Source organism: Staurois parvus, unplaced genomic scaffold (genome assembly GCF_062004578.1).
Source record: "Staurois parvus isolate SC_StPar_1 unplaced genomic scaffold, SC_StPar_1.0 ptg000090l, whole genome shotgun sequence".
In the NCBI taxonomy this organism is placed as follows: Eukaryota; Metazoa; Chordata; class Amphibia; order Anura; family Ranidae; genus Staurois; species Staurois parvus.
Window position 1 is genome coordinate 26,678,947 of NW_028317886.1, and position 144,179 is coordinate 26,823,125.

The following is a 144,179-nucleotide window of genomic DNA, read 5'->3' on the forward strand; positions in this document are numbered from 1 at the left end:
TGTGTGGTGGTGTGCTTAAAAAACAAAACCGTTCAAGTACGTTTTTGTCAGCATCAAGGGGAATTGCCAGCCAATTCAAAATGAACACATTGTATTAATGTAACATATAGTGTAAAATATCCAACTGAACAGATTACAAAGATTATTGCATTCATTCCTAACACATACTTGTTGGCACAACAAGCATGCACTTTAACAGAATTGTGGCAGCCGTATCGCCTCCTGAATGCCTTACAGCCTCTGCTCTACTACCCTCTGATAAGCAGTCTACCATGCGCTGCATTTGAGAGGGGCAAGAGTGTGCTGTACAAGTGAATGAGGCCACTTGTATCCATTAAAACTCTTCTTCAGTTTACTAGGGTACTTGTATGGCACTGTAGATGCAATGAGATCTGCAATATCAAAGCCAGTAAGGTTTACATCATTGCTGAGTGACCATCTCTGGGAATGCCATAACAAAAAAAAAAATAAAAAAAAAAAGGTGGGCAAAAACACACACAAGCAAATATTTATGAACAAATTAGATATGTATTAAATGAATATTACAAAATTGTGTCGTAGGTATTATTCCAAAGAAAATACAAAAACGGTCTTTTAATTTACATCTTATGTTTCAACAAAGGGAGAAAAAACACATTAACAATACCATTTAACGAAGCCTAATTTTATTACTTCAAATGGTAATGGTAAAAAATGTCCAGCACAGCTGTTTTATTTAAAAAAGGAGAACTACCTACAATAAAGTACTATGTTCCTAGCTCAAACAGATGAACCTGATGTCTTTGAATGACATAATAGCTGATCAGTGTACAGTACATCTTATGAAGACCCGTAAAGAAAGAACTACTTCTGGAATTTATTGATTACAAAACACACACTTCAAAGCTTAAGCTTTTTCTTTCTTCCCCTGCCATCAGGAGCGCCCTCCAATTTCCGCTTCTGTGCCTGTAAAATAAAATTAGATATGCAAGTGTCAGGTTTCTGGGATAGATTTAAAAAAAACTTCAATAAATCCTAAAAGCATGGTGATACAAGAAATGCATACCATTTCTTAAATATTCTATATTAGGATCATCATTTCCAGAACTATGAAATATTTGCAGTTAATGCTCTTCATTTTCTCCTAGAGACAATTCAAACTTTCCTCTACTCTACACCTAATCCCAACGTAAACTGAAGCCCCAGTTCAGGAAAAAAAAAAAAAAGTTGTCATCAACACCTTATATTTCTGCAGTGGGTGTTTACAATAAATGTACAGCTTAGGGTGATTGCATCTACAACCATACGTGTCTCAATAAAATCTCAGTCATAATTTTACAACATTCTTCACAAGGCATGGAAATGCCTATTATCTTGTGCTCCAAATGCCACATGCTACCTATTCCAGGGGGAACAAGTCAAGAAATGCTTCACTACACTAGTGTCGCCCACCCCCTCTATTTCTCAGCTAAACATGTGCAGTTTTGTCACAATCACAGATGTCGTCTTTTCTAAAAGCATTTTGAAATGCTGCTTAGATGCCAGTGACATGCCAAGTTTTTGTCTTTTTAGGCAGCATTGATTATGGGCAAGTAACATCAAACTTAGATATGAAAGTTTCCAAAAGAATGGTCACTGTCAAAGAATAGCCATGTTTTTAAAAGACTTGTACTACCTAAAATACATGCCTATTCATAAAGGCATAACAAGAATAATACAAGACAAATATGAGAATACATGGATTTTATTTACAAGGATATTAGTTTAAAGTCTTACCGAAGAAGGCTTTGGTCCACGTTTCTTTTTCTCTGCTTTCTCTTTCTCTTCTAACTCTAAGTTCTCCCGTTCAATCAATGTGATTAAAGTATTACATCTTCTTTGCAGTTCCTAAGGAGAAAAAGGAGCAACCCGGTTAAGATGAAATGCAACTTTTGTGCTAAAATCATACTTACAATCACAACTATTAAGGAAAAAGATTGTTATGAAAATATGGCTGCTATTTCTAAAAAGTGACACATTGCCTACCATTGCAGTTCTTGATTTCAGAAACCAGTCGAATCTAAATTGTGGAGAGTTACGAATACACTGCCTGAGTTCATCGTATACATTTTCTTTATCAAAACCAAGTTTGTGTAGCATGCATATTAAAAATCGGTCTTCCTCTTCTGTGTAGTTCTTTCCTTTATTTGTGCCATATGATATCCTTAGCTGATGAAAAGGTGCTTTGTAGCGACCAATCTAGAAATTTAAAAAGAAAGAAAAAAACCCAAACATTTGTAGTGTTGCGGAATACTTAAATCAGAACAGCATTAGTGCAAGAAAAATAAAACGCAAAAGCAGATATTCCTTCACATTAATTACCTTCGTATCCAGAGCTTTCTTGATACTTATTCTCCTCTGTATGCGGGCTTCTCCTCTTTCTATTTGAGCCATTATTTTTTCAATATCCTGAAGTTCGTTACATCTTTCCCAAAAGACAGCTAAGTAAATGAAAAAAAAAAAAAAGTTTAATGCATGATGCACACATTAGCAAAAAAATTATATACATCTAGATCTATGTATCTATAATAGAAGGTTGCCCCATCGTTTGATGGAAATGAAAATTCTCAACCTAGAGGACTGAATTCAAAGACACCCCTCAAAAATCAAAGTGAAAAAATGACGCAGCAGGCTAGTCCATTTTGCTGAAATTTCATTGCAGCAACTCAAAATGGTACTCAGTAGTTTGTATGGCCCCCCACGTATGCATGCCTGACAACATCGGGGCATGCTCCTAATGAAACGACAGATGGTGTTCAGTGGAATTTCCTCCCAGATTTGGACCAGGGCATCACTGAGCTCCTGGACAGTCTAGGGCACAACCTGCAGCATCACATAGACCGAAAAATGATATCCCAGAGATTTGGATTTAGGTAAGGAGAGCGTGGGGGTCATTCAATGGTATCAGTTCCTTCATCCTCCAGGAACTGCCTGCATACTACTCTCACCACATGAGGCTGGGCATTGTTGTGCACCCAGGACCCACTGCACCAGCGTAGGGTCTGATAATGGGCCCAAGGATTTCATCCTGATACCTAAAGGCAGTCAGGGTGCCATTGTCTAGCCTGTAGAGGTCTGTGCATCCCTCTATGGATATGCCTCCCCAGACCATCACTGACCCATCACCAAAACGATCATGATGAACGATGTTACAGGCAGCATAACGTTCTTCATGGCTTCTCCAGACCCTTTCAGGTCTGTCACATGTGCTCAGGGAGAAACTGCTATCATCTGTGAAAAGCACAGGGCGTGCCAGTGGCAGACTAGCCAATTCTGGTGTTCAATGGCAAATGTCAATCAAGCTCTATGGTACTGGGCACAGGGCCCACTTAAGGACATCGGGCCCTCAGGCCACCCTCATGAAGTCTGTTTCTGATTATTTGGTCAGAGACATTCACACCAGTGGCCTGCGGAAGGTCATTTTGTAGGGTTCATCACCCCGTGTTTCACTCCGCCCTGGCACTTATCCCCATGATTAAGCTCTGGGGGCGGAGTGAAACGTGTTGAGGGCATGGCCTGGCTGGAGCCCAAGCTGAGGCTGTAATACACCACCTCACAGGGTTTTGCAGTGATGTGCTACTTTTAGGACTTCCTTTCCATACTGGATGTTTTTTGCTGGGATGAGCCCTATCCTTGTCGGCACTCCTAGAGGTTTGCCATTCAAGAGGACCTGGTGGAGCCTTGAGTGGCACCTATCAACACAGTAGGGAACAAGCCCAGCTTCTTCAAGTCTGGAGATGGCAACCACCTCTGACAGGTTAACAGCTGTACTAAAGTTCACTTTAAGGTGTGAAATGTACAATAAATTGTGAATTTCATTTTGTGAAGTGTCCCAAAGTTTTCTCATGCATGTTTGTATTGTTCTACTTTATCTCTAAATAATGTAAACAAGCCTAGAAGCAGATAATAGGAAAAAAAAAAATAACATTCAATGCGCATAAAAGCATACTATGCTGTATCCAAGCTACAAAACTTCTGATCAGGGCTTAATAAATCAAAGCACCTGCAGTGCAAATCGACCAACAGGTTGAATACCAATTCTCTGTTCTAAAAAAGGTCTATTAAAGATTACCTCCTCACAAGAGGATGCATTTGTAAAAAAGACAAGGATACATTTGTACAAGATGGGACACTTGCCTGAATACTCCATTACATCATCTGGAGTTTTGCCTTCAACTTCACGAGCAATATTTTCAATGTCATCTCGTCCCCATTTTTCATTAGCTTTGATAAACTGGTTAAAGTCTCTTTTGTTCCAATTGGTAAAGCCCTGTTAGAGAAATGCAGAGCATGCAATTAGCATGAGTAGTGCATAAAATCCAAATGTAAGAAAGTTTGGTCTCGTACTTTGACATAAAACTTTATTCAGCCAAACCTGTGTCAGCAATTTTTCCTTTTCTTCAAGCTCCTCATCATTAAGTGGCTCTGCTTCATCAATCTTTAACTGTTCCTCCTTTTGTGCCTGGGCTGCATTAGGTAAATCAGGATTGCGTGGGACCTAGGGATGTAAAGTACAGGATTTGGCAACACAGTCGATCAAATCAAAGCAGCTATAATAAGTCACAAACGTTTAAATCCATACCTTGTAACCAATTGTTTTTCTATAGTACAGAATTTCCTTTTCCAATAACTCAAACAATCTTGGAGGAAAGAACTGAAAATCCTGAACATTTGGCTGTTTTGGTGGGCGAGGAGCCTAATAAAAAACAAGTTTAAAATAAATATTCTCTCTTGCTTTCTATACTGCCTCTTCTCAAATGAACAGCCATAAAACTCACTTACTTTTGGTATTTTTGGTTCACTAACACGAAGTGCTTCCCTAAAGTATGCATCCACAGCATAATTGGCTTTTCTTTCACGTTTCGGCGGTTCAATCCACTCTGTAAATGCCATCTGTAATGAAATATAGATTAAATAAAATGTAACCAAGTACTATTCATCTGATGAATGCAAATAAACACACTAAAATGGAAATTTACACAAGCATTTATTATACTTATATTTATTAATCCTTTAGCTAGAAAAATAAATCAGAAAGCAATGTTGCATATTTGGTTAAAGTGGTTGTAAATCTTTACATATACCCAGTGAATTGACTGTCCGTTGATACACAGGGATGAAACAAATCATCCTACATAAGTTGTACATAGATATCGGCAGTCCTCTCTCTACATCTGTTCAAAGTTCTGATTCTATAAAGCTTGTCAGAGTTCAGGAAAAAGGGGGCAGAGAGCTGAAATTACACACTGTAGAGCTCAGGAGGCAGAGCTCTGAGAGCTAATTAGAGAACCCCCTCCACAGCTCACATGAAAAGAGCTGGGGCTGTCAGTCTACTGGAAGTCCCTCCCGTCACCATTCTTCTCTTGGTGTCAGGAAAACTTGTTGAAAATGATGCTTGCTGATAGAGGAACAAAGTAGCAGACAGAAATGACACAGTGATTGTAAACTCTGTTTATTAATTTTACCTACAGGTAAGCTTATAATAAAGTTGCTGTTCAGTCTCAGTACTCTGGGTGCTATGCTGTCATCTTCTCATGTTACATCATCAGGAGGCCAGTTTTCTCCTCCGGGTTGAGAAAAGCCCGATGACGCAAGGTAGGGCATGCTTGGTGTGGCAGCCATTTTCTAGGAAATGTGCGGTGTAGAGTTTAAGACACATGTGCAGTGAGGCTGAAGTTCTCAAAAGGGGAAGGGGGAGTTGTTGGGAGATTTACAGCAAGTAGTAAGAGGATGAAATCCTGCTTTAAGCATTTATTCATTTTAGCACTATATCTATCCACCCTAGCCTACAAGCAATTACATAATTTGACATATATGATTACAAAATGATTTGATAAGATAAATGTTACCTTTTGCTTCTCTCTGTAATCTTCACCTTCAAAGTTGTATACACTGGACTCTGTATCCATAGTGAAGTTTCTCAATGAACTCTCACCCATATTTGAGAGCTTTTCTTTTAGTTCTGCAGTCTTGATGGAAAACAGAATTAAGGAGACTTAATAATCTGTGCTCTACATCATACATTGACTGAGAAAACACTAAGGCGCATAGTGGGTACATGCTAGTCCTTAAATGTAAACATACTGTAGCTTAAATTGTTTATCATAATACTAAAATGCTGATCAATCTAATATCCCAGAACCATGCAAATTATTAAATCCAAAATCCTAATGAGTTAACAGCATTCCCCAATAGTGAATCGACAGTAAATAATGAAGACAGCACTCACCACAAAATTATATATAATACACACAGTGTGTGTGTGTATGAGATATATATAACATTTTTAGAAATAACACACACATACAGGTTAGACAAAAAAAATGGAAACCCTACAGGATTTGCAGGTGTGAAAGTGCAGATAAGTTTCGTGACACACTTTTTCTTCTACTGTGTGATGAGACCCTTAGCTAACAGGTAGATTTCTGCTTCTAGGCCTAATATAGATGGTGAAACATGGTCAAGTTAGTTATGAAAGATAGAAGATGGTTAAATAGAGTATGTTCTCAATATACATGTGATGGTGCTGACCAATCAAAAGCCCTCTAGCCCAACCTATTACTGCTGCAAGGAGAAGAAAAAAAAAGTGACTAGGATTTTAAATCCCCGCTGCTTTTCTCACCTACTGCTGAGAATATGGAGCAACTGCCTTCCATGGTATACATCCCCACATAACCACTCTCCGCTCAGCCTGGGATCCATGCAGGGAAAGTTTCCCGCATCGCTCCTGTGTGAACTAGGGATATGACAAGCCTGGGTTCACACAGGAGAAGTGGGTAAACCGAATGCGATTTGGACAGGAATCGCATGTTAATCTTTGCAGTGTAATTTGTGTCCATACATTTTGTGTTGACGCAGATCGCACCACATCGGTATGCATACTCGCCAATTGAAAACTGGTATCAGGGCATCTCTGGTCTACACCTACATCATCACGCTAACGTTGCCAATCTGTCAAGTAGTAATTAATGGCACCACATGCCTTTTATTATAGCTGCCATATCCCGATGCTTTTAGAGGTTTAACTCATAAAACTCAAGTTCATCTACGGTATATGGTTTGAATATCTGAGAAATTGTAAACTTGGAGTGTTATGACTTACCTATCATAAATCATATCTTCCAGTGAGTTTTATTCTCATAGGTGGACGGTACCAAGAGCAAAAAGCATAACAAAAACACATTTTTATGCTACAGCTGGTGTGATACTACAGCTGTCCCATGTCATCTAAGACTTAGAGCTGAGTGATCAAATGACTACTGATCACTCAATTCTTAGTCTTTTGTTAGTCACTGCTCTCTACACTGCTCCTTCAGTGGTCACTGGAGAAGCTGGCTCCTGACCAATATGATCCTTCCAAAGCCTGGAACGGCTCTGATGCCAGCTGACAGCAAGCAATAGCCTGATATAAGACAACTCTGGGTCACAGGAGTGCAAAAGTAAAAGCACTACTGTGCTCCACAAGAGAAGTATGGGGAAAAAAAACTCTGGCCAGACTTCTCTTAAATGCTGCCTGTGTGTTATTCAAGTTTGGCCATTAAGATTCCTCACCAGATTAGATTCACATCCAGAACATCAAAACTCAAGTCCTTTACCTTCTTTTCACCTCTTTCCAAGATAGCGTTAATATCTTCCTCAGTGATTTCACTATCCTTTGATGCAAACACATGCGTGGCACCATGTCGAATCATCTGAAGCATTTCATCCTTTCCAATTTTATTTAAATTTTGGTCCACTAATCTGCCTGTGATATATTGAAAGGAAATACAATCAGAAGTGATTGGGGTTAGCCCTCTTAGTTTAGAATTGAATAAAGTGGAGGAAAAGGTAAAAATGAATCACTTTAGTAGGTTAAGTGTTGGGGGGGGGGAGCAATTAAGATTAAGGACTAGCTCACACTAGATGCAGTTCTATGCACTTTTTTTCTGCATCAAAAATGCATGCACAGTGTTTTCCATGTATTTCAATGGCCCTGGTTCACACTAATGCAGTCAGTTCTAGTCAGTTTCCAGTGCAGAAAAAAAAAACGTAGAACATGCTGCATTTTTCAGCACGGAACCATACTGGAACATGGCAAACTGCATCAAAACTGCATTGGAACTGCGTGTGGTGTGAACTGTAAGTAAAAACGTATAAGGAGTGCATTTTTGTAGTGTGAACTGGCCCTAACGGGCTCATGTGAGGTTTAAGTGCCTGAATGAAGGGTACATAGGAGTTAGTAAACCTTAAAATCCACACATTCTAGATACTGCCAGCCTCATGCACCAGAACTGGATTCCTGGTGTCAAGAAAAAATGTACTTGAGTGTAGGGTACATATTAGTATACCATAATGTTGCTAGAGTATTCACACAAATTCCATCTTTTACAGCCCAATGGCATTTGAATACAACTGAATTGCAGCATACCACAACACATTACCGTGGTTTAAAATGGGGCATACACCGTGTTAGGTGCATTAGGCAGCCCAATAAAATGAATGGGTTGCCCTAACTAAATGGGCATTACCATTATGTTCATGTTAATTGCACCACAGATGTAAGCAGGCCCTTATCAGTATACTCTTGCTAGTTTCATTATTTTGCACTTGCTTTTTTGCATTGTTTTTTGGGCAATTTTTTCCTACTCTCTACATTTCTCTCATCAAACAAATGTAAAAAGAATGCTGAAGCCACTTACATCTAAGTGGCCAGCCTAATGCATGAATGTTAATCGCTCCTGCACCACCCTATAGCAGAAATACTGCTACAGGGCGGCAATGGTGTACAAAATCATATACACACACATATTTTATATATATATATATATATATACACATATATATATACATACACACACATACCTACACGATTTTACAGTTCCAGGTAAGTAATAATAGCATACAGTGGAAAACTTAGTGATGACATACAGTTTGGTCCATATATATTTGGACATAGGCACAATTTGTTTCTTTCAGGTATTTACCAAAAAATACTGAAGCTATAGTTATATAATGCATATGGGATGAAAGTGCACACGCTCAGGTTTAATTTGAGGGTATGTACATTCAAATTGGAGGAATGGTAGCCACCCCCCCTTTTTAAAGGGACCAAAAGTAATTGGACAGTTGAATCGAAAGGTTTGTCATGGCCAGGTGTGGGCTACTCCTTCGTTAAATCTTCATCAATTAAGCAGGTAAAAGGTCTGGAGTTGATTCTAAGTGTGGTATTTGCATTTGGAATCTATTGCTATGAACCTACATCATGTGTTCAAAGGAATTGCTCATGCAAGTGAAACAGGCCATTGTAAGGATTCAAAAAGTAAACAAATCCATCAGAGAGATAGCAGCAACATTAGGAGTGGAAAAATCAACAGTTTGGTACATTCTGAGGAAAGAACGCACTGGTGATCTCAGCAATATAAAAAGGCATGGAAGTCCATGGAAGACAGCAGTGGTGGATGATCGCAGGATCCTCTATATGGTAAAGGAAAAATCCATTCACAACATCCAGACAAGTAAAGGACACTCTCCAGGAGGTGGGCATATCATTGTCAAAGTCTACAATCAAGAGAAGACTTCATGAGAGCAAATACAGAGGGTTCACCACAAGGTGCAAACCATACATAAGCCTGAAGAATAGAAAAGCCAGATTAGACTTTGCCAAAACACATCTAAAAAAGCCAGACCAGTTCTGCAAAAGCATTCTTTGGACGGATGAAACTAAAATAAATCTGTACCAGAATGACAGGAAGAAAAGAAACGTGGAGAAGGCTTGGAAAAGCTCATGAACCAAAGCACACAAAATCATCTGTAAAACATGGTGGAGACAGCGTGATGGCATGGGCATGCATGGCTTCCAGTGGCACTGGATCATTAGTGTTTATTGATGATGTGACAAAAGACAGAAGCAGCTGGATGAATTCTGCAGTGTTTAGAGAGATACTGTCAGCGCAGATTCAGCCAAATTCAGCAAAGTTGATTGGACGATGCTTCATAGTATAGATGGACAATGATCCAAAACACACTGCAAAAGCAACCCAGGAGCTTTTGATGGAAAAGAAGTAGAATATTCTGCAATAGCCTAGTCAATCACCTGATCTCAACCCAACTGAGCATGCATTTCATATGCTGAAGGCAAAATTAAGGCAGAAAGACCCACAAAGAACAACTGAAGACAGCTGCAGTTAGAGCCTGGCAAAGCATCAGAGAGGAGGAAACCCAGTGTTTGGTAATGTCCATGGGTTCCAGACTTCAGGCAGTCATTGCCAGTAAAAAATTCTCCACAAAATATTAAAATGAACATTTTATTTATGATTATATTCAACTGTCCAATTACTTTTGGTCCCTTGAAAAAGGGGGGGATGGCTGCTCTTAAGAGCTTTCATTCCTAAACCCTTCCTCCAATTTGGATGTACATACCCTCAAATTAAACCTGAGAGTGTGCACTTTCAGCCCATGACCATTATATAACTATAGCTGGAATATGTTTTGGTAAATACCTGAAAAAACTTAAAATTGTGCCTGTGTCCAAATATATATGGACCTAACTGTATGTACAATTTATGTAGGAGGATTGGTTTTATCCCTGTATATCACCGGACAGTCACTTCACTGGGTATATGTAAGGGTTTAGAACCACTAACAAAATATGCAAGATTGCTTTCTGATTTATTTGGCTAAAGGATCAAAAAATATAAGTAAGCATCCAAAATATGTAAGTGTCCAAGTATATATGGACCCAACTGTAAATCCAACAATACATATAACTGACCAATAAATGACATAAATAAGTAGTACTGATGTAAAAAAAATTCTATAGATGAGAAGAAAACAAATATTAAATAGAATAAATAACACCCCTGTGGGCAGAAAAAATGAATAAATCACTACTCAAGACCATAAAATACAGTAGACTAATGGTAAGTGAGATCTAAAAACTCACAAACCATGAGAAAGTGCCAATTAATAAACACTAATGAAACTATTTAAATCAAATTCAATACTGTGTCCTAAAGGAGCCATGGTTTGCATATTAAAGATCCACCTCAATTCCACCTGACTTAAGGTGTGAATCTGGTTACTCCCTCTCCAAACTTCCCAATCCCCCAAAACATTAAATAGGGATCTTTGTTATGATGGGTGACAAAATGTTTAGACACACTGTTTCGGATAGCCTTTTTTTAATATTTTGCATATGCTCCCTTAATCTCTTACAAAGCATATTCATTAGAAGCGTGTATGACCCTTTATGGGTCAGAGTTGGAGGTGAGCACGCATGCTAGCTGGTGGAGGAGCATAAGCAGTGGTCACTGGTGGATGCACAGTGTATTGAAGATTGTATTATGCACTAATTGGGACTTTACATTATACGATTTCACTCAATTATTTTGTCACTACTAGTTACTTTGCTGTTAGTTTAAATAATCCACTGTGTTGCTGAATTTTATTACATCAATACTACCTATTTATGTCATTTATCTTATTTCTAGTCGCATCTTGTGAGATTGTTATTTTGCGTAGCATAGTATCATGTTTTCATTTCATTTTAGTTTTTTACCTTATGTTGTTATCACGTATCGAGTTCAGTGCTCTGTGGTGTGTTTATTTTCTATTTATTTTTAGTCGCATTTTGTGAGGTTATTTTGAGTAGCGCAGTATCATGTTTTAATATCATTTTATTTACACTGGTTGGATCACGGTTGGGTGCTTGCTGCAACTCTTGCGCATTAGGGGGTAGTGGCAGCACAGGAGGATCTATATATTTTAGTTGTGTATAAAACTCAGATCTCTACCCTATCAGCTTCTGTATACTGCTTTGTATGGCTCTGCATAGCAGAGCCATACAAAGCAGTGCACTTACAGTGTAAAGCATACACACGGCACAGTGAAACAGCACACAGTTAACCTTTGATCGCTACACATGAGAACCCCTTCCTGCTCAGTGCCATTAGTACAGTGTCAGTGCTTTTTATTAGCACTGATTACTGTATTGGTGTGATTGGGGATTGTCAGTGACACCAAGTCAGTTCCCCGAGTGTCAGAATGCCCACTGCAGTCCTGTTATAAGTCGCTGATCGCAGCCATTACGAGTAAAAAAAAAAATTCCAGTATGTATACCGCCATTTGTAAACGCTATAACTTTCACGTAAACCAATTAATTTACACGTATTGGGATTTTTTTTTTTTTTTTAGCAAAGACAGGTAGCAGAATACATTTTGGCCTAAATTTATGAAGACGTTTGTTTTAAATTTTTTTACTGGACAGGTTTAATAGCAAAAAGTAAAAAATATAGTTTTATTTTTTTTTCAAAAATTGTCGGTCTTTTTTTGTTTATAGCGCAAAAAATAAAAACACACAGGTGATCAAATACCACCGAAAACGAGCTCTATTTGTGGGGGAAAAAGGACGTAAATTTCATTTGGTTGCAGCATTGCCTGACCGCGCAATTGTCAGTTAGAGTAACGCAGCACTGTATCGCAAAAAAATACCTGGTCAGAAAGAGGGGTAAATCCTCTGGAGTGCAAGTGGTTAAATCATATTAAGGCAGCAAAATAATTTAAATAAGCTGCCAACACACAACAAAACACAATATATATATATATATATATATATATATATATATATATATATATATATACATATACACATACATACATATACATATACACACACACCATCCACTTTAATTAGGTTCACTTGTTCAGTTGCTTGGTATCACAAATTGCTTATCAGCCATTCACATGGCACCAACTCAATGCATTTAGGCATCTAGACATGGTGAAGACGAATTTCAAACCAATCAGAATAGAGAAGAAAGGGGATTGAATTAACTTTGAATGTGGCATGGTTGTGGGTTCTAGACAGGCTGGTCTGAGTATTTTAAAAACTGCTAATCTCCTGGGATTTCCACGCACAACCATCTCTAGGGTTTACAGAGAATGGTCCGAAAAAGAGAAAATATCCAATGAGTAGCAGATGGGTGGATGAAAATGCCATGTTGATGTCTGAGGTCAGAGAAGAATGGGCAGACATGGTTCGAGATGATAGAAAGGCAACAGTAACTCAAATTATCACTCATTGCAACCAAGGTATGTAGAATACCATCTCTGAATGCACAACATATTGAACCTTGAAGCAGATGGTCTACAGCAGCAGAAGACTACATCGGGTGCCACTCCTGTCAGCGAAGAACAAGAAACAGCTACAATTCGCACAGGTTCACCACATTGGACAACTGAAAATTGGAAATACATTCTCTGGTCTGATGAGTCTCTATTTCCCTAGAGATGGTTGTGTGTGAAAATCACAGTAAATCAGCAGTTTTTGAAATACTCAGACCAGCCTGTCTGGCACCAACAACCATACCACGTTCAAAATCACTTAAATCCCCTTTCTTCTCCATTCTGATGCTCGGTTTTAAATTCATCAAGTTACCTTCACGTCTAGATGCCTAAATGCATTGAGTTGCTGCCATGTAATTGGCTGATTAGCAATTTGTGATACCAAGCAACTTAACAGGTGTACCTAATAAAGTGGTGTGTGTGCGCGCATGCGTGTCAGTCACTTATCTCCCCCCCCCCCCCCCCCCCAGAGAATAGGTGCAGGAGCTCAAACATGATTCTCCAGCACCCAAACACCTCCTCCCACCCCCCACTGTAGGCAACTCCACCTCTCACATGCAGGGAGATCATCAAACAGGGGCATCAGTGCATGTGCATACATATATATATATATATATATATATATATATATACACACACACACACATACATACACACACATTTGGGTAAGGACAATTCATTTTGATTATTTGTACAATCTAATGCACAAATCAGTCTTTTCACAAGTTATTAACACTCACAAAACAGACTTACCTTGCTGAATGACGATGGAATCCAAGCGTAGCTTCATTTCTGCTCTCTCCACAATACGTTCTTCAACTGTATTATCTGTGATATATCTGAAGACTCTGACAGTTTTTGTTTGTCCAATTCTGTGTGCCCTATCCTACAGGGACCAAAAAAAACAAAAAACAAAAACAAAACTTTTTTTATTTTAACATGTCAAGAGATAGTAGGAAATTGTCTTACCTGAAAAGGTTTTTATGTTTGAGTACAGTACAGACAAATGGCTTGCATTCATAGATCATGAAAAAAAAACAAAAAAAAAACAAATGCAATCTCCTGAGCTTAAATGGAAAATCCCTACCCCTAAGCTGCTAACACCCACCTTCAACCATAAAGTATAAATAATATATAATGGTGCAGCGCTAAATAAATACTAACATAAGTGACCAAAATCAGACTAAATATAATCAAATAAACAATCTTAAGTGAAAAAGTGTACCAATATTAAATAAGTGAGTGCACACACATAATCAATATATAAGAATAACCCCAATAACAGGGATCACATTAGGTGAATAACATAATAAGTGCATGTGTATACAAAAACACTCTGTGAAATTATATATATCCACTATAAAAAAAGTCCACACACTGTCCCAGTATTAAATATAAATTGGTGCTCCACAGCAATAACTCGCGTGTAAATAATCATAAATCCAGTGCCAACTCATGAATCCAAAACCATCTGAAGTGCCCCCTCACCTCCTAACAGTGACCACAAGGGCCAGCTCGCTTTAGGGCAGTGTTTCTCAACTCCAGTCCTCATGGACCCCCAACAGGTCATGTTTTCAGGATTTCCCTCAGATGAAACAGCTGTGGTAATTACTAAGGCAGTGAAACTGATCAAATCACCTGTACAAAATAATGGAAATCCTGAAAACATGACCTGTTGGGGGTCCATGAGGACTGGAGTTGGCCAGTGTCGCCTTTCTGCTCCGCCCTCACGTCTACTAGTGGAAGTCTGTTCGGGGTTGGACTTCCCGCCAATACTGACCAATGGTAGTCTCGGCACCATGTACTAAGGTCTGCAGTCCAAACAAACAACTGAAGGAGTGCACATGGCAAACTGACAACTTTGCTGCTATATTTGAGGCAGCAGTTTAGCGCTGTCAGCCTGAAACAGGAAGTGCTGTTACTGGCAGGATGTCCAGAGCCACCCAAAGGGGAGACCGTGGATTGTCAGCAACACCTAGCAGGGGGAGTAATATCTGGCCTGACCTGACCTTTAGGAGCTACCAGCGGATCCAGTAAAGAGTTCATCTTTAAATGCGCAGTTAAACTGTGCATCTGGTGAGTGCACAGCCTTATACTTCTTACTATCACCGCGTGGAAGAAGCACTTTTTGAAGGAGAGGGATTGTCACTAAGACTATTTTGCACTGCATGTTACTCTGCTTGTGACATAATGTTTGTGTTTTCATTAGTCACCTAATCACTATATATTTTGGATGTTTTTGCATAATTATAGTTGTGATACAGCGCCGCATCTTTTATATTTTATGTATTTACAAGGTTTTTTGGTATCCTTTTTTTGATGCTTGGCCTCTTTATTTCATTCATAGCACTCACAACTTTCCTTAAACCTCCCACTATAAGGCTGCCAGTTGCAAAGGCATGCAGTCAAGAAACTATGTTTTAAATGACACTTGACCCATAGATAGCATGGATGAAGGAATCTCCCCTGCCAGTTAGTGATAACTTCATCCATGCTATCTACGGGTCAAGTGTCGTTTAAAACATAGTTTCTTGACTGCATGCCTTTGCCACTGGCAGCCTTATAGTGGGAGGTGACTTCAATATGGTGATGGACCCTGCCCTCGACTCTTCGGCTGCATGATCCAGTGTGGGTGAACTAATAATACAAGGACCAGGGGATTGGAGTACTGAGGAGGAGAAAAGTCTGTGGGATATCCAGGAGGGTCCATCTGGTGGAGACGAGATTATTCCTGGGAAAGTGTGTCTTACCCTAAAGCGAGCTGGCCCTTGTGGTCACTGTTAGGAGGTGAGGGGGCACTTCAGATGGTTTTGGATTCACGAGTTGGCACTGGATTTATGATTATTTACACGCGAGTTATTGCTGTGGAGCACCAATTTATATTTAATACTGGGACAGTGTGTGGACTTTTTTTATAGTGGATATATATAATTTCACAGAGTGTTTTTGTATACACATGCACTTATTATGTTATTCACTTAATGTGATCCCTGTTATTGGGGTTATTCTTTTATATCGATTTTATATTGATTATGTGTGTGCAATCACTTATTTAATATTGGTACACTTTTTCACTTAAGATTGTTTATTTGATTATATTTAGTCTGATTTTGGTCACTTATGTTAGTATTTATTAAGCGCTGCACCATTATATATTGATTATTCATAGATCATGGTTTATATGTTGCAATGTTTACATGACTGGACACTATCAAAAAAAAAAAAAAAAAAAAAAAAAAATGCTACGGCCACCCCTACAGCATACCCATATAAACCTATCCACTCCTTCAGGCTTTTTTTTTTTCCAGCAAGCAATAAAGAGTAATTAAGACACGGGGAAGAGTTTACAGGATGGAGAGGTCCCAAAGGCAAAATGTTGCTTCTACAGAGCAACCTGCTGTGGAGAACATCCTGATTATGTAGTGTAGGTATCAGCTCATACACCCGTCAAGTGAAGAACTCCCTTATCTTCACTGAGCACTAAGCTGATGTCCAACAGAGCCAGGGGACATATTTACAGCAGGACTAATAGAAAAGCAGAGCTCTACTTCTCGGAGAAATAAAAATTAAGGAAAAAGAATTTGATCCTGAGAACATGTTTGCGAAAGAAACATTCTCATGACAGGGTCTATAGCAGGGGTCTCCAAACTTTCTAGACAAAGGGCCAGTTTACTGTTCTTCAGACTTTAGGGGGACCGAACTGTGACTTTAGAGTAGAAAAGGTCCCAATGTCAGTGGAGCAAAAACAATGCCCCATCTTTTGTGTCAGTGGGAGGAATTGTGCCACATTGTTGGTATCATTGAGAGGAATTGTGCCACATCAAAAGGTGTCATTGGGCCCCATTGTTGGTGTCATTGGGAGACATTGTGACACATCGTTGGCGGAGGAATTGTGCTCCATAATTGGTCATATAGAGGAATATCGTACCATCATGTGTGTCAGTAGGGGGAATTAGGTCTCATCATTGGTGTCAGTGGGCCCCATTGTTGGGGTAATTGGGAGAAATTGTGCCCCATCATTGGTGTCAGTGGGGGGAATTATGCCCCATTGTTGGGATCCATGGACCAGATAAAAGAAAGCAAAGGGCTGCATCTGGCCCTCGGGCCACAGTTTGGAGACCACTGGTCTATAGAGTGGTATAAAACTCTAAGCCAGGGGTGGGCAACTGTGACCCTCCAGCTGTTGGTGAACTACAAGTCCCATCATGCCTCTGCCTTTGGGAATCATGATTGTAACTGTCAGTTTTGCAATGCCTCATGGGACTTGTAGTTCTACAACAGCTGAAGGGCCACAGTTGCCCACCCCTGCTCTAAGCCAATCCTTCCCTAGAATATTGCCAAATCTCAGCCTTTTGCTTGCTCTATGTGGCCCTTGGGGAACTATTCCTCCCACTGACATCAAAAATAGGGCACTATTTATCCCACTGACATGAATGATGGGGCACCATTCCATCCTATAATATCGAAGATGGGGCATTATTTACTCCAACTTATGCCAGGACATTTTCTAATCTAACTGGCCACTCTCTAGCCCCCCTAAAGTCTGAAGGACAGTAAACTGGCCCTTTAAGACGTTTGGAGATCCCTGCTCTAAGAAATAGAGGGATCATTGCTATTAGATCCCTAGGAACCATCTGCATATCTCACCTTAAAGTGTTACTAAACCACAAAAGTAAAGTCAGTCTGTGTAAGCAGTAAAGCATGCTTATTCTACTTACTGTGGAACCTAAGGAGTTAATCCTTTGAATTGTGTAAAAGGTCTGTTTGATCCTGTCTTCTCTGATCCTTCCCTGCTTTCACTGTCCCTAGGTGGCACTCTGCACATGCTCAGTTTGGTGTGTATTACTAGAGTTATTTTTTTGGGAGGGTGCATGAGATCAGCGCAGGTCCAATCAGCACTGTCCAGACAGTCAGGGGTCATGCAGCCTCATAGCACAGTCACAGAATGAAAACTCCTCCTATGAGCTTTACCCAGTGCTTGACCGGACACTGATAGAAGTCACAAGACTGCCATTTACTGCTGATGATAAAAGGTATTTAGCAGTTTATATTTACTAAAATAATTATTTCTATGTTCTGTGTATTGTGGGAGACCAGATATAATGAATGTAAGGTCCTGGGTTTAGCAACACTAAGTTCAGGCTTCCAGACACAAAGGGGGAAACTAAGAAAGAAGGTCAACAAAGCTGATGTAAGGCTGACAAGTTTCCTCGGTACTCGACATCCTAAAAGAATAAGGGGGGAGTACCCTGACCATTAGGGAAGATTACACGAAAGCAGAGTGTGCAGAGTGTTTCAGTGAGGATCTAAGCTAGTCAGCCTCGCTCACTGGTGAATAGCTGCCAACACTAGAAATGTTTAAAGTGGTATCAAAAATTCAGCTTTACAAAAAAAAAAAAAAAAAAACACAACAAAAACAAAGATGTCATACTTAGCTGCTTTTTGCAATGGTTTTGCACAGAGCAGCCCCAATGCAGCTGTTAGCGGGGCACTGGTGCATGCTTGCTCCCTAGCCCTGCTCTATGCATCCATAAGAGACAGAGCTGTGGCTCGGCCCCACCCTTGTTCTCTCCTTATTGGCTCACTGGCTGTGAATGACAGCAGTGGGAGCCAATAGCTCCTGAAGCTGTCTCAGCCAATGAGGAGAGAGAGAGTCCCAGGACAGCAGAGGCTCTCCTACACATCGCTGGATTGAGAGGTGTCTCAGGTGAGTCTTTGGGGGGCTGTGGGGGGAGCAGCACACAAGTTTTTTTTTTTTAATGCACCATCATGCATAGAATGCATGAAGGTAAAAGACCTTCAACCTTTACAACCGCTTCCCACGCAGCCACTATGTACAAGGTATTCAGACCCCCTGTTCACTTTTTTCAATTTATGTTGCAGCCCGACACTACAGTTTGAATTTGTGTGTTTTTTCTCATTAATCTACACTTAGTACCCCATAATGACAAAGCGAACACCGAAATTTTGAAATATTTTAAAATTTATGAAAACAGAAAATACTGAAATATTGGTGACACAGATGAAAGCTCGCTTGGCGTTTGCAAAAAAGCTTTGGCAAACGCCAAGCGAGCTTTCATGTGTTTTGGAGAGGCTTTCATCCAGCCGCTCTGCCATAAAGCCCAGATTGGTGGAAGGCTGCAGTGATGGTTGTCCTGCTGGAACTTTGTCCCATCTCCACAGGATCTCTGGAGCTCTATCAGAGTGACCATTGGGTTATTGATCAGCTCTCTTACTAAGGCCCTTCTCCCCTGATTTGGCCGGGCAACCAGTTCTTGGAAGAGTCCTGGTGGTGCCAAATTTCTTACCATTGATGGGCACTGATAGGGCTACACTGATCATCAGTGCCCCGATGATCAGTGTAGATGTCCCCTCTGAGGAATGCCACTTACCGGCTCTCCTCACGCACTGTCAGAAGGAGAGGACTACCGATAACTGGCATTTCCTTGTTTACATGCGATCAGCTGTGACTGCACACAGCTGATCATGATAGAGCGGCTCTTTACTGCGTTCGGTGCTCCGATTGGTGCGCATACGCAGTTAGAGTGGGAGGACGTCATGACGTCCTCCCAGAATGAGAGAGCAGCCACCAGCCCGCCATTTCCTTATATGGCGGGCGGGAGGCAGTTAAAGAAAGATTAAAGCATTTTATAACAAAAACTAAACAAAAACTTTGTTCAAAATGTTTTTTTTTTAATTTTTATATATATATATATCTATATATATCTATCAGGGGAAAAAAATTTTTTTAAAACCCAGTAGTGATGAAATACCACCAAAAGAAAGTGGTGTTTAAAAAAAAAATTGGGTAAAGAGGGCAACTATGCAGGCTCCAGGTTCTCTTCGCTTATAGCCCTGGTCAAAAGTTTTGAGCATTGCACAAATATTAATTTTCGCAGTGTGCTGCTTCAGTGTTTTTAGATCTTTTTGTCAGATGTTACTATGGTATACTGAAGTATAATTACAAGCATTTGATAAGTGTCAAAGGCATTTAGCAAAAATTAAATTAGGTTTATGCAAACAGTCAATATTTGCAGTGTTGACCCTTCTTTTTCAAGACCTCTGCAATTCACCCTGGCATGCTGTCAATCAACATTTGGGACAAAACCTGACTGATGGCAGCCCATTCTTGTTTGTTTACTTGCCTCTTGAGTACTGACTCAAATTCCCAATGGGATTAAGATCTGGGTAGTTTCCCGGCCACGGACCCAAATTTTCGATGTTTTGTTCCTCAAGCCACTTAGTTATCACTTTTGCTTTATGGAAAGGTGCTCCATCATGCTGGAAAAGGCATTGTTCATCACCAAACTGTTCTTGGATTGTTGGGAGAAGTTGCTCTCGAAGGATGTTTTTTTACCATTCTTTATTCATGGCTGTGTTCTAAGGTAAAATTGTGAGTGAGCCCACGCCCTTGGCTGAGAAGCAACCCCACATATTAATGGTCTCCGGATGCTTTACTGTTGGCATGACACAGGACTGATGGTAGCACTCACCTCTTCTTCTCCAAAAAAGTTTTTTTCTGGATGCCCCAAACAATCAGTAAGGGGATTCGTCAGAGAAAACGACTTTACCATAGTCCTCAGCAGTCCAATCCCTGTACCTTTTGCAGAATATCAGTCTGTCCCTGATGCTTTTCCTGGAGAGAAGTGGCTTCTTTGCTACCCTTCTTGACACCAGGCCATCCTCCAAAAGTCCTCGCCTCACTGTGCATGCAGATGCACTCACACCTGCCAGCTGCCATTCCTGGGCAAGCTCTGCACTGTTGGTGCACCAATCCCTCAGTTGAATCTACTTTAGGAGACGGTCCTGGTGCTTGCTGGACTTTCTTTCTTGGGCACCCTAAAGCCTTGATGCTCTGATAAATTGTTAATTTAGGTGCAATCTTAGTAGCAGCAACATTCTTGCCTGTGAATCCCTTTTTGTGCAAAGCAATGAGTGCATGTGTTTCCTTACAGGTAAATTAACAGCTTCCCATCTGCCCTACAGCGGCTACTGCTACAGAGCAGCACGGGTGTGCAAAATCACATATATGTGTGATTCTGCATTTCTGGGTAGGGGGCACGCGCGCCCTACCCTCGCAGCCATTCGTGGCCGCGGCTGTCAATCATTGAGTCCCGGCTGGTGATTGTTGAGCTGTAAACAAAACAGTTCACTCCCCTGTCAGCTCCTGCACACTGCTTTGCATGGTTCTGCACAGAACAGCCATGTAAAACAGAGTGCTTACAGTGAAGCACACAGACAGCCCCTAATAAAACAGCACACAGTTAACCCTTTGATCACCGCACATGTTAACCCCTTCCTGCCCAGTGCCATTAGTACAGTGTCAGTGCTTTTTATTAGCACTGATCACTGTACTGGTGTCACTAGGGATGTCAGTGACACCAATTCAGTGACACCAATTCAGTTCCACCCAGTGTGAGAATGCCTGCCGCAGTCCCGTTAGAAGTCGCTGATCGCCACCATTACTAGTAAAAATAAAATACCAGTACATATACCGCCATTTGTAAACGCTATAACTTTCACGTAAGCCAAATAATTTACAGGAATTGGAATTTTTTTTTAGCAAACACATGTAGCAAAATACATCGTGGCCTAAATTTATGACGAAATTTTATTTTTCTAAATTTTTACTGGACAATATTGTTTTCGTTTCTCGAAATGGTCGGGTGTTTTTTTTTTAAATAGCGAAAAAAATAAAAATAAAAACTCGCACAGGCAATCAAATACCACCAAAATAAAGCTCTAGTCGTGGGAGAAAAAAAAAAAAAAAGGACGCAAATTTAATCAGTTAAACGCAGCGCTGTAACGCACAAAATGGCCTGGTCAGGAAGGGGAGAAAATCCTCTGGAAGGCAAGTGGTTGATATTTGTGTAATTCTCAAAACTTTTGGCCAGGGCTGTATGTTTCTTTTACAAATCTATGGCCGCACCAATCATTCTAATTTTAATTATTGCTTAAACCCCTTCCTTCCGGTCACCTCCCTGAAGCCCTTTAACCAGAAGGTGGGAGAGACGTCCCAATCCCATGATCACTGTCTGGCTGTTGCATGAGCAGGAACCCATCACCCTGCCTCCCAGTCAGAGACCAGGAGCCATCTGTGACAGCTTGGCCACTGTGTTGGGTGAGCAGAGTACTTTTATCAACATAAACAGATAAAGATGAAGACTTTAGCAGACATACCATGGCTTGAAGATCAACTTGAGGGTTCCAATCTGAATCATATATAATGACAACATCAGCAGTAGCAAGGTTAATGCCAAGACCACCTGCACGTGTGCTCAACATAAAAATAAATTTTGAGCTGCCGGGAGCATTGTATGTAACAATCGATTCCTGGAACATATAAGAAATAAAACCTTATTTTAGCAAGCAAAGTTATGGCAAGAAAACAAAGTAAAGAAAACTAAAATCCTAACCTGTCTTTCATCGTGTGGTGTTTGCCCATCCAGTCGGCAATATTCATAGTTTCGCCACATGCAATAATCTTCCAAGATGTCCAAAACTCTTGTCATCTGGCTAAATATCAGTACACGTGATCCTATTTATTACATATGAACCACATGTAAATGTAATAATCATAAAAAAGTATATGTTTTCACTTTACGTTAAGAGCAATAATTAATTTTCAAACAATTATTCAAAAGATTTAGTCTAGCAAACAAAATTATTCAAAGGAGAAAAAATATGGAAGTTGGGCGGAATCCTCCAGCATTCCTGAAAATAGCACACATTGATTATTAGGAAACTGAAGGCTTCTACACTAAGCAGTTATCACATGAATATGTCTATGGAAATGGAAAAATGTACTAACAAGTACTCAAAATGGTCAGCATTCTCATGAATGTCCCATTGTGTTGAAAGACCACTGTTACCTGTTTCCCTTTCTTTCTCTAAAATCTGTGTATACTTGTGCATTTGTAAAAATGTAGAGGTGGACACATAGGAAATATCACACACACACAGATATAGACACAGCGTATATGTATGAGTATGTATGAGTGTGTATAATATATCACTATATAAGCTCACCAGACCTTAAGCCCCTTGACTTCTTTTGTTTGCTAAAGGAGAAAGTGTACTCAATGAAAATCACATAGAAATCACCTTAAAGCAAAGTTTCACCCGAAAAAAAAAAAACTAGCTGCTGACTTTTAAAATACAGACACTTACCTGTCCCTTGGTCCAGCGGTGTTCTTACCACCGATTTCGCCGGCCATCTTCTCTCCCTGGCGCTGGCATCTGCAGTGTGGGCACCTAGCTGTGACAGCTTGCAGCTTCACAGCCGGGTGCCCACTGCGCATGCGCGAAAAGCGCTGCTCTTTGTGAATGGCTCCGTAGTCTTCTGGGACCTGTCACGTGATCGCCTAGGTGATTGCAGCAGAAGTGGGAGCGGGTACCTGTCAAATTAAGGTACCCGCTCCCTAAAGGTGCCAATCCCTTAATGGGGAGCGGGGGTCAAAGCATTAAAGCGGAACACTGCAAATTGAAGGCAAAAATCCACTAAACAGAAACAGGAAAAAGCTGAAAGAAACAGCACAACAACATATACAGTGGATATAAAAAGTCTACACCGCCCATTAAAATGTCAGGTTGCTGTGATGTAAAAAAATGACAAAGATAAATCATTTCAGAATGTTTTCCACCTTTAATGTGACCTATAAACTGTACAACTCAATTGAAAAACAAACTGGGGATGTAGCGGTGTTCAGAATTAAGCAATCACATTCAAAATCATGTAAAATAGGAGTCAGTACACACCTGCCATCATTTAAAGTGCCTCTGATTAACCCCAAATAAAGCTCAGCTGTTATAATAGGTGTTTCCTGACATTTTCTTAGTCGCATCCTACAGCAAAAGCCATGGTCTGCAGAGAGCTTCGAAAGCATCAGAGGGATCTCATTGTTAAAAGGTATCAGTCAGGAGAAGGGTACAAAAGAGTTTCCAAGGCATTAGATATACCATGGAACAGTGAAGACAGTCATCATCAACTGGATAAAATATGGCGCAACAATAACATTACCAAGAATTGGACGTCCCTCCAAAATTGATGAAAAAACGAGAAGAAAACTGGTCTGGGAGGCTGCCAAGAGGCCTACAGAAACATTAATGAAGCTGTAGGAATATTTGGCACGTACTGGCTGTGTGGTACATGTGACAGCAATCTCCCATATTATTCATATGTCTGGGGTATGGGGTAGAGTGGCAAGACAGAAGCCTTTTCTTATGAAGAAAAACATCCAAGCCTGGAAAAATTTTGCAAAAAGACATCTGAAGTCTCTCAGAAGGATGTGGGAAAACGTGTTATGGTCTGATGAAACCAAGGTTAAACTTTTTGGCCATCATTTCAAAAAATATGTTTGGCACAAAAACAACACTGCACATCACCAAAAGAACACCATACCCACAGTGAAGCATGGTGGTGGCAGCATCCTGCTTTGGGGCTGTTTTTCTTCAGCTTGAACTGGGGCCTTAGTCAAGGTAGAGGGAATTATGAACAATTCCAAATTCCAGTCAATATTGGCACAAAACCTTCAGACTTCTGCTAGAAAGCTGAACATGAAAACATGAAGAGAAACTTCATCTTTCAGCATGACAATGACCCAAAGCATACATCCAACTCAACAAAAGGAATGGCTTAACCAGAAGATTAAAGTTTTGGAATGGCCCAGCCAGAGCCCAGGCCTAAATCTGTGGGGTGATCTGAAGAGGGCTGTGCACAGGAGATGCCCTCGCGATCTGACACATTTGGAGTATTTTTGCAAGGAAGAGTGGGCAAATATTGCCAAGTCAAGATGTGCCATGCTGATAGACTCATACCCAAAAAGACGGAGTGCTGTAATAAAATCAAAAGGTGCTTCAGTTTATAGGTTACTTTTAAAAGTGGAAAAAGTTCTGAAATGATTTATTTTTGTCTCATTTTTATTTACATCACAGAAACCTGACATTTTAACCGGGTTTTGTAGACTTTTTATATCGACTGTAGATCCTAACTCATAAGCACAAGACAAATTCAAATGTATGATGAAAATGTGGGGTTGGCCACCCTTGGGTGGTGTTCTAAAAGTCTGGTTGTACCTAGCATCCTACTCTTGCAAGTGATGCAATATTATTTGGTCATTCTGATTGTTAGGTTTCCCTAATTTCAATCAACAAAATAGTGTTATAAAGACATACTAGCTCTTCATACTGTAGATTAGTTACCATTGCTCCCTTTACTTCTACATATATATGCATTTTGACAAGTTTTTTTTTTTTTTTTTTTTTTTAAAGAACGTGCAACAGAAATTAGGGAATTACCTTGTTCTTTCAGTTTTGGAAGCAATTTGTCCAGGACTACCATTTTGCCACTATTAGTAACTAAGTGCATATCTGTAGTGTATGGTGGGCCTGGCTCAGCACCATCAAAGAGATAAGGATGATTACAACATTTTCGCAGCTGCATTAGGATGTTTAAAAGTCGCATTTTATCAGTCTTCCCTGAAGAATTCAAAATGTCAATATCCTTCATCAGGATTCTGGTATACCTAAGGAAAAACAAAATCAGTTTTGGCAATTTAACTGTGGCATAACATTCAGTTTAATATAATTAAATACAAATAAGTTTTGGGGTTTTTTTTTTTTTTTTTTTAACGCTGTACTCCACAGCCCTGCCCTCAGCGTTGGACAGGCTCCTCTGTAGTTTCCTACTTTGATTTAACATAGCAAGTTTTTCACAATGTGCACTAGAAGCTGTAGCAAGACAGCCCATTGGGCGGAGCTTGATTGATGTGACGTCATTACGTTTTTGGCTGCCAGCTACTGCGCATGTGCTGAGTAGCCAGGCTCGTTTATGTGATTGCTGTTATGCTGTTGATGCTGGTGTCGGCTGGGACACCTCTTGAGTAAGTGCAATGAGTACCTAATAAAGGAATTGGTTTTTATAATATTGCACCATGAAGTCTTTCTGTTTCTCTCGAGTGCTTGGCATTTCCCCCCATGGATACGTTTGAAGGTGGTCCTTTATCTATTGGAGAAGTGGATTTTCGATTAACTACAAAGTTTTTCATCCTGTTATTTCGATCGATGAGGATCGGTGTGTTGCAGAGTTTCCGTTTCTGAAGATATATTTATGGATGATCTGCCATTATATTATCAAGGTTTTTTGGTGAAATTTTTCATATTTAGACACTTTTTTTGCACAAAAGTTTTTTGCACTTAAAAGTTTTTTTATATATTTTTTTGTGGTATTGGCATATATATTTTTTTCTGGACTTATGATTTGATGATTTCTTTATATATATTTATATATTTATACTAGCGCAAATTATTTATTTATTGGTACACTTTATATATGGTGATTTTTTGCAGCTGGTACACTATTAGTAAGTTATATAATTTTGACCATAGGCGCTATTATTAATTTTTCTTATACCTAGAGAAAACTGTTGGGGTCCAGGATGGGATGAACATCACTATTCTATTTTGGAACCATAAAGAGGTTTGAGAAGAACATGTGGAACTTCTTCCTCTAGAACCAGAGAAAGATGAAAAAGAGCTTGCAAAAGAGCCAAACTTTATTACACACTCAAAGAAACATTTGAAAGCATGACGTATAGGGGGAAAAAAAAGTTAAAAAACGCTTTCTTGTAGCTGCAAAAAAAATTGTAAAGTCCCCCCCCCCTTTTTGAGAAGAGCTCTCGGGAAGCAGCAACTTTAGAACAGTGTGCTTCCACTTTGGAAAGTAATAGTTCAAAGGCTGTCTGAATTAAACTGACCCTGGAGTTCCTCAGACACAGTCGTCAGAAGAGGACACTTCTGCCATATCATCAAGTAGAAGTCATCTGCTTTCTCTTTTTCTTCCACAAGTTCTTCTTCAGTTAATAAGGAAGGGGGGGAGTTGGGAGGGAATGCCTCCGCTTGCAACATGACAGCTGTTGTACCCATGCTAGACAAATCCTTCTTAGTCACTTAGGAACTAGAGGAAGGTACCCCAGAGGTAGTGGAAGTACCCCAATAAGGGAAGAGAGTACCTGATACTAAAAGAGCTGTCAAGGACACACTGACACTTTACCAGGTTGCTCTCTACATGACAGAGGTATTTCGGACATGTTTCCCCCTGTGTACTCTCTTCCGTCTGTGAGACATATGGCCTGCTGACACCAAAACAAAAAAAGGGACTGAGCCAAAACAGTGTTCCCAACCAGCCATGAGGACACTGTGTATACTCGAACAGTGCGCTGGTTACCCCAGAAGGTCTAGCTCTTAGTGCCCCCATCACAATCTGTAGGTGTGCGCACGTGACCCTTTTGAGCAATGCTGCTGCGCTTCGATTGCCAGGACAAGCTGGGAAGGCTACAGGTGTCTTCCTCAAAGAGTGGCAGAGGCCAGTTATACTGCTTCTCTGCAGCTAGTGTAGCACTCCAATGCTGCATGTCATCACACTCCTACCCTATTTGATATTAGAGACCCATGCCACACATCTGGCATTAGAGAGAGTGACCCCACAGAGCTACCACTGTTATGTAGCACTAGAGCATCCTAAAACTGCAGTAAAAATGTAAGAAAATTTAATAATTGCATAGAGAGCAGGCAACAGGAAAGCAGCATCAAAGAAGAGCATATACATAGTACCCTGCAGTCGTTCCCCACCGCAAGCTAAGCTGCACATTCCTAACCAGGACACATCCCCAAACACAGCCACCCAAATAAGGGTGGGGAGGGAGTGGCACCAATAGCTACACTGGGTTACCGGCAGGCCTAATGGGCACCAGTGCAATCTTCATTCATAACACTAGATTTCCCCTGATGGGTTTCATTGCTGTGGACCTGTATAGTACCCTACTGGAAAATGCCTTGGTAAGCTATCAGGTTCTGGACCAGTATATGCACGGTCCATTGCAGACCAACAGCATTATAGGCCACCCTGTACTACCAGTGCAGTGTCTTGGTATCATTCCTATGAGCAATTATAGTTGTAGGAATTAATCTGGATAGACAGCTGCTCAGCAGTGACCATCACCTTCAGACAGTGGCAAAAAAACTAAAGCCTTCCCTACAAGAGTAGCTAGGTTAGGTCACTTTATTTTATTTCAGGTACTTCTATACCGCCGTCAATTTACGCAGCGCTTTACATACATATATTGTACATTCACATCAGTCCCTAACCCTCAAGGGGCGTACAATCTAAAGTCCCTAACTCACATTCATACATACACATACTAGGGACAATTTAGACAGGAACAAATTAACCTACCAACATGTCTTTGGAGTGTGAGGGAAACCAGAGTAACTGGAGGAAACCCACGCAGACACAGGGAGAACATGCAAACTCCAGGCAGGTGGTGCCGGGGTTAAGATTCGAACCAGCGACCCTAGTACTGCCCGGCGGAAGTGCTAACCATTTAGCCACTGTGCTGCCCTATTGTTTTATTTTTTTTGTAAAAGGTGACTCAACACCAAACCTGCTTTCCCACCTGGTTCCCGCTGTACCTTCTACCAGCGATCAGCTGTCAGGGCTCTCGCAGCCCCTCCACCAGTCCAGGGATTTGAAATCCACGCTGCTCTCTTCTCCGTCCTGCAAGGCCAAGATGAACTAGAAGGATTGTGATTGCTCAGAGCTGTCACATGGATGGAACTGACTAATTTGATTCTATCTGGTCCTTCCTGACAGCGCAGGATGGAGAAGAGAGCAATGGAGATTTCAAATCCTTGAACTGATGGAGCGGCTGTGGGAGCCCTGACAGCAGATGATTGCAGGCGGGAGGGACAGCGGGGACCAAGTGGGGAGAGGGGTCCGGTGTTAGGGATGTTGCTAATCCCTTGTGATAGTAATAATGTTGATCCAAACAAAATTTTAAAGAAACAATGTTCAAAAAAAAAAAAAAAAGTTAATTTATAGCGCCCCTGTCCCTTTGTGCAAATGCAAACGCATGCAGAGGTCCAACACGCATATGTAAACAGTAATTGCACCACAAATGTAAGGTATTGCTGCAAACACCATATTGAGAGGAATTATAGCACCAGACCTCCTGTTTAACTCTAATCTGGTAATCTGTCAAGACTTTAGGCTCCATGCAGACTGTGCATAAAAAAATGCTGACTATACAGGCTTTTGGAGCTTTTTTTCTTCAGCCTGTATAAGAAACTCTATATTAGCCTATTTGCCTATGCACATTAGGGCATTTAAAGGCATATTTGCAGCAGAGCATTTTCTGGCAGAAAAAAAAAAAAACAATCAGAATTGCTTTTTTTAAGGTTTTCAGGTAGAAAAACCATTTAACACAAACTCTCACAAATGGGCCTAAAAGCGGCATTTAGGAACACTCAGCGGTTTCAAGCATAAATTGAATATAGTGAAAGATGAGCAGAAGGAATAGTTTTGAAAAAAACACTTATAAAAGCAAACACCTAAAAAATGCTCAAATTCTTGCATAATACAAGTCACAATGAGCATTTTTATGCTGCCCTTTCTGCCAGAGGTTCTGGCATTTTCTCAGCTGTCCTCTATAGATTTTTTTTCCACTGCTGTTAATGCCACTATAAAAGTTAAAAGGAGAATGACTTAACTTAAGTAAACAAGGCTGAAGGATACATTGAGCAATATTATAGAAATACAAGCTTACCATTCTCTTTGCATCTTACTAAGACCAATATAGATTTTAATTTCTTTCTTGGGGGGAAGGCTTTTCTCCACATCAGCCTTAATACGACGGAGGAGGAATGGCCTCAACACCTACAAAACAAGTGATAATTGTTTACAGAATCTCACAGCAAAACATAAGTGAACACAAACTATGGGGAAAACCACTAGTACATTTTTAGAAAGCCACTTTTGTATTTTGTTTGGTGCCACTGCAGTGATGTTTACCCTAAGGCCCTTTTCACAGGGTCGTTCCGTATGTCCGTTTTTCATCTGTGTTTACGGATAAAAAACAGACACCCATGTATTTATATGGACTAGCGGATGTAAACGGATGATTATCTGTTTACATCCGCTAATGTCTGCATCCGTTAACATCCAACTTTTTTAATGAAAGAAAACCCTATTTTTCTTCCATTAAAAAAAATATGTAAACGGATGAAAAACCTGACGTAAACTGATGAAAAACTGATGTGAACTGATCCGTTTTTTCTTGGAAAAAACATGACTGAACTGATGAAAAAAACGGAACACCTGTGTGAAAGGAGCCCAAAGCTGATCTTCACATTTAATGTCCCTTTATATAGTTTGTTTACTCCAAGTTGGCCCAAACAATTTATTGCACAAATTGGTGCGATTGCTAGGCACGCTGTATTAACGGTCAATAGTGCCACACTGCTCCAATCAATCAAAACTATACATCAAAAAATATAACTCCTGTGTATTTGTTAAATAAAATTAACTTTCAAATTAATACCATTGATCTTCAAAACAGTAAATATATAGATCTAATATCACATTACCCAAACAATATGTGCAATATCTGTGCATAAACAGTTTCTAGTACAGTGATCTCTGCTAAGATGTCCCACAGCTCCTTCAGTGCTCCACCACAAACTGTAAATTCACACGTGCTCTACTTCAGTGTATTCAGTCTCTCACACATACCGGACTACAGGAAGAACATAAGAAAGGGTATTTGTATATTGGCAACACAGGAATATCTGTTCACTTTTACACCCTGTATGTAGCCTCAGCTGGGACGGGAGCTTCCCATCTCACTCCCAGCACAAAATAGATTTGGGCTGATTGCTGCTTAACCATTCATGGTAAGCTTTGTATTTTATGAATGAATTCCAATCTTACTCTGGCTAAGTTGGAGATTGTGGTGTCCTCTGCCTGCCTCTCCACCTCAGTTAATCAGAGGAAGCTTTTCGTATTCATTCATAACTGAGGTGGAGAGGCAGGCAGAGGACACCACAATCTCCAACTTAGCCAGAGTAAGATTGGAATTCATTCATAAAATACAAAGCTTACCATGAATGGTTGAGTGGTGCAAAGCCCAATTTTACTTTGTGCCTAAAGTGACGTTCAGCACAATTCTACTTGTCTAGCCCTGTTATTTTAGCACCTCAAGAAATGTGATAGGCAGTCAGAAAGTAAAAGCTACGCAAATTCATAATATATTATATACACACACACACACACACACACACACACAGTTGTGTTCAAAATAATAGCAGTGTGTTGAAAAAAGTAAATAAAGCTCAAAATCCTTCTAATAGCTTTTATTTCCATACACACAAATGCATTGGGAACACTACACATTCTATTCCAAATCAAAACATGAAGAAAAATATATCAAATTTGTGTTGTTCCTCTAAAAAAAATTTGAAGAAAAGTGAATATTAGACTGTTCAAAAAAATAGCAGTGTTTGTATTCTTCTTTACAAACTCAAACATTCACTATAGAAACTGAAAAATGTTTGAAGATTTTGCTTTCCTTTGAATCACTTAATATTTATGTGTATAAGCAGTTTCTGAGAACCGCTGTACATCTGTGTTGCATGGAGTCAACCAACTTCTGGCACCTGTGAACAGGTATTCCAGCCCAGGATGATTGGACTACATTCCACAGTTCTTCTCTATTTCTTGGTTTTGCCTCAGAAACTGCATTTTTGATGTCACCCCACAAGTGTTCTATTGGATTAAGATCCGGGGATTGGGCTGGCCACTCCATAACGTCAATCTTGTTGGTCTGGAACCAAGATGTTGCACATTTACTGGTGTGTTTGGGGTCGTTTTCTTGTTGGAACACCCATTTCAAGGGCATTTCCTCTTCAGCATAAGGCAGCATGACCTCTTCAAGTATTCTGATGTATTCAAACTGATCCATTATCCCTGGTATGCGATAAATAGGCCCAACACCGTAGTATGAGAAACATCCCCATATCATGATGCTTGCACAACCATGCTTCACTGTCTTCACAGTGTACTGTGGCTTGAATTCAGTGTTTGGAGGTCGTCTGACAAACGGTCTCATTTTAGCTGAGCAGCCTATCATTTTCTGCACTTCTTTATATGTTTTCCCCTCTCCAATCAACTTTATAATCAAGGTACGCTGTTCTTCTGAACAATGTCTGGAACGACCCATTTTACTCAGAATTTCAGAGAGAAATGCACTGTAACCAGCATGTACAACATTTGCTGCCTTCCTTAACCGCTTGAGCCCCAGCCACTGCATTAAACCGGTTGCAGGGCGGCACGGCTGGTAAAAACCACATTTTAAAACGTAGTTTTGCAAAACAGGTAGGGGGTGCGCGCGAGGCGCGCGTCCGCCCTACCTGTCCCGCAGGTGTCAGCAGCGGGTCTCAGCCACCGGGTCATGGCCGGTCATTACCGGCCGTTTCCCCGCGATTCACGGTAATCACTGACAGAGCAGGGCTGCATTGTTTACACACAGCCCTGCTATCTGTCAGTTGCCTGTCAGCTCCTGACAAGCTGAAGAGGGAGAGAAGAGTTTCTCTCTCCCGATCAGCCTGCCCCCGTCCAGCACACACCCCCGCCCCCTAGTAAAACACTCCCCTAACCCTTTCAGTGAAAAAAAATGTTAACCCCTTCCTCCCCAGTGCCATTAGTACAGAGTCAGTGGGTTTTTTTTTTCACTGATCACTGTATTGGTGTCACTGAGAATGTCAGTGACCCCAAGTCAGTTCCCCCCAGTGTCAAAATGTCCGCCACAGTCCCGCAGTCCTGCCATAAGTCGCTGATCGCCACCATCATTAGTATAAAAAAAAATTAAAAATCCCAGTATCTTTCCCGCCATTTGTAAACGCTATAACTTTCACGTAAACCAATTAATTTACACGTATTGGGATTTTTTTTAACAAAGACATGTCGCAGAATGCATTTTGGATGAAATTTGTTACAAAATTTGATTTTTTTTATTTTTTTTTACTGGACATGTTTTATAGCAAAAATTCCAAAATATTGTTTTTTTCTCAAAATTGTCAGCCTTTTTTTTATAGCGCAAAAAAATTAAAAAACCGCACAGGCGATCAAATACCACCGAAAGAAAGCTCAATTTGTGGGAAAAAAAAGGATGTAAATTTAATTTGGGTGCAGTGTTGCATGACCGTACAATTGTCAGTTAAAGTAACGCAGCGCCGTAACACAAACCCCTTCCTGACCACCCTACAGCAGAAATACTGCTACAGGGCAGCATGGGTACGCAAAATCAAATGTACATTATATATATATATATATATATATATATATATATATATATATATACACACACATACATACATACATACACACACAGGTGATTCGTGCTCCCGTGGCTCCACAAAATTCAGCCCCTCGCATATCACCTTAACCTAAAATTTGCAGATGTCTATACTCCCCAGCAAAACATCTGCGTTGAGGAGTCCCTCATTAATTTTTCTGGCCGCCTTGCATTCAAACAATTTCTCCCCTGCAAACGCGCCAGATATGGGGTCAAGACGTAGAAGACCTGTGAGAGGACAACAGGCTATACTTACAAGTTTCGGATTTACGAGGGAAAAGATAGTCACGTGGAGCCCCCCCAGATGCCCAGACTACATGGGGAGCAGTGGCAAGATAGTTTGGGACTTGGTGTCATCATTTCTCCATATGGGGTACCACTTATACGTGGACAATTTTTATTCAATCTGGGAAATGGCACTTGTGACAAAGTGTGACCTAATGTGTGCCCACCATTAGAAGTGGGTTGATGCAGGGCGGTATATTCTACTGGTGGGCATACCACACACTTTTTCTGGCAGAGATTTCTTCTCATTTTTTCATTCATTCCACAGGCTGCATACAAAAAAAAAAAAAAAAAAAAAAAGAACATAGCATATATAACCAACAAGGACCAGCGATGTACTGGTACATCACTGGATTTGAATGGTTATACCAGGATGATGCCTACAGCCGCAGGCATCATCCTGGTATCGTTTTTTTCAGCCGGCGATCGGCTTTCATGTAAGTGCAATCCTAGTGGCTGATTAGCTGCAAGATTTTACAAGCAGTGGGAGATGATGTCCCCCCTCCCCCGCTGCCTTCCACAGCCTTCTCGGGCAGTCCGGTGCCATCAGGGGAACCTGAGAATGCAGCCAGTGTTTCTGCCAGCTGACCATAGAGCTGATTGGAGACCAGAATGGTGCCAATCATCTCTATAGTCTAAGAATTCGGAAGCTACGAGCATTTCATCACTTCAGTTTCGCAGGATATAAACAGCGCCATTTGTAAATTGGGAAAGCATCTGATCACACCGATTTTGGTTTGATTAGATAATGTAAGGGTAGAGGAGATATCCAGAGTCTGATAGACCCCAGATTTCTCAAAAAAGAATATGACAATGCCCATTGAAGTTATAGGGGTTATTTGCATTCCCTGTTATAGCATAAAAAGTGATAAAAAAAATAAATTGCCCCTCCCATGCACGCACACCTGTGTTCACAAGCCTTGACCCTGTGCCGTTATGTAAACAGCGGTTGCACCATGCATGTGAGGTATTGCTGTGAACGTCAGATCAAGGGCAGTAATTCTAACACTAGACCTCCTCTGTAAATCTAAAATGGTAGCTTTTAAAGTGCTGCCTATGGATATTAAAAATGTTTGCAGTTTGTCGCCATTGCACAGGGCATGAGCAGTTTTAAAGCATGTCATGTTTGGTATCTATTTACTCGGCACACCATCTTTTATATTTTACCAAACAATTGGCCAATATATTGTTTTTGTGCATTAAAAGTAAAAAAAGTGTATTTTTTTTTTTTAAATTGCTTTTGAAAAATCGCTGCGCGAGTACTATGTGCCATAAAAAATTGTAGTACCCACCATTTTATTCACTAGGGTGTCTGCTTTAAAAAAAATATATAATGTTTGGGGGTTTAAATTAATTTCCTAGCAAAAAATACTGATTTTTTTCATGTGAACAAAAAGGCTTGGTCTTCAGGTGGTTAGAAGAGTGAATGATGTGTGGCATAAACTTCTAATGCTGGGTATAAAACGCCCCCACCCCCAAAAACGACCCCTTTTTGGAAAGTAGTCACCCCAAACTATTTGCTGAGAGGAATGTTGAATCAATAGAAGAATTTATTTTTTTACCTCAAGTTTTTGAAAAATGACAAAGATAAATATATTTGTTTTTTTTGGTTTTTTTTTTTTACACAAAATTGTCACTTAAATGATTTACTGTTCACACATGCCATGGGTATATGTGGAATTACTCCCCAAAATACATTTTGCTACTTTTCCCAAGTATGGGGGTACCACATGTGAGAGACTTTTTGGCAGTCTAGCCAAGTACAGGACCCCAAAATCCAATAAGCACCTTCAGGCTTTTAAAGGGCTTTATTTCCTCATTACACTTCCAGACTACCTATCACAGTTTCGGAGGCCCTGAAATGCCAGGATAGCACCTAACCCCCCAAATTACCCCTTTTTGGAAAGTAGATGCCCCAAGGAATTTGATAAAAAGCACGGTAAGTATTTTGCAGATCTCATTTGTTGCCACAAGTTTTTGGAAAATGAAGAAAAAAAACAAAAACATATTTTTTCTATTTTTTTCTATTTCAAAACCTTGTGAGAAAAAATGAGATCTGCAAAATACTCACCATGCCTCTTTTTAAATTCCTTGGGGTATCTACTTTCCAGAAAGGGGTCATTTGGGGGGGTTTGGGGCTATCCTGGCATGTCAGGGCCTTCGAAACTGTGATAGGTAGTGAGGAAGTGTAATGAGGAAGTTACGCACCTTCAGGCTTTCAAAGTGGTCATTGGATTTCAGGCTCCTATATGTGGCTAGGCTCCCAAAAAAGTCTCACACGTGGTATCCCCACACTCAGTAGAAGTAGCAGAATATATTTTGGGGTGTAATTCCACATATACCCATGGCTTGTGCGAGAAATAAATCATTTAAATGACAACTTTGTGTAAAAAAAAAAAAAAAAAAAGTTTGTCATTTTCCAGAAACTTGTGGAAAAAAAAAAAAAAAAATCTTCCATGGACTCAACATGCCTCTCAGCACATAGCTTAGGGTGTTTAACTTCCAAAAAGGGGTCATTTGAGGGTGTTTGTACTATCCTGGTATTTTAGCACCTCAAGAAATATGATGGGCAGTCAGAAAGTAAAAGCTATGTAAATTCCATTATCTATACCATAGTTTGTAGACGCTTTCACAAAAAGCAATCAATATACACTTATTGGGATATTTTTTAACCAAAAACATGTAGCAGAATACATTTTGGCCTAAATTTATGACGAAATTAGTTTTTTTTAGATTTTTTTATGACCAAAATGAAAAAAGTTTTTTTCAAAAAAGTTTTTTTTTCTTCAAAACCTTTTCTGGTTATATAAATAAAAAGTGCACAGGTGATCAAATACCACTAAAAGAATGCTCTATTTGTGTTAAAAAAAAAAAGGGCATAAATGTCATTTATGTACCGTATTGCATGACCGCGCAATTGTCCGTTAAACTAGAGCAGCGCTGTATAGCAAAAAAATGGTGTAAATTGCAGTATTTATACCATAGTTTGTACACACTATAACTTTCACACAAAGCAATCAATATACAGTTATTGTGATTTTTTTTTTACCAAAAACATGTAGCAGAATACATTTTGGCCTAAATTTATAACTAACTTTGAGTTTACTATATATTTTTTTATAGCGAAAAGTAAAAAATATTGTTTTTCTTCAAAATATTTGGTCTTTTTTGTTTATAGCGTGAAAAATAAAAAGCGCACAAGTGATCAAATACCACCAAAAGAAAGCTCTATTTGTGTGAAAAAAAGGACGTAAATTTCGTTTGGGTGCAGCATTGCATGACCGCGCAATTATCAGTTGAATTAGTGCAGCGCCGAGTAGCAAAAAGAGGCCTGGTCATTAAGGGGGGTAATGCAGGCCATAGATGGGTGGAAAATCAGCCGATTTTTCGGCCGAAAATAAAATCGGCCCATTTTCGGATCGTTAGTGGGCTATTTGTTCGGCCGTTTTTCGGTATTTTGGCCGTTTTTTTTAATCGGGAAAGTTGGAAAAAAAAATCGGCCGATTTTGCCGATGGGCCGATTTTCGCGGCAATAATGGGCTAATCGGCCGATTTTTTACCGATAAAAAATCTGCGCATGAGCAGTGACCTGCAAGAGGAAGACAAAGAAGAAAAAGAAGAAGAGGAAGAAGAAAAAGAAGAAGAGGAAGAAGAAGAGGATGATGATGATGAAGAAGAGGATGATGATGATGATGAAGAAGAGGATGATGATGATGATGAAGAAGAAGAGGATGATGATGATGAAGAAAAAGAAGAGGATGATGATGAAGAAGAAGAAGAAGAGGATGATGTTGATAATGAAGAAGTGGAAGAAGATGAAGAAGAGGATGATGATAATGAAGAAGTAGAAGAAGATGAAGAAGAGGATGATGATGAAGTAGAAGAAGATGAAGAAGAGGATGATGATGAAGAAGTAGAAGAAGATGAAGAAGAGGATAATGATGAAGTAGAAGAAGAGGATGATGATGAAGAAGAAGAAGGATGATGATGATGATGATGAAGAAAAAGAAGAAGATGAAGAAGAGGATGATGATGAAGAAGAAGAAGAAGAAGAGGATGATGAAGTAGAAGAAGAGGATGATGATGAAGAAGTAGAAGAAGATGAAGAAGAGAATGACGATGATGAAGTAGAAGAGGATGATGATGACGAAGAAGAAGAAGAGGATGATGATGATGAAGAAAAAGATGAAGAGGAGGATGATGATGAAGAAGTAGAAGTAGAAGAAGAAGAGGATGATGATGAAGTAGTAGTAGAAGATGAAGAAGAGGATGATGAAGAAGTAGTAGAAGAAGAAGAGGATGATGATGACGAAGTAGAAGACGAAGAGGATGATGATGACGAAGAAGAGGATGATGATGAAGAAAAAGAAGAAGAGGATGATGATGAAGAAGTAGAAGAAGAAGAAGAGGATGATGAAGTAGAAGAAGAATGATGATGGCGAAGAAGAAGAGGATGATGATGATGAAGAAGTAGAAGAAGAGGATGATGATGATGAAGAAGTAGAAGAAGAGGATGATGATGATGAAGAAGTAGAAGAAGAGGATGATGATGATGAAGAAGTAGAAGAAGAGGATGATGATGAAGAAGAAGAGGATGATGATGAAGAAGAAGAGGATGATGAAGAAGAAGAAGAGGATGATGATGAAGAAGAAGAAGAGGATGATGATGATGAAGAAGAAGAAGGATGAAAAATAAAAGGAATTCCAGTCCGGCAAAAAGTGTCTCTGCAGAGAGCTCTGCTATTTCTTTGACAGTTCCAGAGGTTGCAACATTGTATCTATTTGTTTCCGAATAAAAACATCTGTATCCTAAATGGATACAAATAGATACATTGTTGCAACCGCTGTAAATGTCAAAGAACTGTCAAAGAAATAGCAGAGCTCTCTGCAGGGACACTTTTTGCCGGCTGTAGACGGGATGAAAATCGGCCGATTTTTTTTACCATTGGTGGTAACGTCGGCCGCTTGAACGACTGATTTTTCGTTTTTTAAAAGAAAAATCTGCCGTTTTTCTCCCCGTCTATGGCCTGCATAAATCCTCAGGAGCTCAAGTGGTTAAATAAGGGCAATAATTGCCACCTGTTTTTCAAAGAATGAATGACCTCACTAATAGAACTCCACACTGCTATTATTTTGAACATGCCCCTTTCAATTAGTGATTCAATTACACAGAATCAGCAGCATGCATGTCATGACTGTTGGGTCTGTTGGATTTCTATTACTCTACTACACCTGCTAGTAAATTATTTGCCATGTAGAAATATCATTTCTACCAAAAACAGTGATTGATCAGGTTAGTGATGTCTGACTGCTATTATTTTGAGCACAACTGTGTGTGTATATATATATATATATATATATATATATATACACACATATACACACACACACACACACACCATAGTTTGTAGACGCTAGAAATTTCGCAGAAACCAATTTACACGTATTGGGATTTTTTTTTTTTTTACCTAAGACGTAGCAGAATACATTTTTAGCCTAAATTTATGGCTGAGTTTATTGGATACTTTTTATACCCAAAAGTGCAAAATATTGTTTTTGGGTTTTTTTTTATAGCGCAAAAAGTAAAAACCATAGGAGGTGATAAAATACCACCAAAAAAAAAAAAAAAAGCTCTGTTTGTGTGAAAAAAAGGACAAATTTTGTTTGGGTACAGCATTACACAACCGCACAATTACCAGTTGAAATAGTGCAGTGCCAAAAAAATGGCCAGGTCATGAAGGGGGGTAAATATTCTGGAGGGCAAGTAGTTAATCTTTTGGTATTGTGATTGTAACTAATAGGGTGTGGCACCTTCCATACCACCTATGTTTGGAATTCCAATAAAAGATCTATATATTGCAGCAGGAAGCAGAACCAATATTTGTAATACGTAAATATATCTACAGTGTATTGAAACCCCTTCTAAAACATTAACACACAACAATGATAGATTACTTATTTGAATTTTTTTCTCTTGTACACCTAAAAAGAACGCTACATTTCCCCTAAAGTCAATAATTACCAGATGAAGACGTTCCACTAGTTTCTGATCTCCAAGACAGTTATTGGTATCAAACCAGGAGTCAAAATCCTAGAATAAAAGAGACAGTCAGTAATAGGAAGATATATGTGTACCAATATTCTTACATATCTTCTTAAAGGAGAAGTACCGCAAAAGCTTGTTTGGCTGTACTTCTCCTGTGGATCACAGGAGTGCAGTTCGTTGGTAAAGATTCTGACTTTAAAGTCAGGATCCACCTCGATGTCTGGCTTGTACCTGGCTCACACTATCAGCGATCTGCTGAGACCCTGAGCTAGCCGCTCACTCCCCCCCCCAGCCCAGCACTCAGGTGAACACAGGGGAGCGGGTTGGTGAGCAGACAGCGGTGACTGACAGTCACCAGTTCTCTGCTCATGGAAGACTAAGAATGGAGCAATCAGCAGCATTTGCTTGCTCAGTTCTCAGCCTTAAAGCCGGCAGGAGACAGATGCAACATCACACCAATGGCTGCATCCACCTAGGTAAGTATTTCTGAAGAAAAAAAAAAAACTTCTGTTTTAAAGGATTTTAAGCTTGCCAAGGACTTCCAAATCCACCCATCAGTCAGACAAAGCTTACCTCTGAAGAGTTAAAAACATCAGGCAAAAGAAAATTTAGAAGAGCCCAAAGTTCATGCAAATTATTCTGAAGAGGGGTTCCTGTTAGGAGGAGGCGGTTAGTCGTCTTGAACTCCCTCACAATTTCAGACAACTGAAATAAAAATATATATGTCAGATGAAATGCAGATAGCATACCAGTAAATTTACACTCAACAGATCTATCCAGAAAGGCACGAAGCAAATTAAAAAAAAAAAATCTCACAAATATATTGTCACATTGACCTTTCTTTTCTCTTTTTAAACTGACCGCCATTGCTCAATGAATGACCAGTTCCCAAAATTGTTAAGACTTGAGATCCCTAGGTGTTTTTATACCATCAGCCTTGAGGCCTGTAGACATTTGATTAATTGGAGTTATAAACTGGAGTTTAAAACAGAAGATTACAAATGGAGTCTTCTAACCTGTAAGTGACATCTGAAAATTTCATGTTCGTAATAACAACATTGTAACTGGGATAATGAGTGCTAGCAGGGTTGAAGGTTTTAAGCAGTGTACCGCATGTATACAACAATGGAGCGCAACAGTTCCAGGATGGATACCGCTGCGACAGATGTGAGCAGGTTGCCCTTCTGGAAGCTCACATTAGATATCCGGAGGAGGGGTCTTCTGCTCACTGAGCAGATAGTTAATGGCATTGACGTGGGAGGTGTAGGGGTAATCCAGAATTATCAGGTATGAAGATTGGTTACTGTAGTTATAGGGAGTGTTAGGGGCTCACAGAAAAGGAAGGCCAGCCCTGGGTTTGAGCACCCAAACAGATTTGCCAACTTTGGTGAAGATGTGGGGGTGGCAAACTCAGTGGTGGCAGCCCTAGATGCTGCTGCTATCCCTAACAGCTGGGACAGCAGACCATCTAGGAGGGGTGGTGAGGGTAGTGTAGGAAGCCTAGACAGCTGGTGGTAACAGGGGATTCTATAATCAGAAGGACTGACAGAATAATTTGTCGCCAGGATCGCCTCAACCAAATGGTTTGCAGTCTGCCTGGTGCCAGGGTTTGGCATGCGCTAGACTGGGTTGATAAATAACTGGGAGGGGCTGGGCATGATCCAGCTGTCTTGGTCCATGTTGGACCCAATGAGAGAATACATGGAAGGTGGAGGTTTCTTAAGAATCAATTTAAAGAACTAAGCTGCAAGCTGAAAGGGGTACACAGGAAAAAGGGGGGGGGGGGGAGATTAGAGAACTGAATGGATGGCTAAAGACCAAAGTGAAATAGGGAAGGATTTGGCTCTCTGGAGCACTGGGCTGACTTAATTGGGGTACAACCTATATGATAAAGGTGGTTTGCGCCTAAATGGAAGGGGGTCTGCTGTGCTGGGGGAGAGGTTTATGGAAATGCTGGAGGAGTATTTAAACTAGGGTTGAGGGGAAAGGGAGAATTATATTATAATGGGGCAGACAGATCAGACAGGGGTGAGTCCGTTGGTGGGTGGAATGGGAAAAGATGGGGGAGGGCTATAGCAGGTGATAAGAAGGTTCCCGTGTTACAAACAACCATCAGAATTTTAACTACCCGGAAATTGACTGGAGTAATGGCACTGCAGGAACAGCTAAAAGGCAAAAATTCAAAAACTTATTACAAGACAATTTTATGGTACAGTTCATAGAGGCCCCAACTAGGAATTATGCTCTACTGGACCCAGTAATCTCTAACCATGCAGCGCTTATTACTAATTTCCATATAAAAGAACATCTGGGTAGCAGTGACCATAACATGATTTCATTTAACGTTAGCTGTAAACAAGCACATACGGGAAAGAAAAACAAACACTCAACTTTAAGACAGCTAATTTTCCAAGGCTGAAAACTGCTCTCCAAGACTTAGCTTGGGAGGGAATATTGGCATCAACGAACACAGAACAGAAATGGGAGTTCCTCTAAAAGACTATGCAAACACACTGCAAATTATATTCCTATGGGCAACAAGTTTAAAAAGCTAAAACCTATGTGGCTTATGGCCAAAGTTAAAAAAAAAAAAAAAAAGCTACAAATAAGATAAAGAAAAAACTTTTATAAAATATAAAAAGGAACACCACCATTGTTTATTACAAATAATATAAAAGAATGTGTAAAAAGGAAATTAAGGCTGCAAAAATTGAAAATGAAAGACAGATTACAAAAGATAGTGGGACAAACCACAAAAAATTCTTCAAATACATTAACAGTAAAAAGGTCAGGTCCAAGCATGTAGGACCTTTACAAAATAATCTAGAGTGGGTGAACGGGGACAAAGAGAAGGCCAATTTATTAAATACCTTCTTCAAAGGAGCATGGGAGAGCTCATGCCATAATGGGGTTGTTATTGACACAGCCCCAAATGATCCACAATGACTCAAAATTGATATGGTCCAGAAATATTTAGAGAGAATAAAGGTGAATAAAGCACCTGGACAAGATGGTATACACCCATGTGTCCTTGAGGAATTGAGCTCTGTCATTTCAAAGCCATGGTTTCTAATTTTTAGGTACTCTTTATAATACCACTGGATTAGCGTAAGGCCAATGTGGTGCCTATATTTAAAAAGGGATTAAAGTCTTTACCAAATAACTATAGACCTGTTAGTTTAACTTCTATAGTTGGGAAGATACCGGAGATTTTCATAAAAGACCACAGATGAGATCTTGCTGGGAAAAAAAATATTTTAAGCAACAGACAGCATGGATTCATGACAGACAGAAGTTGTCAAACAAATCCGATTTATTTTTATGAGGAGGTAAGCAAGAACTTGGACAGAGGGGTGGCTGTGGATGTGATATACTTGGATTTTGCAAAAGCGTTTGACACAGTTCCCCCACACATGGCTAATGTGTAAGGTAAAGTCTACAAGCTTGGAAAAATCAGTTTGTAAATGGATAGAAAACTGGCTAAAAGATCATATTCAGAGAGTAGTGGTTACTGATTCATACTCTGAATGGTCTAGGGTTGTTAGTGGTGTATCCCAAGGTTCAGTGTTAGGACCCTTACTTTTTATTTATAAATGATATAGGGTCTGGGATTAAAAGCACCATTTCAGTGTTTCCAGATGACACCAAGCAATGCAGTAGAATAAAGTCCTTACATGATGTCTCCAATCTACAAGCTGACCTCAATGCACTGTTTAATTGGGCAACTGAGTGGCTAATGAGGTTTAATGTTGATAAATGTAAATTTTGCACTTGGGGGCTAAGAATATGCATGCAGCATACATACTAGGGGGGGGTACAACTGGAGGAATCAATGGTGGAGAAGGATCTGGGAGTTCTGGTAGATCACAAGCTTAATAATGGCATGCAATGCCAAGATGCAGTTTCCAAAAGAGAGCAAAACCCTTTCTTACATTAAAAGAGGTATAAACTCCAGAGAGAGAAATCATTTTACCCCTGTACAAATCATTAGTAATACCTCATCTGGAATAAGCAGTTCAGATTTGGGCACCAATTCACAAAAAGAATAATCGGGGGAACTGGAGAAAGTGTAGAAGTACAACCAAACTGATAAGAGGCATGGAGGAGCTCAGCTATGAGGAAAGATTAGAGGAACTGAATTTATTCTCTCTTGAAAATAGGAGATTAAGGGGGGATATGATCAACATGAATAAATACATAGGTTTTCCATATAGTGAACTCAATGTAAAGTTATTCACCCTGGAGGTCATCACAGAGGACAAGGGGGCACTCTAAGTCCAAAGGAAGAGATTTAATCTCCAAATACAGAAAGGTTTCATCACAGTAAGAGCTATGAAAATGTGGAATAGACTCCCTCAAGAGTTGGATCTGGCCAGCTCAGTAGATTGCTTTAAAAAAGGCCTGGATTCTTTCTTTGATATACAGAATATAACTGGATACTAATATTTATAAGTAAAGTTTATCCAGGGAATGGCGAATTGCCTCTCAAGGGATCAGGAAGGATATTTTTTCCCCTGCAAGAGGTAATTGGATCATGCTTTGCTGGGGATTTTTGCCTTCCTCTGGATCAACTGTGGGTGTAGGATTATATATTTTTTCCTTCCCTTTTATAGTTGAACTAGATGGACTTGTGTCTTTTTCAGCCAGACTATGTAACCTACGGGTTTCAATCACTCCCTCTGAAGTTAAACAGGGTACCACCTTGGCATATTTCCTGAAAACTCCCTGTAGCTTTACCCTATTCTGCACCTTTCTAACCTCCTTTTTTATTTTCTTCAATCTTGTCCATCTTCCCTTCCCTCCTGCATATAGATTTCCTACCATATTGCTGCCTCCCACGACAACTCCCACAAGTTCTACATTTTAAATTGATGTGTTTACTAAGATGTAAACAGCTGTTACAACTATCAAGGAGACCAAAAATCATTGTCTAAGTGTATTCTACATCCTTCTGTCAGGATATTGTTGGCTTTTTTTGCTGAAAATAGTTTTACCTCATTAATCTAATAAAAGTTATTGAAACAAATGTGCACTGCATAGATGCAGAGAATTTAAACATACAGTGCAGATAAGATATACTCACTTTACACTGCAGTTAAGACTATTTTTACTCAAAAATAAATCCCAGTGCCAACCACAATATTTAAGTGTTAACAATACTGCTGTTCTGCAGACCTGAATATTCAATAAAAAATACCCACCTTTGATTTTTCATTCTTAATCCTGTGGGCTTCATCAATAACCAAGTATCGCCAATTGAACTTCTTGAAAACAGACTTCTCCTTAATGAGCATTTCATAAGATGTCACACAAACATCCCATTCACCTGGCAAAAGAACATCTCTAACAAAGGCTGCCTAAAAAAAAACATTAATGGTTTTAGCAACAAGAGGTAGCATACATTCAATGGACATAAAACAGAGGATGACGTATTTTGATCCAATGACACAAGCTACTCCTTAATTGAGGCAACAATACGTACTCGTTGATCCTTGTCACCTATAAGACAAACTGCACGCAAAGATGGCACCCATCTTTTGAATTCACACATCCAATTGTGCAAGGTAGACTTCGGAACTAACACCATGTGAGGCCCAGGAATGCTTCTGTAATGCTTCATATATCCAAGAAGAGTAATGGTCTGTAAAGTCTTACCTAGACCCTAGTAGAAAATAAATGTCTACATTAAAGTACAAATAGGCAAACTTTTTTTTTTTTTTTTTTTTTAAATTTGGACCTGTCCGTGAATTTGACTAATGGTGATACAGCCATAAAAAACAGTTGCAATGGAATGGAAAGCAAGGGATAAATACAAATTTCAAGTCCAGACATAGAAAGCATTTTTTAAATGGGAAACTATATTGACAAGTTTGAGCAAAGAATTTCTAAAATTGTCCTCTTCCAGTCACCGTTTCACTGCATCTCATAAAAGTGTTCACAGTGCTTGTTTAAGTACAGACACCCTACTTCAAAGAATGTATGACTTCACATTTTTCAAAGAGACAAATTCAGATTTTTTAGGTTTAAAGTCTTAATCTATAATAAAATGCTGCCTCACTGCATATCTAAGGGATGTCTTTATTAGAACACCACAAATTTTGACAGGTAGAACAGCAAGGCCTGCACTCTCCTCATTGGCTGTGACTGACTGCTGTGTTTCAGTCAATGAGAAAGAGACCCAGAACAGCCAGTGAGTATTGGAGTGGCTGTGAAGGAGCAGAATGCACAAAGGTAAAAAAAAACATTCAGCATTTAAAACAACTTTAAAGGGGTTGGTATTTTTAGCTTTTAAATGTTGCAAATCTGAAAAATTGAGTGATAACTGCAGGAGAGATAACATCAGAGTATGGCAAATTTCTTCATAACCCAGGCTTGACCAATTTATACTGCTTTAATTACAATGGAACAAAGCAAACGGCCAGAGCACAGTACAGTATCTGAATTAGAAAACTGTCTGGACAGCACTATGTTTTTGGGCAAATAAAATGGTTCACATATGCATTTTAACTGTTACCTAACCATCTGCCTTCACTAACACAATAAGCAATTTATAGAAACAAAATTAATACACAGACAAAAAATCTTAAGCTTTGTTAAATTAATGCTACAAAGCCCTTGGTTAAAAAAAAACAAAAAACAAGAAAAATTTCATCTTTGCACCTACCATTTCATCAGCCAGGATGCCATTTATTCCATTTTCATATAAAGAAATCAACCAGTTCAAGCCTCTGACTTGATAGTCTCTTAATGTGCCACCTTTTACATCTGCAGAACCAAATAAAATTCAACGTGATTTTTATTAAGTCACACAGTTAGACTAAGTACAAATCTGCCAACCATAATATTAGAGATGTCTTTTATTTTAGATTTTGATTTAGATGTCACTTTGCTGTTGGCAAGGTGATGGTGTTTCTTTCCTATGTAAAGCCACCAACCACTTCACACTGCTTCACTGTTCCTCCTTTGACTGCCAAAGAAAAATGTGATTGGTTTACCTATAAATCCTTTTCTTGGAGAACATCACAGGACACAGGATCCCACCCTTCTGCCTTTGTGGTCTATGGCTTGCTACAAAAAAATAAAGCTTTGACTAAAAGGGGAAGGGGTAATGCCAAAAATGGGATTTCCTGTCTTTTTCGCCAGTGTCCAATCAGCTGAAAGTGACAGCATAACCCTGTTGTAATGAAGGTTCCCTACGTAAAAAAGAAAAAAAAAAATATCCCATCTTATCGTAGATCCTAGGACACAGGAAATCATCATCTTTATTACAAAAGGGAGGTCACAAAGCACAGAATATGAAGGGATGGCAACAAGCAAATCAGAATGTGGTAGAACAGGGATGTTGAATTTGTATTGCCCGACACATGTAGAGTCGGGCAGGTAGCATCTTTCAACTTTAGCCCTGCTGCTGGCAAGCAGCAGGGCTCATCTGTCAGGTGAAATCATTCCAATGGCAGTGCTGCCGCCCGATTGCTTTCATACAGTTCACCACGGTGCCAGCCTCTGCCCCCCCGTGTGTGAACCTCCCCCGCTTGCCAAGTCACCTGGGCTTCGTTTGCCCATCTGCGGACCCGGGACTGGCTCAGTGTGCGCCGGCAGCTAGAGGGGAAGGAGGAGAGCGACCACGTCTGCTCCCCTCCTCCTCTTGTCCTGACCCGGAAGTGATGTTATGTGACTTCCGGGTTCCCGTTCACAGATTTCCCGGCCAATGAGGCTGAGAAAGAATGTAATGCAGTGCAATGTGCACTGCATTACATTCAGGGGAGCACAGGGAAGACATGCAGGGTCTTATAGACTCTGGATGTCTCAATAAAGAGAACCTGTCACCAAAAATCATCACATAGGAGACTTTTTGTCATGTGATGAAAAAAAAAGTGAAGTAAAAAAAAAAATTTTTTTTAATACTAAAAAAAATCCAAGTTGCACCCAAGCACATAATATCCTCTCAAAAAAAAAAAACAAAATTGAGGCCTCCCCGCCACCAAATATATGCACATACAAAAGTAAAAGCATGTGCTGTGGCGTCTACGCATGCAAATGTTCATTGCGATACACATTACATATCACCGCACATGCCAGAACGAGAGCAGTAATTCTAGCACCTACTAAGACCTCTTCCGTAACACTATACGGATGACCTATAAAGGGCTTTAAAAGAGTCCCCTATAGAAAATATAGGGTACTGAATTTCGTCACCATTTCATGGGCGCACGCAAATTTAAGGTTTGACATGCTGGATATCCATTTACACGGTGGAACCTCATCTTTTATATTTTACAAAAAAGTAGGGTAATTTATTGTTTTGTGCCCTAAAATTAAAGAGTATTTTCCACTGGAATTTTCCGTTTCCAAGACCTTTGCGATAATATGCGACAAAAAATTGGAACTTTCACTATTTTTTCTCTAGGGTCTTTGCCTTCAAAAAATATATATTTGGGGGTTTTGTGTAATCTACAAGCCTAAAATTATTTTTTAAATGTGCAAAAAACACAAAAATGGCTCTGGCAGCAAGAGGGATAAAGGATAAGCCAGACACTCCCCTTTCCTGACAAGCACCCAATCAGTGCTCATCACACTGCAAGGTCTCTCTCCTCCCTGTTAGTCCCCAGGTGTGGTGCTGGAGAAAGGCAGGGAACTAAGGAGGAGATATACAGTGCAATAATAAAAAAATTAAACGTTTAAGTTGCCATAGAGCCCCTTTTGATTTTCAAAGTCCCAGACATGCCTAACAGCACCTCAGATTTAAATACGGTTTTGGTTAAAAACATTTTTTTTTTTTTTATCTGGACAAGTAGATTGGAACCCAGATTTAGTCCCTGGATGAGTAGTTTTTTACAAAATGTCCACATCCCTTTAGAACCTTAGGAAGTAACATGAATAACACACCAGCCAAAAGGTAGCAACCTCAGCAGCATTCACTTGGTGAAAAAAAGAAAAAAAAAAGTATAAATCAGCTACTGAAATTCGATGATAGTCACCAACACTTCTGGTAGAAGGAGCTTTCACCAAAAAGCTTAAAAAGATAAGTTGACTTTAAAAAAAAAAAAAAAATTTTTTTTGCAGGTAAAAAAAGTAAAGTGCATTATTTTATTTTGAGCCTGCAGAGCATTGCACCCATGACCAGCAGATCGTGGGTGCAAGGTTAGGTTCCTGCAGACTGTTCATGTGATACAGGCAGGCAGTTACACAATGACAGGAAGACTCAAGGAACTACCTCGAGGGCTCACCAACGCCTTGGCAGTCCATTGAAAATGACAAGCCTTCAGCCACAAAGGCTGACAGCAGTTGTAGTACATTCATTCACAGAACTCTGAATGAATGAGGCGGCGGGTGGGCAGAGTCCCACACAGCCACAATTTTAAAAAATTACTTGGTGTGGGCAGAAGATCCCCAACCTGTTGTCACGGGGGGGGGAGAAGGGCTGAGAGCTGCAGGAGCGGTACCAGGTCACTAAAAAAACGGGTGGAACATGTTCCCGAAGGTGAACTTATCCTTTAAGCTTGAGAAATAAGCTAATGGATCCATCAAGGGATGGTAGATTTGAAAGCTGCATGACCTTTCCTTTGACCTTCAGGAAGCACAAAGACAACCTACTGAACAGCAGCAGTCAATTTCAGATAACACCTGACAGCACCAACCAAATCCATGTGAGGGTCTTATTGAGATGAGAAACTGCTGGATAAACCGCAGGCACACTTTCTTGGTGACATTGCTTTCCATGGGGTAATTGCTGAGAACCTTTTTGGCAAAACAAGAACCTTGTCAGGACCAGTCCAGTCTGTGTACAAAAAAATCCTTTAAAAGATTTAGGCTTGGTTCACTCTGGATGCGATTTAAAATTACACGTTTTGTTTGCTGCATTTTCTGAAGATTTCCAAGCGATTTCTTGCGTTTTCCATTGCATTTTGCTGTGCAATTTATATTGTAGCCCATGTGAAATTGCAACAAACTTCAGAAAAAGTAATAAAAGAACTACTTTTGAAATTGTGCTGCAGCAAATCGCGTATGTTAAGACACTCACATTCATTAGATCAGAATTCATGTACGATTTAAATTCCCAAATCGCACCTGAAATCATGGCAGTGTGACCGGGGGCTAACTCCACTTTTGTAAACCACTTGCCCTCCAGAGGATTTGCCCCCCTTCCTGGCCAGGCCATTTTTTGCGATACAGTGCTGCGTTATTTTAGCTGACAATTGCGCAGTCATGCAACGCTGCACCCAAATGAAATTTACATTCCTTTTCTCCCACAAATAGAGCTTTCTTTCGGTGGTATTTGATCACCTTGGAGGTTTTTATTTTTTGCGCTATAAACAAAAAATGAACAATTATTTTGAGAAAAAAAAAATATATATATTTTTGACTTTTTGCTATTAAACATGTCCAGTAAAAAACGTTTGTCATAAATGTATGCCAAAAGGTCTTTGCTAAAAAGAATTCCAATACGTATAAATTAATTTTGTTTTTTTTTACTAGTAATGGCAGAGATCAGGAACTTATAGCGGGACTGGGGTGGGCATTCTGACACTGGGGGGAACTGACCTGGTGTCACAGACATCCCCAGTGACACCAACACAGTGATCAGTGCTAATAAAAAGCACTGACACTGTTTTAATGGCACTGGGCAGGGAGGGGTTAACATGTGGAGTGATCAAAGGGTTAACTATGAGCTGTTTTCCTATGAGGCTGTGTTTCACTGTAAGCACACTGCTTTGTATGGCTCTGCAACTCGAAAGTAATCCTAATCCAAAAAACAGACATTACTGTGCTGTAAAGGTGCACTAAGCGTTGCACTTTCTAGAGCTGGTAAATGACAACCTCCAGAACTGCAGACACCTCTTTCAAGACAGATAAAAGGTAACAAAGGCAATTTTAATCTCTTTCTAGTTGACTTCAGCCACTTGTTTGCAGTTACTTCATTTGTAGCACACATAAGTCAATGTGCTACTAATTAGACCATAAACAAGTTGATTTTTTCAGGAGTAGATTAAAGTGGAGCCTGCAGTCCTTGCCTGACAAATTCAGATCAGGAGTATCCAACACCATTTTAAAAATGCTTTGAAAGCTAAAAAGGTCCAATTACATATTTAAAGTGACATTAAAGTTTTTTTAAATAACAAACATGTCTATACTTTCCTGCTCTGTGCAATGGTTTTGCACAGAGCAGCCTAGATCCTCCTCTTCTTTTTGGGTCCCCGCTGACACTCTCCCTGCCTGAGTAGTGCCCCCCAGGGAAAACCGCTCATCCTGGGGGCACCGGTGCATCCTTGAGCCTCTGCTCTATGTGTCCATAAGACAGAGCTGTGGCTCAGCCCCACCCCCTCCTTATAGGTTCACTGGCTGTGACTGACAGCAGAGGGAGCTAATGGGCTCCCAATGTGGTCTCAGCCAACGAGGAGGGAGAGTCCCAGAAGCAGAGGCTGGTCAGAACATTGCTGGATCGGAGGGGGCTCAGGTAAGGAATCCTGGGGGGGTTTAGGAGAGCTGCACACATAGAATACATGAAGGTAAAAACCTTGAGCCTTTAGAACCACTTTAAAATTCTACAATTACTGTGCAAAATAACACAAATGAAACATAATTATACCACAAACTAGGCAGAAAATAATAAATAGATCCACACTTACAAGACGGTGACTGCTCAAATCTAGTACAAATATTTGTGGTCTTTGAACTTTCCGTTAACAGCTCTTCATCTTCTTCCTGCTCAGTTCTCCGATGTCGATTACTGTAGTAAATAAAAAACGACCTACGTAAATACTAGAATGAAAAGGATTTCAATAATTTTTTGTCTATGCCCATATATGAAAGTTTTATGCTATAAAAAGGAAAACAAAAACCCACGCACACACGTAAACTGCTGGTAGTTGGATTGATTAAAAAAAAAAAAAATCAGTAACTCCAAACAGTCAGTAATGCAGATCTCTTAAAATGCAAGTTGACCTTTTAATACAAAGATTTGCAAGAGGAAGCGTTTTTTTTTTTTATTGCAAACATGATATACTATTGGGTTAAATTATAAAAATTAATTACACAAAATTCATATTTTTTTCTAGTTGAATCCAATTTTAAAAATTGAATCCTGGTTTCCAGTTGTATAAAAACTAATTTATGACTAGATCCCTATGTTCCCATGTCTCTTCTGCAACAAAACCACTTCATAATTTCTACAATGCAATCTTAGGGGTGTACAATGTGTCACAAATGCACAGTTCAGTGTACAATCCCAGTATCTGCTGTGTGTCAGGAATTAACTCCCATGTGGGCAATCAAAAAGTTCAAAGATATCAAATACAGAAGATGACCAAAGATGTGAAAGCACAGGAACTTGCAAATGTAGTGGCACTGGAGAGCATAGCTCAATTTAGTTCTGCTTTAGGTCTTGCTTACAGGGGGTATATCAATACAAACGCCTGTGTGAGGCAGTATTTACCCGCACAGGGATGCACAGGTGTTTTAGTGCATTTACTAAATAACCTGCAACTGGCATTAGTTTCCTCCTTTGTACAGTTTTAGAGATTGCCTTGATTAAAGAGCAGCACTCAATGGTTCTGCCAGCTGCCATTTCACACTACTGTGTCCTGTAGTGATGTGGAGGTCATACCTTATGTAAAGGAATTGTGACACGCCTATCAATTTTTTAAATTTCTCTTTCAAATAGATATTACTTACTCTCCAGCAGATATTAAATTTTGCTTCTCGTCATTCTTTAACCGAGGGCGCCCAGGCTTCATTTTTAGTGGTGAGGTTGGGGTTTTCTGTGCAGCTGGCTGTATAAAGTGTGCAAACAACTCTGTCTGTTTCAGAAGATACTCAAATCTGTTGGACCGGTCTGTTTTCTGCATAAAAAGAAAAACAATGAACAATTCCCAACAAGAAGTGTGACAATACGTGAAGAAATTTGATTTTGCATGTTCCACTGAGATTGATGCTATTAAAAGAAAACCAGTTTTGCTAGATTAGTAATCGCACCAAGTCAGTACCTATTCACACCAAGCCTGTACTTAGCAGCAAAGAATGGCTCTGCTAACACAGCTGCCAGACTTTCAGGATTTTAAAAAGCTTTCCACATGTGGATTCGGAAGTTCCTGCTGTACGCAATTGCCAATTCTAAAACACAGCTAATATAACCAGAATGCAATAAGAGGAAATTTGACTAAACTGTAAATTCCATATCTTAAATATTCACAATATTGTTTTGTTTCTTTAATTTGGTTTGAGTAAATAAAGTGATTTGCATGTGTTAGCCCTCAGGGACTACTTTTTGAAGTGTTAACTGTAACTAGATTGGTTTTAATATGGTTATATGAGAACAAGCTCTAGAGGTAGAACTAGAGAGGAACCAACAAGAGTTTGCATTGAAAGAGGCCTTGATCTCTGAAGGTATATTCACACCAGGTGCAGGACTGCTTTGAGGCAGTTATTCCAGTACATTCCCACTGCACTCCCACCACACAAGGCAAAACGTCTTTCAATAAAGTTCATCAACCCCATCACGCCGACATAACACAAATATATGGCCTCACAGAACTGTTTTTTTTTCATGTGTGGCCGCTTATTTGCGTACCTGTCTGTGTGCTGGGAGCGCGCCGCACAGCACGCTCCCAGCACAAAAACCGAGTTGTCACTGAGAGCCCCGGGTCCCGTTCTAACGATCAGGACCAGAGACTCCTGAATTTGGGTCACATGATTGCTGTGATAGCTTCTGATTGGGTATCACAGTGATCAGTCACTGTGAAGCCCGCCCCCCTTGTATTTTTTTTCTCTCTGAATGGAGGAGAGAGATACATTGTCTCTCTCTCTCCACTTGCAGAAAAAAAAAAAAAAAACAACTCTTTGTAAAAAAAAAAAGAAATAAAAAAAAAAAGAAATAAATATTAAAAAATAAAAGAAAATAAGGAAAAATACCTAGATCAAGGTTTGATCTAGTTCAGTGCCAGGGTTAGTGTTTGGGTCAAGGTCAGGGTCAAAGATCAATGTCAAAGGTCAGGATTTATTTTTTTTCTTAAATTGGTATCAGTGTCAGTTAGTGCTGTGTTTTACATATAAAAACAAAATGCACATTATTGTTTCTGGGCTGTAGTTCAAGTACAAACAAATAACATACACATATATGGTATCACTGTGATCATCAAGAGCTGGAAAATGTATTTTGGGTTGTTCTTTGGTGGCAGGTTATGGTAGTAACAAGAAACACAGTTAAATCTTAAAAAAAAAAAATTATTATTTATTTTACTATTTTTGGGTCAGTTTTCATTTGATAATAAAATAAATTGAAGAGATATCCATTACCATTTACCACCAAATGAAAGCCCAATTTGTCCTGAAAAAAACACAAGGTATAATTTACCTGGATATACAAAGTAGTTGTGATGATATGTACGGTTTTACTAACACATGTCAAAATTTTAAAACTTTACTTAGGCTTTAAGATTTGTTTTACCTTTAGGCGTGAATGGGTTAAAAAAAAAAAAAAAGCTAACAGTGATGATACACCAGGATGGGCGTATAGGCACTGTCTACACCAAAATACAATGGCTTGTGTGAATGGACCCTCAGAGATTCCCACTGAGGGATGACTCTTTAAATATTAAGAAGAGATTATGAGATCTTGGACAGAATTTTGTTTTCCTGAAAAAAGTGTTTGTCCAGATGAGGCCTAGTTAAAAAGGAAGGTTGGAGAGCAGACTTTACAAAGTTTGTTACCCAACCGAAGGCCTGAAGCAACTGAATAGTCCTTTAGACAAATGCAGATAGCTTAAGGGGAGAGGAGTTTTTCAGAAGGTGGTCTTCTAGATACCGTTACCTAATTTCCTTGAGTTCTTAATAGAGCAAGAAGAGGTGCAAAAGGATAGGCTAAATGGCAGTACTACAAACTGGAAGCAAATGTATCCCACTGCAAAGCACAGCAAGTGCTGATGAAGTGGGTAATGGGAATATGTACATAATAATCTTGGATGGTTTCATCATCCCTCTGGTCTCACAGACAATAACCAACCTTTTGGATTGCTTACAAAACTTTGGAACATTAAGATACCTGTTTACACATTTTTAGCTCCAGGATAGGACAAATACCCCCCTTGTATTTTGGCACCTTGAACTTATCTGAATAGAATCCTTTGAACCTCCACAAAAACTGGAAAGAGATGGTTCAGGGTGGTCTGCATATCTTACCATCTTTAAGAGCTCAGTTGGTTTGAAAGCAGTAAGAGATAGGGGGGTACATTTTTTTTTTTTTTTAACTATTTTGAACCATTTGAAACAAACAAATGATTCCACAGCTCTGGGACGGCTATGGCCCAGAGAAAGGAAACTGTAACAAATGTCTCCACATTCAGGAGTGATGGTGTAAACTAATTGTTGAGAGTTTTGTGGTGGACTTGGTAAGTTTATTATTCCAAGTCTTGCACCAAAAGGACTGAGTTTGGCTTTGAAGATGAAGCCTGAGGAGATAGATGAAGCACTCTTTTTGAGGAGATAAAAACATCAGAGGAAGGTGATTTAGGAACCTTCCATTGTGAAAAAGTACTTTAACTCCTATGACATTTTCTGATGAATGTCAAGTGTCTCACAATATAGATGTCCTACTTCAAAGGGCATACGTGTGAAACAATGTTTGCAAGGGGCTTCAACTGTCCAGGCTTTTAGCCATTCTGCTTTTATGGATAGACATGAGAGCCATTCAGGAGATCCGTGTCTTGACATTCTATGGCATCAACACAAGTGTAAGACACAGTATTGTTTGCAAGTGCTTCATCAAGTTCAATATTGGAAGACAAGGTCCTGCTTGTGGTTTATGCCCACTCAAATTAGCTGCAGTCTAACAGAGCATTAAACGGGTTTACATTTTTTCTGAATCACAATGGGGCTCAGGTACAGTAAATACTAGGGGGCTGCTGCACACAGAAGGTTTTTTACTTTCATGCATTCAAAAACCTTGAGCAGTTACAACCACTTTAAGATTGAGACAACAAGGTCAATGACCAAAACAGACCACTTTTAAGTGAACTCTTTACCATGGATAGAGTTCGGCAAGGATTATTGGAGGTGTGAAAACCTTTACAGGAGAAACATAATTGTCATAATATGCTCAATTTGTTTATGCATGGGAAATGTCCTTTAGATTTACCAGGTATCTTAGGGAGCATAGCATGCCCAAGAAGAATCAAATGCAATTTTTTTTTTCTTTAACCCCTTCATGCTGGCGCCTCCCAGCCCTTTAAGGGTTTCAGAAGCAAGGAGGCGGGGCGGGGTTTAGGGTAATGTGACCGCCGTGACATGCAGTCACATGATCGGGAAAGGTCCCGATCGAAAGAGAACGGGATCTTTCTGCGAGTACCACGTGTGCTGGGAGTGCGCACGCTCTCAGCACATATGTTCTTTTTTAATAGACCGCAAATGTGCGGCCGCTCGGCATCTAAGCCCAGACGCCGGGAGGTTAATATAAATATTACCCCATACATCTCCTTTAAGGTAAGATTGTAACACTGTCATTGCAAATGACCATTTTTTTTTTTCAAAATATAATTTTTAAATTATAATCATGACCATGCTCATTTTAGCTTTTAAACAAAATGTATAAAGTTACCCTTTTCTCCTCATAAGCAGGATCTCCATCATTACTTTCCGTTAGTTTAAAAGTGAAATCATTTTCAGACTCTCCTTCCTAGAAGCAAGAAAAAAAAAAAAAAGTGTAAACAAGTAGTAAAAAAAACAAAAAAAAAAACAAAAAACTTATGACCTAAAGCAGTTAACAATTAAATCCAAAACCAAACATTTAATTATGTTACAGCTTACCATTTCTTAGATGTGATGGCTACATTAGTTTTTTTTCCCTTTATTTTCACCCTGTGATCCAGCCAGCAAATGCAGTTTTCAAAAGAACAAGTAGTTAGTGTTGAGACAAACTGTTTACCACTGACAAGGGGAGCTTACAACTATCAGCTTTTATTTATGTAAAACCTTTATCCCAAAAGAAAAAAAAAACTGCAGTGTGAGCTGGAGTTTGGCTTCAATTTGTATCTAAATCTGAGTACATCCAACACTTCCTTCTCTCCAGACTAATACAACCACCACATCTAAAGACTGGTAAGCTACAATATATTAAATTTTTTTGGTTTAACACCGCTTTAATTTGAAGAAACATAAAAAAGTCCTTTCACACATGATTTCTGATTAGGTACACTTGTCAGTTTTTCAGGTGGACCAGATTGAAAGCTCCATGCAAGTCTATGGACAAACAGATGTGTGTTCATCATAAGGCGACATCCGAATTCATACAGGTTTGGAAAAAAAAAAAGCAGCTGAAAAGGACTAAATAAATCCTTTATCAGATTTCTGGACCTAACCATGAGGGGATGGTCAATTTTTATCCAGCTACCTAAAGGTTCACCACAGGTCTGCAAATGTTAGCTGTCAAAAACTGAAGGTGGTTCCAAAATCAGGTTTTTTGGTTTTTTTTACCTTTATCACTTCAAGTCCAGACACTTTCACCCCCTTCCTGTCCAGGCCAATTTTCAGCTTTCAGCGCTATTACACTTTGAATGACAATTGCGCAGTCATGCAACACTGTACCCATATGAAATGTTTAGCATTTTTTTAACACTTTCTTTTGGTGGTATTTATTTAAATTGTTTTTCTATATAAATGAAAAAGACCAAAAATTTAAAAAAATTGTTTTTTCTTATACATTTTTACAAATAAATCTTTCTTCATAAATCTTGGCTAAAATGTATTCAGCTATCTTTTTGGTAAAAAAAAAAAAAAAAAGATAATCCAAATTAGTTTATAAAAAAAAAATTATAATTTGAATTAAATTTTTTTTACTATTATTCATGGGTTTTTTTAATATACTGTCACCCTAGCAGTAGTGTGTCACCATAGTGACACTGTACTACTTGTGGGGGGTGATGAAGATTTTTCTTCTTTTTTACAGATTGCTTTTACACCCATAAAGGCTGTAAAAGCAATCATTTCTCCTCTCTGCCTGCATTCCTGCAGGAATGCAATCATTGAGAAATACTGTGAGAGCTGTGATTGGTCACAGCTTGTCACATGGTACAAAGCTGCTGTGAATAGCCTTGTACCATGTGACCTCTGTGATCATTCACAGCTTTCACAAGTAGTAAACAATGATGTCAGGAAGTGACATCTTGTTTACTACTGTTCATGTGATCACTGATTGGCCAATAGGTGATCACATGAATTGGGACCTCACACAGCGATCTGTGGCCCGTGTCTGGTGGACACAGCGGGCACAGATCGCGACAGTGCACACACTGAGGGAGCACGCACAGGCAATGGATGCGGGGGGGGCCATTAGAAATGTCCCCCCGTATTGGCAGCGAGAGGCATTGGCTCCTGCCACTGTCAATCAAATCCATTGAGGAGGGAGCAGGGCCAAGCTGGGCACACAGCTCAGCCAAGCTCAGGAGCGAGCCCACATGATCAATCATAGGAAGCGGTTTCCTATGTTTGTACACTCAAAAGAGGAGTCTAAAGTCGACAGGGGACCTCAAAAGGAGGAGATTTAGGGACACTATGTGCAATACCATTGCACAGAGCAGGTAAGTATAACTTGTTTTTTATTTTAGGAAAAAAATTTCAACCTGCTTGAACAGACATGGATGCCACAAAAGTGACATCAGTGGATATCTGTCACGAGGCCGCACATTTCTACAATATTCTCATAAGGTTATTAATTTCAGATGTGTTTTACCTGAAAAAACCTCCCTTGTGCAAAAATCCAAAATCCCAGAAACTGCTGTATGGCAGTAAAAAACATTTACTAAACATCTGTTTAACTCATCAAAATCTACAACCATGTGAAGTTCCAGTCCCGAGTCTCATCAGTTCTGTTTACAGGAGGCAAGGTATTTATTAGGTGTCAACATCACTGCCTGCTTGATGTTAAACCTTCCTTCTGGCTATCCAACGTGTTTCTCTCAGGTAAGAAGAGTCTGCAGGCAACCGTGTCAGCATGAGGGGACCCTTGATGATTGTATACAGGCCATACTGGTTTAATGCTTTGACCTGAACATATCCAGGTTCATTCATCACAGGTGAAATTCATGAACATTTATTTTTTTTATGTCTTGTATTGCACTTTGAGGCTATTTTTTTCTGTAGTATGATGACACCTGGTGGTTTTTGGCCACAGCTTGTTTATTAATGTGATTTTCAGTATCTTCTTCTGTCCTCCCTTTCTGTTTAGCACTACTTCATTCAGTCCCAACTAAGCTCTGCCCACTACTTATTTTCCTCTGTGCTTGTTATTCGCAGACACAGGGCTTAGGAAAGACATCATCATCTAATACTTCTAAAGGCTGGAAAACATCCCCTGTACTGCAATTATCTGAAGTAAAATTGCTTTAGATTCAACTTGTGTATTTTTGAAGAGTTAAGCAGCCTGTGGATGGTGCCAAGTCAGCAAGCAACAACACTGTCTGGACAGACTGGGTTTAGGAAGGCATGTCAATGCATAAAGCAGCTTTTGAAACATAACAGGAATTTTGACCAAGGGTTCTGCGAGAGGTCCCCAGGGGGTGCATCATGATCTACCCGTCAATTGCAGGCAGCTGACAGGTAGATCACATCCCCACTACTGACACATGCAAGAGCACTGCAGTAAAGCGGCTGTGATATTTGTGGTGCGCTGTTCCCCTATAGCCCCTTCTCCCCTTCCGTCCATCCCAGGTGCTTGTATATGACACCTCATGGGATGGACATGAAAGGAAAGGCTAGTGGGGAACAGCACACCACAAGAGGACTCACCACAGCCACTTGTCTGTGTTGTTCTGGAAATAAAGGAAACCACTACTGTAGTGTATACTGCTCCAATGTACTGTGCCCATCTGTGAACCCCATAATGTGCCCTACTGTCCCCTATACTCTGCTTATCTAAAATAGGACCCAGAACTGTGCATCTGCAGAAAAAAAAACAAGCATGTTTCGCATTAAATAGATATGTTCTACTATTGATTATTTTATTTAATGCAATTTCTAAAAATGTCTGTTATATCAACAGCTCGCTGATCACCCCGATGCTATGTAGAATCTGTAGATTTGAACAATATTTCAGCGGCTCCCCGAGATTTTAAATTTTTTGCTCTGGGTTCCTCAAAGGTAAAAAGGCTGAGAAACCTTGATCTAAGTGATTGAGTGGCTTTCCAGCTTTCTAGATAAATTCTATTAAAGAAAAACCAGCTGTCAAAATTTAAAACAAGCTGTTTCCCCATAATTGTTATGCTGGTGATAGTAAAAGGGTTAAAAACAGCAGCAAATGAGATTTTAAGTTCATTTAAACAAAGCACCAGATACATAACCCATGTACAGAAAGTAAGACTACAAAGTCATAAACTTATTCATCAATTTGCTATCTTCTCTAAGCAGACTAGCTTCTCAGTGTGGTGCACATTAGGTAACAGCTTAAAAGAAGTAAAAGGAACTGCCAAAAGATATGGAGGTTGCCATTGCTGAGCTCTCCGTCTGTCATGCTAATGCTTTGGCTAATGGCCTCATGCACATAGATGCAAAGTCCACAAACAAAATCTCTAGTACTTTCCCATGCCTGGGGAGCTGCAACCTGCCATAAAAGTGAATGGCTGTACACAGCCATACTCTTAAATGCTGATGCTCTAGTGCAGTGTTTCTCGACCTTTTTTCAGTCGAGGCACCCTATAAAATTAAGGACAATCTCATGGCACCCCATTCTAAGATGTAAAAAACTATTCTAATAGTTTTACATAATCTAGCAACATACACACATAGGACAGCCAATGTTAGAGGCGATTTATTGTTTCAAAGCAAATACACTTTTGCACACTAGTATTGACTAGTATTCTAATGTTGCTCTTCTGTTTTTCTTCCTCACTCAGCTAATGTGAAACCAGCGCTGATGGAAAGGGGTAGACGAGGGTCGAACAAGCATGCAGTGCAGGTAACTGACATTCTCCTTAACGGTTAGTGTCATTGGTTGCTAGGACGCTGATGGCTACAAGATCTTATTGGTGAACAATAATAAACCTGTGCCTTTGTGTAATAAAAGACAGGCTTGATCCATCCACTGGCTTGTATACACTTTTTGGGAAATTTATGTGCATTTTGCAAAGGCACCTTGAAGAAACCTCAAGGCACCCTGGTTGAAAAAGGCTGCTGTAGTGCATCAACATTTAACTGCACGTATGGCAAATATCCTCAACGCGGAAGTCTAGAGTTCAGTAATATGGCAGTGATTTTATGCGGAGTCAGAGATCGAGACTTCATTCACCAGCCTCAGTCGTGCAGAGGAAACATTGCATTCATTCCTAGAATACAAAGCTTCCTCCAAACCAATTTTGCTCTTGGAGCAATAGGATGTTACTGTCCTGCTGCCAGAACACACTGCTGTATACTGTACGTAGTTGGGACTATACACTCGCCGCCCACTTTATTAGGTACACCTTGCTAGTGCCAATATCCCCACACTTGACACCACCACCAGCCTGAACTGCTGATACAAGGCAGGATGACTCCATGCTTTCATGTTTATGCAAAACTCTGACCCTACCATCTGAATGTTGCAGCAACCAGTCTGTCCATTCTCCTCTGACATCAACAAGGCATTTTCGTCCAAACAACTGCAGCTCACTGGATATTTTCTTTTTTTCCAGACCATTCTCTGTAAACCCTAGAGATAATTGTGTGTGAAAATCCCAGTAGATCAGCAGGGTTTTTCTTTTTGTTTTTTTTTTAATACTCAAACCAGCTGTCAAGCACCAACAACCATGTCACATTCAAGTTACTTAAATCACCTTTCTTCCCTATTCTGATGCTTCGTTTGAACGTCAGCAAGTCGTCTTCACCACGTCTAAATACCTAAATGCATCGAGTTGCTGCCATGTGATTGGCCGATTAACAATTTGTGTTACCAAGCAAATGAACAGGTGTAACTAATAAAGTGGCAAGTGTATACAGTTTATACAACGCACACAGCGAACACATCTAGCCATAAAGGTATAGCTCATTTGGACCAAGCTGGACCATTTAAAGTGGAACTTCACCTAAGAAATTAAGTTCTGCTCCTCCTCCACTACTTTTGGTTTATTTTTTTTACCCCTTGGAGTGGGTACCTATTAAGATGGGCATAGGTGATCTGAGCGGAACTTTGCCCCCACCTCCCTACCTTGTGGGCTCATTGAGAAAGCACAGCACTACTCGTGCTCCTGCATTTGGAAGCTACCTGTGAAGCACGAGGAAGTCACAGCCGGCTTCCCTCTTCTAAGATGGCAAATTGAGGACATGAAGAATAGCAAAGAACAGGCCCAGGTGAGGACAACACTGAAACCCTGGACTGGTAAGTGCTTGCTTAGTAAAAGTCAGCAGCTACAGTATCTGGTCAGGGCAAGGCTAACAGAGGATAAACCATTACACACATTGAAACTCAGACGTGTGAGGGACCAATGCTTGGACGTTTAACCACTTCCCAACCGCCCTATAGCAGAAATACTGCTACATGGAGGCATGGGTGTGGAACATCACGTATATATACGTGATTATGCATTTCCGGGTAGGGGGCGTGCGTGCCCTACACGCGCTGGCATTCGCAGCCACGGCTGTCAATCACTGGGTCCTGGCCGGTAATTACTCGCCAGCGCCTGGTGACTACCAAGGATCTCCGATGGGGAGAACTGTTTTGTTTACTAACAGTTCTCCCTGTCAGCTCGGACATACTGCTTTGGATGGCTGTGCAAAGCACAGCCATCCGAAGCAGTGTGCTTACAGTGAAGCACACAGACACTGCCCCATAGTAAAACACACCCAGCACAGAGTTAACCCTTTGATTGGCCCTCATATTAATCCCTTCCTGCCCAGTGCCATTAGTAGTCTCAGTGCTTTTTTAGCACTGATCACTGTAATGGTGCCACTGGGGATGTCAGTGACATCAAGTCAGTTCACCCCAGTGTCAGAATGTCTACCGCAGTCCTGCTATAAGTCGCTGATCGCCGCCATTACTACTAAAAATTTAAAAAAAAAATCCCAGTATATATACCCCCATTTGTAAACGCGATAACTTTCACGTAAACCAATTAATTTACACGTATTTGGACATGTAGCAAAATACATTTTGGCCTAAAGTTATGATGAAATTTGATTTACATTTTTTTACTGGACATCTTTAATAGTAAAAAGTCAAAAATATATATTTTTTTCAAAATTGTCTTTTTTTTATAGCACAAAAAATAAAAATGCACAAGTGATCAAATACCACTGAAAGAAAGCTAAATTCGGGGGGGAAATATGTAAATGTAATTTGAGTGCAGCGTTGCATGACCGCGCAATTGTCAGTTAAAATAACGCAGCGCCATAACGCAAAAAATGGCCTGGTCAGGAAGGGGAGTAAATCCTCAGGAGGGCAAGTGGTTAATCTATGTGATATAACCTATGTGGTTTTTATTTCATGTGACGGTTTTTAACCATCTAATAAATGAGTAGCTGTTTTTTTTCTACACTAAGGGCTCGTTCACACTTGACTGTTTTACCAACTCTTGCCAAACGCCCCTATAGCGTTTGCAAATCGTTGGTCCGGTGTTTGCGGAGCGTTTAACGCTCCGCAAACGCCGCATGCGCAGTTCAGCAGTGGTTGCTAGGCGTTTGCTGAGCGTTACAAACGCCCTACAAACACCTATAATGAAGGTTGAATGGTGTTAGTGCGGCAAAACGGACGCCTCTGGTTTAGTCAGGAGGCGTTGAAGCCTCCTATTCTAGTCTACCGGCGTTTGCGGAACAGCACCATAGACTAGAATAGGAGGCTTCAACGCCTCCTGACTAAACCAGAGGCGTCCGTTTTGCCGCGACGCTAACGCTCCCTTAGAACATCACCATGTGCTGCAATGTGCAGAATTGTCCGAGGCATTTGGGAAGCAGTAAAAACGCTTCCCAAACGCCTTTCTGCCACCTGCACACAACGCTAGTGTGAACGTAGCCTAAGAGTGTTTCTCTTCCTTCTCTGCCTGCATGAACCTCTTATGGAGTGTGAGATATAGGAGCAAGTTTGGAGGTTCGGTGACATCCAGATGACATTCCAGTGTGGGCCATTTTACAACAAGCACTTTTGACCATTCCATTACTGGTGGTCTTGTCATCTGGTAAGGTTCAGATGTATACACAGTGTTGTCTGGTGAACTTATGCTCTTCATTTTGATTGGTGGAAGAATTCTTAAGAAGGTTCCATTACTCTCTGATCAGGATTCTATAATATATCACGTTGTTTGGAATTACATTCACAATTTTTGAATGAACTTGACACTATTTCACATCTGTACAGTAGTGTGGGCAGCGATTAGCGCGGGAACGAGAGCCCAATCATTTGAATGGATTCCCAGGACACGCAGGGAAGACGTCCCTGCACTACTTGGGAAATCACAGCCTGCACGGGAACCAAGGTTCCCAATACGATTACGATTTCCAGTGAGCATTTTTGTGCGTATAAAAATTAAAAAAACGCACTGCCCTATTGAAATGAATGAAAAACAGCGGTCAGGGTAGGCTCGTGTACATGGAGCTTTATTATGATATGGAGTACATTCACCATTTGTTTTAGCTACTCCCAGTTTTTTTTTCTCTTAACGCTCACTTTTTGTTTTGTTTAACCACTTATACCCCCTTCCTTACCAGGCCAATTTTCAGCTTTCAGCACTGTCGCACTTTGAATGACAATTGCGTGGTCATGCAACATTGTACCCATATAAAATTTTTATCATATTTTTTTCATAAATAGAGCTTTCTTTTATTTACTTGCCGCTGGGTGTTTTACTTTTTGCACTATAAACAAAAAAAAGAGCAAAACATTTGAAAAAAAAAAGTTTGTTTCTATTATAAAATTTTGCGAACCGGTAATTTTTCTCCTTCCATTGATGTGCGTTGATGAGCCTGCACTGATGGGCACTGATAAGCAGCACTAATGAGGTGGCACTGATGATAGGTACTGATAGTCAGCACTGCTGGGCACTGACTAGGGGCACAACTGCTGGGCACAGGTGGGTAGCACTGCTGGGCACTGATCATCAGTGCCGATCCCTGCTCTGACAACTGCCGGTTTTCGGCAGTACTTTCCCCACGTTCTGACAGCGTGAGGCAAGTGCAGCCGAGAACCAGCAATTGCATTTCCCTGTGATCGGCGCGTCATTGGACACAGCTGATCACATGGTAAAAAGCCGCTGTGATTGGCCTTTTACCACATCACGTGATCAGCTGTGTCGCCGGGTGCACGCCCCATATGACGCCCTCCCAGAACTGGCCGGCCGCAGTGTAGCCGTCATTTGGCTATCTGCGGTCGGCAACTGGTTAAAAATATTGTTTTTCAAAATAGCTCCATTTATAGTGCAAAAAATAAACCCAGTGGTGATCAAATACCACCAAAAAGAAAGATCTATTTGTGTGAAAAAAAAAAAGTGATATAAATTTAATTTGGGTACAGTGTGACCGCGCAATTACCAGTTAAAGTAGCCCCAAATAGCAAAAAATGGCCTGGTCGTGTAAGGGAGGGGGGGGTCAAACCTTGCAGCACTGAAGTGGAAATTTTACCAAAAAGATGTGTATTTGTGTGCACTAAAATTAATTTCAGTATATTTTGTCCCAAAAACGTGCGTTTGATAAACAGATGCATTGTGCAACATAAAAAAGAAACCTGCAGCAGCTACTAGTTTATATTCCGGTACCTCAGCTTTCAGAAAGAGCGTTGGGGAGAGAAGGGTGTAAAGCTTTTCTAGCATAAAAAATAAATAGTTTTAATGTGTGTGAAAAAAAAGTCAAAATTTGACCAGAGAGCAAGCAGTTAAATATCAGGCTTTAGATCCACTTTATATTACCATAGGGTGTGTGTAGTATTTGTATACACATTTTTCCCCCCGAGGAAGTGGAGTTCCCCTTTAAGTGAAGCAGCTGAGAAGCTCCCCTTCCTCAGACAGCCCCGTGTTGGGTAGCCCCCTCCTGGACTTGTAGTCACACAGGTGAGTCTGTAGAATAGAGGCAGCAGGGTGCGCAGTGTACGGAGATGGGAGAAGAGGCCTCCATTCACAGGTGAAGGAGCTCTGCCTCCATTCTATGCGCTCATACTGGAAAGCCGTCTCATGTCCCAGAACAAAGTGACACCCGGGCACACGGAGGTACTGCATGGCCTGCACTCCGCAGTGGGAGCCGCTTACATCCTCTCACTATCATCCCTCTCACCTCAGCCACTTCCTCCTTCACACCGGCTTCTTCACGGGCCAACTCCGGCTCCTTCCCGCCTTCTTCCCCCGCCATCTCTTCTTCCTTCACCGCCTCTTGCTTCTCCGTGCTCTCCTCAGACATGTCTTCCCCCGGCACAGAGCTCACCACACGGTTACAATGGAGGGACAGAGCCGGCACACAGTTGGTGGGCGGCGCTTAACGACAAACGCGGCTGGCGGGAGTTACACTACAGAGGAGCGCGCCCTCAGCGTGCCGGCTTTTTTTTTTTTTCCTAGGCGCGCTCTCGTCCAGCGAACCAAGCAGATATCGCGAGATCTTGTTATCACCCTCAGGGAGGCTGTGAAATGCTCAGTTAGTTGAGAAGCATCTCTGACTAACGTTCCTTAGCAAATGCCTGCGTAATTTTATTTTATGGCGCAGAATACATCGCCTCCGCTCATTTTTACATCGCAAACTATGTCCGTGTGTAAGGGGTCGCGCACGCAACACTGGGCGGGGCTTTGGATGAATGAGAGGCCGAGCTGCTTCGTGTTGACGTCCAGAGAGATCTCGGAGAAAATCTCGCGAGAACGATGTTGGTGCGCCGGTTTGTTTTATCACCGCGTGCTTCGGATGACGTCAGGGGCTGAGGCTTCTCCCTTTGTTCTGTCCGGGTGGCGGAGCCCTATCCAGGAAAGTCGTCACACAGATGGCCGGGCGGCAGGGTTTATGTTGTATTGGAAACATTTATGTTAAATATTAGTATTATGCAGCTTTTTGTGACTCTTTATTTCTATATTGTTGGATTGTAGCTACTTTGTGTTGTGTACAGCTAGAAGAGGATGGAACCCAATAGACTGTGCGCAATCAAAATAGTTCACAGAAGTGTCCCACGCCCAGCAAGTGCTACAGATCGCTAGCAAAGGGCACTCGGACGGAACTCACCTCTACCTGAAAGCAGAACTCCAGTTACATTTTTTGTTTTTGCTTTTTACAATGCAGTGGTCCTGTGTCCCCCACCGCCATAGCTCCTGAATGTCCCTGATTTCAAGGGACTGCCCCTCATTTGGAACAAATTCCCTCTGTCTCTCCTTCCTCCTTATTTTGGTCTGATCTATATAATTGAATATAAAATTCACTATCAAAAAATGTTTTACGGAGCTAAACCTGTCATCCAATTTCTAAATTGCTGCATTTGTAAATTTCTAAAGCCAATATAAAGGAATAGTAGTGGTTAAAAAAAAGCACTTCTAAGTTTAACTGCTTTCGCACCGCCCTATAGCAGACATACTGCTACAGGGTGGCAGGGGTGCCCAAAATCACACACACACACACACACATATATATGTGTGATTTTGCATCTCCAGGTAGGGGGCATGCGCCCTACCTGCGCCGCCATTGGCGGCCTCGACTGTCAATCATTGGGTCCCGGCTTGTGATTCCCCGCCAGCACCCGTTATCACCATGTATCACGGACAGGGGGGAGACCTGTGTGTAAACAATACAGGTCTTCCCTGTCAGCTCCTCCACACTGTTTTGTATGGCTCTGCATAGCAGAGCCATACAAAGCAGTGTGCTTACAGTGTAAAGCACACAGTTAACCCTTTGATCGCCCCAGATGTTAACCCATTCCTGCCCAGTGTCATTAGTACAGTGCTTTTTATTAGCACTGATCATTGTATTGTTGATGTTAGTGACAGTCAGTTCACCCCAGTGTCAGACTGCCCGCCGCAGTCCTATAAGTCACTGATTGCCACCATTACTAGTTTGAAAAAAAAAATCCAGTATATATACCGCCATTTGTAAACACTATAACTTTCATGTAAACTAATTAATTTACATACTGTAAAATATAGTGCAGCGCTGAAAAATAAATAATATGTAGTTCAATAGATGTTCATAAAATCTTGTGCAGAATCATGAAAAGCTTCCTCTTTTGAGATACACTGATGCCAAAAAAACATACAGCAGAAACGCGCACTCACCGACCGCACATTAAGAATGCGCATATAAGTGACCATCAACCTGAATGGCTGGCAGCATCCCTCAGGGGTAGAACATCAGCTTTGGGGGAAGTAATGCACAGCAGGGCTCAGAGATCTCCTTAAGAGCGAATGGACATCCTAGATGAATGGGTTTCCTCCTCTGGATGATAGATGAACTGAGAGACTGCTGCTGTGAATCTGAAACCCTCAATAGAGGGTCAAAAACAAAAGGGAGTGCCAATAGTGCAGCCCTGCTGTGCATTACTTCACCCAAGGCTGATGTTTTACCCCCGAGGGCAAGTGGTTAAAGCAATTCTAAAGGTTCTTTTTTTTTTTTTTTGGAAAATAACAAACATGCTATACTTAACTGTTGTGTGCAGTGGTTTTGCACAGAGCAGCCTGGTTTTAACTTTCACGTAAACCAATCAATTTACACTTACTGGGTTTTTTATTTGTTTTTATCAAAGACATAGAAAACATTTTGGCCGAAATTTAAGAAATTAGATTTTTTAAAAAATTTTATTGGTTGTTTTAAAGTAGAAAGTAAAAAAAAATATTTCTTTTAATGTTTGTCTTTTTTCGTTTATATCCCAAAAAAATAAAAAATGCAGTGGTGCTCAATTACCACCAAAGAAAAGCTCTATTTGTGTGAAAAAAATGATAAATTTAATTTCGGTACAGCGTTGTATCAATTGCCAGTTAAAGTAGCACAGTGCTCAATAGCAAAAAATGGCCTTGTAATGAAGGGGGTAAAATCTTCTTGAGCTGCAGTGGTTAAATTAGTTTACATTAGTCTACATCCATTTTTGCATATGTTTTTTCTTAAATGTTGTAGAGACCAATCAGAAAAGACAAAAGTATAAACAAAAAATGTTTCTTGTCTAAAAATGGACATAAACGGAATGGATGTAAACGGATGGCATTCAGTTACTTCCGTTCCTTTTCAGTGGCTCTGGAGGTACCCTTGTCTGTTTAAAAAAACAGACTGGAATGAACACAGATGTAAATGGATGATCAGCTGTTCACATACGTTGGTCCACAGAAATACATTGCCGTCCATTTGTTATCCATCAATAGATGGATGAAAAATGGAAAGATGGTACTGTAACGATTGTGCACAATAGGGACATGGCTGCTGTACGTGACAGCCATCTTGTTAAGGTCTCAGCCATTTTGTTTTCATGAGCAGTAATCTCCCTCCCTCCCTCTTGCAAACTGTGGAATTTGTAGCTGTAACTTTTAACGAACTTCAAGAGAGCCGCTTATCTTAACTAAAACACAATAGATGCCGGTTCCAGACCTGAGTGCCAGCTGTGAACAACTAAGTAGTCTTGGCAGGATGTCTGTTTCCACAAACCATGAAAAACTCTTTCCTCTGCCCTATCATAAAACAATAATAACTCAGTCAAGCCATCATACATGACATTTAAGGCCATTAAAAGCTCTAGGAATGCAGAGTGTGCCATAAAACGTCTATTCCACATAGAATTCAACAGGAACAGGACACATTAACATTAGCTATATATTTGAATGGGGAATATCATACCAAATAATTCCGGGTCATACATGCCTACCATAGTACATAATACATAAAAGAGAGAAAGCAGTTTCCTGCCTCATGGGTGACAAAGGTATGCAGTGTTTGGTATCCCTGAATACGAAATGTAATTCTGAATAATATTCTGTCAGTTTCTAGAATACCATTTGCACGTATTGGAAGTGAATAATATTCGTGTAAAACTGTATTTGGGAATTGGGCATAAATGTGGTGGCCTCGCAGCACCCATCTCTTAAAGCAGATTATTGGTCAGAGGGTCTCTGCCCACACCCCCTTGATATCACAGAAAAGGGACTGACAGGACCTAGTAAGCAAGTTCTCATTTTAACATCAACCAAGGAACATCCTAATGGACTTGAGAGCCATGGCAACATTTTTGCTTGGACAATTGGACTCTGCTAAAACCAGGACTTTGCAAGTATTCTCCATTTTCACCTTTTATTTCTCTGTTGTGTTATTGTTCTCTTTATGTCTTTGTAACATCCTTTTCTGTAAATATTTTATTTTTTGCACCATTTGACTTTTTCATTAATAAACCCTGAAAAGTGTTAAAACTATCTCTAAGGCTTTTAATGCAAACTCAAGAATCCCTGTCTCTTGTGCTATTGATAATAATCCTCTGAATATACCTTTCTGTGGTGACAGTGTGTGTTGCAGGCGTATTTGTCACGACCCACGGTCGCCGCCACCAACAGGCGACAATCGCACAGCCGCGACTAACAGTAATACGTCACGCCCACGGCGTCAGACCCCAGACCTTCTCACCAAACTCGTGACCGAAGGACCAGCCGATCTAAAACCACGGTGTGACGCACGTAACAAGGCCCCACCCAGCTGCACCCAGCACAGCGATTGCCCAGCTAATGGTTTACAATCGGTGCCTGCAGCCTGAATGCGCTTGTTACTGGGTTGGGTTAATTACGCAACTAACCCTCTACTGCCACCACCACTTTTGTCGGAGACTGGGAAACTCCTGTTATCAAATATACACTATAATTATTGAAATATTGATCTATATAGCACGGCCCGCGGACCCGCTATACAGAGATATAACAAACAGTAGCGTCTCTTCAAAGGCAGGGATTCGTGAATTGCAAGTAAGCGCTTAGAAACAGTTTAACACTTCCAGAAAGAAAGATTTATTACTAAAAGCGTCAGACAGATGCAATAAATATTTACAAAGATATGTCACAAAAATATATATATATGTATATAAAGACACAGCAAAGAGATAATTAGGAAGAAGATTACAGGGTTGAGTTACTTGCCCATATGCCAGGGTTTGCAGTCCAAGTTGAGAGCGGGTGATTCCTTGATCTCCTTTGTTACAATGTTACCTCGGAGATCTCTGTGTGTGAGTGTGACAAGCTCTAACTCTCTTGAAAGTCCCTCTCAAAGGGGAGGGGGCTCTGACTACACCTTTTGGGAGTGGTCATTGGGAGATTTTAAACTGAAACTGCCAGCTCATGTCCCATGATATGAACATATGGTTGACCTGAGGAATGTTCAGTTCTCGGTCAGTTTGATAATGTGTGGGCTTACATAGCTGTGGGTGACCAAAGTGACACCTCCGCAGACGGGCTGGCTCCACTTCTCATGTCTTAGCCTGGTTGTTCCACATCATCTGCCAGGAGATAAAGTCTGCCTCACAGGAATGCAAGGGGGGGGATGTGAGGAATGATTCAAGGAATACCTCAAATACAACAAGGTAAAGGAGAACTCTGCTTCCAGCTGGATGAGCTAGTTTGCGACACTATTTACTAAAATCATAGTGTTATTGCTAAGATTGTGAGTTTCTTCCTTGGTAAAAAGGCGGTGGTGGCAGTTTAAACGGGTTAATTGCTAATTAAATTAACCTAGTGACAAACGCTCTCAGGCTGCTGGCACCTGGATTGTGGTCCGGGGAGCTGGAAAATCTTTGTGCAGGGTGCAACTGAGAGTGGCATTGTTATGCAAGTGACAGTGTGGTGTGAGATCAGCTGGTCCTTTGTCATGAGTTGGTGAGAAGGACGGGTAAGGCACCATGTTTGTCATAGGTGTGACCATGTAAAAGGGGCTTTTATTACCTCCAATGATCTACAGGCCAAGTCATTCCCACCCGCTTTTTTGTTTAAAGCGGAGCTAAACTCATTTTACTCCGATCCACCCTTCACTGATACAGTTGCTACATTCCTCACCAGCTGCAGTAATCTCCTAAGTGCTGAGTTTTCCGTTCTCTCGATTGGCCAGCAGGGGATGACATTAGATAGGACAGCGCTACAGATAATGAATACTAAAAGTCCACATATACTCTATAACCAATCCTCTGTACATGGCAAGATTCCCATTGAGTCAATAATATAAATGTATCATAGTAATAATGTAACTATTCATCAGAATGATGTGAAACATTCAAGTGAAAGTCTCAATCACTAGTTATGAAGAAGTTCCCTTCCATCCAAGTGTTCAGAGAAAACCGAAAACTTGAATCACCACTAGGGAGGAACCTTCACCTTCAGCCTCTCACCTGGTGGTTAGACCTACTGAATTTTGGCCTAAACGTGCTGTTAACCCTATTGTCCCTGGGTTATGGGGATATCCTTCAGGTATGGGTCCTCCAAAGTCTCAATAAAAAGCAATTCACCAGTTATATGGAGAGCGAACCCATATATAAAATTTTATTAAAATAAATTAAAAACAACACTTAAAAGCAGAGTGCACATGACTGGTGCACTACAGATGTCAGTGGTATCAAGATTAAAATCCTTATGGTTGCCGCAGCTGGAGAAAGCTCCGTGAATGAGGTCACTGCTCTCTCCCCTCTCATCTCCTAGTGGTATCCTGTCACTGTGATCCGTATAGTCCCACCGGCGGTAGAGCGGTATGCCAGTATTTGAATGTCACTCACTCCACTATGCACCCTTACGCATTACGCCTGCGTGGCTTCATCAGAGGGTGCGTGGGGTGGTGATAGGAAGTCTTTCATGAAGGTCTCCTGATACGGAGGTGTAAAGGTGTCTGCATGCAGTGATGACAGAAATCCGCCTGCTCACCAATCCCATGGATAGCAGGGCCTCCCAATAACAAGAGTTCTTGCCTAGGTTCTTGGCTGTTTGCAGGGATGTGTAGGGTTGCCACCTGATGGCCTGTCAACACAGCAAGCAGAGATATCTGTGCGAAGCCCAGATAGTGACAGTCCCGGTGCAGAGAAACTGACGCGATCCCTATGTGGCGATTGGCTTCACCGCTGTGCTGAACTGGTGTGCAGAGTCCCGCAGCAGAAGGCCAACAATCTGTCTCAGGAGGACAAGGCAGTCCCTCTGTGTTCATCTCTGAATTCCGCGCCAAGAGAGGGAACCAGTATAATATATCTGCTCTCCCAGCATCCTTCTGGTTTGGCCGCTCTCTGGTAGTTGTAGTGCAATAAGCACTTAGAAATACTGTATGTATTGGCTATAGGACTACAGGCCCAAAGATCCTCTGCTGTCAGAGGAACTGCATCCACTCTGCTAGCAGAAAGTGATGTAGCAGTTCCAGTACTGAGCACTAGGGTGAAAAGGATTAATCATAGTCTCACCTTAAATGTCCCTGAAAGGCATAATGATATAGCCAGCACCTGGCTTACTTACTCTATCCTAGAAGTGCTTTTGTCACAATGGGGACTGTCACAAATGGTTGGGATCATGGACCCTCTGTGCAGCCTGCACACTGGATGGCACAGAGTCCAAAGAACCCGCTGGTCTTCTCCAGAGCTCCTGAAGGTCAGCATGAGTTGGCTGAAGACGATTCCTAGGTTGCCATTCTCAGACTCGCCCAAGCAGGCAGCACTGGGAACTAAGGTTGATAAGCAGGGAGGTGCAGGGAACACATGACAGTATGGAGAACATCCCAAGCTGGCACAAAAACACACAGACACTGGGAATAGGTAGTAGTGCCAGGAATAAGCACAGAGGTACTAGGAGTGGATAGCAGAGATCACATTGGGAGATGCTTGGAAACAGACACTAGGAATAAAGAGGATCTGGCTACAGGAACACTAAGAATTTGGGGGTCAGTAGTAGTCTCTCAGAACTTAGGACACTAGAAATATAGGAGTCACTTGAAATCTTGGAAAGTCAAGGATGGTAGGAGCCACTAGGGTTGCTAGGAATCTTCTCAGGAAGCTAGAGACACAAGGAAGCATTGGGGGACACTAGGAATCTTCTCCACTAGGAAACACTGGTCGACACTAGGAATCTTCCCTGATAGGAATCACTGGTGTACTAGGAATCGGCTCCTATAGGAAACACTGGGGGACACTAGGTATTTTCCCTGATAGGAGACACTGGGATTCTGATCTGCTAGGAAGTACTGGGGGACACTAGGAATCTACTCTGCTTGGAAATACTGGAGAACACTAGGAATCTGCTTAGTTAGGAAACACTGGGGGACACTAGGAATCTACTCTGCTGGGGAACTGTCAGGGCTCCAGGTATCACCAGAGGTGTGTGGACCGACACAGGGAAACACAGACTTCAGGTATAGCGTGTAAAACTATATCAATTTATTAAAGACAACACAAACATAAACGCAGTGCAAACAACCAAACTCAACACTTACATAAATATGTACAACCAGGTGCAATAAACCTTAAACGAAGAGGTACCAGTGCAGTCAGGGCTGGAGAGGTGGAGCGGTCAGGCAGGCCGAGCCCACAGCACGGATTTCCTCAGGGCGCGGGGTCTAAGTCCCAGCCTGCTATTCACCAGGGCCCCTGATGGTGGGGATGGACTTAGTGCAGACTGGAACCAGGTCGCGACCCCTGAGTGCATCCGGCTGTGGTAGCGAGTACTGGCAGGGGAGTGCAGGAACGGAGTCTGATGGGAAGAGGCAGGCAGACTTACTAGAGGTGATCCGTGCGGGATGGATGGATCGTCGGCTGAAGTAAGCGTAGTCAGACAGGCCGAGTCAGTATCATGCGGGCAGCGTGGTACAGGAGGAGCAAGCAGAGAATGGTCGGGGTCACAAGCCAGGTTCAGCAGGTAGCGGGCAGCGCGGTACCGAGGATCAGGCAGAAGGATGGTCAGACAAGCCAGGGGTTCAACAGGAGATGGTCAGCAGAGGTCAGGATCAAAGCAGGGTCAGCAACGAGGCAGGACCACAGGATACCAGGTACAGGGGCTCATGGGAAACAAACACCAAGGCCCTGATCACAGGCCTGGTCATTCCTTAAATACAGCTCCTGCAATCAGCCCAGGTGTTGGCTGACTACAGGAGTGAGCTTCTGGCTGCTGAGAGCACCCGCTGGTCAGCCCTGGTACTGCAGCCCACACGGCAGGTGAGTCCCACCACCAGTGCTGAGTCCATTCCTGACAGGAACACTAGGAATCTGCTTCATTAGAAAACGCTAAGGGAAACTAGGAATCTACTTGAATATACAAAAGACCAACAGGGCCCTTTCACACAGGCGTCATCAGTTCAGTCACGTTTCTTTGCTAATAAAAAAAAACCTGAATACTGATTCAAGTTATACCAGTTGTCATAAGTTTGTATGTCCATCTTCAGTTCAGTTCAGTTTACATCCATTTTTGCCCACAAAAATGGAAAAGGCTGTAAACCTAGATATTTTTTTTTGCGGACATAATCTGACTCAGGCGTAAGCAATATGTAAACTGATTTATGTCTGCTTACATATGCTACATAGGCATATATCGTGGATCAGTCTGGATCCATCTGAAAAACTGACATGTATCCAGATTGAACACCCATGTGAAAAGACCCAAGGGGTCAGGGTTATTTTCTGTTTTATAGGCAAAAACAAATGTAAACTGAAGACAGACATACAAATTGACAAAGACCGGTGTAATCTGAATCAGTATTTATTGGTTTTTCTTAGCAAAAAACTGACTAAACAGATGACGCCTGTGTGAAAGGGCTCTTGGGTCTCATGCACACTGGGTGCATTGGACTCTGGCATTTAGCTATGGCTGGAGGACACAGCTCACCACCCAGCCCCACTGCTGGAAGCCTGTCAAACTCAATGAGAGTCTGAAAGCTGCTGTGGCTGGTCAAGGCTGGGTGATGCACTGGGTGATGAAGCTATACTTCCAGTTAGGGCAGTATGTCCCCAGGGATGAATGCCCGGATGTAAAATATCGTATTGTCTCGATATTTTATTAACTTGTATTGATGAGAAATGTTCAGATAGAAAGTCCTTCCACTTCTTGCATAAACTCAAAAAGATGATTTAATAATAATGTTGCATAAAATTAGAAATAAAATATTGGCATACAGAATGTTTAAATAATGTCCAAAAAATATAGTTAAGTTCTTGATAATAAGATTGTATATATGTATATGTGTGTGTGTGTGTGTATGTCTTTCGCATCAAGGCTTCTATATAGAGTCAGTCAGACTCAAACCTTTGTTCTGCTCTTGAAAGAGCAATCCAGCCCCCACCATCTCCTAAAAGTGGGTTGGTATTCTCTTGTAGTCCCACTAAGATAATTGACACCAACAGAGGTATTAAAACAAAACCTCCAATCTACTTCTCTCAAAGTCTGAGTGTAACTTTATCTCTTACATAGATGGGGGAGGATTGGGGAAGGTATAGCTAATTGCTCTCATATGTGGCTTGAATGTAAAGGAAAAACCCAAGATATATGTTCATATGTATATTCACAGACTATGAAGTCTAATTACTTACTTTTCCCAATCTAGAACAAATATAAATATAATAACTCAATTATTCTATTAAGATCCAACTCATTCATACTTATGTTAGTACTGTTAATAAGAAGATATTAGATATTAGGTTAAGGAAAGCTTCTAACATTTCCCTCTCAAAATGATCGATTTTATCGAATCTTAATCATTTTCCTTATCTTAATCCATTTATACACATTCTCGTCACTTTCGTATCCATTCATGCGTTTTTGGATCTTAAGATAATTGATCTGAACATATCTTCAATTTGATTCTATAATGGGAAAACAAATTCTTTGATAAACTTTTTGTTATTTATCACATAAAAATATTTTTACCCTTATTATTTTCCTTTCCTTTCACCAAATAATTCATCCCCTTAATAAATGTATAACTGTAACATTATAGTACAATACTTTAAAATATGTCACTTAAAAAATAGATATTTCATATTTTCCCTCCAAAATGTGTGTAGCACACAGTTCTATAATGCATACATTTTTCAAATTACCTTATTAACATTTAACCATAACATATGTTCCCTAGCTTCAATCCATACATGTATATCAAATGATTTTTTTTTTTAAAAACATACATATAACAATGTAAAGCTTGCCTAAGTTTTTCTATATGTACCTTAGAAAAATGTATCTCTAGCTTAATTAACAACAGATTTTCTGACTAATTAAGAGTGACTCTGTTGTAACAAAGGTTTAACCTTTTCACTTCTGAATGTACATAGGGTGTGATTGCAAATGTTCATGTGAAAATTGATCTCATCTTGATATGGTAAACATATCATGTCAAAATAAAATGTGCACACAAAAAAAACCAATATATCTGATGAATTAATTATTTCATCAGTAGTCAAAAGTCAATTGTTTTATAAGTTGCCTTGAGATGCCTTGTCTTCTTCTAGCGCTCTGTAAAGTTAAAATAACTTTATTGAACATAAAAAGAACAACAAAAACTATGATGAATGAAATTCTTGTTGCAAAGCTTCTTCCAGAATAAATTTCCTTCTTGGAAAATGTATTATCATCTGAAAGGTTTAGAAATATTTGAGTTTTCTTCCTTTAACAGTTACTCTTAGGTCATTTCCTGTAACAGAAATGCAGTATCATTATTTTGGCATTGATAATTTTACATGGATTAATCCTCTTACATTTATCTGTTAATATTACATATCATAATCACAAACATTTCTAGTCATGACATGGAAGACATATTTTGATTATAACACTTCTTATTGACTTGTAGTGTTCTATTTTAGAATGCAGGCACTTCCGCCTAACAGTACTAGGGTCGCTGATTCAAATCCCAACCATGGCATCACCTGCCTGGAGTTTGTATATTCTCCCTGTGCTTGCGTGGGTTTCCTCCGGGTAATCCGGTTTCCTCCTACACTCCAAAGTCATGTTGGTAGGAGAATTGCTCCTATCTAAATTGGCCCTAGTATGTGTATGTATGACTGTGAGTTAGGGACCTTAGATTGTACACCTCTTGAGGGTTAGGGACTTATGTGAATGTACTATATATGTAAAAAGCACTACGTAAATTCACGACGCTAAATAAGTACCTGAAATAAACAAAAATAAATATAACAGGACGCTACATCTCCATTATTGGTCATGAATCAAAACCTTGGTTTCAAAACCAAAGAAAGGTTTTGTATCAACCCAGAGATGACAAAGGACTATGCCTTTGATCTTATCTCTATAAAATTGGAAAAATGCGTAACTGTTTTTTGTGTTGGCTTACTTCTTGTAGTGTAGGACTGATCTGCAGTAATACATACTGGTTTCAAACTTTTCTCAGTTCCTATGTTGAAAACATGAGGTACAAGCTTCTCACTTACAGCTGTACAAACATGTGTTGGTATGTTTTCCTGAAAAGGTCTTTTTGTTACTTCTATCTGTATGTGTTTGGATGATAGTGTTTTGTACCATATAGGATAATTTTCACGGTAATTTTCTATTGAACCATTTTCCTGTAGGAGTTTCAGTGATGAATCAGGTGTCTGTAATATGATATTACTGGATCTAACAATGTTTTCAATTACCTTGACTGCAAAGAAAACACTTAACAATTTTTTCATATGTGCATCAAAGTTTTTCTCCATATTTGTCAAAGTTCTTGAGAAGAAACCTATTATTTTCTGATTACCTTCTTTTAATTGTAACAAAGTTGCTGAGATTGCATTATTGGAAACATTAGTTTCTAAAACAAAAGGAATTTTACTACAAAACTCAACAGTATTTAATGTAGTAGCATTCTGCAAATCCCATTTCAATAGTTCAAAATCTTCTTTCTCAGTTTGATCCCATTGATCAAATACTCCATCTTTTTGTCTCAAACGATCAAATAATGATCTAGACTTCTCTGAAAAATTGGGTATAAAATCTTTACAATGATTTACTTCACTCAAAAACTGATGCAAAGCCTTGCGATTTGTTGGAATTGGATAAGCAGAAATAGTTCTAACTTTTTCTTGCAACAACTGTCTCTGTCTATGACTAATTTGCATATGAAGGAATTCCACCTGTCTTTTCATCAACTGAACTGTCTCTGTATTCAATTTCAATCCTGCTGTTTGTAACAACATAAATATTTCAGACAAAAGAGTGATATGTTCAGTTATATTTTGTGTAGACAAGAGAAGCTTGTCTACATGCTGGACAATACATTCTGGCCTAGAGAATTTAGATAATATTTTTCCCAAATACTCATGAACAATTCCATCACTTATATCCATGCCTGGGGCTAATCTTGTGAATGTATACGTTTCTTTGTTGAAGCTAAAAGCAAGTTTATATTGACAACTCTTAGCTAATGGTACTGACAAATGGCTATTGGCGATTTCAAGTACTGAGAATATTTTGGCCTTGGCATCCAGATGTGACATTATGTTACAATCAGGAACAATAGATTTGTTATTTGTGATGCATTTGTTCAATGTCCTGAAATCAACTGATAAAGAATATGAATTATCAGCTTTGATAGGCCAAATACAATTATTCACCACTGATTGTACTTTCTTTAAAATTCCTTGCTGTAAAAACTCATCTATAATGGAAGAAATTGGATTAATTGATTCTAATGGCAATTTGTATTGCGGTTGAGGCTTAGGGTCTCTACCTTCAATGTCAACTTCAAAATCTATAAACAAACCTGCATCATTTTTGCTTTGACTCCAAAGATCTTTATGTGATCTAACCAATTGTCCCAATTCAAGATTGGTTCCTGTATGTGGCCATTTATGATCTGAAGACATGTCAGCAGTTGCTGTACAAATACTTCCAACATTACAGTACATGGAAGAATCAATTAATGTTGATTTGGGCCTTCCACTTCCATCCAATAAAATTGGAGCAACATATTCCAACGGTAAGGAAAAAAAATCTCGATTTGATCCTGATTTAAATTTCGGCAATGGCAATAAACCACTCCTATTAATGACAACAGCACTGTTTACCATATTGTTTAAGCTGTTGTTGACTCTCAGTGAACTGATCTTTTTAACTTCTGAGGCATAAGGCAACTCAGACAGACTATTGTTGGAACATGGAGGAGCAGATTGTTCAGAAATTATATTTTGGTCTTCTAATTCCAAAGCTTTTCTTTGTAAATCTAATTTATAATGAATACAATCTCTTTTCAAATGACCAAATCGTTTACAATAGAAACAAATAGTATTTCCTGTCTGCTCTGAGACTCTCGTCCTGCCTGTGACGTGTTCATCATCATAATTGGGTGTGGCTAAGCACATGGTCTCTCTCTGTTCTCCATTTTGAACAATTAAACTTTCCTTCTTCTGATTGTTTAATTTAAGTTGTCTCCTAACTGTATCTATAACTTTGGCTGCTTGATCTAAATCATTTTTTCCAGTAGCAATAATAAAAGATGCTGGATCAAGATACTTGAATTTTTTAACAAAAGCATTTACCATAGAAGGAGTCTCATTGTCTAAATTAAATATAATTTTGTATACTTTAGAAAATCTATTTTTAAAATCAAAAGGATCATCATTAATCGTAGCTCTTAAGGAGTCTAAGATTTCCAAAGAAGGAGTTTCCTCTCCAGTAGTAAATATCAATAACACTGTTCAACAGGTAAAAAGTTTTGGGCATAAAATTAGCTAATCTTACATAATTTTGGGGTGCTGAAAACGAAAATGACCCTAAAAAATGTTGATTGGCTCTAGTTTCCATGATATATTCACCCATCTAATGACGTAAGCCATTCAAAATTATGATGCAACTTCAGCTGCATATTGCACAATTGATACTGGTGACCAATAGAAAATTGCATGTATACTGAGATGATGCAATATTAGCCTTTAATTGCATCACTTCACTGCATAAAAGCTGCAGTATCTGTAGCTGATTGTAGTTCGACAGCGTCTTTACATTTCGTTTTATGCTTATATAGGCTACTCAGTAATGCCTCGAACTTGTGTGAATAAAGCAGATAATTTCTGCTATATCTGCGGTGAAATAACTTTTATCTCACAAAAAAGGAAGATAACAGGAATGATTAAGAAAGCCTACAAGTTGTATTTTGGCTGCAAGATAGGAGACCAGGACAAGAGCTGGGCACCACATATATGCTGCAATTCTTGTGGGACGGCACTGGAGCAATGGTTGAATGGAAAAAAGGCATCTATGCCTTTCGCTGTGCCAATGATTTGGAGAGAGCCAACAGATCATGTTAGTAATTGTTACTTTTGTATGGTGCCTCCAATTGTAAAAGGGCTAAATAAGAAGAAAAAGTTATCTGTGCACTATCCAAATATTCCATCGGCAATACGTCCAGTTCCTCATGGAGAGGGGCTACCAATTCCTAAAGCACCAGAATCCTTCGTGGTTGAGGCAAGTGAGGAAGAACCTGAAGCGTGTAGTCACGTGCAGTTGTAAGAGATAGCCCTTTCCTTGAATACAAGAGAAAAGCCAAGAGAAGCAAAACCGACACAAACTGAAGACAAAACTAGTGAGAATCCTAAGTATTAAAATGATTCAACTTAGCTTATGGCTATAATTTTTCTTGGTAATCCTATGCAATATATTATGCCATTTAGGCTTTGTTATGTAGTCAATATCACTTGCTTTATATTTGTGGAAAGACATCTATCTATATAATTATTGTGCATTATGTAGTCATTACGCCTATAGTAGAAAACTTTCCGTTTACAGAAAAACTAGAGCCAATTGACAAATTTCATTGTTATATTTGAACTCAGAATGTGAAATTCATTAAGAAATGGATCCTTTTGTTTCCAAAACTGGCAAAAAAATAAAAATTTGTTGAACAGTGCAATTGACGCAGTCGGTCTGATGCATTGCTATGCATTTCCTCATCATCCTCAATATATGGCGTTTTGATTAATCTACGTGCCATAACGCTGGGGAGCCATAAACAGAATAGAAAATTTCTTTGCTCCTGATTTAGACAAAAATTATTACAAAAATTTTCATAAACATCCATGTTATGGAAAGCATCGGCTTCATTACCATAGGCTGGCATATCCTTCAAAATGTTCATGAGCTGCTCAAGGATTTTAAGATTAAGTTCTGCAGCTTTATCCCTTACATTATCCTAACATTTCTTCCTGATCTACAGGGTCTCCTTCTACAGACTGGATCTCTGGTACAAAAGATTTTTGTTTCTCTGCCTTAGTATTTACACAAATTCTTTTTACATCATCTTGCAAGTCAGATAACTGAATGTCTTTTGTTTGAATTGCACTTTGCAGATCATCTATTTGCTCAGTCAAAATCTGGCAATTAGCACATACACTGCTCTGATCTTGCTTCATTACACAAGCAGCAGTCTTAGGAACATCAAAAATCATGGCATTAAAAACATTAACTAACTTCATTACATTTCTAACTTGTTTGCTCAGTTTCTTAAAGGAAAACTTAGATTTTTCTATCTTAATATTAGCCTGTAAGCACTCATTATACATGTACCGCCAAAGTTCATCATCTTTAACAAATGTAGACAGATTCTTGAATTCTAACTTACTTTCTCTAGATAATTCATCAATAAAATCCATTACTTACCGATTAAGAAGGTCTTTCTGTACATAACGCGTCTTTTCTCTCTTGGCGAGAAATGACATCACCAAGGAACAGCGTTTTCTTGCAATTGCGCAAAATTCTCACCAATTCTGCTTTAAAGGTTCTCGATTATGCCGACGATTCATCTGTTGCAGACTTTTACTTCTCCTGAAAGCTTGATTTCATATTTTGCTGACTTCATAGTTTGCAAACATCTTCCCTCTCATTAAGGTAGAAGGAGAAAAAAGTCAAAAATGATCAAAATTCGGAAACGAATCGAACTGGAGGCTCGCCACTGTAAAATATCGTTATGTCTCGATATTTTATTAACTTGTATTGATGAGAAATGTTCAGATAGAAAGTCCTTCCACTTCTTGCATAAACTCAAAAAGATGATTTAATAATAATGTTGCATAAAATTAGAAATAAAATATTGGCATACAGAATGTTTAAATAATGTCCAAAAAATACAGTTAAGTTCTTGATAATAAGATTGTATATATGTATATGTGTGTGTGTGTGTGTGTATGTCTGTCGCATCAAGGCTTCTATATAGAGTCAGTCAGACTCAAACCTTTGTTCTGCTCTTGAAAGAGCAATCCAGCCCCCACCATCTCCTAAAAGTGGGTTGGTATTCTCTTGTAGTCCCACTAAGATAATTGACACCAACAGAGGTATTAAAACAAAACCTCCAATCTACTTCTCTCAAAGTCTGAGTGTAACTTTATCTCTTACATAGATGGGGGAGGATGGGGGAAGGTATAGCTAATTGCTCTCATATGTGGCTTGAATGTAAAGGAAAAACCCAAGATATATGTTCATATTTATATTCACAGACTATGAAGTCTAATTACTTACTTTTCCCAATCTAGAACAAATATAAATATAATAACTCAATTATTCTATTAAGATCCAACTCATTCATACTTATGTTAGTACTGTTAATAAGAAGATATTAGATATTAGGTTAAGGAAAGCTTCTAACACCGGAACACACACTGCTTGCATTCCAGGCATTCGCCCATGGGTGCATACTGCCCTAACACAACAAACACTTTTCTCCTGCGCAAGGAAAAGACTCAGTAGACCCAATAGGAATGTTTTGGAATTTTCTGGAATATGCACTGCTTGCTGCCCTCAACAGACTGGGGTGTTCCAAATACACTGGATGCAAATAGAGAAACAGAAAAAGGGCGCACCGACCTAGTGCATTATCGTTTAAAGATTTATTGAAGAAACAAAGTAAGTATCATACAATAGACATAAAAACACAGGCATGTCAAACTGAACAAGATGTAGGATCCAAACAACATCTGAGTCCATACGATGGAACCCTGGATGACCAACTGGCTAACGCGTTTCGAGGACACGACCTCTTCCTCAGAGCACTAGGTCGGCGCGTGCATACTGCCCTAAACCTACAAACTGCTAGGTGCACTGCCAGCACTGTCCAGATGCAGCAGTTGTCAGACACTCGGAGGTAGACATGCTGCTGTCCAGCCGCAGTTAAAGCCCAGAGCCTTATGCATCAGGTGCAAAACACCCAGTGTGCATGAGGCCTTAGAGCGTTGGAGGAAGTGTCAATGTACTACAAATAAAAAATGTATAAACTGATTGGGTGCCATTCATTTTCTCAGATACTAGCTCCCTTTCTCTATTATAATACATGATCCTGATTGCCAAACTTTATACATTCTGACATATGTTACACACTCCTGGCTGCTGCACTCCCAGTATGCAATACTCTTCCCCAGTAACCCCTTCCCCCCAAAAGACAGCCTGGACTACCTTAACCCCTTCACGCCTAAGGGTAAAACAAATCTAAATGCCTACGCACAATTTTACAACGTTGACATGTGTTAGTAAAACTGTACATATCATCACAACTACTTTGTACATTCAGGTGAATTATACCACGTTTTTTTCAGGACAAATTGGGCTTTCATTTGGTGGTAAATGGTAATGGAAATCTCCTGATTTTTTTTCTTATTATCAAAGGAAATCTGGCACAAAATAGTAAGAAATAAATAATTTTTTTATTTAGCTGTGTGTTTCTTGTTACTACCATAACCTACCACCAAACAACAACCCAAAATAAATTCTCCAGCTCTTGACGATCGCAGCGATACCATATATGTGTATGTTATTTGTTGTTTGTACCCGTAGTACTGCCCAGAAACAATAGTGCGCATTTTGTTTTTGTCTTTTTTTTTTTTTTTTACCTAAAACACACTAACACTGACATTGACACTAACTGATACTGACACCAATTTCTTTTTTAAATCCTGACCTTTGACCCTGATCTTTTGACCTTGACCTTGACCCAAAGAATAACCCTATCACTGAACTAGATCAAACCTTGATCTAGGTATTTTTTCTTTTCTTTTTTAATATTTATTTATCTTTGGGTTTTTTTGTTTTTTTTTAACAAACATTTTTTTTTCGCTCTCTATGCCAGGAGTTAGAGAGATACAATGTATCTCTCTTCTCCATTCATAGAGAGAGAAAAAAACAAGGGGGCTGATCACTGTGACAGCCAATCACAGGCTATCACAGCGATCATGTGACCCTGAATTGGGAGTCCCGATCGTTAGAATGGGACCCGGGGTTCTCAGTGACACCGCGGTCTTTGTGCTGGGAGCGTTCAGTGCGGCGCGCTCCCAGCACAAAGACAGGTACGCAAATATGCGCCCCCACAGAAAAAAGCCCAGTTCCGTGAGGCCGCATATTTGTGTGACGTTGGCGTCAAGGGGATAAGTAAACCACCCCTATCCTTCTTCCACCACTCACCTCTGTCCCTTCTGCCTCCTCCTCATGCATAATACAGCCACAACCCCTCCTCACACAAAACAGAGTCCCCTGCCTCCTTTTCTTACACTTTATACAGCCCTCTGCCCCCTCTCTTCACACACTATACAGTCATCCTGCCCCCCTCCTCACATACTATACAGCCCCCCTGCCCCCCACACATAATACAGCTCCCTGCCCACACATAGATATTGTTTTACGTTGCTCTTTAGGTCAGTGAGCATCTGCTTTGAAGCTTTCTGCGTTTTTTTTTTCTTTACCATCCAGGTTCTGTTCAAATTCGGATGTATCCTGTTGTATATCCTGCACAATTTTAACTCTATCCCTCCCAGCCCGGGGCAGCATCTAAACTAACTAGTAGTAGACAACCTGCCTACATGCTCTCTCAAAACCTAGAGCTCCCAACACTATTACATTGTGATTTCGATAAATATTAGAATATACAGATAATTTCAAAAGGTGTAAGTATGCAAATTTCTATGAAAGATAACAGTGTAAATTTAATAAGATTCCATGAATGAAGGAGGAGGGTGGAAAAGGCAGGCATAGTCAGCACTTTGGACAAGTGCCTATGAGAGGTTCAGCGACTCCATTAAATTAACCCCCATAGCACTAGAAGATTACTACTGTGGGGGTGTGTGAGTGGGAAAGGGGTTAGGCAGAGGACATGAGATTTATTTATTATTTATTTATTACAGGTACTTGTATAGTGTCATCAATTTTACACAGAATTTTACATATATATTGTACATTCATATCAATCCCTAACCCTCAAGGGGCATACAATCTAAGGTCCCTAACTTGTATTCATACATACACATACTAAGGCCAATTTAGACAGGATCCAATTAACTTACAAGGATGTCTTTGGAGTGTGGGAGGAAAACAGAGTACCCGGAGGAAACCCATGCAGGCAGAGGGAGAACATGTAAACTCAAGGCAGATGGTGCCATGGTTGGGGTCCAAATCAACGACCCTAGTACTGCCAGGTGAAAGTGCTGCCCATTTCAACTAGAACATCAAGCAACCAGCACAAGGGACACTTCTCATTAAATGTAAGTACCATCCCGTGTTCTGATATAAAAAAAAGAAAACTTAGGTTTTAATTATTTGCTCCACATTTATATCCAATATACTGTATAACATAAATGCAAGTAATGCCATGCATGTTATTATACCAATTATTTTTGGCAACATTGGTACCATTTAGAGTGAGACATCATTTTCTTTATTAATTGGTCTGTTAAATTACATTCAGCCAAGTGGGACCTATGGACAAATATGCAATGCACACGTTGGTACATGCCCATCTTCAAGGATATATCACATGCTTAGACAGCACAGTCATTATCGCTCCAGTAGTCCTTGAAGTATTATTTAAAATCCAGATACCTAAAAACTGTATGCTAGAACAGGAATAGAAGAACGGCAATTGTTTTGCACATGTATATAAGATGCCTGGCATTCTGTTCCACTTATCCAGGTAGCATTGTTCACCATGCATATTCAACAAGTATTTATTCATATGATTGTTTTTCTTTTAGCTGCTATAGGCATCCCAGGCAATCTACTCCTAATGTATATAGCAGCCACAGCTTCTGAAAAGCTAACTATTTCTGAGATATTTATCCTACACCTTTCTGCTGGCAATATTATGCAGCTCACAGCACGGATCCCTGCTATATTAGTTTCACATCAAGGTGAGGTTTGTTATCCAATGGCTTTGCCATGCAAAATATCTCTCTTTATATTATTTTGTAGTCGGAAAGCTTGTATATGGTTTACGCTAAAGCTTGATATTTATCACTTTGTGAAACTAACAAACAGGACTGGATTTGTAAGGTTTGTGTTCTTAAACCACAGATGCGTAGTTTTTTGCCTTGCTATTACCTGGGTGATGTGGATCGCAGCTGGACTGCCATACATTCTGCTAATTACTTCTGACCGACCAAGACAGCATAGTTCCATATTTAACAGTACCTGCTATTGCTCTTTTTTCGACTCATTAACTGAAACTGATTCATTTTTGAAAACCTATGATATGATTTTTGGAACTGCTATACAGTCTGTGGCTATCATCTTAATATGCTTGGTGGACATAAAGGTTCTGTGGATTCTTGTGAAACATCAGCAAACATTTTCAGAGACAACTACGCAAAGACTCAGAAATCATCAGGGAGAAGTCAGCGCTATTAAAGTCATCACATGCTTGGTGGGGTTTTTTGTGCTTTGCCATCTTCTAGATACTTTTCTTCGGAACTACCCAGGTCATGTTGTTTCTGACCTTAGAAGAGGATTTGATCATTTGTATCCTGCCATGACTCCTTTCATTTTGGGATATGCAGATCAGAGATTTAGGCAAAAGTTAACATGTATTATGTGTCACAGAGACTGTAAGAAGAACAAAGTAAAACAAATATCCACAGTTTCCTAAGTTATTTGGAATGTAAAGCCCAGAAAAGAAAAATAATCTGTTTTTCTTTCTTAGTTTTAAATGCATTTTGTTAGAAACATGAAGTATGTCCTACTATTGTGAGCTACAATAGTTTAATCACTTGCGTACATCAAAGTATTCAACAGCTGTGTGTCTACAGATTTGTTGGTGTCATTATTATACTGTAAATCTACTCAGTATTTATGTTCTCTGGTGGTGCAAAAATTGCAAATTCATTCAAGTACATTGAGTTGATGCAATGAAGAGAAAATTTACGTGATACAAATGTAATCAGTGTTTTGAAATTAAATAGTACTTGCAGATATGCTTTTAGAAATGGACACCACAGTGTTAACATTTCCATAAAATAAAAGATCACACATGATGCATTGCTATTGGCAATACCTCTACTTTTGTGTTCAATCTCTTATTTCCAGTTTTAATGAACCAGTCACATATCTACAGTTGCAAGACAAAGTATGTGAACCCCTTGGGATTACATGGAGTTTTGCATGAATTGGGCATAAAATGTGCTCTGAACGTCATCTAAGTCACAACAATAGAAGAACACAGTCTGCTGAACATAATACTACACAAACATTAGATGTTGCCATGGTTTAATTGCACATAACATGTAAATATTCACAGTGCAGGGAGGAAAAAGTATGTGAACCTTTGGACTTAATAACTGGTTGACCCTCCTTTGGCAGCAATAACCTCAACCAAACCTTTTCCTGTAGTTGCAGATCAGACCTGCACAACGATCTGGAGTAATTTTGGACCACTCCTCTTCACAAAACTGTTTCAGTGTAGCAATATTCTTGGGATGTCTGGTGTGAATCACTCTCTTAAGGTCATGCCACAGCATTTCAATCGGGTTGAGGTCAGGACTCTGACTGGGCCACTCCAGAAGGCGTATTCTGTGCTGTTGCAGCCATTGTTTTGTTGAATTACTTCTATGCTTTGGGTCATTGTCCTGTTGCAAGAAAAAGAGAGGAAGGCGCCTCTAAGTGCAGTATTAACAATTTATTAGTAGACAATGGAAAATTTGCACTTACAAGATAATCGGTTAAAAAGACTCATCGTGTGGTAATTGGATCCAGGTGGGACATCCAGCTGTCCAGCAGCAAGCTATGCCTATAGGATCAGGAAGTAGAGTCCAGGATGTGCCTGTGCATCAAAAATGAAGCTTGGAGAGCATCTGTCCTTTCAGTCCCAAATCCAATCACTGTCCACATCTCCAAGATACGGCCATTCCTAACCTCGGAAACCACTAAGTAACCTATTCACTCACTCACCTGGTTATATCTCGTCTTGACTATTGTAACTCCCTCCTCATTGGCCTACCTAATCGCAGGCTATCCCCTCTTCTGTCCATCATGAATGCTGCTGCCAGACTCATCCTCCTTACTAACCGTTCTGTATCTGCCACCCCTCTCTGCCAATCCCTCCACTGGCTTCCCATTGCCCAACGGATAAAATTCAAAACATTAATAATAACATATAAAGCAATTTATAACTGTGCCCCAAATTACATCACTGATCTTGTCTCCAAATACCACCCAAGCCATACTCTCCACTCCTCGCAAGACCTCCTACTCTCTAGCTCCCTTGTCTCCTCCTCCCATGCTCGTCTCCAGGACTTCTCCAGAGCTTCCCCCATCCTCTGGAACTATCTACCCCAATTTATCAGATTATCGCCTACTCTGCTCACTTTTAGGCGATCTCTTCAGGGAAGCATATCCTGCCCTTAGGTAATAATGGAATCTTCTACTCTTCCAACCAGTCTATCCCCCACAGTTATTACCTTTTGTACTACTAGCCCCTCCCTCCTAGATTGTAAGCTCCAAGGAGCAGGGCCCTCCTATCCCTCTTGTATTAAACTGTATTGTCTCCCGTTACATTGTAAAGCACTGAGCAAACTGTTGGCGCTATATAAATCCTATATAATAATAATAAAAATAATATAGGAAGAATTGCCTGTAACATTCTGGGTAAGGGTAACTCCACTTTTGTGGAAAAAAATTGCAAATAAAAAAAAAATTACATAGTGTATACAATTGTGCCACAAGTCATACTGTAATTGAATGCTGTTAAAAATTACCTTTCCTTTTCAATCTTCAGAGCTGTAATTTTCTGTAAAATGTAATGCAATATGGCTATGTGGGAGCTCTCTCTACACAAATAGTGTAGAGAACGCCCTAGAAATGTAATTTCTTACTTGTGTGATTGGCTTACTGATTTTCTCAAAAGTCTGCACTAAGATACAAGTCAGATTTTGAGCATCCACTGCAACAAAAATTTAATATTTGGTGATATACCCCCACGGAAATCATATCTAAAGGGATGCAGACCCTGACACTTTCATCAGAGCCATGAAGGTGCATTAGCTGATTGATAATTATAACATCACTCCAATACAAAAGTGGAATTACTCTTTAGACAACTTTAGTACAGAACTTTGCTCATTTATAACTTTGCCTGTGTGACATCATTTAGGAAAACCTTAAAGGGGTGCAAACATTCTTGGTGTATGGTTCACACCAGGGGACAAGACAGATCAAGAGAAGATGCAGTACATTTGTCTAACATTCAGTGAGCTAACAAGAGGAGGCTATATTGCCATTGCCAATGAATACTGTACTAATGTCTAGGTGCATAAGCAGCTAGCTGGTCGGGAAGTGGAGGTGACTTGACATAGGTGATGGAAGGCCTAGATGGTGAAGGAGAGTGTGTGCTTAGGCTCCTTCTCCAGTGACAGGTACCCCAATTTGGGTTTGACTTACAGCATGTGGTATCCTAGGGACCCAGCTTGGAAGTCATGAAAGATGGAGTGAGGCTTTGGAGAGAATAAGAATGCGCGATGTACAGAATTAAACCTTCTGGGATTCAAGTGTAACATATGGATCAATGTCACTGGGATGAGGTGATGGATAACTGGGTTGGTGGAGTCTGGTGCAAGCTCTGCGGCACTGGCTCAGAAATGCTGCAAAGAAGTGTAATGAGGAACTATCGTTCATAGTGTGCAGAGTATGAAGTGTTAATGAACTGTGTGGAGAAGTGCCATATTTAGAGTGAGCACCACCTTAACATTGATTCTGTGTTTTGGCATATGCCTCTGTCAGACTCTAGGGGCACTAACGAGCACTCTCTCCCCATCCCTATATGGGCACTACCCACACACTGACATTTACAAAGGAGGCAAATAACTTTTTTTTTATTTTTAACCAGTTCATTCCCGGCCAATAGTAAAATGATGGCCAAGCGAGACTCTTGTCAATCCAAGTGGGCATCATATGATGTCCTCCCAGATCATACCTTGCACCCATGCTGTGGTGAGATCTGTCACCGTCTGTGTCCCTCAGACACAGCCAATGACAGATCTGTGTACTGGCCCGTTGCCAGTACCATGTGACTGCTGTGACCAATCACAACATGTCACATGATAATTGTAAACAATGGATACCTTCCTTTCATGCAATTCATTGTATACAATTGTGCCACTAGCTGTGATTAGTCATAGTAATCACATGGTACAGACTGGGCCAATCACAGCCCATCTGTGTCATGTGATTAGCTGTGGCCAATCACAGCAAATCCCAACAAAAAAACCTGACTGAATAAATTTAATTGCGTTAAATGCTTGCTTATAGCAATTATTCCTTGCTATAAGTAATCATAATGTATAAAAAAAAATGCTGATCACTTCTCCAGAGCAGTACAATGTTACTATGGCAACCTTATACTACTCTGGTCACAGTGTGTTATGAAAAGAAATCCTAAAAAAAGAAAAAAAGTAATGAAAAAATAAAAAAAATAAAGAAACATTTTTTTTTGTACTGTCACCAGTCAGTGTTCCTGATCACCACCACACCAGTTATATGATGATGCTGTACTGCACTGATGGTCATTTGGGGGATATCTGTACTGTCCTTACATTTTTGGGCCTCAAGAAATTACATTGGCTGTCAGTACTTCAGGATTGATTGATTTTCAGATATATACTATAGTTTGTGACTCTATAACTTTCCTACAGACTAAATAATACTGATTTGGGTTATTTTCACCAAAGAAATGTAGCAGAATACATCTTGGCCTAAATTTCTAAAGAGCAATTATTTATTTGCAAAATTGTATAACAGAAACAAAGAAAAATGTTTTTGATAAAATTTTAGGTCTTTTTTTGTTAATTTAGCAAAAAATAAAAACCCCAGCGGTGATTAAATACCACCAAAAGAAAGCTCTAGATGTGTGAACAAAATGATAAAAATTTACTTTGGGCACAGCATTCTATGACCGTGCAATTGCCATTCAAAGTGAAAGAGCGCTGAAAGCTGAAACTTGGCCTGGGTAGGAAGGGGGTAAAAGTTCCCGGTATTGAAGTGGTTAAATCCGCACGTTCCTAACCCCAGAAACCACTAAACAGCTCATCCACTCCCTCATCATATCACGACTCGACTACTGCAACTCCCTCCTCACTGGCCTGCCTCGCCGCTGGCTATCCCCTCTTAAGTCCATCCTGAACACGGCTGCCAGACTCATTCACCTTTCCAACCGCTCTGTCTCCGCCACCCCCCTCTGCCAATCCCTCCACTGGCTTCCGATTGCGCAACGGATCAAATTCAAAATCCTAACGCTGACGTACAAAGCTGTCCACCATACTGCCCCGTACTACATCTCTGACCTAATATCCAAGTACCGCCCAACACGCACACTCCGCTCCTCACAAGACCTCCTTCTCTCTAGTTCCCTGGTCTCCTCCTCCCATGCCCGCCTCCAGGACTTCTCCAGGGTGTCACCCATCCTCTGGAACTCCCTGCCCCAACCCATCAGATTATCACCTACTCTCCTCTCCTTTAGGCGCACCCTGAAAACCCATCTCTTCAGGGAAGCCTACCCCACCCCCTGCTAACTTGCCGACCTCCTCCACTCTTCCAACCACTCCATCCCCCACAGCTATCTCCTCCTGTGCCACCACCCCCTCCCTCCTAGATTGTAAGCTCGAAAGAGCAGGGCCCTCGATCCCCTCATGTTTTGCATTGTATTGGTATTGTTCTGTCACATGTTCTGTCTCCCTTTGTAATGTACAGCGCTGAGCGAACTATTGGCGCTTTATAAATACTGTATAATAATAATAATAATAATAATAATAATAAAGACAACACATAGACTCCTACAAAGGTTTGTTGTGTATTTTGGAGTATATTTGGAGCGATCTAGGTGCTGTTTTTTTTTCTTTGTAAATATCACTTTTGCTGTAGATCATACTACAGCAAGAGTAGAAAAAAATGCATCCACCCCAAAATACAGACTATTTTAGTCTGGTATGAATTTTAAGGGGGTACCTTATGCAAACAAAAAACTTTGCATCATAGAGTGGTAAGAGTGCTTACCACCACACAATCTAATACACCACAACCAACCATTAATAAAGTGTAGCTGCCCCTTTAAGTATAACAGTTCACTTATCAACAACGAAAACAGAATACATACGATGTGTTCCCTAACTATAAAAAAAAATCTGGTATGGTGATTTATTCAACGACCCTGCACCTAAACCATGCAAGATTTGCCAGCATGTAAAGTATGAAATGTTCACTCACCAGATCTCATTGACCCCTGAATACAGAAAGGTCAATAAGCGCTTTGTGGGTTTTGGCAATACAGATGACTCCACATTTCAAGGCAACCAATCTTCCAAGGAGACTCATAAATGATTCCCAGCTTCTACAATCACTTCTCCTTTATGTTTCAAAGAAGTACCAGAGAAAGTGCTCATTGGGGTTGATTTACAAAAAATAAAGAGTGTAAAATCTGGTGCAGGTGTGCATGGTAGCAAAACAACTTCTAACTTCAGCTTATTCAAGTTTTGACCAAAAAGCCTGGATGTTGACTGGTTTCTACGCAGAGCTGCACCAGATTTTGCACGCTCCAGTTTTAGTAAATCAACCCCACAATTTAGTATTTGTTTACCAAAAGATGAGAAAAGCAATAAAATCCAATGTACAGGTGAAATTCGAAAAATTAGAATATCGTGCAAAAGTGCATTTATTTCAGTAATGCAACTTAAAAGGTGAAACTAATATATGAGATAGACTCATTACATGCAAAGCAAGATAGTTCAGTCGTGATTTGTCATAATTGTAATGATTATGGCTTACAGCTCATGAAAACCCCAAATCCACAATCTCAGAAAATTAGAATATTACATGCAATCAATAAAACAAGGATTGTACATAGAACAATATCGGACCTCTGAAAAGTATAAGCATGCATATGTACTCAGTACTTGGTTTGGGCCCCTTTTGCAGCAATTACTGCCTCAATGCAGCGTGGCATGGAAGCTATCAGCCTGTGGCACTGCTGAGGTGTTATGGAAGACCAGGATGCTTCAGCTCTTCTGCATTGTTCGGTCTCATGTCTTTCATCTTTCTCTTGGCAATGCCCCATAGATTCTCTATGGGGGTCAGGCGAGTTTGCTGGCCAATCAACCACAGTAATCCCACGGTCATTGAACCAGGTTTTGGTGCTTTTGGCAGTGTGGGCAGGTGTCAAGTCCTGCTGGAAAATGAAGTCAGCATCCCCATAAAGCTCGTCTGCGGAAGGAAGCATGAAGTGCTCCAAAATCTCATGGTAGAGGGCTACATTGACCCTGGACTTAATGAAGCACAGTGGACCAACACCAGCAGATGACATGGCTCCCCAAATCAACACAGACTGTGGAAACTTCACACTGGACTTCAAGCATCTTGCAGTGTGTGCCTCTCTATTCTTCCTCCATACTCTGGATCCTTGGTTTCCAAATGAGATGCAACAGTTGCTCTCATCAGAAAAGAGGACTTTGGACCACTGAGCAACAGACCAGATCTGTTTTTCTTTAGCCCAGGTAAGACGCTTCTGATGTTGTTTATTGTTCAGGAGCGGCTTGACAAGAGGAATACGACATTTGAAGCCCATGTCTAGGATCCATCTGTGTGTGGTGACTCTTGATGCACTGACTCCAGCCTCAGTCCACTCCTTGTGAAAGTCCCCAACACCTGGGACTGCAGAAAACCATCATTGACACCCTCCATAAGGAGGGAAAGCCTCAAAAGGTAATTGCAAAAGATGTTGGATGTTCCCAAAGGGCTGTATCAAAGCACATTAATAGAAAGTTATGTGGAAGGGAAAAGTGTGGAAGAAAAAGGTGCACAAGCAGCAGGGATGACCACAGCCTGGAGAGGATTGTCAGGAAAAGGCCACTCAAAAATGTTGGGGACTTTCACAAGGAGTGGACTGAGGCTGGAGTCAGTGCATCAAGAGCCACCACACACAGACGGAAACTGGACATGGGCTTCAAATGTCATATTCCTCTTGTCAAGCAGCTCCTGAACAACAAACAATGTCAGAAGCATATTACCTGGGCTAAAGAAAAACAGACCTAGTCTGTTGCTCAGTGGTCCAAAGTTCTATTTTCTGATGAGAGCAACTTTTGCATCTCATTTGGAAACCAAAGACCCAGAGTATGGAGGAAGAATGGAGAGGCACACACTGCAAGATGCTTGAAGTCCAGTGTGAAGTTTCCACAGTCTGTGTTGATTTGGGGAGCCATGTCATCTGCTAGTGTTGGTCCACTGTGCTTCATTAAGTCCAGGGTCAACGCAGCCATCTACCATGAGATTTTGGAGCACTTCATGCTTCCTTCTGCAGATGAGCTTTATGGGGATGCTGACTTCATTTTCCAGCAGGACTTGGCACCTGCCCACACTGCCAAAAGCACCAAAACCTGGTTCAATGACCGTGGGATTACTGTGCTTGATTGGCCAGCAAACTCGCCTGACCTGAACCCCATAGAGAATCTATAGGGCATTGCCAAGAGAAAGATGAGAGACATGAGACCGAACAATGCAGAAGAGCTGAAGGCCGCTATTGAAGCATCCTGGTCTTCCATAACACCTCAGCAGTGCCACAGGCTGATAGCTTCCATGCCACGCTGCATTGAGGCAGTAATTGCTGCAAAAGGGGCCCAAACCAAGTACTTAGTACATATGCATGCTTATACTTTTCAGAGGTCCGATATTGTTCTGTGTACAATCCTTGTTTTATTGATTGCATGTAATATTCTAATTTTCTGAGATTGTGGATTTGGAGTTTTCATGAGCTGTAAACCATAATCATCACGATTATGACAAATCATGGCTTGAACTATCTTGCTTGTTGTGGACAGGCCAAACATTGAAGCTGGATCTGAGACATTGCTTGGAGTATCAAGATCTTATCCTGGACACAGTTTAAGCCAGAGTTTGCTTTCCCCAAGAAAAAAATCTTCTTACTCTGTGCATTAGGAAGAAACCAGAAGTCTTTATATGGCAAGAGATGAAGAAGGGATTGTGTCCTGGGCAGAGCTTTAAGTTTCAGCCCTGTTCATGGAAGGCATCCTTTGCATGGTGTAAGAAAAGATGTTTTCTGCCCAGGTGATACTCAGTGAGAAGAAGCCTTACCTTTTTATAGTAACATCCAGAGCAACAAAGGAAGTGCTACAATCCTGATATCCCAAAAAGGTAGACAAAGATCAAAACGTCCAGAATCATGTAGTACTTAACGTCCAAAATCCAATGAAGAGAGTAAAAATCTGGCACGAGGATGTCTTGGTATTAAAAATTTGTATCTTTATTTAATCCATCAAACCATAAAAATGAATCGATTCCTAAAAATTGACATGTTTCAGCCTCCTGCATAGGCCTTAGCCATAATAAAATAACTATACATGAACAGCTCTTAAATATTGTAGGGAACAAGTGTGCAGGGGAGAGAAGGGCAAAGCAAGCGTCCTGCCACTGTGAAACTGACTGTAGAAAAGACATAGGGTTCACACATTTGCAGATTGCAGGCCTCAGGAGTTTTGATGATGAGCTCAGAAAACTGCTTCTACAGCCCTCTCCAAATTTTGGTATTCCTGGACTGGGTTCTGTAGTTTGGAGATTTTAAAGTGCTATGGGAGGGAAGAAATCTTCAATCCTGCTGAAGTCCAGCAGGGTGGCTTTTATAATAATAGACTTGGGCATGGCTGAGTTTGAATAACTTGCTTTGGAAGTGTGAATGTGATTACAGATAAAGGAAGCAGAAAGATTGCACAGCACAGTAAATTGCACAGCACAGACAACCGGGAAGTGATTGACACCGTAAGCTGCTCTACAGATTTTGGTTGCAGTAGATTAAAGTCAGATTTAGCCTTGGTTCACACCTATGCATTTTTAGTGCATTTTGCAGATTCGAGCTACAGTCCATTTGACATGGGTTCCTATGAATCTAGATCACATCTGTGCGTTTTGAGACGTTGCGTTTTTTGGAAATGTTCAGGGAGAGAGAAGGGAGGGGGGAGACTTCACTCACATTGGAAGGATGGATCGGCAGGCTGCACCTTTCCTACTCTGGCTGCTGGGCTTCAAACAGGCAGCCACAGGAGGAGAGGGCAGGAGGTGGAGGAGCAGAACCATCTCTCTCTCTCTCCTCTCCTGTCCATGCAGGGAGGGGGGAACTGTCAGTGCTGACTCTGGTCTGTGAGAGGGAGACTCTCTCAGCTCAGAGCCCTGCAGCCCCTGGAGAGTTGCAGTCCAGCCTCTCAGGGCCCACCACAGTGGCATTAGAGTGGCCCAGCAAGCAATTGCTACCCTTCCCCTCAGCCCAGTCTGCCCCTGCATGGACTCCATTAGACCTCTGAAGGTATTCTGGGGTATCTAGCACAAGCCGTTAGTAGCAGATCCTTTAAGATGCTCAACTGGATTGAGATGTGGAAGATTCGGAGGTCTAGTCAACATGTCAAACTCGCTGTTGTATTCCTCAAGCCATTCATAAATTCATCAGACCAGGCCACCTTCTTCCATTGCTCCTGAGGTCCAGTTCTGATGCTCTGGTGCTCTTTGCAGGTGCTTTTGGCTGTGGACATGGGTCAGCATGGGTACCCTTACCAGTTTGGGGCTATGCAGCCCCATACACAAACTGTGATGTACTGTGTGTTCTGACACCTTGCTATCTGAACCAGCACTAACTTTTTCAGCAGTTTACAGTAGCTCTTCTTTTGGATCTGACTACACGGGTCAGCCTTCACTCCCCACGGGCATCAGTGAATCTTGGCTGCCCATGACCTTGTTGCCAGTTAGCCAGTTTTCCTTCCTTGGAACACTTTTGGTAGGTCCTGACCGCTACAGACCAGGAATATCCCTCAAGAGCTGCAGTTTTGGAGTTGCTCTGACACAGTTGTCTAGCCATTACAATAAGGTCCTTGTCAAAGTTGCTCAGATCTTTACACTTGTCTATTTTTTTGGGTTTAAACACATTAGCTTCAGGGATAACATGTTCATTTGCTGCCTAATATATCCCACCCACTTTCAGATGCCATTATAACGAGATGATTAATATTATTTACATTACTTATCAGTAGTCATAATGTTTTGGCTGATTGCTGTATCTAATGAATTAGTAGATTTTAATATGTATATGAGCAAAGAAACTTGACGGTAGATAAAGACGAAGTCTGCCTCATTTTTTGTTTGAGTATAGATCTATGTTTGCCCCAAGTATTTTTTAACTGTTTCAATACCAGGCACTTTTATCCCCTGCCTGGCTGCCAATTTTCAGCTGTCAGCATTGTGGCACTTTGAATGACATTTGCGCATTCATGCAACACTGTACCCATATGAATAGTTGTTATTTTTTCACACAAATAGAGATTTTTTTCGGTGATGTTTAATCACTGCTAAGTTTTAAATTTTTTACTAAATAAACAAAAAGTCCACAAACTGTGATATATATCTGAAATCAATCCTGATGTACTGATGGCCTAACTCATTTCTTCCAGGATAGTACAATAACCCCCAAATGACCCCTTTTTTGGAAATAAACAGTCAAAGGTGTTTAGTAAGAGGCATGGCGAGTTTTTTGAAGTTGCAAATTTTTAGTCCCAATTTTTTTGGAAAATGAAGAAATTTAAAAAAAACAAATTCACAATTTTTTTTAAACATATTGTCACCATTCCAAAAGAGCGTATTCATATAACTGGCATGGCAGGTATCAGGGATAAAAAAATGATTTTTATTACTTTTTTTTCTATTTTTTTGTTTAACACACTGTGACCAGAGCAATACAGTGTTACCATATCAACACTGTTCTACTCTGGGGAAGTGATCAGGATTTTTTTTTACACATTATGTTTGCTTATACCAATGTATTTCATTGATATAAGAAAACATTTTTACTGAATGAAACTGATTCATTCAGAATCTTGTGTTGTGATTAGCTGTGTTTGGCCAAAGATAATCACATGGTACAGATGGGCTGTGACTGGCCCTGTCTGTACCATATAATCACTATGACCAATCACAGGTAACAACACAATTGTATACAATGGATGGCATGAAAGGAAGCCATACATTGTTAACAATTGTCATGTGGTCTGCTGTGATTGGTCATAGTGATCACATGACACTGGCAGCAGGCCAGTGTCATGTGATCCAATGGACACAGCCGATGACATATCACGCCACTGCGTGGCCCCGCAACCGTGTCAGTGGCAACTTCTGAGAGGACGTCATATGACTCCCCCTCAGAAGAAGGAACGTTCCGCTCGGCCGTCAATTTGCTATAGGCCAGGCGTGAATGTGTTAATCCACTTACTGTTGACTGTCTTATTATCTCTGCTACCTCTAATACATGCATATCTTCACATGAGTTAAAAAAAATGTTCAGTAGTCTGTGTGTTATTGTGGCCATCTTTATCCTCTTTGAGATTACCTGAAATGACTAAATTATTATATTTATCCATTATGAATTAACATTTTTCCTTGCAACTACAATTTTATTCCCTTTTTTGTTTATTTTAATTTCTTTTTTTAAAGCGGCATTAAATTAAAATCATAATTGTAATCTATTGCAACTACTTAATCATTAGATGTGGTGGCTGCATTAGTTTTCTTTTTTTAGGCTTTTTCCTATATGTTTTCACCTTGGGATCTGGCCAGTAACATACCTCCTGTATAAGGGTTGTAAGCAGATTCAGTTAGCTAGTCTGCCATTAGGTGGCTCTATCCCAAAATGGTGGGATAAGAGAGAATTATGTAATTGGCTTTTAAGTCCCCTTTAAAATAAAGCCTCCCTGTAGTGATGTAATGTGTGGAGCTAGTGCCCAAATAAATGCCAGGGTGGGATGAGCCTAAGATGAGAAGGAGCATGGGAGCCAACCACCCGACAACCATGCAAATGTAGTCAGCTACTGCAAAGGCCCTGCACAGGGCAGAAGGACCATGTCAGATAGTCTAATACCCAGAAGAGTCAGCTGTAGTTGTCCTGACTCACAGCATGGTCTATAATAACTGGGAGTGGGATGCAATAGGCCATTTAGGCCAGGCTAAGTGTTCTCCAGTGTGAGTACTAGTGCCCCTCGAACTCATATTGACATCTGAGGGAGTACCCAGGGTAGAGCTATGGAGTGGGATATAGAAAAAGAGACTGGTATACTACAGAGGGCAGCTTGTTAATCTTGGCTGACAGAGCAGAATACTTCACCTTGTGAATCTATGTTTGAATAGAGCAGAATGCTACAGATTTAGTATACAGGGAGATGGGTACCAACACTGTGGGCTCCCAAGGAGAATAGAGAGGAGATGCTAAAGGAAGATGGCTTATGAGTTATGTGCAATGTGTGGCTTTCACAGTTGACTGCTACAGCTTGTCCACTTTTGTGTATAGCAATGGGTTGTTGTCCTATCCTAGAAGAAGTGGGGTGGGAGCGGGGGCAAGTTGGCACAAACAGTTGGCCAATTAGAAGCCCCATTCCAGGGTGCCTACAGTCTGGGTGAAGGAGAAACAGAGACACCTTTGGACAGCAGCAGTCTGGGGTGAGGGAACTGTTTGATGTACCAGCAGATTTAGGTACACTAACAAATTGAAACCAAACTCAAAGTAACACTTTATAGGCAGTTATAGCAACCATCTTGTTCCTTTTGTGATAAAGGTTTTACATATATAAATTCTAACCATTGTAAACATCCCTGTCAGTGGTAAATGTTTTTTCTCATCCCTGTAACTGCTACATCTGCAGGACAGCTTGCTCTGTTGAAAAACAACAGACTTACTGTCAGGATCACCAGATGAAAACAGAAGAAAACTTAAAAAAAAAAATTGATGCAGCCATCACATCTAACAGTTGGTAAACTGCCAATGTAATACATGTTTGGGTTTAATACTGGTTTAATCTCATCATTTATGAGCAGTCAGTAGTTAGCTATTTATGGTGAGCATGTGCAAACCTTAAAAAACAAAAAAACAAAAAACAAGCCTTGTCTTGTATTCATTATTATCAGTATCCCTTGGAGACCAACAAACCTATTTGCTTTCTCAAGAATTTGACTGTAATGACAATGCATGGTATACTGAAAAGTAATCTTATGGGATCATTAGAGAGGATGCACCTGTTTGTAGTCACTTGTTTTATGGCTGCTGTTGGTGTCCCAGTGAACTTGATAGTTGTGTATGTGGCAAAAAAAAATTTGGAGAAGATAGCCACCGCAGAAATCTTGATTATACACCTTTCTTTTGCCAATATATTGCAATTGATCTCACGGATTTTTACAATTGTAATTCCAGATCAACATGGAATTTGTTTTCCAATGGTTTCATTGTGTAAGCTTTTACTTTGGTTTCTGTGCACGAGTCGGAGAGTGAGTATGCTATTTACTTTCTATCTTAGTCTATTTCGCCTTCTGAAGATAAAAAACAAACATCGCTTTAATCTATCAAATGCCTGTTTGCATTTGGCATTGCCTGGAAACTGGATTTTATTAAACTTTGTTTGCTTACCGCAGGTGATACTCATCCCAGATGACCGACCAAGTCAGCTTAATGTTACTGAAGGCTGTATATGTTCTCTTGACTATAGCTTAACAGGCAATGACATCTTTATCAGACTGTATCATTTGATTTTGACCTCTGGAAGCCTTTATACTATTACTGCATTAACATGCTATGTTAGTATACACATGGTACTTCTTCTCCTAAAACACAAGCAGACTGTATTTATACATGGGACACTGAACGTGAGGACCCGGCAGCAAGACATCATTGCCATTAAAGCAGTTGTGGCTCTATTGCTGTGTTATGCAACATGCAGTGTTACTAGCAGCACCATCCGCTTTCTTCCAAAGAGAGATCATTTTCATATGGAAAAAATATTTTTGGATATATATATAATGTTATTTCTCCCTTTATTTTGGGACTGGGATACCCAAGCTTCAGAAAGGCAATATGTGTTAAATGTCGCTTTAGATGTCAGAAGTCAAGCACAGAGCAAGCTGTGACCATTTCACAAAAAGTATTTACCAGTTGTAAATTCTTAGGTTTTTCTTTTATTATGCATGATTTCTCTTAGGTAAAACATTCTAATTATTGCAAATCAATTCATTTTTTTCATGTACAGGGTAGATCACCAATTAAAAAAAATAATTGCTTGTAATTAGAGTTGAATAATTTTTTCAGCTTAAAAATGATACACAAATAAAATGATTCTTCAACGGTTTATTCTTGATAATTAACATTTCTGAACATGTTTTGTTGAAATGTATTTCTTGTTATTTCCTAAAAGTTACCATTCCTACCAACTTGTTAAACATAGCTTCAATTCATAATCAAGGTATGGGCAAAGTGAAAAGTAAATAAAATACTCAATATGGGGATAATACCAAATACCATTGGGGCCTCATTTGTACCCCTAAATCTCTTCTGATTTACTATTTATACTAATAAAATACTGATAAGTGAATGATAGCAGTCACATTTCCAAAACCATAAGCCTTGATTAAACTTTAAAATACCTACATGCACAGGCGGACTGACCATTCTAGCACTTGGGCACTGCCCAAGGGCCCTGGGTCAGTAGGGGTCCCCATGAAATGCCCCTGGCCCTTTTTATAGGCTTTTTTGGGTGTGCTTTGAGTGTGGGCAAGGACACAGGGGTTCCATGATCCCCTATTGTCCGGGGGCCCCATGAAGTGTCAGTCCGCCCCTGCCTGCATGAATATTTATGAATAAAAAAATTTAGTAAGAAAGTTTATTTCCTATCAATTTGCACAAACCACAAGATTAATAAAACAGCACAACTTCCTCAATCACATCTGCTGCAGTCATCTACTTCATGTTCTTCACTAACTTCCACTTCATCAAAATGAGTAGTTGTAAATATTGTTCTGGTCAAAGCAGTTGTCCAAACCCAAGAAATATGTCCCCTCCCAATCCATTACCACATCATTCACAAGCCTGATATCAACCCTGATCCCAGCTTGGGGTTTTGTGCAGACTGTGACAGGAGATGCAGGGGAACACAAAACCCCTCTCTATATGGAGGGAGTAAGGAGAGAATGTAAATGCTGATAAAGTATATATCTCTTTGATAATCTGATGGTGTTTTTGTAATTAGTAAGCACAGAAACATAAAAACACTGATGATCAGGCTGGAAGAGACATGCTTTTGTGCTAAAATGTTCCAATGAGGGCTTTAAATTGGATTATATATATGATTATTAAATTTTTATGAAACAAATAAAAATGGAAATATTTCTAATTTGTTCATCCCTTCAAAGTCCATCTTTCTATCTCTCTTTAATGTGCACGAGTCATACACTTGAAATTACATGGACTCTTAAAGCAACATTGAACCCAAAACCAAAAATTTATTATATTGCAGCTTAGCAATTATTAGATATGGTGGCTGCATTAGTTTTCTTTTTTTAAGTATTTCTCTCCTTGCTTATTTCACCTTTTGATCTGGCCAGTAACTCCTGTATTAGAGTGCCCCCCCCCCCTTACCAACTATGAAACATTGCAAAGTTGCAAAATTGAGTTTAGACAGTAAGATGTATCTATCTTTCATTAAAGACACTGTACACTTTCAAATCTCTAAAGGGACAGACAACCTCTTGACCCTCCTGTGTAAGGGTGCCTACACTCTGGATTAAAGAACGCAGGGACAACTTTGGACAGCAACATTGTCAGTCTGTTAGATGGATTAGCAGATTTAGATACGCTAAAGCTAGGTTCCCATCTCCGCGGTCCTCTGATCCGCGTTTTGCGTGGGCACGAGAGCCCATTAATTTGAATGGACTCCTGTGCCCCGGGGCATGCAGGGAAGAAGTCCCTGCACTTATTCTGAAAATGCAGCCCGCACGGGAACCTCGGTTTCCAGTACGGGTTGCGATTTCCAGTGAGGGCAGTGTGCAATTATTGTGCGCATATTTTTGTGCGTATCCACAGCGGCACCACCCGCACAGATGTGAACCTAGCGTAACAGATTGAAGCCAGCTCCAGCTCACACTGCAGCTAAAGCAACAGTTTTTTTCCTTTTGGGATGATAAATGTTTGCTTTTGGTTTAATACAGCTATAATTTTGCTTTGATAATTTTCATCTACTTCTGTAAATAGTATTATTTTCTTTTAAATGAAATTATAAACCTGGAAATTCTCATTGAATTTGAGTCCACAATCCAAATTTTATCTCTAGTGGCTAGAAGCATTCTATGCCATCTTTACTTATTTTGTACATATCTTACAGTGAGGAACAGAAGTATTTGAACACCCTGCAATTTTGCAAGTTCTCCCACTTAGAAATCATGGAGGGGTCTGAAATTCACATTGTAGGTGCATTCCCACTCTGAGAGACAGAATAAAAAAAAAATTCAGGAAATCACATTGTATGATTTTTAAAGAATGTATTTGTCTTGCACTGCTGAACATAAGTATTTAAACACCTGAGAAAATCAGGGTTAATATTTGGTACAGAAACCTTTGTTTGCAATTACAGAGGTCAAACGTTTCCTGTAGTTCTTGACCAGGTTTGCACACACTGCAACAGGGATTTTGGCCCACTCCTCCACACAGATCTCCTCTAGATCTGTCAGGTTTCGATGCTGTCGCTGAGCAACACAGAGTTTCAGCTCCCTCCAAAGATGTTCTATTGGATTTAGGTCTGGAGACTGACTAGGCCACTCCAGAACCTTGATATGCTTCTTACGGAGCCACTCCTTGTTTATCCTGGCTGTGTTCTTCGGGTCGTTGTCATGTTGGAAGACCCAGCCATGACCCATCTTCAATGCTCTGACTGAGGGAAGGAGGTTGTTGCTCAAAATCTCACAATAAATGGCCCCATTTATCCTCTCCTTAATACAGTGCAGTCGTCCTGTCCCCTTTGCAGAAAAGCACCCCCAAAGCATGATGTTACCACCCCCATGCTTCACAGTAGGGATGGTGTTCTTGGGATGCAACTCATCCTTCTTTTTCCTCCAAACACGACAAGTGAAGTTTAGACCAAAAAGTTCTACTTTGGTCTCATCTGACCACATGACTTTCTCCCATGCCTCCTCTGGATCATCCAGATGGTCATTGGCAAACTTCAGACGGGCCTGGTCATGTGATGACTTGAGCAGGGGAACCTTCCGTGCAATGCATGATTTGAAACCATGACGGCGTAGTGTTCTACCGACAGTGAACTTTGAAACTGTGGTCCCAGCTCTCTTCATGTCATTGACCAGCTCCTCCCTTGTAGTTCTGGGCTGATTCCTCACCTTTCTTATCATCAGTGATACCCCACGAGGTGAGATCTTGCATGGAGCCCCAGTCCGAGGGAGACTGACAGTCGTCTTTAGCCTCTTCCATTTTCTAACAATTGCTCCAACAGTTGATCTATTTTCACCAAGCTGCTTGGCAATTGCCCCGTAGCCCTTTCCAGCCTTGTGGAGGTCCACAAGTTTGTCTCTGGTGTCTTTTGACAGCTCTTTGGTCTTGCCCATGGCAGTAGTTGGCGTCTGACTGACTGTGGGGTGGACAGGTGTCTTTAAAGAGCTCAGACAGGTGCTACTAAGTTAGATTAATGAGTGGAGTAGAGGTGGACTTTTTAAAGGCACAGTAACAGGTCTTTGAGAGCCAGAATTCTTGCTGTTTCTTAGGTGTTCAAATACCTATGTTCAGCAGTGCAAGACAAATAAATTCTTTAAAAATCATACAATGTGATTTCCTGAATTATTTTTTTTTCAATTCTGTCTCTCAGAGTGGGAATGCACCTACAATGTGAATGAGGTACCTGTGCTTCCTGACTTTGAGCCACCACTGTCTGACCTGCACTTGAATTTCACCAATCACTTTGTACTTTGCCTAGGTGTGTCATTACTGCCATTTGCCCAATCTAGTGTCTATGCTTCCAAGGGCTCAAATTAAAACCTGGCACCTCCAGAATTACTTCTAAGAATGAATCAATATATCATCATGATAAAGTGTAGGGGAGCAAGAACCCTCACACATATAGGTTCATGTTATAGGGTATAAAGTAGTATTAAACCAAAAAAACAAAAAAGTAATCCTTGCAATTTACCAATCCCTAAATGTGGTGGCTGCATTATTGATAATCTGGCTAATAAATTTGCTATTTTCCAACTTCTCTCAGACCAAGCTGTCCACCAGAACACTGTGAATGAGTGACGCGGCCAGGTTGGCGCGCTGTTTTGAAATCTGACAGATAGTACAGGGAGAAGTAGTGGGTGCGGCTGTGGCTATGGGAACATGTTACATGTTCCACACTAAAAACGGGTGGAACATGTAAAATGTTCCAAAGGTGAACATATCCTTTAAAAAGTGCTAGCTGAAGTTCAGCTTTATTTGTTAATCAAATACCTCTAAATCTGCTAGTGCATGTAACACTACTCCCTCAAAAGGTTGGTAATGCTGCTGTCCAAAGCTATCTCTGTTGCTCTTCCATAGAAAGGAGGTACCTTAGAACAGCAACTGTGCTACTGGGAAAAATAAAGGAAATAAGGTATTAAAATAAGAAGCTGCCATATATTAACCCCTTCACGCTGTGCCTCCCAGCTCTTTAAGGGGTTTGTGATGCTGGGAGGCAGGACGGGGTTTATGATCATGTGACTGCCATGATTGGCTGTGACGGCAAAGAATTCTGAGGATCTGAAAAAAAAATTGTTGCTCTACATAAAGATGGCCCAGGCTATAAGAAGATTGCCAAGACCCTGAAACTGAGCTGCAGCACAGTGGCCAAGACCATACAGCAGTTTAACAGGACAGGTTCCACTCAGAACAGGCCTCGCCATGCTCGACCAAAGAAGTTGAGTGCATGTGCATCATATCCAGAGGTTGTCTTTGGGAAGTAGACATATGAGTGCTGCCAGCATTGCTGCAGAGGTTGAAGGGGTGGGGGGGTCAGCCTGTCAGTGCTTAGACCATACGCCACACACTGCATCAAATTGGTCTGCATGGCTGTCATCCTAGAAGGAAGCCTCTTCTAAAGATGATGCACAAGAAAGCCTGTAAACAGGTTGTTGAAGACAAGCAGACTAAGGACATAGATTACTGGAACCATGTCCTGTGGTCTGATGAGACCAAGATGAACTTATTTGGTTCAGATGGTGTCAAGCGTGTGTGGCGGCAACCAGGTGAGGAGTACAAAGACCGGTGTGTCTTGCCTACAGTCAATCATGGTGGTGGGAGTGTCATGGTCTGGGGCTGCATGAATGCTGCCAGCACTGGGGAGCTACAGTTCACTGAGGGAACCATGAATGCCAACATTTACTGTGACATACTGAAGCAGAGCATGATCCCCTCCCTTCGGAGACTGGGCTGCAGGGAAGTATTCCAACATGATAACGACCCCAAACACACCTCCAAGATGACCACTGCCTTGCTAAATAGCTGAGGGTAAAGGTGATGGACTGGCCAAGCACGTCTCTAGACCTAAACCCTATTGAGCATCTGTGGGGCATCCTCAAACGGAAGGTGAAGGAGTGCAGGGTCTCTAACATCCACCAGCTCCATGATGTCATCATGGAAGAGTTGAAGAGGACTCCAGTGGCAATCTGTGAAGCTCTGGTTAACTCCATGCCTAAAAGGGTCAATGCAGTGCTGGAAAATAATGGTGGCCACACAAAATATTGACACTTTGGGCCCAATGTGGACATTTTCACTTAGGGGTGTACTCACTTTTTTTGCCAGCAGTTTAGACATTAATGGCTGCGTGTTGAGTTATTTTGAGGGGACAGCAAATTTACATTGTTTTACAAGCTGTACACTCACTATTCTACATTGTAGCAAAGTGTCATTTCTTCAGTGTTGTCACATGAAAAGATATAATAAAATATTTACAAAAATGTGAGGGGTGTACTCACTTCTCTGATAGATATATATATATATATATATATATATATATATATATATATACACTAGCAGAGTGAAAATATGACACAAAATATAACACTGTAAGTATGCACAAATATTTAAATTATTTGACATAAGTTCATCAACTGAAAAATGAAAATTGTGATAAAGTGCAAAGTCATTATTGATCCACCGAAATTACCACGTGAACAACATAACGATAACTGATTGAGTAAAGTGCACTCAGATATTACCACAAGCTCCAGAGGAAAACCTCCCCCAATTCAGTAGCACTCACCAGATATTGTGGCCCATCCAAACCTGATAGGAAATAGCTCTTATGGTGAGTGTCAGCTTAGTACAGATCATCAATTAATAAGCCCTTCATCAATTAGAGACTGATATGATGGCGGGACATCCTGCAAACTATTATACGCCGTAATCAAGGAAAGATGTAAAAGGAAACTCATAGCGTGACTGTTGGTCATTGAGGGCTTTCAGTATAATGGTATACCTATAGTGGGAAACTATAGGGGGGGCAGACCAGAGCTTGGATTGTTCTCAATTAATGCATAACCCAGGCATGACCCAGCTGTCTTGGTCCATGTTGGAACTAATGACAGAATACATGGAAGGTGGAGGCTCTTTAAGAATCAATTTAGAGAACTAGGTTGTAAGTTGAAGGGAAGGACCTCCAAGGTGGTATTCTCTGAAATATTACCTGTGCCATGCGCAACTCAGGAAAGACAGGGGTAGATTAGAGAACTCAATGCATGGCTAATGATCTAGTGTAAGAGGGAAGGATTTGGGTTTCTGGAGCACTGGGCTGACTTTTCATTGGGGTGCAACCTATATGCTAGTGATGGTTTGCACCTAAATGGAAGGGGGTCTGCTGTGCTGATGGAGAGGTTTGTGGGAAGACTGGAGGAGTATTTAAACTAGGATCGAGGGGGGAGGGAGAATTAGATTATAACGGGGTAGACAGATCAGACAGGGGTCAGTACTTATTGGTGGGTGGAATGGGGAAAGATGGAGGAGGACTATGGCAGATGATATGAAATTTCCCATGTTACTAACAACCAGCGGAATTGGCACCATTTGTATGAAAATAAAAAATATGCAAAATACGTGTACACAAGGTGTCAATGCATTAAAGTGTTTGCTCACCAATGTCAGACTTCTGCCAAGGAAAATAAGTGAGTTGGAAGCTTTGGTGCACAAAGAGAACTATGATTTAATTGGTATTGCTGAATCTTGGCTTAAGTCTTCACATGACTGGGCCATTCTCTTTCAGAGAGACAGGGTAAATAGGAAAGGTGGTGGTGTCTGTCTATATGTGAGAAGTGATCTCAGAGCCAGTGTGAAAGAGGACCTATTTGATGGAGAGTGTGATGAGTCTGAAGCATTATGGGTGGGACTGCACATGGGGGTGCGTACTACAAAGGTAATCATTGGAGTTTGCTATAGGCCTCCCAGTGTTAACCATTTCCATACCGGGCACTTTTACCCCTTCCTGCCCAGGTCATTTTTCAGGTTTCAGTGCTCTCACACTGTGAATGACAATTGCACGGTCATACAACACTGTACCCAAACTAAAATTTTATCATTTTCTTCACACAACTAGAGCTTTCTTTTGGTGATATTTAATCACCGCCGGGGTTTTTATTTTTTTGCTAAATTAACAAAAAAAGCCAGAAAATGTTGAAAAAAAACACGTTTTTCTTTGTTTCTGTTATAAAAGTTTGCAAATAAATAATTGTTCTTCATAAATTTAGGCCAAGATGTATTCTACTACATGTCTTTGGTGAAAATAACCCAAATTAGGATTTTTTTTATTAGTGTGTAGGAAAGTTATAGAGTTCAAAAACTATGGTATAGATCTGAATATTGATCAATCCTGAAGTAATGACAGTCAATCTAATTTCTTGAGGTCCAAGAATGTCAGAACAGTACAGGTATCCCCCAAATGACCCTTTTTTGCAAAGTAGACAGTCCAACGTACTTCATAAGAGGCATGGCGAGTTTTTTGAAGTTGTATTTTTTTGTCATACTTTTTCGGAAAATCAAAAAATTAAAAAAATTTAAAAAATTATTTTCACTATTTTTTTTTTACATACTGTCACCAGTGCAGTACAGCGTCATCATATAACTGGCATGGCGGTGATCAGGGACACTGACTGTTGACAGTAGGAAAAAAAAAAATATATATATTTTTTTAAATTTTTTATTATTTTTAATTTTTTATTACATTTTTTTCTTTTTTTTAAGATTTTTTTTCATATTTTACTATGTCGAAAGTAGTACAATGTTACCAATGTTACCAATGTCCTGGGTGTCCTCCCGGAAATCTACAGCCTTTTCCCGGCCTCCAAACGGCTATTGGCCGGGCGGCTATTGGTTAATGAGGAGGTGGAAACTCAGCTTCTTGCACAGATCGAAAGGGCTGCAAGGGCTGGGACAGTGAAAATAATGGGGGATTTTAACTACCCAGAAATTGACTGTAGTAATGACACTGCAGGAACAGTTAAAGGGCAAAAATGTTTAAACCTACTACAGAACAATTTTATGGTACAGTTTATAGAGGCTCCTACTAGGAATGATGCTCTGGTGGTCCTGGTAATCTCAAACCATGCAGAGCTTATTACGAATGTCCATATAAAAAACCATCTGGGTAGCACTGACCATAACATGATTTAATTTATTGTTAGCTATAAACAGCAAGCAGCACGGGACAAATAAAACCGCTCAATTTTAAGAGAGCTAATTTTCCAAGGCTGAGAGCTGCTCTCCAAGACTTAGACTGGGAGGGAATATTGTCATCAATGAACACAACACAGAAATGGTAGTTCTTCAAAAAGACTGTATGTGAACACACTGCAAAATATATTTCCATGGGCAACAAGTTTAAAAGGCTAAAAATCAAACCTAAGTGGCTTACGGCCAAAGTTAAAAAAGCTATAAATAATAAGAAAAGAGCTTTTATTAAATATAAAAATGAAGGAGCACTATCATTGTTTATACATTACAAAGAATATAACAGAATATGCAATAAGGAAATAAAGGCCGCAAAAATTTTAAATGAACAACAGATTGCAAAAGATAGCAGGATCAACCCAAAAACATTCTTCAAATATATTAATAGTAAAAAGGTCCAGTCCGAGCATGTAGGCCCTTTACAAAATAATCTAGAGTGGGTGACTGGGGACAAAGAGAAGGCAAATTTATTAAATACCTTCTTAAGCTGTGTATACAAAGGAGCATGGGGGAGCTTTTGTCAATAATGGGCATGGTATTGACACAGCTCCAGATGATCCACATTGGCTCACAGGTGATATGATCCAAAAATATTTAGATAGAATAATTTTGAATAAAGCACCTGGACTGGATGGCATACACCCATGGGTCCTTAAAAAATTGAGTTCTGTCATTTCAAAGCTATTGTTTCTAATTTTTAGGGACTCTTTAATGATTGGCATAGTACCACTGGGTTGGCATAAGGCCAATGTAGTGCCAATATTTAAAAAGGGGTCAAAATCTTTACCAAGTACTTATAGACCTGTTAGTTTAACTTCTATAGTTGGGAAGATACTGGAGAGTTTAATAAAAGACCACATAGATGAGTTCTTGCTGGAAAAAATATTTTAAGAAAAAGATAGCATGGATTTATGAAAGAGAGAGGTTGTCAAGCAAATCTAATTTCTTGTTATGAGGGGGTGAGCAAAACCTTGGACAGAGGGGTGGCGATGGACGTGGTATACTTGGATTTTGCAAAAGCGTTTGACACAGTTCCCCACACATGGCTAATGTGTAAGGTAATGTCTACAGGCTTGGAAAAATCCGTATGTAAATGGATAGAAAACTGGCTAAAAGATCATATTCAGAGAGTAGTGGTTAATGATTCATACTCTGAATAGTCTAGGGTTGTCAGTGGTGTATCAAAAGATTCAGTGTTGGGACCCTTACTTTTTAATATATTTATAAACGATATAAGGTATGGAATTAAAAATACCATTTCAGTCTTTGTAGATGACCCCAAGCTGTGCAGTGGAATAACGTCCTTACAGGACGTCTCCAACTTACAGGCCGACCTCAATGCACTGTTTAATTGGGCAACTAAGTGGCAAATGAGATTTAATGTTGCTAAGGTTATGCACTTGAGGGTTAAGAATATGCATGCATCATACATACTAGGGGGGGGTACAACTGGTGGAATCAATGGTGGAGAAGGATCTGGGAGTTCTGGTAGATCACAAGCTTAATAATGGCATGCAATGCCAAGCTGCGGTTTCTAAAGCGAGCAAAATCCTCTCTTGTATTAAAAGAGGTATAGACGCCAGAGAGAGATATATCATATTACCCCTGTACAAATCATTAGTAAAACTTCATCTGGAATATGCAGTTCAGTTTTGGCAACAATTTCACAAAAAGAACATTAAGGAACTGGAGAAAGTACAGAGAAGAGCAGCAAAACTGATAAGAGGCAAGGAGGAGCTCAGCTATGAGGAAAGATTAGAGGAAGTGAATTTATTCTCTCTTGAGAAGTGGAGATTAAGGGGGGATATGATCAACATGTATACATTAGTGGCTCATATAGTGAAATCGGTGTAGAGCTATTCACCCTGAGGTCATCACAGAGGACAAGGGGGCACTATTTACATCTGGAGGAAAAGAAATTTAATCTCCAAACACGGAAAGGTTTCTTCACAGTAAGAGCTGTGAAAATGTGGGGAGGTGGCTGGCTGGAGGGGGGCAGAGCCTGAACATGGCGGTGCAGGAGAGGACGATGTGAGTGCTCTCCAACAACCTCCATTCCAGCCACCCAAGAGCCCTCCTAGGAGTAGTTATCGGAGCCCTACCTGGGTGAGGACGTCCTCAGGTGGAGAAATGCCAGCGCTGTGAGCGGAGACCGAGAGTGAGTGGGCCCCGAGTATCCAGAGACGTGCCCGCAGTGATCAAGGAAGGAGTAGCGGGTTGCCGGGGAGATGGAGTGACGCGGCGTGACCACGTGGTCAGCCGCGAAGGAGCACTGGGAAGGGGAGAAGCCGGCCGGCATCCAGAGAAGAGAGGGAGACGCTGATCCAATCTCTAACCTGTCTCCCAGCTTGATTAGCCATTCAGTCAGATGTCTACAGAGGGCCACACAAGGCAAGAAGAAACCCTGGAGGAATCCCCCTAAGAAAAAGATCAGAAGAGGAAAACGGAAAACTGCAGACTGGTGCCGGCTTGCAGGAGAATCGAGTGAAGGAGGGTGAGTGAGAACGGCCCAGGCTAATTGTACATTGGATTGGACTGTGGGATATAATTTAAACATTCTGTAAAGGAGAAAAGGGGGATTCCCAGGGTTATGTGAAGGTGTGGAAGAGGAAAAGGGGTTAAGTGGCCCTAGAAGAGGAAATGAAAGTCTTAATTGACAAATAGTAGATCAATACTGGCTTCCTAATATACAGTCATGGCCGAAATTGTTGGCACCCTTGATATTTCTCCAGGAAATCATGTATTTCTCACGAAACGTATTGCATTAACACATGTTTTGCTATACACATGTTTATTCCCTTTGTGTGTATTGGGACAAAACAAAAAAAGGGAGGAAAGAAAGCAAATTCGACATAATGTCACACAAACCTCCAAAAATGGGCTGGACAAAAGTATTGGCACCCTTTCACAACTGCGGATAAATAAGAATGTTACAAGCATGTGATGCTCCTGTAAACTCACCTGGGGCAAGTAACAGGTGTGGGCAATATAGAAATCACACCTGAAAGCAGATAAAAAGGAGAGACGTTCACTTAACCTTTGCATTGTGTGTCTGTCTGTGCCACACTAAGCATGGACAACAGAAAGAGGAGACGAGAACTGTCTGAGGACCTGAGAACCAAAATTGTGGCAAAATATCAACAATCTCAAGGTTACAAGTCCATCTCCAGAGAACTAGATTTGCCTTTGTCCACAGTGCGCAACATTATCAAGAAGTTTGCAACCCATGGCACTGTAGCTAATCTCCCTGGTCGTGGACGGATGAGGAAAATTGATGAAAGATTGCAACGCAGAATAGTCCGGATGGTGGATAAGCAGCCCCAAACATGTTCCAAAGACATTCAAGCTGTCCTGCAGGCTCAGGGAGCATCAGTGTCAGCGCGAACTATCCGTCGACATTTAAATGAAATGAAACGCTATGGCAGGAGACCCAGGAGGACCCCACTGCTGACACAGAGACATAAAAAAGCAAGACTACAGTTTGCCAAAATGTACTTGAGTAAGCCAAAAGCCTTCTGGGAAAACGTCTTGTGGACAGATGAGACCAAGATAGAGCTTTTCGGTAAAGCACATCATTCTACTGTTTACCGAAAACGGAATGAGGCCTACAAAGAACAAAACACAGTACCTACGGTAAAATATGGTGGAGGTTCAATGATGTTTTGGGGTTGTTTTGCTGCCTCTGGCACTGGGTGCCTTGACTGTGTGCAAGGCATCATGAAATCTGAGGATTACCAAAGGATTTTGGGTCGCACTGTAGGGCCCAGTGTCAGAAAGCTGGGTTTGCGTCCAAGATCCTGGGTCTTCCAGCAGGACAATGACCCCAAACATACGTCAAAAAGCACTCAGAAATGGATGGCAAAGAAGCGCTGGAGAGTTCTGAAGTGGCCAGCAATGAGCCCAGATCTAAATCCCATTGAACACCTGTGGAGAGATCTTAAAATTGCTGTTGGGAAAAGGTGTCCTTCCAATAAGAGAGACCTGGAGCTGTTTGCAAAGGAAGAGTGGTCCAAAATTCCGGGTGAGAGGTGTCAGAAGCTTATTGATGGTTATAGGAAGCGACTGATTTCAGTTATGTTTTCCAAAGGGTGTGCAACCAAATATTAAGTTAAGGGTGCCAATACTTTTGTCCAGCCCATTTTTGGGGTTTTGTGTGACATTATGTCATATTTGCTTTTCTGCCTCTGTTTTATATTTGTTCCAATACATACAAAGGGAATAAACATGTGTATAGCAAAACATGTGTTAATGCAATACCTTTTTTGTGTGAAATACTTGATTTTCAGGAAAAATATCAAGGGTGCCAACAATTTCGGCCATGACTGTATATCCTTAATACTTCCCCTGGTTCTGTAGAAGAGAAGAGGATGTGGGCTTAAAGGGTCCCAAACTGGTACGATCAAAAAATACACGTCCCAGGGAAATGTGACTCCAGAAAGGTCACAAGGTGGAAGCAAAAAAGGGGAAAAGGAAATTAGTCTGGAAAATAGCCCTAGACTATCGCTGGGACTGAATAGTAGCAGTCAACAAATGATAGAAAATATAGAGAGGAAAGACCCTGAAAGCGATCTACAAGTACCGAATAAAAAAGAAATGGCAGAAATGTTCAAAAATCTGGAAAAAGCAATAAAGCAAGAAATGTCAATTATACGGAAATATATGGGGCATTTGTTATTGAGAGTGGAAGAAACGAAGGGAAAAGTTAAAAATCATGCCCAAAATATTTTCGATTTAGAAAAAAGGACAATTACTATTGGGAAAACTCAGAAAAAATTGCTTTATAAGATAGGGGTACAAGAAAACAGGGATAGGAGGAGTAACCTTAGGATGCAAGGAGTCCCAAAAATCTTTAAAGGGGAAGAATTGCAAGAATTCTTTTGTAAAATTTTAAACTCCAAAATGGACAGACCTGAAACAGAGTTGGTTAAATTGGATGGAGTCTTTAGAACAGGAAATTTTTACCAAGGAAATGAGAAGGAAAAACCAAGAGACATAATTGTTCAATTTCATAAGTATGGGGATAAGGAAGAGATTTGGAGGAAGATCAAAGGAAGAACAATTATTAAGTATGGAGTAATAAACATTCAAATTTTTGCGGATTTATCATCTAAGACTTTGTGGAGAAGGAGATCCTTGAAACCCCTGTTAGAGCAAATGAGAGAACGGAATGTACATTATAGATGGGGTACTCCAACGTGCCTAATCGGATGGAAGAATGGAGTTACAGCTCACTTGAGATTTCCTGAGGACTTGAGAGACTTCTGTGATAGACTTGATCTGCAAAGAATAGAGATTACTGGATGGGAAGAAGAGGGAGAAATAGGAGCTATGGGGAAAGAGGATTGGCAGTCTGTTAGAAGGGGGGAGTAAGGAGTAGGGGGGGGGGTGTTTTTTTTCTCCCTCTCTTCTTCTTCTTCCTTATGGTTTTTCCCCTGGAGATCCGTTTTTAAGAGCTCGGTGGAAATTTATTGGACTAAAAAGACAGATAGAGGGTAATTGGGGAGGTTGGAAAAAGGGAGAGCCGTTCATGGGCGGAGTTTAGCCCCAAGGTTGGAATCAAAGGTGGGTTTGGGCCCACAAATGATTAGTAGGCAAACTAGAGGCCTAAAAATGGGTAGGGTAGTAAAAGGGGGGGGGGGTGTTGGGTGGGGGCTTGGGAGGGAATAGTTGGGAAATGAGTAGTATGGGAGGTTGCGTGGTAGAGTAAGGGGGAGGGGTATTAAGGTTAACACTCTGCATGATGGGAGGAGGTATAAAAGTAAAGAGGGAGGAAGAGAGGGGATGGAGTTGAAGAAAAGAGATATAAGAAGGATGGAAGAACTACAGTTTATAACTTATAATGTAAAGGGGTTGAATTGTCCTGGGAAAAGATTTAGGTTATTTAAGGAGTTACAACATAGAGTATCTTCGTTGGGTTTTTCTGCAGGAGACACATTTTGAGATAGAGTCAAATGTTAAGCTGAACTCTAGATATTATCCAACATGTTATTACACAGATTCCCCAATTAAGAGAGCAAAGGGAGTAGCAAAAGGGTTTGCAAAGAATATAACGTTTGAGTTGGAGGATAGACAAATAGACCCAGAGGGGAGATTTTTGTTCTGAAAAGGTAAACTACAAGAAATTGAGTGTACAGTAGCAAATATTTTATTGCCAAAATAAGAGATCGGAGATATATTTGAAAGGTATATTGAAAAAATTTATGGATTTTAAAAAGGGTCGCTTGATATTGGCTGGGGACTTCAATTTCTGTATGGATCCACAAATGGATACAACCTCTTCTGTGCAGAGAGAGGGAGGTGGGTCTCTGAAAACTTTGAAGAGGGTGATGCATGAGTGCCAACTGGTGGACATCTGGAGAATAACACATGGGAAAGAAAGAGACTATACCTTCTTCTCAAATGCACACAAGATGTATTCGAGATTGGATTATATATTGGTAGATCATCAACTTATTGAGTTTGTGGTTAAAGTAGAAATAGAAGCAATGTCCTTTTTGGATCATGTCCCTGTTACAATGAAACTAGGGTGGGGGAGGCTGTTGACAAGAAGTTCAGGATGGAAGTTGAATGAGGCACTTCTCCTGGATAAGGAGACTGATCAGAAGATTAGGGAAGAGATTGAGCAATTTTTTCGGGAGAACGAGACAGGAGACATGTTGGTAGCTACAGTATGGGAGTCCCATAAGACTTACATAAGAGGAATATTGATTGCGATCGGGGCAAAAAAGAAAAGGGAAAGAAGAGAGAAACGTAGTGGGCTTTTAAAGGAAATATTTGATTTGGAGCAGATACATAAAAATAGAATAACAAAAGAGATAAGACAGAAGGTAATAAAAAAGAAAGAAGAACTAGAGATTCTGATGGAAGAGGAGAAGAGAAGAGCCTTTAATAAAGTGTTAAGTGAGAGGTATAGATGGGGAGATAGACCAGGAAAGTATTTAATGAGAGCCCTGAGGAAAAAGAAAAATATGAACTATATAGAAAAAATAAGAAACTCCAAGGGAGAACTGGTTCACTCAACTAAAGAGATTGCTAAGGTGTTTAAGGAATATTATAGTAAGTTGCATAATATTACCTCCCATGACTCTTTAAATAATAATAAATGTGAGTATTGAAAAAAGAAGGATATATTTAAAAAATGCAGGTCTACCGAAATTAAGTGAAGCACAATTGAATTCCCTTGACTCAGAAATTACGCAGGAAGAAATAAAAGTAGCATTAAAAAGTACTACGACGGGGAAAAGCCCAGGGCCAGATGGTTATACTGTGAGGTACTATAAAAAATACAGTGAATTGTTAATACCTAAATTGAAGATATATATGAATGCCCTGGGTGGGGAGATGGAAATCTCTACAGACTCATGTGGTGCTCATTCAAAAGGAAGGGAAAGATGCTTCTCAGTGCTCTAGTTATAGACAGCTGTGATGTGGTAAAAGGGCAATCACAGCGGCCTTTTACTACGTGATCAGCTGTGTCCAATGACACAGCAGATCATCGGTAAATGCAGTTGCTGGTTATTGGCTGCACTTTCCTCATGCTGTCACAGCTTGAGGAAAATACTGCCAATAACCAGCAATTTAGTCAGAGGACGGATTGGCAGTGCCACCCACCAGTACAACCCACTTATGTCCAGCAGTGCCACCCAGCAGTGCCGCTAGTCAGTGCCACCCATTAGTGCTGCCCATCAGTGCCATCTATCAGTGCCCATCATTGTTGAATATCAGTGCAGCATCATCAGTGCTGCCTCATTATTGCCTATCAGTGCTGCCTATCCGTTCCACCTCATCAGTGCCGCCTATCAGTGCCGCCTATCAGTGCCCATCAGTGTTGCCTATCAGTGCTCACCAGTGTTGCCTATCAGTGCAGCCTTATCAATGCACATCAGTGAAGGAGAAAAATTACCTGTTTGTAAAATTTTATAATAGAAACAAAGAAAAACTTTTTTTTTTTTGCTTTTTTTTTGTTTATAGCGCAAAAAATAAAACACCCAGCAGTGATTAAATACCACCAAAAGAAAGTTCTATTTGTGTGAAAAAAATGATAAAAATGTCATATGGGTACAGTGTTGCATGACCGCGCAATTGTCATTCAAAGTGCGACAGCAGGGCATGGCCAGCATCGCATGCAGTAGGACGGATGCCTTGTGAGCTCCACTGTCCATCTTGAAATTATCCTGTTTGGCATCTCGTTTTATGGTCCGAACGACATCTTCGGTCCCTGGGGGGTGTTCTGCTCTCCCTGCTGTCACTTGTGCCCACTTTATCCTGCTTTGTGATGGCTAAAAGGGGGAAAGAAATTCGGGCCTTGCCTGTGTCGGTGGGGCAAGATGGCGGTTCCCCGCTCCGTGCATTTAAGCAGAAGCAGAGGGAGGCTGCTCAAAAGTTCTTTGCCAGGCTGCTCACCAGGGAAACATCCCCAAAACAACTTTTGGAATCCATTACTGGTCCGGACTTGGACTGTACAGGCTGTACTCAGATCCCTCTTGCACTGGCAGACCGAGAGATCCCATCCTGCAGTCCTGCAGTGAGTATCCCACCATCCCAGTCTCATGGGACACAGGCTGCTACTTTTATTGAAGACAATTCTGAACCCACACTTAGAGAGATTTTTACTGCAGTTACTACATGCACTTCATCTGTGGCGGTTCTTACTGGGAAGGTGAAGGGGATGAGGGTGGAACTGTCCCTGCTGCGTCAAGATATGCAGAAATTGTGGGATCGCACTGCGGCCTTGGAGGGGAGAGTGAGCACTTTGGAAGATGACTGGCAACCATTACACAGGGATGTGCGATGTGTGCAATCGATCGCTTCTACTAATGCCTCTAGAGTAGAAGATTTGGAAAATCGGTTACGCCACAACAATGTGCACGCAGTGGGCATACCAGAGCATGCTGAGGGTAAAAATCCTGTAGCCTTTATTTAAGCCTGGCTGACCTTTACCTTTGACAGTGATGCATTCTCTCCCATGTTTGCAGTGGAGCGTGCACACAGAGTCCCAGCACATGTTCCACTGGTTGGTGCTCCTCCTCGGCCTTTTCTGTTCAGACTCCTCAATTATCTGGACAGATACCATTCTCTCCAAGGCCAGAAGCAGGGGCGACCTGTCAGTTGATAATGTTCCAGTATCCTTATTTCCAGACTTCTCCATGGAAGTTCAAAAGCAATGCGCAAAATTCCTGGATGTCAAAAAACGACTTCGGGTGTTGGGCCTTCAATATGCCATGCTATATCCGGCTAAACTTCGAGTGATTGCGGAGGACACATCTCACTTCTTTGATAATCCTACTGCAGCCCTACAGTGGCTGGATGGCGCAGAACATCGCCTCATGAATTCTCCTGGAAACTGACCTTGGGGACCTGGATAATCCTTCATGCCTTACACTCAGCTTCTCAGAACAGTGGGGTATTGCTCTCCCATTTCCTCCTTTTTATTCCTTATGTTTTTCCCCCTGCTTAAGTTGGGCTTCCTCCCCTCTTACCCTTTCCTTGCATTTCCCTGCTGTGTGCATGTCCACGAGACATTGTATGGACTCCAACCTGTTTTTGGTCCCGAGGGGACGTTTTGGCCTCCTGCCAGTGTTTATAGTTACTATTATTAAGGCTCGATTGGCCTACATCTTGGTGATAATTTCAATTGTCTTTCTTGTTATGTTTATGGTTCACCTAAGATGTCTGTGCGAAGTGGAGTGCATATTGCTGGGTCTGTCCTTCCTGCTCCCTGCGGCCTGTTCTCCTACCCACCCTAACTAATGTGATTTGGGTATCTCCTACCACCTATCCGCTCTCTGCTCCCCTTGAGGGGCGCTGCATCTGTCTACGATTGTGTTATCCTTCCTACTTTTTTCCATATGTATTATGTCTGTCTTTCATAAGGAATTGATGTTTTTATCCTGGAATGTGAGGGGTCTGGGGGATAAAACTAAACGGGGTGCTGTTTTTCATGTACTTAAACATTTAAAGCTGTCTGTAGTATGCTTGCAGGAAACCCATTTGAAATCTGGCACTGTTGGTGCCTTCTGCTCCTGTTTATTCCCCATACAATATAATTGTATGTACCAGGAATGGTTTTGGATGTGATGAAGGCCTTCCTGAGGGGCTTGATTATCCGAGAGATTTCAGCGGTTAAGCGTAGATCCAGGGAGTGGGTACAATTAGATGTTCAGCAGAGGGAAGTTCAGATGATTCAGGACCCAATCCCCCGTAACTGTACCTCCTGGAAAGAGGCCCAGACCCTTTATGAAGCGGTGCTCAGTCAGCTGGCCGACAAGAAGCGCTATTTCTTGCAACAAAAATATTTTGAGGAAGGTGAAAGCACGGGGCACCTGCTTGCTCTCATGGCAAAATCACAACAAGAGCCGTCCACTATAGACAAGATTGAGGATGTCGAGTGATTTGTACAGGTCATGCAGAATTCCTAAGAGTTTTCCATCACTTTTATGACAATGTGTGCTTCCAAACTTGTGGCCACCCATTCTGAGCTTTTTCAGTTTCTAGACATCTGTACTTTTCCTGCTTTATCAGAGACTGACCAGAGAGAACTAAATATACCAATTACTATTGAAGAGCTGTCTGAAGCTTTAAAAGGTACCCCCAGTAATAAATCCACAGGCTCTGCTGGATTGCTTTTCTAAATATATAATAGATAATGTGAGAAACTCCTCCTGGCCTTGCTCAACGTCTTGAATGTCGCCATGGATGGACCTGATTTACCCCCATACATAAATGAAGATGTTATTATAGTATTATTGAAACCTGGCAAAGATAGATTAAAACCAGACTCCTATCATCCTATTTCCCTTCTGAACATGGATGTTAAATTGCTGGCCTGGGTTCTAGCTACTAGATTGGCGCGGATCATTGGTAATATCGTGAATAAAGATCACTCAGGTTTTTATTCCCTGTAGAGCGACAGCTAATAATATTTATAGACTTTATTTAAATTTGCAAATCCCGGTGGATAATCCTGTGGGGAGGACAATTTTTCATTGGACGCGGCTAAGGCGTTTGATAGGGTGGAATGGCCTTGTTTGTGGGACGTACTGTCTAGATTCAGTTTTGGCTCCAAGTTCTTTAGTTGGGTACGTCTTCTTTATGCGGCCCCTAGTGCCCGAATTTGGGTTAACGGGGAACTGTCATATTCATTCAGGCTGCAGAGGGGGACGAGGTAGGCAAGTGGTTAAAAAAGGCCTGGATTCTTTCCTAGATACACAGAATATAACTGGATATAACATTTATAGGTAAAGTTGATCCAGCGAATATCTGATTGCCTCTCGGGGGATCAGGAAGGAATTTTTGCCCTTGCAGAAGCAAATTGGATCATGCTTTGCGGGGGGTTTTTTTGCCTTCCTCTAGATCAACTGTTGGTATAGGATTATAACTTTTTTTTATGGTTGAACTGGATGGATTTTTTCAGCCAGATTAACTATGTAACTATGAATGCATTGTAATATAATAAATAATATATAAAAATATTACATTAATATTATTGAATGAAAACAAGAATTACATAATAAATCTATGTAATAAATAACCCCTACAAAATTAAACAAGAGGGATGTTACATTGATTTCATTATTAAAATACTGCAGAAAAAAAGTCACAACTCACCATCTAGGTAAAATCGTATAAGGTCGGACAATTACCCAACAGGTCATGTCTTGTTATCTAGTCATTATTTTTGGTCATTGGAGATCATCAACTCTCATTTATTGACCACCCATTGTTAGTGACAAGATAATTAAGACATTTTTTTCAGTCAGTATTGACACCATTCTAGGATCACTGAGAACAGTACACCTGCTTGCAGTAACTTGTTTTATGGCTGCATGCAGCAATAACAAATTTGAAGAAGAGCATCTTTTTTCTGCTAATATGATATATGAGTTATCAGTATGCACACAATTAGCAATCCTAAGGCACTTTATGTTGAAAAGCTGTGGTTTATTTTTTGATTCATATTCTTAACCCCTTCAGGTTTTTTTTATGTGGCTAACAACAATGAATAAAAAAGTTTAATGTAAAAATTAATGGTAAAAAAAAAGCAAAAAAATTGCTAAGAGAAAAGGGCAGGAATTAGTTAATCAGATCTGATAAGGGTTAATAAGGGATACATTTTATGTATTTATTTATTTTACTTTAAGATTTCTTTAACTGATGTCATACACAGATCAAAAGTCAACCCTTTAAGTTACATACTATATGAATGAAACAGAAGAGGAGTGGTGTGACCCTCCAGAGTGATCGAGTGCATATAGACCCTATAATTAGTGGGTCTATACATCTGGTGAGTGCATTGTGTGGGTGGTGGTATCAAGTGATGGATAAAAAGGTCACTTGCAAAAGGAAGAATTACCAGTGGATGTTGATTGAGGAGCGGTGGTAGAAACTTCCATATTTGAACAATTGCACAAATAAGGGCACAGAGCAATTTGCAGCACTAGGCACTTTATTGATTCTTAACAAACTGTGAGACAGGCAAAAGGGATGGTGGAAAAATCCAAAAGTGAATAGTTGTATAAATAAATGCGTTGAACACTTTGTTTTACATTGCACGTTATATATTTTGCACTTTGTTTATTGTATTGTTTAACCACTTCAAGTCCAGACACTTTTACCAACTTCTAGTCCAGGCCAGTTTTCAGCTTTCAGCACTCTCACAATTTGATTGATAATTATCAGGCATGAAACACTGCACCAGCATGAGATTTTTATAATTGTTTTAGACAGATAGAGCTTTCTTTTGGTGGTATTTAATCACCATTGGGGTTTTTATTTTTTATAAATTAAAAAACACTGATAATTTTGAAAAAAAACCCTACTTTTTAAAGTTTTTATTATAAAATTTTGCAAATAAATAATCTTTCTTCATAAAATTAAGCCAAAATGAATTCTGCTACATTTTGATTAGTAAAAAATCAAACAAACCAGTGTATATTATTTAGACTGTGTTAAAGTTATAGAGTCTACAAACTATGATACATACACTATATTGCCAAAAGTATTGGGATGCCCTCCTTTACCCGCACATGAAATTTAATGGCATCCCAGTCTTAGTCCGTAGAGTTCAATATTGAGTTGGCCCACCCTTAGCAGCTATAATAGCTTCAACTCTTCGGGGAAGGCTGTCCACAATGTTTAGGAGTATGTCTATGGGAATGTTTGACCATTCTTCCAGAAGCGCATTTGTGAGGTCAGGCATTGATGTCAGACGAGAAGGCCTGGCTCCCAGTCTCTACTCTAATTCATCCCAAAGGTGTTCTATCGGGTTGAGGTCAGGACTCTGTGCAGGACAGTCAAGTTCCACCACCCTAAACTCGCTCATTCATGTCTTTATGGACATTGCTTTGTGCACTGGTGCATAGTCATGTTGGAACAGGAAGGGGCCATCCCCAAACTGTTCCCACAAAGTTGGGAGCATGAAATTGTCCAAAATGTCTTGGTATGCTGACGCTTTTAGAGTTCCCTTCACTGGAACTAATGGGCCAAGCCCAACCTCTGAAAAACAACCCCACAACATAATTCCCCCTCCACCAAACTTTACACTTGGAACAATGCAGTCAGGCAAGTACCGTTCTACTGGCAACCACCAAACCCAGACATGTCCATCAGATTGCCAGAGAAGCGTGATTCGTCACTCCAGAGAACACGTCTCTCTATGCTTTACACCACTCCATGTGACGCTTTGCATTGCACTTGGTGATGTAAGGCTTGGATGCAGCTGCTCGGCCATGGAAACCCATTCCATGAAAGGTTTCTACACATTGTTGTTGTGCTAATCTGAAGGCCACACAAAGTTTGGAGGTTTTTAGCTATTGACTCTGCAGACAGTTGGCAACTTCTGCGCACTGTGCGCATCAGCATGCTCTGACCCCGCTCTGTCAATGTACGTGGCCTACCACTTCATGACTAAGTTGCTGTTGCTCACAGTTGCTTCTACTTTGTTATAATACCATTAACAGTTGACTATGGAATATTTAGTAGCAAGGAAATTTCACGGATTGATGTATTGCACAGGTGGCAACCTATCACGGTACCACCCTTGTATTCACTGAGCTCCTGAAAACGACCCATTCTTTCACAAATGTTTCTAGAAGCAGTCTGCATGCCTAGGTGCTTTATTTTATACATCTGTGGTGGCCATGGAGGTGACTGGAACACCTGAATCCAATGATTTTGGGAGGGGGGTCCCAATACTTTTGACAATAAAGTGTATATTTAAAAATTGATCAATCCTGATGTACTCATTTCTTGAGACCCTAAAATGCCAGGACAGTACAAATACCCCCAAAATGACTCCTTTTTAGAAAGTAGACAATCCAAGGTATTTAGTAAGAGACATTGTGAGTATTTTGAAATTGTAATTTTTTGTTACAATTTTTTTGAAAATTAGGAAATTAAATATTTTTTTTCCCACAAAGTGTTCAGCTTAACAAGCTATTTCTCACACACAGCATAGGCATACTTGCAATTACACCCAAAAACACATTCTGCTATGCCTCCTGAGTATGGGGAAGCCACATTCCTGAGACTTTTTCACAGCATAGATACATAGAAGGGTCCAAAATCCAAGGAGTACCTTCAGGCATTCCAGGGGCATAAATTACGCATTTAATTTCCTGGTTAACTATTACATTTTCGGAGGCCCTGGAACACCAGGACAGAGGAAACGCCCACAAAGTGACCCTATTTTGGAAAGCAAACACTCCAAGGTATTTTCTGAAAGACAGAATGGCCCTGATTCACTAAGATGTGAGTGTAATAGCACAGACTGACCATTCAGGCAGACTCCGGTCAATCAATCAGTCGTCTGACCAGCGTCTAGCAAGCTCATTGACGAGCGTCTATTGACTACTTTGCTATCACTGGCACATTTTTAGGTGCAATACCGGATATGTTCGCTAGATGGCGCACAAGCGCGGGCTTTATTGACATTGGCGTTCTTATGATGGCAAAAGAATTCTTAGAATGTAATAAATAGTATACCTGTATTAGAATTTTCTATTTTCTTCTATTTCTTTTCTTGCTGTGTCTCCAAAATGATCAGGAAACTAATGCATTTACTAATGAATGTCATACATTCTGTACTCAAATGTTAAACATTTTCACACTTATATCTCAAATAATTTATATACTTCTAATTTCCCAATATAATTATATATCTTCATTCTCTTTAATCACGCAACTATTCTATGGTAAAGACAAGTGCAGCGCTATAAATGCATGTGATCAATAATGAACGCATGTAAAAACCAAAAAGTGCAAAGAATTGCAACAATGATGTAATATTGTAAATGGTGCTAAAATAAGTTCATAGAATCATTCCTGAATAATGGAATGTCCTTCGTGTGAGAGTACCAACTCAGAGAGTGCCTATGAATGGCACGTGTGGTCTCTCCGTGACGGACAGTAGTGCATGAACTTGTGAAAGGTAAACCACCCTTGGGACTGGTCTACACTCACCAGAACAAAAGTATTAATGTGCATGGGTTATACACATCACACATCTGGGGGTGCAGCGGTATGCTGGCAGTTATGGGTTAGTCATCCAGCTCCATCCATCCATCCATCCATCCATCCATCAGGGTGGGTGCCCAAATGGTCCTGGGGAGGAATTAGCTCAGCCACAGGAGCCAGAAAGGTGCTTAATAGTGTAGTACACTGTCACAGGGGTGGATGACCTTTCACGAGTTCATGCACTACTGTTCGTGGTTATATTTATCTTGTGTAATACCATTTTACTAGTCTATATCATTTGACCAGTGCTCGCTCTATCATTTTTAAACAATGTAACTATTCTACATTATAACTCAAACTGTGTCTCCCACAGTGGTTTAGTGGTTAGAGCTCAGAACTTACAGCACTTGGGTCATGGGTTCTAATCCCAGTCATGGCTACATCCTAAAAAATGGAGATCAATTTTCTGGGTTGTGTCAGTGCCAGGAATATTGATCAATCAATTATATTTTTGCCTAATGACTAGAAAGTGGATGAATGTACTCTTCTGCCAATTAGGTCATGTGCAAGTTTCATGCCGTGTATATTTCATTGTAACATTTTTCTCTTTTAAATCTGTCTCCTTATACAACTTGACCCCCTCCCCCACCCCGTCATCACCTGTCCCATGTGCAAATCTATGGATCACCGCCCCACTCTTTAACTATCTATTTACTGATCAAGTGAATGTGTCTCATTTTCTATCAGCTACAGCTCAGATCTCACATTATTATACAATTGCTGATTGTATCTCACCACTAGTCTGATTGAATTCACAATTCCTGGTCAGTCCCGTTCCCTGACCTCTAATAACCTTTAGGGCCAGTTCACACTACATGTGTTTCAGTTGCTTTTTCGGCATCACAAACGCACAGAAAGAAGGTTATATGGTTGTCAATGTCATAGTTCACATCAGCGCTTGCATTTTCAGTGCATTGCAGGTGCTGTAAACAAAGTTGACCACGCTGCATTGTTTCTGCACAGAACTGTACTGGAACACATTGAAACGTCCTTGAATGTACTAAAACGCACATGTCCCTAACTACATTGAATACAAAGAAAATAGAAAAAAATAAGTGGAAGGGATATAAAAATGCAATGTAAACATGTCCAAAACGCATTCAAAATGTACTGGAACACACTAAACATGCATGCCAAAAGGGCATGAAAAAAACCCATCAGGAACACATCTAGACTGTTTCTATAGTGTGAACCAGCCCTTAGGACTTGTTCACACCATTGGTGGTGCAGAAACGCATGCAAGAACACACATTTTCCAGCACAGCAAAGAAATGCAATGCCCTATGTAGATGTGCGCAGGTACCATGATGAAAACGTTGTTGCACCTACACACGTCTATTAAAAACAGCCCCATTCACAGCCACAAATACGCATGGCACCACACTACTGTGCGGTTAGGTGCGACACACTTGGAAAATAACATAAAAATAAGCCAACATGGCTAAAACATATCTTGAAAATATGGGGACTCTGATATCCGACGACAGTCCGTTCACGAACAAGAAGCAATTCTGCACCCCTAAAACCAACATAGAGGAAAGGGATGGTCAAATTGCTGTGCTGCTTCCAAACCACCTCTGGCATGCCAGGGTCATTATGCAGGTCCTCGATGCCAGTTCTTGCCTGCGGCCACAAAATATCCACTGGCCACGAGTGAAGGTGAATGGAGGACGTGAAGGTGGATTTCTACCAGCTTCAACCGCAAGCAGTACCACTCCTGAAAAATGAGAGCAAATAATCATTGACACGTCATCATGACAGTCAATTCTCAGTGCAGGCTATCTAGAGTGTCTTTCCTTTTTAACCATTTCAAGAGTTCAAGGAAACATTCTTGGAGCATCTACTGTGTTTGGAAAGGCCAAAGGTCCCCCCCTCCCCCAGGCACACTAATGCTTATGCAGGCCATAGACGGGGAGAAAAACGGCCGATTATTCTTTTAAAAAATGAAAAATTGGTTGTTCAAGCGGCCGACGTTACCAGCAATGGTAAAAAAAAAATCGGCCGATTTTCATCCCGTCTACAGCCGGCAAAAAGTGTCTCTGCAGAGAGCTCCGCTATTTCTTTGACAGTTCTTTGACATTTACAGCGGTTACAACAATGTATCTATTTGTATCCATTTAGGATACAGATGTTTTTATTCGGAAACAAATAGATACAATGTTGCAACCGCTGTAAATGTCAAGGAACTGTCAAAGAAATAGCGGAGCTCTCTGCAGGGACACTTTTTGCCATACTGGAATTCCTCTCATTTTTCATCCTTCTTCTTCTTCTTCTTCTTCATCATCATCCTCTTCTTCTTCTTCATCATCATCATCCTCTTCTTCTTTTTCATCATTATCCTCTTCTTCTTCTTCTTCATCATCATCATCCTCTTCTTCTTCTTCATCATCATCATCCTCTTCTTCTTCATCCTCTTCTTCATCATCTTCATCCTCTTCTTCATCATCATCCTCTTCTTCTTCATCATCATCATCCTCTTCTTCATCATCATCCTCTTCTTCTTTTTCTTCTTTTTGTCTTCCTCTTGCAGGTCACTGCTCATATGCAGATTTTTTATCAGTAAAAAATCGGCCAATTTGCCCATCATTGCCGCGAAAATCGGCCGATCGGCAAATTCGGCCGTTTTTTTTTCCAACTTTACCGAAAAAAAAAATCTGCCAAAATACCGAAAAACGGCCGAACAAATAGCCCACTAACGATCCGAAAATCGGCCGATTTTATTTTCGGCCGAAAAATCGGCCAATTTTCGACCCATCTATGGCCTGCATAAGATATGGTATGGCCCTAGGGTCAATGTGTGTTTAGAATACTTCCAAAATGCACATACAAAAACACTACATCCAAATGCATGTTGCATTTCTATAGCATGTTAAACAGAAGAAAAATGCACTTACATAATGTTAACATGCGCAAATAAAAGTAGACAAAATCCACATCCTTTTATTCTGGCTTCACATACATGCATTGTGGTCTAACACCGCACTCCTGGGCAAATCACATGCAATTTGTGTGCGTTGCAATTAGAGACAAACATTTTGCACACCTCAAATTGCACCGCATCCGGGCCAAAAATGTGCAGGACCCTTTTTCAGGGTATGCACATGTATTGTACTGTCCAAGGCATTGCACACTAACACATTGCACACTAAAAATGTGAAATGCGTTAGTGTGTACAGTGCATGAGTGTAAAATGCTTTAGTGCACACTGCAGTGTACAACGCATTGCACACTGTAATACACTGTAATACCGTGTACACCCACACATTGTAGACTGTAATGCACTGTACACTGTCATGCAGGATGGAGCAACGCATTGCACACTGTGATACCGTGTACACCCACACATTGTAGACTGTAATGCACTGTACACTGTCATGCAGGATGGAGCTACGCATTGCACACTGTGATACGCTGTCCACTGTCATGCAGAATCCAGCAACGCATTGCACACTGTAATACCATGTACACCAACACATTGTAGAATGTAATGCATTATACGCAGTATACATGTCCAGATATTCAAAGATTAGCCATGAAGGCCTAGCTGGTTACCTATTGGGCGACCGCAGATAGCCGAATAACGCTACACTGCATCCAGGCAGCTCTGGGAGGGTGTCATATGACATCCTGGCAGAACGCGCTCTCCGTGATTGCTGTGTCCTAAGGACACAGCTGATCACGTGATGTGGTAAAGGCCAATCACAGCGGCTTTTTACCATGTGATCAGCCATGTCCAATGACACGCTGGTCACCAGGAAATGCATTTGCCGGGTCTTGGCTGCACTTTCATCACGCTGTCAGAATGTGTGGAAAGTACTGCCGAGAACCAGCAGTTATCAAAGCAGGGGTCGGCCCCGATGATCAGTGCCCACCAGTGCCACCCAACAGTTCCGCCCACCTGTGGCCAGCAGTGCCGCCTCATCAACGCACATCAGTGTTGCTAAATTACCAGTTTACCAAATGTTATAATATAAACAGACTTTTATTCATTATGAGCTATTTTGTGGTTTATCGAGCAAAAAGTAAAACACACAGCAGCAAGTCAATACCACCCAAAGAAAGCTCTATTTGTCTGAAAAAACTGATATAAATTTAAGATGGGTACAATGTGGCATGACCGCACAATTGTCATTCAAAGGGTAACAGTGCAGAAAGATGAAAATTGGCCAGGACAGGAAGGGGGTAGGAGTACCCAGTAGGCAAGTGGTTAATATCATTGACCCATCAATACCCAGGAGCTAATGTACAGATAAGTAGCATGTGCACCAAGTGAGATTCTGCTAGGCCCCACCCACAAAATTGCAATTACCTGTCCCTCACATGTTATAAACTTATTTGCAATGGCCACACTTACTGTACATATAAGGATCATCTCCTCAGTTGAGAACTGTGCTCTCGCCTTGTCCAAATGCCAATAAGGTTATCAAAATTTTCAACCAACACAAAACCTCCAACCACTTGTCATCCACTTACACTCCCCACAACCACTTCCGGGTGCGCGCGCACGTGATGACGGACTTCCAGGATGGCCGTTCATGCGCCATGCGGACACCTGTTTGGTGCTTTTGTTTGCAATCGCGCATTTTTATGTGCGGCTATGATAGCTTTCGCAAATGTGTGTTTCTTATTGATTTGTTTTGTTTAACCTTGGCTAATATTTGTTGCCAAAGGCCAAAAATCAACAAAGTGTGGACTATTTTATTACTGTAAATCGAATTGTAGAAAACCTGTAGCTGGCTGCACAGTGAATGTGACATTCATTAGTACATAACAATATTGTGGTGCAAGTGGGTTTTTTTTTTTGGTTTTGAAAAAGCCAGTTTGCACCCACTTGCATATTCACGCTCTTACAAGCTACATTTGAGCAGATTATATAAGTATACAAAGTAACTATTAAGGTTGTTCATATATTGAACATAAAATAAACACAAAAACATCAGTCAAATATTTATTGATCAAATATATCGTCATTTATTTGGTCAGCAGGAACAAGTAGGTACAGTCAATATCTTGGTGAGTCACAAAAATAGGATTGATGTGGCAAAAATAAAACACTCCTGCTCATAAGAGCTTACAATCTAAAGATACTTCTAGTGAACTGTGTGTGCTCAGGTTATAGCAGGAAACAAAGGGGAAGAGGAATCAAGTAACATTTTCATGCACATAGGATTTACTTACACAATCACTTAGTATGAAGATCCATTCACAAAAAAAAGTCTTCAGATCAAAATATAAAGAAAACAAAGCATGTGAAAAAAACCCCTCCCACCTCTACAAATCCCCTACACATACATTTGTCAGCAGGTTTGTCAGAAAAATGCATTGGAGTCTAAATAAGCAAGCAAAATTAAAACAAGAGCAGATTTTAAACAAAACGATTGACATGTGTGAGGCTTTCAATGCAAAGAGAAAAAACACAATCATTGTGCAATAACACACAAACACTTTACAAGGCCAAAAATATGCAAACATTTCCAGCCCACTTCCAAACGCAGCCTGAGTGGTGTCTGGGGCAATTCAGCACAAAATCTCTTCTTCCCCCCAACCACTACAAGCAAGGACTTAGTCACAAACCACCCGGCCTAGTAACAGGCCAAATCACTCCCTACTGCACATCTTTATATAAGCTAGGTTGTATTTGGAGCAGCCAAACAAGGCCCCACACCCAATGAAGCCACACCCACCACTGACCTTAATTTGGTCAGTGAAAGTGTTTTCACCTGATGAATCCGCTTCCTACCTGCATTAACCCTTGGTATACAGGCCCCACAAATCAGAAAGATATATACAGTGAAATGTACGTGTGCAGCATACAACAGAACATTGAGCAGGGATGTGAAAGGGAACCCCAATTGGAACCGTTATTGCTACTATGGTCACAATTCCCTCCAGATTCTCGCATGAGTTAAGACAGTCACATGACCACATCTTGTATGCAATACTGAAAATGACAAATCGATTTGACTAGTATGGTGAATTTCCCATCAATTGGCAAAACACTCCAGAAATCAAACTTCACCAAACATTACACTCTGGGCAAAGCTGATTTACAAATCCTGCGACTTACAGTAAAGTTGACCATTTCAATGCAATTTTCAAGACATCTGACACAGATCTCTATGCAAATTGCCCCTAAAGTAGTACATGTACTACTATAGAAATCAGTGTTTGAAACGCACCCATGTGGTCGCTCTAATAGCAGACAATAGGGTGCGACTTTGCAGACGATTTACAACTTGCATGTTGTGCAAATCACATGCCAAGTCCCACTCAATGTGCACGCTATTGGAGCGTTCATATTGTTGTGGTTCAAACTTGGTTGGAGCCGCAAGTAATAATAGAGTAATGAATACACTACTTTTCATGTAATTTGCTGAGAGATCGGTGTCGATTGTCTTGCAAATTGCACTTGAAATCACCATGTACCCTAACTTTGAAATCATGCAACTTCTATGCAAGTCACATGATGTGACTGTGGTGTCAATAACACCACTTAGAAATCTGCTTTAATGTGACCGGGTAGCCCCCAGTAACATTGTTTGCGATTGCCATGCAATTGGCATGACAGGCGACTTGCAAATCGTAGACCAAGTCGCACCCTATTGGCCACTGTAGGCTCTGTTCACATCCAATTGGATTGTGAACTCGTGCAACTTCACTGTAAGTTGGGCAATTGCCGCATCGGATTAGATGTGACAGTGGTGTTAGCCCCCAGTAACATTGTGTGCAATTTGCCATGCAAAGGGCAAGTTGCTGGCCATGCCAATCGCATGACAAGTCGCATCCAGGGTGTGCAATTTCAGGTGCGATTTGTGAATTGACATGGTACCTGATATTGGATATAATGAATGTGAATGTGAGTGTATTAACGTACGCCATTTGTTGCAGTGAGAGTTCAAAGGTATTTGAAGATTTTGGCCATTTATTAGCAATTTAACATCTAGACTCAAATAGAAATCGCAATGCTACACACAATTGAAAACACAACTAGTTAGTAATTCTCTAGAAAACACAGTAAAATTGCCAACTTAAACAGTAATTTTCAATTGCATATAGTGTGAACGAAGCAGGAAAATTAACAAAGGAAATAAATCTTTGAAGGCGTGCAGTCTGCTTTGCATTTGGTGGAAAAATCCATACCAGTATTTGTGACAAGTTTGATGTGTGGATTCACCAACCAAGTCTTTTCTCTCTCGCTCACTCTTCTTTGTCTCACTGGCTCGCTCTTCTCTCTCGCTCACTCTTCTGTATGTCTCTCTTTATCACTCTTCAGTATGTTTTTCTCGCTCACTCTTCTTCATCTCACTGGCTCGCTCTTCTCTCTCTCTGTCAGCTCTTTGCTTGCCAAATCCTTCACGAAAGTGGATGGAGTGTAAACCATCATTATCAAATCTATTAGTGCTCCAGGCTCTTATCTTACCCCATTGTATGACATTCACATAAGGTGCAGCTTTGAAGGTGTTTCAACAGACAAGGCCTCATTCTAATTCACATTTTAGGGATCACTTAGACAGAAAGCAAAGATGTTGCCAGAACATCTATTTGAAGACAGCCACACACGGAGATCATACTACTTCCTTGCCGTGGTTGGGATTCAAACCTACAACCCTAGAGTTATGAGGCAGTAGTGCTAACCACTAATCCACAGAGCTACATTGCTAATCCAGCCTGTATTTCTGTGCTGTGAATCAATCCTAGGTCCCTGGGCAAGTTCAGTGTAACTACCAGATATCTCCAATGTGACACAAATGTTGTGCTATGTTGCCAATTCAGATGTATGTTGGTTCTATGTATCCCAATACAAAGGATTGCAATACTAATACAGGCGTACCTCGGTATACCAATGCCTCAGGGAACGTCATATTTGGGGTACAAATGCCAAACCATTTCAGATAATTGGTCTGTTTACAAATGTTTGAATAATTTGGTATGGGCATGTGGCCTGGTATGGTTCAGGAGGGGGGGAGGCGCTCGCTTGCCCCCCCCCCCCTTTCCTGACCTGCTGGGCTGCATGCTCAGATAAGTATCTGTTATGGATTTTGGGGGGTACCCCATGCTGTTTTTTATTTAATTTCAGCGTGGAGTTACCCCTTAACATCCATACGAGACCCGAAGGGCTTAGTATGGATGGGAGGGGGGACCCCACGCCGGGTTTTTTACAAATTGTTTATAATTCCCTGCAATACTTTTACATCAACTGTCAGTGGGGAACTCCGCCGACAGCTGAAACATGAGCGCTGCATTGGTTTTCGCTACTAAAATGCTGCATGAGTTGATAACATAACTCATGCGGGATTGTAGGAGCGACAGCCATGTGTTAATGTTTCAACTGTCAGCGGGGTTCCCCACTGACAGCTGAATGTAAAAAAAAAAAAAAAAGCGTGGGGTCCCCCCTCCCATCCATACCAAGCCCTTCGGATCTGGTATGGATATTAAGGGGGAACTCCACGCTGAAATAAAAAAAAACAGCTTGGGGATCCCCCCAGAATCCATACCAGACCCTTATCCGAGCATGCAGCCCGGCAGGTCAGGAAAGGGGGGGGGCGAGCGAGCGCCCCCCCTCCTGAACTATACCAGGCCACCTGCCCTCAACATGGGGGGGTGCTTTGGGGAAGGGGGGCTCCCCCCCAAAGCACCTTGTCCCCATGTTAATGGGGACAAGGGCCTCTTCCGTTATTGGGATAATTGGTCAGCCATTTTTTGGGATTTTAGCATATTTTGTTTACCAGTAAAGTTGAAAATTTTTTGTTCCAAATTTACTGATAAAAAAAATGTGCCAAAATCCCGAAAAACAGCTGACCAATTAACCCACTAACGGCCCGAAAATTGTTCGATTTTCTTTTCGGCAGAAAAATCGGCCGATTTTAGACCCATCTATGGCCTGCTTTACATGGGTCTAAAATCGTCCGCAAAAAAAATCGGCTGATTTTCAGCCCGTTAGTGGGTTAATTGGTCAGCCATTTTTGGGGATTTTGCAACTGTTTTTAATTGGTAAATTTGGATAAAAATTGGCCGATTTTGCAGATCGGCCGATTTTAGCTGCAATGATCGGCAAATTGGCTGATCTTTTAACAGATAAATAATCTGCACATGAGCCATGACCTGCAAGAAAAAGAATAAAAAAAAAGAATAAGAAAAAGAAAAATGCAGGCCTTAGATGGGGCGAAAACTGACCGTTTTAAAAAAAAAAATCGGTTGTTCAATGGGCCGACGTTACCACCAATGGTAAAAAAATTGTTCGATTTTCGCCCCATCTACGGCCTGCAAATATAATAGCGAAGTAATTACTTCTGTCCCTGCAGAGAGCTGCGCTATTATATTTGACATTAAAAAGTATAAAGGTTGCAACATTGTATCTATTTGTATCCGAATAAAAACATCTATATCCGGAATGGATACAAATGGATACAATGTTGCAGTCTCTATACTTTTTAATGTCAAATATAATAGCGGAGCTCTCTGCAGGGACAGAAGGAATGTTTCAGCTGTCATCGGGGTTTCCCACTGACAGCTGAATTTTAAATTATTTCCGTGAATTAAATAAATAATAAAAAAAACAGCGTGGGTCCCCCCTCCCATCTGTACCAAGCCCTTCAGGTCTGGTATGGGTATTAAGGGGGAACTCCACGCTGAAATTTAAAAAAAAAACAGCGTGGGTCCCCCTCAATATCCATACCAGACCCTTATCCGAGCATGCAGCCCGGCAGGTCAGGAAAGGGGGGGGACGAGCGAGCGCCCCCCCCCTCCTGAACCATACCAGGCCACATGCCCTCAACATGGGGGGTGCTTTGAGGCAGGGGGGCTCCCCCCCCAAAGCACCTTGTCCCCATGTTGATGAGGACAAGGGCCTCTTCCCCACAACCCTGGCCGGTGGTTGTGGGGGTCTGCGGGCGGGGAGCTTATCAGAATCTGGAAGCCCCCTTTAACAAGGGGGCCCCCAGATCCCGGCCCCCCCCCCTACGTGAACGAGTCTGCGGTACATGGTCCCGCAGACTCCTTCACAAAAAAACTAAGTGTGGTGTAAAAAAAACACAGTACAGGGTCTTTGACAAGTCCTTTATTAAAACAATGTCCCCCGAAGTAGATCCAACGTCAATCACGGCGGCGGCGGCAGGGACCCGAAAAAAGAAAAAAAAAAAAAGGTTCCGCTCCGGTCGGAGGCTTCCAGCCTTGTGAAGAAGAGGCTAGCTGACAGTTCTTATATAGGTATGGGGCGGGGCCAGCCGGGCACATCATCCCCGCCCCTTACCTATTTGAGAAATGTCACCCTGTCTCTCCGCTGAGGCTAACTAGCTGAATGCAGGAGACAGTCTGACATTTCTTATATAGCTATGGGGCGGGGCCAGCCGGGAACAGCAAGCATGTGACATGGGGCGGGTCACTCGGATGATGTCCCCGGCTGGCCCCGCCCCATAGCTATATAAGAAATGTCAGACTGTCTCCTGCATTCAGCTAGTTAGCCTCAGCGGAGAGACAGGGTGACATTTCTCAAATAGGTAAGGGGCGGGGATGATGTGCCCGGCTGGCCCCGCCCCATACCTATATAAGAACTGTCAGCTAGCCTCTTCTTCACAAGGCTGGAAGCCTCCGACGGGAGCGGAACCTTTTTTTCTTTTTCTTTTTTCGGGTCCCTGCCGCCGCCGCCGTGATTGACGTTGGATCTACTTCGGGGGACATTGTTTTAATAAAGGACTTGTCAAAGACCCTGTACTGTGTTTTTTTTACACCACACTTTTTTTTTTTGTGAAGGAGTCTGCGGGAGCATCTACCGCAGACTCCTTCACGTAGGGGGGGGCGGGATCTGGGGGCCCCCTTGTTAAAGGGGGCTTCCAGATTCTGATAAGCCCCCCGCCCGCAGACCCCCACAACCACCGGCCAGGGTTGTGGGGAAGAGGCCCTTGTCCTCATCAACATGGGGACAAGGTGCTTTGGGGGGGGGAGCCCCCCCTGCCTCAAAGCACCCCCCCATGTTGAGGGCATGTGGCCTGGTATGGTTCAGGAGGGGGGGGGCGCTCGCTCGTCCCCCCCCTTTCCTGACCTGCCGGGCTGCATGCTCGGATAAGGGTCTGGTATGGATATTGAGGGGGACCCACGCTGTTTTTTTTTTTAAATTTCAGCGTGGAGTTCCCCCTTAATATCCATACCAGACCTGAAGGGCTTGGTAAGGATGAGAGGGGGGACCCACGCTGTTTTTTTTTATTTTTTTTTTATTGTGGACCTTTATTTTTACATTCAGCTGTCAAAATAAATATTATCTAGACCTTTGAAATAAGTAAAATCATTACAGAAATAATTATAAAGGATAAGAAACAAAAATAGAATCACTAGAACTAAGGAAATCTAATTAGATTACATGAAGATATGCCGAGTGCTGTTTATTAAACACAATAGACACGAGCGAGTACCGGCTGTCAGAGGAATCCACAATCAGATTCACTATTAGTCAGTGGCTAAAAAGCAAACGCCCATGGCAGAAGTCTAAAATGTGTTCTGCACATGCTCAGTTGTATCTGCCAAAGACACTGCATGGGCTTCTAGATTTTTACTGTGTCGATTTCCTTGAAAAAAACGATTTTTAACACATTTTTAATTTTTTTGGAAATAGCAGATATTGTTTAAAGTGAAGTCCTGATATTTGGCAAAGCAAATTTCTAAGTGAACATGTCTCTGCAGTGATTTTTCATGGTTTTAGACTTGCTTCTTAGCAAGTCTGTTTTGTGAGTCTGATTTCGGGCGTGTGTCTTTTTGTGAATTAGATTGGGCATCTGCTTATGGGCTCTGCTCAATAGTGAATTAGGTTGCAGGGTAAAAAATGACGGACGCCCATGAAAATTGGGCTTAAGCCCATAAATATGCGCCCACGCCCAATAGTGAATCAGGGCCAATGAGTCTTTTGAAAATGTAATTTTTTGCCAGAAATTTTTGGAAAATGTAGGTAAGAAAATTAAAATCCATACTCTTCCTGCACATATACAATATATTGTACATGACACACTCCTGCACTATATACACTTTATTGTGCATTACACACTCCTGCACTATATACACTATATTGTACATTACATACATCTGACCATAGCATTCATTGTCTTAACAGTTGCTGGTAGTTAAGCAGTTCCTGGCTATTTTTAATGAAGTTCTTTAAGGTAGGCACAGACAAAGTGCTATCTCTCTTTTCAGGTATACTCAAAATCATATTTATTGGAAGAGTTTTATTTTTTTAAATAGAATTGTGCTGAGGTGTATACATGTCTGCAAGACTCTTACTTGTGGCACATATTTTTTAAGCATATTTTTGGGTACAAGAAGGCCTAACACAATTTAGCCACACCAACTGTTCTCTTCTACTTAGTGTGCCCAAAGGTACTCTTGGTCTTTTACAATCATAGCAACACCCTTGTCACAATAAAAACCACACTGTGGCACACCAAGCACAGCAAATTTTTATCAAGTAATGGCGCCCAAATTATGATCTTGCACACAGGCCCAATGATTTTAGAGAACGCCTCTGGTTGGATTTTATGAATGTCAAAAGTTATGTTCCTTCTTACTTGCAAAAAACTGTGAACAACACAATATTATTTTGCAGATATTTCAGACTGTAATAAAGATTTGCAAAGGTAATATTTGTAGCACTGAAAAAGTCCACATTAACTGTTGTTCTGCATTCTGATGTTTGTGGTAATGATTTGAATATTTTAGATAATCAAGCCAGAATGTATGACAATGAACTACCCTCGGGATCCAGACTTTGCCAGTTCTGCTGCAACAACCATAGACACAGAGAGCAAGAATTTGTACATATTTCTCATTAAAATAATAAAAGTGTAGCACTACCCCCTTAGGAGTCGCTAGAGATTTGGATTCTCCTGCACAGCCAGGCAACACACATATTCTTCCAGCCTTGCACTCCAGAGACAGTAAACAGTCTTTGATTTATTGGGGGATTGATAACTTGGATGGGGATGAGGGATACATGGCATGCCCAATGAACTGTAAAACTGAGGACAACTTCCTGGATCTATGTACAAGTAGTCAGAAGGATTTTCTCTTCTTGGAGAGCTATCCAGTCTCTCTTTGTGTACCACCTCAGACCTCAGATGAAATCTCCTCTTCATCCCTGGCCAAGAGGTCCCAGAAGCTGCCAATTTAGATGAAAGCAAAATCAGATGGGGGCTAGTCAGGATTCCCAGCCAAATGCCCTTTCCCCTTATCTGGCCCAGGGGGTTGGTGGCTGCCTTCAGGCCTTACCCTGGGCTGGCTTCTTCCTTGCTTCCCAAACTGTCCTCTCGGGGATGATGAGGCTGAGAGATCCTCTCTTCCAGCTCCTCTACCTGCAGGTAGGCTCCTCTCCTGGACCCCCTCCCAAGCTCCATACACCATCCTGCTCATCCTTAGCAGGCACAGTCACTCTTAAGAGCTGTCTTAACCCCATGTCAAGCCTCCAGCTTGGGGATTGGTAAGGATCCCCTAAGAGTGCAGACCAGCCACTCCTCACCCCTACCCACTGAATTCTGGAGACTTCTACAAGTCTCTAGATCAAGGGGAAGTTCAAGAGAGTTGATCTGCAGAGTCTTTGACCCCCTGAATATCTATTCCTGGCTGCTACTTAGCGTCTATGTAAAAATAAAATTAACTTAGTTCCCCCTAGTTACCTAGGAGGGTGTTACAAAAGAAAAGCCCTTCTGTCCTAAAAAGAGAACCTGAGTAGTTCCAAAATCCACCCAATTTTTTATTAATTTTGGCTAGAGTTGGGTAGGGATTTTTTTGTGTTTTTATTGGGATGACACCCTCTCAAATGGGTATGAGGTTTGAGATTTCCATGGCTCTACCCATTCTCATATATTGATAGCTGTGAGTGGCTTCCAGCAGACCTCTAATCAATGTCTATGACAGATGGAGATTTGTGTGTATAATGCTTTAATAGGTGCACCCAAATGCAGTTGTTTTCATCCCTAGTCTACTGATGTGCTGACCTAATTGGAAACCAATGTTCACCACGCAGATAAATGGAGATCTGCGAACAGCTGCTGATGGTGTTCAAAAATGCATGGAGATTTAAGATTTTGCCTATGGGAGGCCCTGTCCTTATGACTCCAGATGAAAAAATATGGCTTTAAATAGAGGCTGCATTACTGGGCTCCTGTTTCAAACTTACATTCTGGCCTAAAATGAAATCTAAATACAAATCCCTCTCAACCAATTTTTCCCATAACCCCCTACCCTGGTGGAATGCTCATTTACACCACCTAACAACTGTACCAGACCCTCATGTGTGGGCTAGATATAGCATAAAGACTCTGAGACATAAGCATAAAGACTCTGAGACATAATGCCAGTTGGTATCCTGTTAATCAATATACGTATAGGTGCAGCGCTGATAAATATATAAATGAAATGAATAAATATGTCCGATGATAAAAGTATTTAATAATAAGAATGAATAAAAAAGTCCAGTGATAAATAAATAAAATAGTTCACGTAGTAAATCAGATTATAGGCCGTCGGCCTCCCCTCTGATGATGTGCTATGCACGAAAGGCCTAAGGAGGAGCTGACAGAGAGTGACGTAACTGCCGCCGGAGCCACAAGGAAGCCCGGCAGCCATCTTTAATAGTGTCAGTGCTGCATACTCTGCTTTTCATTGGAGATCTTTGCTTTTACTACCCTGTCACTTTTAAACATTTATTGGAATTAAACTTTTTTTAAATACTACACTATGGGCACCCGTTTCTTGGCTCCTATTTGGAGCTATTAAACTTGCCGGTCACCCCCATTGATTTTCAACTACATGAGGAAGGGAGTCCTGTATCCAGGCTGAGCACCCATCCATCCTTAAGGGGACCTCTGGACCCAGCAGCTTCCAACTATTTCCCAAGGCTTGATGACCATTCCATAGATGGAAGTTCACCTATATATCCTGCCTATCTAGAGAGATCCTGGTGGTTATAAAATTATATGCGCATTACCCATGCGCTTCCGGGGAGTTCGCACTTTTATTACTGGTTCCTGTCACAAGTCTACTCAATATCTGCTTCTGAATTGATCACCTATTTGATTTATTACGTGAACTATTTTATTTTATTTATCACTGGACTTTTTTATGCATTCTTATTATTGAATACTTTTATCATCTGACATATTTATTAATTTCATTTATATATTTATCAGCGCTGCACCTATACGTATATTGATTCATTTGGAGGTTCATTTTGGTTACCTTTTGGCGTTTCAGCTGCTATTATAAGAGCGCTCACTATATATACCACAGGTATCCTGTTAATGTTTAATGCAGTTAAATCCAAGTTTCTTCTACACCACATCAAGTGGTTGCAATGAACGCTATTCCTCCAATTCAGAAATCAGATCCATCTCAAACAGCAGAACAAAAAAAAAGTTTGTTAAATCCTTGCATTATATATAGTTTACCTATAGGGGTATTACTTTTCAAGAACAAGAGTGTTCTGACATCCAGTGCAAGGTATTTGCCAAGCATTGTTGGTCTGAATAATAGTGATTGACTTACTAAAGGCAAGTAGGCTGTTCACTTTGAATGGGAAGTTGCACTTTGCAAGGGAATTTTACCCAGAGCCTAGATAAAGGATAAGTTCACCTTTTGCACAAAAATAATAAATGCACATTTTATTGCAGGTAAAAAATTTGCATTTATTATTTTTGGCTGCAGGAGCCTTGAAAGCATTGCCCCAGCAATCAGCAGTATATCTACGTGCTGCAGTATTAGGAACATGTTCCACCCTAAAAACATGTTCCCAAAGGTAAACTTATCCTTTAACGAGTGAAAATCAACCTCATAATCTCTCCTCCAGGCATCAGGGAAGGAGGGTTGTCAAAATGAATGGAACATTTAGTAACCAAATCCCAGTGCCATAATTTATTAATACACTGAGCATCGGAGAACTTTCATTTTTCATTAAAATGCACTCTATGAGACTTTACTGCTTGCAAAATCCATTAAAAAGAACATATATATTGAATTCACACTGATTCTATATGTTGTTTTTTTCAAAAATATTAATGTATTGGTATTAGTTAGAATGGTCTTAAACTGGTAGTGAAGTCCGCTTTTCCAGTTGTACCCACAGGTAAGCCTTATAGGCTTACATGTATGTGCAGTACAGTGAATATCTCCTAAACATGATATTTAACCTGGTGAAGATGGAAGCCCTGGCAGTGGTGACAGCACGCCACTGGAGGGATCCGCTTTACAGGTAAGTTTCTCATATTGTACTATGAGGCACATACTAGCACATTATGACATTAACCCTGCAGGGGGAACCATTTCTTTCTTTTTTAAAGATGGTTTATTACTTTAATTGAAAAACAACAGAATGACATGCAAGGAGCAAGTTATGTCTTGCTTCCAATCCTTATTATCAGTGATCCTCAGAGATCAGCAAAATCTTTTCCTTTTCAAAGGATTACTGTCTAGGAACCGCCCATAGTCAAAGTCAAAGCAGTCATAACAGTTTCTTTCTTTATATTTTCCTTTCTGAAGTTCATTGGTGAAAATGTACCTTCTTGCAGTTACTAGTGTTTTGGCTGCTGTAGGAATCCCATTGAATTTGTTGGTATTGTATGCAGCCTTGATAAATTCAGAGAAGTTGGCCAGTGCAAAACTTCTGATCATACATCTTTCAATTGCAAACATGTTGCAGCTTCTTTCACGGATTTTTACATATATAATTCCACAACTGTTAGCATTATGTTATCCGATGACCACACCGTGCAAGATTTCTGTTATGTTTCTATGTGTAAGCCGAAGAGTGAGTATGCTATTTACCTTCTTCCTTGGCCTATTCCGTCTCTTGAAGATACAAAATAGGCATTGCTTTATTATTAAGACTACTTTTTTGCGTCTGGCTTTGGCTGCAAACTGGGTGTGTTAAATTTGTGCTTGCTTGCCATTCATCATGCTCATCCCAGCAAACCGACATATTGCCAGTAACATCACCGAAGACTGTACTTGTTCTTTCATCGACAGCTTAACTGACCAAGACCTTGTTGCCAAAATACTTGACCTGGTGCTTAACACTGGCACCCTATATTTTACCATTGCCTTAATGTGCATTGTCAGCATATGGATGGTGTTGCTTCTATTAAAACACAAGAAGACTGTATTTGTAAATGGAGAACTCAACAGAATACAAACCAGCAGGCGAGATATCATTGCCATTAAAGCAATCCTGGCCCTTCTGGTGTGTTATATAACATGTGCTACCCTCAACAATACTCTGCGGATCATTAATAATGTTGCTGCTTCCATAGGGCAAAAAATTATCGCGGACATTTACGGTGTCATTTCTCCAGTTATTTTGGGACTTGGGTATCCGCATTTCAGAAAGGCAATATGTAAAAAATCTTATGTCTGCTGCCCGCAGTCAAATGCGCAGCAAATAATGGCCATTTCATAGCAAACTGTTCAAACTTATGTTCAGCTTTCTTTTTTTGTGTTGTGATGTGGCGGTAGTAGTGTGCAAGGGGTTTAGTCAATGAACCACTTTTCTTTTAAAGGAATCCTATGCTAGGGAAAAAAGATAAGCTGCCATTGATGATGTCCTTCTGATAATGTCAGTTGAATGTCTCTCGGACTTGAAATTATCACCCAGAGTGCATACTTGTTCTGGGTCAGTGACTCAGAAAGTAGTGAAGTTATGGTACATGACAGTCTTACAACTAGCATTTTCTATAGGGGTTTTCTTTAATTCATACAACCTGTATTCATGAATAATTAGTAAATGTTTTTCTTTTAAATCTGTTATTTGTTTGAATAGGTACTGTATTGTATGTGATCATTTGGTAATTTTATGTGTTCATATTAAAAAAAAAAAGATTTTCTTTATAGTTATAAATTATATACCGTATTTTTCGCTCCATAAGACGCACTTTTTTCCCCCCAAAAAAGGGGGGAAAATGTCAGTGCGTCTTATGGAGCGAATATAGAGCGGCCGGTCCGGTATTTCCACCGCCGCCGCCGTGCAGAATACCGGGCCGGCCGCTCAGCTCCGCAGCGGGACCTTATGGAGAGGACTGCTGACCTTTGGGGAGGTGGGGAGCGGGTACCTGAATTGGACAGGTACCCGCTCTTACTTTGTTCTTTGATCTTACCTGTTCCTCTATCCAGCGGTGCGCTGTCTTCCCGGCTTCTGTAGCATGACAGCCGGGTGCCAAGTGCGCATGCGCAAGAAGCGGTGCTTTTTGTGAATGGTAAGGCGGTACCTGGGACACATGACAGATCCCAGAAGCCGCCGGACCAATCACAAAGCGCAAGTGCTTCTCGCTCATGCGCACTGGGCACCCGGCTGTCATGCCGAACGCCATTACAGAAGCCGGGAAGACAGCGCGCGGCTGGATCGAGGAACAGGTAAGATCAAAGAACAACTC

At 40.7% G+C, this 144,179-nt stretch overlaps 1 protein-coding gene across 1 annotated transcript; it reads right to left on the reverse strand.

Annotated features, from left to right (window-relative positions):
* Positions 1-508: 508 nt before the first annotated feature.
* SMARCA5 (SNF2 related chromatin remodeling ATPase 5) lies at positions 509-66,120 on the reverse strand. The gene is made up of 24 exons (XM_089670500.1): positions 65,845-66,120; positions 56,225-56,302; positions 52,309-52,475; positions 51,264-51,364; positions 46,301-46,401; positions 45,119-45,298; positions 44,838-44,993; positions 40,210-40,341; positions 39,613-39,681; positions 29,721-29,830; positions 25,417-25,643; positions 22,536-22,657; positions 22,300-22,452; positions 13,873-14,005; positions 7,614-7,762; positions 5,868-5,987; positions 4,801-4,911; positions 4,601-4,714; positions 4,394-4,516; positions 4,156-4,288; positions 2,341-2,459; positions 2,005-2,217; positions 1,756-1,866; positions 509-945 (listed from the first exon to the last, which is right to left on the reverse strand). The coding sequence occupies exons 1-24, from the start codon at positions 65,965-65,967 to the stop codon at positions 880-882; spliced, it is 3,111 nt and encodes a 1,036-aa protein (XP_089526626.1). The 5' UTR covers positions 65,968-66,120; the 3' UTR covers positions 509-879.
* Between the last annotated feature and the right edge of the window lie 78,059 nt (positions 66,121-144,179).

Bases quoted from the DNA above. Each gene is read 5' to 3' on its own strand.
- SMARCA5 (XM_089670500.1), bottom strand. From the start codon at position 65,967: ATGTCTGAGGAGAGCACGGAGAAGCAAGAGGCGGTGAAGGAAGAAGAG. The intron at 51,365-52,308 runs GTAAGTAATATC...TATTTACTACAG, and splicing joins AATTTAATATCTGCTGGAGA to TAATCGACATCGGAGAACTG. The intron at 1,867-2,004 runs GTAGGCAATGTG...TTTTCTCCTTAG, and splicing joins TGAAATCAAGAACTGCAATG to GAACTGCAAAGAAGATGTAA.